Consider the following 113,798-nt stretch of genomic DNA (forward strand, 5'->3'; position numbering starts at 1 on the left):
GATTCTAGCATTTTAAGTCCATAAACTGATTGCTGTTTCAACATGGGAGTGGTTTTAGGGAATTCCATCCTTCATTAATAACCCTGAATAAAGGGAAATAAAAAATAAGACTAGGCTTCTTCTAGTGTGATCTGTACATTTGTAAAGCTAGTAATTCAATTGTATTCCAAGAGGATATCTATTTACAGCATCATATTTTATTATTCCAACTTCTCTTTGTATGAGTAATAAATTGTCTTCTCATTAGTGACTTAGCAGTAATCTTAATGGCTTATAACACAGTGCAGAGGGATAGCTTTACACTAAGACAAACAAACATCATTCATAGTAATGGTCACTTATATGAAAACTTCATTGAATCCAGATGCCTTAATTTAATGTGTTACTCTTTCACTCATAGTTATTCATCTTGTGTCAATATCCACTTGCCTTGGCTTGTGATATATACTTCCATTTAAAAATACTTGAAAACTATTTATTGAACACTTGACATGACCTACCCAGTGTATTCTGCAAGGAAACTCGTTGAATATGAACATTAGGTAGGAAAAATAACAGTGTGAAGCTGTGTGTAAGTGTGGTAACGTCAGAGAGGAAGAATTATAAGCAGATGGAAATGTGGAAGCCAGTGCACAAAGATAAGTACAGTCTTTGGTTATGTATGATCTACTGTGTATAAGACGATACAATGATATAAAAAATTCATACCCCAACATCTAAACCTTTTTCAAGTATGCAGCAATTATAGCATTAAAAACATTTTGCTTAGTAGATTTGGGAAAAAGAGATAGAAACTATGTGTATAGTATCCACTTAGTAATTTTACTGTATTCATTATGAAACCACATTAGAATTTTTGTGAATGTTTATAAATAGGAAAAGCTGAAGTATACACGTTGTACATCACCTTAAATTTGCTTGGGGTAAAACTTCAATACAGGGATTTGGGTTGAAGATTTTTCAGAGTGATGAGAATACAGTTTTGAAATTGTACCAGCAGTGACATATTAAGGTTAACTGGTGCTCCAGTCAAATAACTTACCAAGAAGAGATGTTAGAGTGAAACAATTTATGGGTGCATCCAAGAAATAAAAAAAAGTAATTGAAATTTGCTTTTCTAAGTTACTTTCCTGAAACTGTTGTGCTTTAGGCCCAAGCCTAAAAGCTTATTGGTTAATACATCCCTGAAGACTAGAGACAGGCATGAGAACAGTTAAACTGTGGCATTTATGAAGGACTATGTCAGATATGCTAAGTTTTCTATCAGTTTAATATGGAACCTATTAGTGAATATTTTTGAATATCAATATATTTTAAATACATGTGCATTTTGGGTTCATGGCAAAGCTTTTGACTGTTGGATCAATGAGCTATTCTAGTAAGATCATACTTATTACCAGAAAACATAAAAATGAATACATCAACCACATAAAATTTCTTGTTCAGATCCGAATTTTGATTGTTGGTATTTTAAACAACAATGAAAATAAATTGCATTATAGACTATCAGAACCTAGGTGAGAACATGCTTTGCAAAATAACAGCAGTGTGTATGTAGTTTTATTAGATCATGATCAAATGTGTACTGCATTTATGTGTCAAAAATATGTTACATGTTAAAAAGTTGTAGTAATTACTAATTCAACAAGTAGTATTTTAAAAACTTAAGATTTCAGTGAGAATCTCATTGATACTCAGAATATTTTAAAAGACATTTTAAGAATTTTGAGGTGTTAATACAAAAAATGATGGCTAATTAATCCTCTTTTTATTTATATGTAAATAACTTCTACAAATATGTTCAAAATATTTTGACTATTAGTCAGATTCTTATTTCAATATTTTACTATTTTGTATTAAAACCTAAGAGTTGCAAAAACAGTTATGCCACCAAAGTGATATTTGGTTGGAAAGTGCAGTGGTATTTAGTATTTGAAACATTGTTTGTGGACCTATGGTATTATATATCTCATGGTCAATTGGAATTATGGCAGAAAATAGTTGTTTAGAAATATTTTACATAAATATGTATCTACACCAATCAGACATGAAAAAAAAATGTTTTTAACACAAAGACTAAGCTCTTTGTCTGTGTATTGAAGCTAATCTAAAAAAATGTATCTAACACAAAGACTAAGCTCTTTGTCTGTGTATTGAAGCTAATCACACATAGGAACTATTTTCTACTTATTCCTTCATTGATAACACTTAACCTAATGGCTGTGATGATGAAAAGCTGGAATTCACAATTTCAGACCATAAATCTTGGCAAATTTTCCACAGATCTTATTCTGCAATTGAATATTGACTTCCAAGACCATGTTTGAGTAAACCAAAAGTTCAAGGTTCATTAGAGCAGTGTCTAGAAACTTGACAGGGATGTGGTTAAACAAGACTGATGTGATTACATTTTCTTTGGCCATCTTTTTCATGAAAACATCCCTTGTCTTTGAGTTGTGGTTGTGAGCACATTAACATTTATTTTCAAATTCTGGCTTTTTACACCTTTAACTATACTAAAAACTCTTACTTTACAATGATGGCATTACTCCAAGATGAGTTGTGGAAGAGCTACAGAATATATTGCTTTCCTAAATGTTCTGTTGTCCAAGTTTTTGGCTTCCATGAACAGCAATGAAGGCTCTATTCCATGATATGTTGTGTTCTTTCTCTCTACATTGTTCCACACTCTTACTGTACAATTTTTTTTAAAACTCTTCAACCATAATTTTACAGTAATAGCATTGCAGTGTTGATTGATCAGAAATTCACTACAACCCCCCCCTCCCCAAAGCTAAACGTACTGCTCGCATGACACTGCATTAGTACATAGAGATCTTTCAGAGAAAGTGTAGATAGCCTTCTGTATTGAGAAATATTGAATTTATAAACGTTAAATGAATGTATATTATGAAGGTTATAGATCCTGAGCTGGTTTTTTTTGGACAGTCCCTATTTACAACTAAGCACTCAGGTGTCTTGGCAGTTGCAGAGGTTTGATGGGGTTAAGACAAGTAGCATAAAAAGTGAAAATGTTTAGTGATATTTATAGGCTTAACAAATAAACTAGAACAAAATGTTGAGTGTAATATTTACCTAGCATATTTTGATAAATTACAGTTAGACAAACTGATCAGTGGCAGATGAGTTTATTTGTTAATGAACAAAATTTATATGAATGGACCAGTAAGTCCCCTAGTGGGACAGTAGTAAGTATACTATGGACTTATAATGCTAAAAGGTTCAATTCCTTGTGATAGACACAACAGATATCCCAATGTGCATGCTCTAAAACAAACAAACTAGTGAATAAAAACGTGCTGTGATGACTAGTGGATTTAGTTGAGTAAATACTGTTGACAAAAGAGAAAAACTGAATTAGCAATGCTGAAATGACTGGTATATGAATTGTAAGTACATTAGTCATTCCTCAAAAATATGATTTGTTACCAGTAATTTGCTATATTGTTCAGAGTCACTTTTTTTAATGAGTCCTGATCATCCTTATGATTTTTAATAGACGTTAGATGTGAAGCATAAACACATACACTGCTGGCCAAAATCTTGAGGCCACCGAACATAAAGAAAAAAATATGCATTTTGCGTTGTTAGACTCAACCATTTATTTGAGTAGAGCTTCGAAAGATGAAAATAATAAAAGAGAAAATTAAAAAAAAAACTTTTAGCATTTAATAGGGAAAATGTGAACACTATAAAATTAGCCTAAATACTAGCTGGTCAAAAATTTAAGACCATACCAAAAAGAAGTCCTAAACAGGGTGGGAAATGCCTAACAAAAGGTCTCAGTTGTGAGTCGCATCGCCGTCATTGTGAATAACTTCAAACATTTGCTTTGGCATGGCCAATATAAGTGTTTGCAGAAGGCTGGCTGAAATGTTATTCCAAGTGGTGAAGATGGCTTCATGAAGATCATGCACTATTTGGAATTGACATCCATTTCTATAGACTTCCCTTGCCATCCACCCCCAAACATTTTCAGTGGGGTTCAGTTCGGGCGTACACACTGGATGGTTCGAAAGAATCACGTTATTTGCTATGAAAAAGTCCTTTGTCCTGCGGGCATTGTGGATTGCAGCATTGTCCTACTGAAAGATCCATTAATTTTCAAACAAGCGAGGACCTTTAGTCAATGAGGATGCTCTCTCCAACATGCCAGTGTAGCCAGCTGCTGTTTAATGCCCCTGTATAACCTGAAGCTCCATTGTTCCATGGAAGTAGAAAGCACCCAGATCATGATGGAACCTCCTCCACTATGTTGTGTAGAAAATGTGGGATATCCTTATTGTGCCAGTAACATGAGAAGCCATCCTGGTGGACCAACCTGGATGGTCCACCATCCAGGTTAAATTTTTCTCATCAGAGAACAAAACCTTTTTCCACTTTTCTAAATCCCATGTTTGGTGCTTCTCAGCAAAGTTTAACCAAGCTGTTTTGTGGTGTGGAAGGAGGTGTGGCCTTTGAAATCGTTTACGATTTTTAAAGCCTTTGTCTTATAGATGCCATCTTATTGTTTTTGAGCTGCATTCTGCATCCATAAGGGCCTTAATCAGGTTCGACAATCGGCTAGTGTCTTGCCGGACAACCCATCGAATCCTCCTGCTCAATGCCGGCAAAATTTTCTTGGGCGACCACTTGAAATTCTTGTTCCGTATCCCTCAGGGTCTTTTAAGAAATTTGCAACAGCAGTTTTACTATGCCCAATCTCACCAGCAATGGCACGTTGAGAGAAACCTTGCTTTTGCAGCTTGATAATTCTGCCACGTTCAAACTCTGTCAACTTTTTCGCCTTTGCCATGTTTTTACTCAATGTTACACAAGAGATGTCAGTGGGAGATGTTGACAACGTTAATGCTTGAACACAAATGACTAAATTTCATTACATGTTTACTGATTAATGCTTCATTTTAGTATGTTCTTAAACTTTTGACCAGCTAGTATTTAGGCTAATTTCATAGTGTTCACATCTTCCCTATTAAATGCTCAAAAAGTTTTTTATTTTTATTTTCCCTTTTCTTATTTTCATCTTTCGAAGCTATACTCAAATAAGTGGTTGACTCTAACAACGCAAAATGCATATTTTTTCTTTATGATCATTGACCTTAAGATTTTGGCCAGCAATGCATATATATTACTAATTACGACCAAGTAATTCTCTGTTATTAGCAAAACGGTTCAGTACTGAGTTGGAGAATTTCCACCTATGTCTTCAACAAGCTCTCCTTTGCAACGGTTAGAAGGTTTTAATTTGAATCTCGAAGGCAAGCTTTTATTGAACTTGAACTACAATTTAGTAATCTGAGCTGCATTTTTAATACTTTAAATAAGAGCATATCATTATGTAATGATCTAAAAATTTAATGTAGTAAGAGGAAAATTAAAATATTATGAATGTCACAAAGAGTGAACCAGAATCAAGGAAGTTTCCAGTTAGTTAATAAGTAATTCAGCTAAATGTTAGTAGTGAGTTAATCAGGAAACTAGTATTACTCTGATATCATAGTCAAATACTCGCTGGTCGTGTCGTTACATCACAGTGAAAGCAGTGAAAGTATGTTTAGTTTCAGTGGAAGAAACACTTGACGGTATATAGTCATCTTCAAAACTAACATGGTTCTAGAGGTATTCTTTTCAACATTCTGAACTACTAATTCACTCTTAATCTGCTGATTCTCCAATTTATTTTGTCACTTGTTAACTCCCTCTCACAATATATGTAAACAAAGAATCTTGATACAGGCCTAGCTAAAGCAAATGCTCAGTATGCCATCAAAACTCTCAGAAAAGAGCCCAATACTTTAGAATTTTATGGGAACTTGCAGACAATTATGTAATGGAAGAGAAGTTCAATGAAAAAATCTGAGTATGTATTTCATGAGACATAAATATCTTCTATTCACAGCCACTCCAACATACTTCAAGAACTAGGTGAATCACCACAGGTACCAACTGTCTATCCAGACTTTGTCATTTTATTTTAACAAACTTTATTACCATGTCAGACCGAGTAAGCAATATGGACTGGATTATTTACTCCTTTGGTAAATGGAGAAATCGAGAAAAAGTGTATCTCAGAATGGCTGGTATTTGTATTAATGCTTTTACAAATAAAGCAGATAACACGAACTAGGAAGGTCGAAACATTATTCTCTGCTTTATCAGTAAAAGAGTTAATGCCCAAACTAGCCATTCTGCGACATATTTTTACATAAAGTAGATTTCTCGTCATCAATAAATCGAGAAAAACATATTTTCTAAAGTTATTAGGGTGGCAAGATTCTGAATGAATTAAAACTGTAACGTGGTCGTGAGCTGACTTGCAAGCAGACCGAGTGGATTATTTATTTGAAGTGATAATGTAGTGGGTGAATGGAGCACACAGACACTAACTCGATGGTTTATAGTTAGAACAAAGTGAAGAGACTTGAAACTAGAACTTCCAATAATACTTTTATTTAAGCCTTCATTCACTGAATATTTACACACACAGTTGTCTTTATTCATGTTTATCATATATAATCCTTTTAATTATATTAACATGATGACTGATATTACTGAATAATAGCAGTGGAATTACTTACAAAGAACTTGGGCGTGAAATGGCCTGGTGTTTACTAATTGCAAGTTTGTTTGTTTTGTTTTTTGAATTTCGCACAAAGCTACTCGAGGGCTATCTGTGCTAGCCGTCCCTAATTTAACACTGTAAGATTTGAGGGAAGGCAGCTAATCATCACCGCCAACTCTTGGGCTAATCTTTTACAAACGAATAGTGAGATTGACCGTCACACTATAACGTCCCCATGGCTGAAAGGGCGAGCATGTTTGGCGCGACGGGGATGCGAACCCGCGACCCTCAAATTACGAGTCGCACGCCTTAACACGCTTGGCCATGCCGAGCCATTAATTGCAAGAGACATCTTCTATACTTGTTCCTCGATTCCTTCTCAACTTCTCTCTTGACTTGTGACGAAGATGAGATCTGAGCCTTCCAGATGATGATCTTGATCATGTCTTCTGGCGTATGTTTCAGATCCTTTTATGCTACTGGAGAAGTGATTTCTTGGCCTATTCAGAGTACCATGGTGTCAGCTGACTTTCTGTTTGTGATTTCTTAAGCTCATTCAGTAATAATAACTTATACTAATGCGTAGTCAAGCGGTCAGAGTTTGAGGGCAATGTAACTCCAAAACTCATGAGTTACTTTGGTTAATCAATCATTTTAGCGCATACTGTCAAAGTCGTCCAGCTATCCAAGGTTTTTCTTGGTTTCAACGTTTAAGTTAGCTTAATCCCTTTTAACCTCGGTAGCTTCAATTCATTTAAACATACAACAGAGAATTCCTCATCTTTAGTTTGTAGCTTGAATAACCCCTTTTAATCTTGATGGTATCTATCTGTTCCAATCTAAACAAATAGCGGATGTTTTAGCAGCTTTCTCTGAAGCTCTGTTTTAAATAACTCTATCGTTCTTGATAGCGCCAGGTCTTTATAAACTAGCTATGAATTAATCACATGGCAACATGTTTCTCGGCGTGTCTCTTTGAGCTGTCGTTATTCTATACATCATTGCCTTGAACATGTTTTCTTATACTTTACTATTTTCTGTTTGTTATTACAATTACTTATACGAGGCATCCAAATATCTAGCGATGCCTCAAAACATTATTTCCAAAACTGTAAGGTGCATCTGTTTCATCATATTTATATTATATGAATAGTCGTGAACTTTTGATACACTGTTTTATGTTTCATCCTTCCTTGGCCTGGAAATAGCCCAGAATAATTACTGCTACTGTTGTACTATCCGTCGTTGCAGGACCTTAATTAATACCCGGTCTACTCCAACCAAGTAACTTATCTGGCCGATACAACATCACCTGATTGAGAAACTAATGAACTCTAGTGGAAAGGTAACGTCGGAGGCATTTCAAGTACAGTTTGAAAACATTTCCAGAAAAAATGCGTGGAATAGTGAACTATAAGCTAATAATCTTGCTGCCTATTTAAAAGGACAAGTTTTGATAACATTAAATAACCATCCAGCTAAGAGCCTTAGCATCTGTCATTATGCTTGCTAAAAGGCTTGTAATGTCGAAAATTGGACGATACCCGTGGACAGAAACAATGGTTTCAATTGGCACTTTCAGAGTTTCTACATTCTGAATCACTTTATCATTTTCACAATATTCCAAGAGCTGGATACTTCGTGCTAAAAAGGTACTGTAAAAAGTAAGTAGAGCTTTTTCTAAAGATTTTTACAACAGCACAATCATATTTTGACTTCATCATTTTTAATACATGATTATTTATTGCATCTCACATATATAAGTCTAATATGAGATACTCCTAAAAAGGAAGAATATTTTGTAAATACAGTTATTTGTCAACACTGAATTTTGTCATCTTAAGTATGTTTATTTAATATTTCTCCACTTAAACTTACTCAGATAGGTAAATGTTTATCTGAACAAATACTTTTACAGATGCACAATGTATTGTAACCAATGCACATTGAGGCCTGGCATGGCCAGATGGTTAAGGGCGCTCGACTCGTAATCTGAGGGTCGCAGGTTCGAATCCCTATCACATCAAAACATGTTCTCCCTTTCAGCCATGGGAGCGTTAAAATGTTACGGTTAATCGCATTATTTGTTGGTAAAAGAGTAGTCCAAGAATTGGCAGTAAATGATGATGACTAGCTGCCATTCTTCTAGTCTTACACTACTGGCTCTTCTAGCTTTGCGCGAAATTAAAAAACAAACATCAACTGCACACAAAAAAAACCTTTCAGGATAAGAGATCAGTGTTATTGGATTTGGTGCCAAGGATCTATAGAAAATTTATGTTAATCATGTGAGTAACAAAATGTCATTGAAAGAAACAGCAATATTGTGCTGAAGCACCACTTAAGGAAGTTGTTAATGTGCTTGGTTCTGTGCCACAAAGTAACTATAGGAATAAATACGTCGTGGTTATGATGGCCTATTTCACCAAACCACTAAAGGCATATTCTCTTCCAAACCAGGAGACAAAAAAAAATTCTAGTGAGGAAACGTATCAAAGAATTTGTTTGAAGATTTAGTGTGTCTATGGAACTTAATTCTGATCAGGGGTGAAACTTTGATCCAGCCATATTTGCAGAAGTGCTTTAGATGTATGTAACCAAAAAGTCCAGAAGGTGTTATGGTCGGACTGTATAATACCTGCTGCAAGATAGAATGAACTACAAAGTCAAGCAGGCATTGGGAAGGGTAATATATTGTGCTAAAAAGAATCGCTGATATGAATTACAGAACTCAGAGGGATGGGAAATCTAAGCCAAAGGTCATTCACATTGATAGTCTTTGAAAGTATGGCCTATTGAGAAATATTCACTAGTGGAAAGTCAATCTGCTAAAGAGCCATGGTTTTTGTCAAGATCACTTACAGAGAAACAACAAGAATAGGGCCAACACTTGACTATCTGCCATGGGGAGAATCTCCAAATGACAAGATGGTAAGTAATGACAGGGGTAAGAGGTTACACTATCTATATAAAATGAAAAGTTTTTGTAACTTAATGCTAATACGACTCCGACGTGATATGGTGTGACTGTATAATAACTCTCTTTGGAAATATGGCTAACTTGATAAGTCGAGAGAATAATTTATCACCAGAAAGCTAACTTACCAAGGATTCCAGAACTACTGTCAAGATTGCTTATAGAGGATAAACAAGGATAGGATCACCAGCAGATTCACTCGACCACCCGCCCTGGGGAAGATTCCTCACGGACATAACGGCAAGTGATGTCACAATGCTACCCCATTTGTATGCTATGACCACAAAACAAACAAACAAAAACATCCAAAAAAATTTAGTTAATGGACAGTTTCCGTGTAGTGTTCTATATTTGTATTAGGGCGTTTCAAGGAACTTCATAATACCGGAAAAAGACAATGTTGTACGCTAAAGTTTCAGCAACAGGTAGGCAAACAACGATTTATAACAAAAAAAAAATTTTCTTTATAGCGGAACGTACTACATGTTTCGACAGAATGTTTAATCAGGTAAGATCACTACTAAGAAATTCATCGTTTATAAGGACTTTGGAATGAAGTTATTTTTCTACACTGACCTGAAACTAGAAAAGAAAGAGACTGTTTAGAAACTATAGAAATCATCAAAGCAAACGATCTCTTACTGTGTGTGTGTTTTCTTATAGCAAAGTCACATTGGTGTATCTGCTGAGCCCACCGAGTTGAAACGAACTCCTGATTTTAGCGTTGTAAATCCGAAGACATACCGCTGTACTAACGAGGAGCCGATATCTTACTAAGCTGTGATAATGGCCCTAGTAACATCAGCCATATTTGGCAAAATCTATTCACCATTCATACACTTCATACCCAAGGCCCAGTGATACAGCGGTATGTCGGTGGAGCTACGACGCTAGACTATGGGTTTCGATACCTATGGTGGGCAGAGCACAGATTGCCCATTGTGTAGCTTTGTGCATAATTACAAACAAAACATCTTTGCCCATATTCTGTCACCTGCAGACACCATTTCCATCATGCTTTAAATCGCTGTCTTTTCTATTTGTAACAATATATAAACCTTGTATTGCTTTACACTGATCATGCTAATGAAAATAGACCAAATATTCTGTAGAAACATGTAGTACGTTTCACCATCAATAAGTTCTTCCCTATGCTTAAAAATCATTGATTGTCTAGTTATTATTATGCTAGCGTAATGTACGTCGTTACTCGAATACTAAATTTCTAATTTTTAATTTAGATTGTAGCTATAGCACATGACATTATAATCAAGAATGTTCATAATAAAAAAATTCACACAATTTAGAAACTTCCTATATTTAGTATAAATGAGAATTCAGTATATATAAAAGTAGTTAATGATTGAGTAAAGTTATTGCTTTTGTAGACTAAGCAGTACGTTTGTCAGAATTTAGTATCAATCAAGAAAATTTTTGTTAAATGTTATTGGTAAATTAGACATATGGTAGTTTTTGTTTTTTATTTGAAATTAGGCCGAGAGGTGTAGTCACCCAATTGCTCAGTGATAAATATAAGGGCTCACAAAGCTAAAAATCAGGTTTTAATATTCATGGTGAACATAATTTGCACAGTCCATGGTACAGCATTGTGTTTAATAACAAAGAAACAAAAGGCAACAGGTGAAAGAGGCTGAAACAGATATTAAAGGAGAAATAAATTAATTTGATATTGTTACGTGGAATGGATCTCACAATGCTTTTACCAAATTAATCCAAAAGAACCCTTCAAATGACAAAATACCTCATATCAATAAGATGGCTGGTGCAAATATTTATCCTAATCATTTAAAAATATTAATTGGAATATTTAGTAAGCTAATGTTTTTAGTCAAGATTCCGGGTAATTTCGCGGAGAATTAAAGTTCAGTTTTTGCTGGTATCTAATTCATATTAATTATTATCAGTTTAAAATTTTGGCTTACTTAATTTCCCATACTGAAATGGATGAGAATATCTACTTATTTGGCTTTAATTGGGAAGTTTTCATTAAGCACAGAGGGCGATTTCGTCAGTTATGTGATTTTGAGGTCGGAAGAGTTATAGTTTTAATACTTTCATGCCGAAAGATACGGATCCTTGTCAAAAACAAGCTTGCGCCATCCAGAAATGTCTGCAGGGTAAGTATTAGTACTAATTAATAGTGTGATATATATAATTCTTACATGAAAATAATAACTTCATCAATATTGGCCCGGCATAGCCAGGTGGGCTAAGGCGTTCAACTTTTACTCTGAGGGTCGCGAGCTCGAATCACCATCGCACCAAACATGCTCGCCCTTTCAGCCGTGGGGACGTTATAATGTGACAGTCAATTCCATTATTCATTGGTAAAAGAGAAGCCCAAGAGTTGGCGGTGGATAGTGATGACTAGCTGCCTTCCCTTTCGTGTTACACTGCTAAAGTAGGGACGGCTAGCGCAGATAGCCCTTGAGTAGCTTTGCGCGAAATGAAAAACAAATTCATCAATATTCCTATTTTGTAACAGCATTAACCGTTTAATGAGACAAACAGAACACAATATAGTTTAGGTCTCTGAATGTAGTTATTTTCAAGTAACAATATTATTCTCATATTAATGTAAACATTCTTACAATTTATTGAAAATTTAACTCTAACATTTGTGAATGACTATTTGTCAAATAACCATGACTGTTAGTTGATGTATTCCTCATATATAAAAGCTTAAGTTAGGTTTGAAAATTTAAAAACAGTGCTATTAGGGCTAAAGTTTAGGGTAGGGATAAAGAATTAAAGAGGGGTGGTTTTATATGTAGAGTTACATACTTTTGAAGTTGATTATATCAAAGAAAAAACAAGGTGATTGAATATATTTTGGTTTTTGTTATTGGATATAAATGGAAAAGACTTTTGGTTGGAACTTGTTACAGACCACCAGATGATACTGATGAAATTAATGAGAAACTTTACTGTGAGATTAAGATTTCTGCTGTTAATGAAGTCATAATTACGGGTGATTTTAATTTATGTATATAGTTTGGAAAATGTTAGAGCCAAACCATGAGAGAGATTTTTTAAACTTTTAGAGATGACTTTCTCCACCTATTAGTCAAGGAATTACTAGAGACAGTGCTGTTTTAGATTTATTAACCTTTAATATAGAGGGGGGGAGAAATTAGGGAACATTTGAGTGTAAATTATTATTGCTGTATTAGCTTTAATGCTTTTCTGCATATTTAGGTAAGGAATAATGCTATTTTGGTTAAAAATTTAAAAAAAAAGCAAATTTTGAAAGGATTTGACAAGAATTGTATTTTGTGAATTGGGTAGCTGATCAAAAGGGAAGAAATTTTAAAGTTAAAGTGTCTGTAAGTAAAAAAAAAACAGGTTAGCTCACAAAGAGTGTAAGGGATAAAATGAAAAGCATCACAAGTTTAAGAAATATAAATTGACTGGTATGATGCAAGATTATAAAAGATAAAGAAAGTTTGTCAAACAGGAAATTAGAACTTAAAAAAAGATATATTGGAAAAGGTTGATTGAAAATGTAAAAGTTAGCAGTAAGGTGTTTTTTAATACATTTGAAGGGTAAACAAAATGTTAGTATGGGGGTAGGACCTTTGAAGGATGATTAGTATATAGGTAGATCACTAAATTCTGCTTTTCTTTAGTTTTTAGTGATGAATATTTAAACAATATTTCTCATCTTGAACAGTTGATAGATGTAAACAAAGTTGAACAAAATTATCGCATTAATTTTGAGCTTCTTAAGATAAAATTGGGAAGTCTAAAGAATGATAAGAAATTTGGGCCAGATAATATTTCCCCAAGGGTTTTGAAGGAAGTTAAAGATTAGATATGCAGGCCACTTGCTATAATCTTTTATGAGTCCTTGAATAATGGGCAGATATGAGAGGATTTGAAGTTAGCTTTGCAGATGGTAAAAGTTGTACCCGTAATTATAAGCTCTTTAGTCTTGTGTCAGTTGTGGAAACAATTTTGGTACATCTGCTAAGTGATGCTTGGCATAGTTGTTGAAAGTTTAGAATTTTATTGAGTAGTCAACATGGCTTCACCATGGGAAAATCTTGCTTTACAAATCTTTTGACATTCTTTGGATAGGTTACTGCTTGTGTAGATGAAAAAAAGGGTGTAGATTTGATTAGGTGCCACATAGAAGGCTTGCAAACTTTTTTTTTTATATCTATAGTTATGGAGGAAGTAATGGATTTACTGTTAAGTATTTTTTGTAATATCAGTGTTTTAGTTAAATATATATTTAGAAATTAATGTAGCTTATGGTGTTAAATATGTGTTGTGAAATTCCTGCCTGTTCTCTAAATTTGTAGTATAAGAATCAACAATTTACTATGTATGTTAGTAAAATATTTTTGCCAACTGAACTTTTGAGAACCTTGCCTAAAGTTTATAAATTTACATGGCAAGAGATAATTTAATATTGTTGGTTTGCTACAGTTGGTATACTATAAGACTCAGTAGCTACAATTGTGATTAACATTTATTAATCAGGAAAGTGAAGATGCTTCATCAAGAATATTTATAGATTTTGCATATTACACACTGCTTCACTTTGGTAAATTAAGCTCGGGCATTAATATTTCCATGAGGATATTATGTGTCTTTATGTGTGAAAAACCTAAGTGTGAGCAGTGAGAGATAGCTTACTTGTTAAGTGAACTGTACCAATATAAACATAGAATTAATTTGTTTGTCATGGACCATCAATAAAATATTCAGTTCCAGGCTAGATAGGTATTTTTTGTATTTGTCTGTTTGTAAGAAAACACAAAGGGCTATCTGTGCTCTGCCAACCACATGCATCAAAATCCAGTTTTTGCATTGTAAGTTTGCATACATACTGCTGTGCCACTGGGGGGCAGACATTGTTTCTAACTTTGTTAAACTTTTGTAATAAATGTTTTTATAAGTTGTATTGTTGTTTGTATATTAAAATATATTTGTGTTAAGAAAGAAAACTGTGTGTCAAACTTGTTGGCAAATATTATAAATGTAATAAATATGACAATATAAATATAGGAGACTCATTCGAGGTATATAACAGGGATAAGTTAAATAATTGTATTGAAGATAGCAGAGGGATTTTATAAATTAGGTTCAGTCAAACTGGATTAATGTTATAAGTTGGATACCTCAAGACTCAGTCTTAGGATCATTGGTTTTTTATTTACATTAATGACATAGATGAAGGAATGACCAATAAGTTACATACATTTGTTGATCTTGGATGTTGCTGGCTGTAAGGAGAATGCTGCTGCTTTAGAGAAGGGTTTAGATCATTTAGTGAGTTAGGCAAATAAATGGCAAATGGGTTTTAATTATAATAAATGTGAGATAATGCATGTGGGTTATCATAACAGTGTTATGAAGGAATATGAATCTTGGTGTAATAGTTGATCAGTATCTAAAGCCATCCAAGCAGTGTGCTGTTGATGGTGGTAGGACTAATAAGACTTTGTGGTATCTATGGGAATATTGAATACAAGTCTGAAGAGGCTATAATTTCATTCACTGATTAAGCCACATTTTGAATACTGTTTTCTTTGTTGGGAATTGTTCAGACAGTGGCGATTAGAATATTGTTTGGGTTGCAGAGGTTGATATCGAATGAGAGGTTAAGATCTTTGAAATTGTTTTTCTTCAAGAAAGAAGAGTTAGAAGGGATCTGATTGAGGTGTTTAAGATTGTTAAGGAAACTCATAATGTTGATGCATCATCATTCTTTGTACTTAATTGTGAGAGTGGTAGAACTAGGGTACAAATATAAATTTTGGCAGGGTAGGAGTCATCTTAGCTAAAACAGTTTTATTTTTCTACCAAGGTGGCTGGTCTTTGAAAAGGCTTACCTTTACATGTTGTGGAGAAAATAAATTTAAGTGATTTTACGAGGAAGCTTAATTACAATGTGAATTATAAGGGCTGTCCCATTTTATAGTTTTTTTGTTTTTTTCACTTAATAGTTCGTTTAGTTAAGAGGATGGGATGACCTAATTGGATAAATAGGCCCCTTGTTGTCCCTAAACTTGTGTTGTTATGTTATGATTAACTAGTTTCAGAAGTGGGAATGTCTTGATAATGTAAGTGTGGTTAATAAGTACATTTAGCTGAAGAACTGTTTATGTGAATGATCAAAATATGGTGGACAGTAAATGCGAGGATGCCAATCACAAGCCTCTGGTGAATAATATTGATCCTTACCAGGAATAATGTTATTATCTACAAATTTAATCATAATTTTTCACTATATCAAATTATAATTTTATTCACTTTGAAATTTAAAAAAAAAAAAAAGAAAGAGAAAAACCACTATACAGTAGTTATACTTTGGGTATTTCAGTTATATAAAGAAAAATTAAATGTAAAATTATCAGAAGTTTGTACACATGAACAGCATACTGGTAGAAGACAGTAAACAGCAATCAACAGTTTTATATCAAAACATGGGTTCAAATATATATATTTATAAAGTATTATAATACAAAATGATAAATTCCACAAAATGCCATTTGCAGATTTATAATTTTGTGTTAATTGTTTTAAAAAGTGATTATTTAATTAACCACATTAAACTTGAGTTTGTGAATAATGAAAATTGTATCACTGTCATATTTATTTTTGTATTTTTCTAATATGTTTGATGAAAGAAAGTGTTATATTTTTCATTTTAAGTAAGTTGTTCTATTTTGAGATTTGAAGTTATTTTTAAGCTAATACCAATTGTATATTAATATATTGACATCACTGTCACTTTATTTCTTGTTATAAAAATAATTAATGTTTTTCTGGTGCATTTGTTGTGGTTAGAATATAATGAATTCAAACTTGAGACCTGTTACACTAAGAATTGGATAATTACTGTTGAATAAGAATAGCTTCTCATATACTTGTAAGGATAGTGGGCCCTGGTATTTTTATAGGATGTGATTTGTAAAACAGTGAATAGATCTGAAATTCTCTTACAGAGAAAACATGTATTTGATAATGCCATTGTTAGTTTTTTTATTTTCATCTGATTGTAAAATTTTAATTAACTTATTAAAATGAATCTTATAGAATGTGTGTACAGTAAATTAAGTTCAAAAGTTTTCTTTCTAAGAATTTTATATTATTTAAATCTTAACAATGAGATTTGGGTTAGAACCATTTACCAAACTCAAAAGATATTAGAATTATGGACATATATTTCAGGACCTTTTCATCACAGAATGTCTTGTTGTTTTAGAAAACAACTATAATGAAGATTCTTGTCAATATGTGATGGAAGAAATGCGGCATTGTTGTAAGAAGTTTTATGAGAATTCAAAATGTTGCTCAGGATTTCGAAAACCTGATGAGGCAGTGCCAAAAGAAACTGTATGCCACATATCACAATAAAAGTTGTAATTTTTTTACTGATGGCTGATGAAAATATTGGAACAAATGAAATTACTTTTAGTAGTAGTAGTAGTAGTAGTAGTAGTATTTGTGACTGTGGCAAGACATGGATACATTATCTGATGTTATTTACCATAAGATTAAAGTTGTTCCAAAAAATTGTTTAATGATATTTTTTTGTTATTCAGTGCATAGTTGTTTAATAAATGAATTGTAGAAAAAAAATCCCATCTAGTAAAGGAGAAATATACAAAGTATTTTTATTTTAATTGTATGTTAAATGTTGCTGTGGTAAACTAATGTTTTGCCATCAATAACCAAGTGGGTGACTACAAAGCTTGATCACATCATGAAGTGATAACAATTTTTACATGTAATAGTTTGATTGTGACAGCTTATAAAACTGTTGATTTCCATTACACACTTTATTGTTGGATATTCTATAGTACTTTGTCTCACAAGATTAGCTATTTTTTTTCACTACTCTTTAGGTGTCTTTGTCTTTGATACAGTCCTGGAAGTTATCATGCCTTGGGTTTTGTCAGCTCTGTATGCAAACATTTTTTTACACATTCCACAAGCCTTCTGCTCCACTCTGTTGGAATTGGAAGATTCCAACATGTCTCTTATGTAAATCATCATGTATCACCTCTTCACCAATAGGAGCATGACATTCTTATGTGATGCATGTGGCTCCCTCTACACTTGTCAACCAAACCTTTATTTCTTATTTGGCAGCATTCAAGTTCATACATCTTCTTTTATTTATTTACTACTGCATGGTTGATTTTGTTGTCCTCCCAAGGTGGTTAATTTTCAATATAATTTATTCAACTAACATTTTTCTGCACTCCTGTTTGGTGTAAGCCTCCTGTGCTATGAATTTCAAAGTTCACATTACCACTTGGGGGTCACATGCTTCAGGTGCATGACCTGGTGATGGATTTACATACCTTATACAATGGGAGATCGAACCCTACATGGTCCAATCTTCTCTACAGCTCTCACTAACACTTATGATCCTTTGTTGATTACAAGGAGTTTGTCATTTTTCTTCTCCAAAATTTGTTGATCCTCACCATTCTTCTCTCATGGTTTTTGATGTTTTGTCTATGTCAGTTATTACTCACCTAATTTTTACTTATTACTATAGTTATTCCTCCCTACCCTGATACTCTGGCTCATACTGATTATTTAGGTCTCCCTCTTGTGTATGTGTGCAGGGATTAGCATGCTGCACACTGCAGGACATTGGCTTATTTTCCCCTTTTCTCCCATCAGGCTATCAATTTTATATCAGTAGTTCTTAGTTTTCTTGTTACCTAGTTAGGAAATGACTTCTGAATTATGTCTTTCTTACTTTTACATGTGCATTTTTTTGTTGTTATCATCTCTTGATTTATCTTAGGGTTTTCAGTATGGCATACTTTAGGTGTCTTTGTCTTTGATACAGTCCTGGAAGCTATTGTGCCTTGGGTTTTGTCAGCTCACTAACATTCAATCCTTTCAAATATAGTAGTCATTTGTCTCCTTCAGAGCCTCATTTGCCTCCCCCCTCCATATGCATGCAAGCACACAAACACACACAAATTCCTTTGGATTCTTATTTTCCTCCTCCTCAAACACCAATGACTGACCAGCATTTATTGGAAGTGTTTCACTAATTGGTCTGGCATTTGGAAATTGAATCAGTTCTTTATCTTTGTACTTTTTCTTGTCCCCAAGCCAACCAGTGATAGCCAGCTGATAGTTGATGGTTCCTGCTTCAACCTCTTCATATAATATCCAAGTTCATGGTGGAGTCTTTCTTTCCTTGAGATTGGTGTTTTCTTTTGGGTTGTGGATATCATTTATGAAAGTCTCATGTACTTACCTCACATGATGATATCACCTCTTTCTTGTCTCTTCTCTTTGGTATGTCCCTCTAAGTTTGTTTAATTAGTTTCAATATCTTGCATGCTTGGTTGAATTGTCTGAGTTTTTGGACATCATCTCTATGGTCATTGGCTGCATTATTTGGTTAACTGGCTTCTTCTGAACTGGAATTGACTATTCTTACTTAGCAGCTACTTACTGTGGCAGCTTAGATGAGGTGGTTGGTCAACATGCATTTTTTCCTCTGAGTCATTCACTGCCTTATCCAGTTGAATTTTTTAATTTTTTACTAAAATGTCTGTCATGCTCTGCCTTTTCCTGCCTAGCTAAGTTTAATATAATTTTAGTTCACCGCATCCTATTGGCTCAGTTTTTTACTGCTAATGATACTCTGTTGGTTTTGGGGATAAGGTCTTCCATAACATTGCTGGTCCTCCTCAATTATGCCCCATTATTATCTCTTCAAAGGGCATTTCATGAAGAACAGAACCTTGATTGTATCCTCCTTACACCACCATTTCTCTTACTCCTATCCTGCAAGACTGAATTGGTGGCTGGATAACACTAATACATCAGTCAGCATACTGCTTTTTTCTGCTTATCTGGATTTACATTATTTTCATGGATGCTTCAGATGTGTGGTGTGTGGGTCAGTTGCAGTAATCCTATGGACAAGAGGTCTGCAGACTTTGATACTTTGCATATAGCTGTTCTTCAATTTCTGTCTGTATGGTGGTCATCATGTTGCTTTCTTCTTCTCACCCAACATTCTCTGGGGATAATTCCTTAGGCCAATTCTAGGGTGGTGGCATATGTTGCCCAGTGTTGGGGTAACCAATCCAGCATTCTATGTTTTGATTGCTGAATCTCTTCTATTGGGGCCACACACATTGCATTAGCATTATTACATGTTCTGTGCAGGGTGCTTTCCATCTGGTTGTGGATCACCTTTTGTTCTCTAACCAGATATATCCCACAAAGTGGGCATTATATCCCCTTGCTTGCAAGGTTCTTTGCCATCAGTGTGTGTGTAGGGGGGTCGCCACACAATCAAGTCTTTTTCTTGTTAGGTTAGCTGGTTCCTTCTGTCCTCGTTATGAGTGGTGTAAACAATTGCAAGTGGCAGGTCTCTCACTGTTGGTATCCTGCCAGGGGGTTTCTTGCAGATCAGTCTTCCCTGTCTCATGGCAGAAATTCTCACCTGGCTCTTCAACCAAAGGTCTTTGTTCTCCTCACTTTCTGGATATTAGGTGTTCTATGTCTCATACCTTTCACATTTTAAATACTGTAGTGTTTGTACTTTCATTGTTTTTCCCATGCCCACATCACCCTCATAGATGCCCTACCCTTCCATGTTGTGTTATTCATGTGGTCAATCGTTCCTTTACTCTATTTGAACCAGTTCCTAATGTTCAGTGTTATATATTTCCCATACTACATAATTCTTTCTTTTAACCTGTGAATGTCAGTAGTCAGATTTGTTTTTCATTGACATTTTACATACCATTCTCCCACTGTCAGTCTTTCCTTTATCAGGTTTGTTCCTCCTCTCACAAACTTTGACAGCTCAGGAGGGTTCTTTCTCTTTCTTCTTCCCATCTTCACCCATCAAAGATCTTGATAGACTTGTGTGTCCAGTCAGGGCTTTTTATTCTTCTAGAGTGTGTTTTGCTACCTTCCAGGATACATGTCTCTTTTTATTTCCTGGCAATCATGATCATCCCTTTTTGATTTTCACCCTCTCCTTTTACTAATAGTGCCTATCATTCTTTCTCCTGGACTTCTTCCATCTGATTTTATACTGTGCTGTTCTTTGCTGCTCATCTTTGTTGTCCAGTGCAGGAGATTCTGCATTCTGATACGTGGACCATTCTTTGTATGTTCATCTCCCACTGCCTTTATCATCTCGAAGTTTCCTCCCTGTTGAGATTTCATCTACCACCTGTGGCCATTCTTCAGACTTTAGTTTGACTTTATCTGGTAAAGTTTTCAGGAGCTCTTATCTTACTGTTTATTATATAGATCCTGGTCAGTGGTGCCTGACCATTGTATTCTTAACTCTAAATCCACACCATTGAGATGGTGTGTCTCACAAGATTGCTTGATGGTTATTTACCTTGCAATACTTGCTTCATAAACATGCCCATTCCAGACTATACCATCCATCAACCAGATGGGTAAAGTGGAAGTGATTGTGCCCATCTTTACCATGCCTCAAGTGAATTTTGTGGTTACTCATTGAACTGTCTCTGGTAATGACCTTCCTCCAGACTATCCAAGGCATTGTCTCCCTTCTTTCTCAAGTGGAGTGTGAGAGTTCTTGCTACTGGGGGAGTTGACCACTGAGGATCTCTCCTAAATGAGTTCTAGAAGAAACAGGTAAGAACCATTCACTTGAGAATATGGCAGTAATGTTCTGCTGGAATGTAATGTGGCCTCCACAGAAGTTGAGCCATCACCTTGCTGGTTGATATAGTTTTCTGATATTTTTACAACCAGTGGAGTCAAGCTATTATATTCTTGGATGATACAGCCTCCTTATAACATTATACAAACAGTGGAGTTGAGCCATAACTTAACAAGATAACATGGCTTTCCTGATTTCTCTTCCACAAACAATGTAGTTGAGCCATTGCATTTTGGGGTGACATGGCCTCCTGATACACATTACATATACACTGGAGTTGAGCCATTATAATTGCAGTTCACACCTTTGATTGGGAGCCTTTATTCTACCCTTGTGTGGAAGTTGGTTCCCTGTATTCTGGTTTTGTATTTGAGTGAAACAATCATCAAAGTCCTCACACAATTTGATTCCATGCAACAGACATCCTTTTTATACCAGATGAAAATTCATGGATTGTTAGATCAGTGATGATCCTTGTGACATACCCAGAAACTGGTGCAGGTCTTAATTTCTGATTTTTGGGTTTGAGGTGAAGATAGTATGATATTTGTCTTTCCCTCTCATGGATATTGGTACCCTGCAAGGAGGTTTTGGATGTAGTTGACTTATCAAATATGGTCCACTGCACTCTAGTCACTACACCTCACAATTTCTACCATTATGTATTAAACACAGGCAGAGTATACCTTGTTTAGAAGCAGTGAGTTCCCCTTTTCTGATCTTCAGATGTATTTCTCTTATTGTCAGGGGTATTCTTTGGATGCTTTTATGGGTATTTCTGTTTCTGATTGACACATTACAATTGATATTTAATGTTCCACTAAACAATCAAACTTAATAAAACTTTATTTTCAAATTTTAAATAGGTTCTTGTGCTACCTCAAGTCATCTGAATCAGTATAACTTCCATGAGAAAGTATTGGGTTTACAAAGGTGCAGGGCCAGGTGGGTTAAGGCATTTGACTCATAATCTGAGGGTTGCAGGTTCAAACCCCCATCGCACCAAAGATGCTCACCTTTTCAGGCATGGGGGTATTATAATGTTACGGTCAATCCTACTATTTGTTGGTAAAAGAGTAGCCCGAGAGTTGGTATTGGGTGGTGATGACTAGCTGTCTTCCCTCTCGTCTTACACTGCTAAATTAGGGGCAGCTAGCACAGATAGCCCTCCTGTAGCTTTGTGCAAAATTCCAAAACAAAGGTGCATGGACAGTTTCCAGTCTCTAATAATTATTTTACATTAGCATTTTGTACAGTGAGCACTGATATGATCAACAGGTTTACATTATAGGGAAATCCCTCATTATCTCAAAACATATATGTATAGTGGGGAACATAGAATAACCAGGACTCGTTTGTTGACATTTTACTTCTGTTCAGAAGCAAATGATGCTGAAAACCAGAAGAGTTATTTAAAAACCTTCATCAGAGGCTTAACAATAGAACTGTTGTGTGGCCCTTCTCGGAGTGTTCCCTTATTTCAATGTGGGAATGAATTACTCAACAACAATATTATAGTGCTAACTTTTCAAGTAAAGATCATCACACATTCTCTTCCTCCCAGCCAAGCAGAACAACTAATGAACTTATGGCAACTGTCTTTATTACTTAATTAGAAATTCAGACAGCCCTTGGTTCAAGTATATGTTAGATCATCAATACACATTTGAACTTGTAAGAAAATGTCTGTCATTGTTAAAAACATTTTCCATAGGGGGTCTAAAGTGTTTTTTAATAGTGACTGAGGCAGCAAAGTCTAAAGTGGTAATGTACAGCCTTATCCAAATTGCTTAGTAGATATCTACTTTGTGTACTTTACATTAGTAATGATTGTAAGTGAAGCAGTTCTTCATTAATTCTCATGTAGTTTGTATCATATGTGTTGCATATAATTTTTGATAAATTTCAATAAACTTGTAATTGAAAATATTTGAAAGAATATAAAATGGTAAGATTGTGTGCTGTACATTTGTAACACTGGGAGTTGCACTCCCCTTGTTTGTAAAGTGAAGGGTTAGTAACCCCTTGCAATTTCACAGCCCTACAATATTGCTCAGCAAAATTGAAGGCTAGTTGATCCTGTGGAATGGTCTTACAGGAAAGGGTGATAGAGGTAGGCTGCATTTAATTAGGTTAGATAGTAGGATGATTGGGAAACTAATTTTAGATATGTTGATTGGGACTGTGACAAGGAAGAGAGATTTCTTGGAGTGATTCAGTGTTGAGATAAAAAGAAAAGAAACTTTATAGTTCATAATTTTTAGGTCAGTTTTGAGGCCATGAAACAGAATTTATCATTAATGAACTGTGAATGAAGGGTGGTTTTAGACAGATTTGGAGGGAATATTTCAAGATGATTTGCTTTTAATTCAGTGTACATATGCCCCTAAAAAATAGGAGAAAGGATGAATTGTATAAGCTTAAATTTAAATTGATTAGTTGGAAAACTTAAAGTGTAAGAAAGGTTGAGATTTTATTAGGAAATTCAAAAGAGATTGTGAGAAACTGCTGTCAAGGATTTGTTTAAATGAGAGGTAAGCATAAAAGTTAAAATAAAGATTGGGTCCTTAAAGGATACTAATAGCAATGTTTTTTGAATATTGAGATGTCTAAGCACTTAAATGTTCTATTCTGTTTATACAAGAGAAAATACTAGTAGTGTTACAGACTGTGGGCATTTTATGGAAAATACTGACCCTAATTTGTATTTTAATGGTAGGTATAAAAATGGAAAAGTAAAGTATCAGAGCATACAAGGTTTATCTGTAGGGTCCTGAAGAAGGTCAAAAATTAAAAATGCAAGTTTTATTTTTTTATAGGTCAGACAAGTGCTCAAGGATATGGGTGAAAACTTTAAGCCAGTTAGAGTTTCTAATCTGATAACAGAAATATGACAATCATTTAGTGAAATGTATCATGAAAGAAAGCCAACATCATTCCAAGAGAAGGAAATGTTGCTCTGCTATTCACTTTTTTTATGAGAGTTATTTAAATGGTGCAATCGTGGTGTAGGTAGATCTTTCGTGCTTTTGATAAGGTGCTAAGAAACTCAGTACAGTAAGAGTTGGGGAAATATTACTTTATGGAATTGTAGAGTGAGTTTGATGGGAGAAGGTTATCAATAGTTTAGTTTGTAGACTTCAATATTAATGAAGTGTCTCAGAGGTTAATGTTTGGGCATTTATTATTTTTATTTATAAAATACTAATTATACCATCAATACCAAAGTTTGATTGCATACAATTCTTGGGTATTTGTTATTGAGGATGTTCAGGTGTTGTAGAATGATTTGGATCGATTGGTAAGTTGAATAAATATGTTGCCAATGGCCTTTGTTTTATAATAACTGTAAGGTAATTGATTTGAATTACCATAACTCCTCAATAGCATGAATGAAAAAAACGATGTATGATCAGGGGTGTAGTGCTATTAGAATGCAACTATGGCACCTAAAATTAGAACACAGATCAAACATTTTAAAAACTGAAAATGTATAAAAATCTTTTTTAACAAATCTCAGTGTCAGTGAACTCATGTGATCCTCCATGCCTATTGGTCGAGCTCTGACAATCCAGCTCATGCATGCTGCCATTCACCCTCGGACACTGTGCAACCACTCCGCCTGAAGCTTAAAAAAAGAAAACAGTTCACCATTTCACTTGTCATATGTTAGATGGTTATTAAGACAGATGAATGGTATTCAAACATTTAATATTTGATAAAATACATTGTATAATTATACTTTTTAAAAAGCTTATTATTTAGGTAATCCAAGAATATAAGTTATTTCTGTAGGCAGGAGGGAGGTACGTGAAGTATTATAAAAGTCAAAATAAATACTGCAGTGCACTCAAATGTATTTCTAAGTAGGATATGCATTTTAGAACTTTAATATCAGGTTGTTGATTCCCCCTCTTTGAAATATATGCACATTTAATATAGTAATAACAAAAAATGTATTTCGTTATGAAATCTTTACAAAGTTTGGCAGGGAACTCACCCCATAAAATTCAGTATTACCCTAATGATCTGGGCATAGTGATGGATAAGTCACAAAAACCATTGAAATAGTCTTCCCCTGCCATACATAGTAGTAAAGCAAATCTAATTTTAGGGTATAAAGATATTGATTACATTAAAGGAATCAGACTCCTCTCTTAATCTCCTTATGTTTCACACTTCTTACTCAACTAAGTCTAAAATGCAAACAGCTGGTACAATTCAGAGCACACCCCCATATCATTTAGTGGAGAATTTGTTGTGTTTCACCTGCCTTTGGTAACTTTATGAACTTCAACTCACCATGCTGTGTCATGTTTTATCTATATACATGTACCTGTATTTTGTAAAATCTAAAACATTAAAATCTTACTGAAATATTTCTTTAAAACCTAAATGTTAAATATTCCATACAAATATATCCTATAGTTAAGTTTTTATGTTGTTGACAATACCATGTAGGAAAAAAGTTTGAAATATAAAACATTTGATGCAATTCATATGGAACTAGTGAAAATTTGTAAATGATTCAAGTATGTTAGGAAAAATTTAGTTGTAGATTTGAATAGGACTTGCTTTCTGTAATAATCAGTAGTGGGTAGTAAACAGTGTATGATAGCAATAAGTTTCTATTATATTTGTAATTAATGGACCTTTTATTAGAAAATTAATTTTTTATACCACAAAAAACTCAATGGTTCATTTAAGTACAAGTTACGGCAAGTCTTCAGATGAGATGACAGAGGATAGTATATGGTTAACTACATGAGACTTTCAGAGAACAGAAATGAAAGTCTACATAATGCTAACCTAAGCCGCTTGCACTTCATTATTGAGGTTGTGGAGTAGTGCGGAGATAGGTCTTCCCGGAGGGCATGGGAACAACCTTGACTCCTGCTGGAAAAAGAGTTGGTATGTCCTCATCTTTCACTGAAGGCAAAACCATACAGTCTCCTCCTTGCTACAGTTTAAATAAAAAACATACATTCCATGAGAATTTTGTATGCAAAAAGAGCTTAAATGTTTTGTTTTTTTTTTAATCAGAAATGTACAAAAAAAAAAAAAAAAAAGACAGTAGAAACTTCAATAAATTTCACACTCATTAAGTTTCTAAATATAGAAAGTTTATAACAACTGCCTTTTTTGTCCATAAGCTTTAATACTGATTACATATTCCTGTGGTGAGTGATTGAGTTGAGTGTTTTTGTCATTGAACATACCAGTATACTTAACCATAATAATATGGGACAGGAACCTTTCATAAACTTGAAGGTGTAGAATGAAGATATGGTTTACATGTAATTTTCATAATTAGGTAACCTTGAAACACAAGTGGTGGCAATGAAATTCTTTTACTTTAATTAAGGTTCAAAGGATTTCTGAAAAATGTAAAATAAGAATTTTTGGGGATTTCATTCTTATTTTAAGTGCTGGATAAAGTTCTGAGATTTTTTTAGGCTGCTCTAGGTCAAGTGCAAGCATGTATTAAATCCAGATATACTGTTATAACTGAATATGTTAGCTTGTACGCGACCTGGTGGCCATATCCTGATAACAGACCTGTAGCAGTTTGAGTTGCAAAAAAATGTTCCATCTTAAGGCTGTTATGTCCAAAGTACCCCATTCCTTTCTGCTTGCTTTCTATAATATTAGTATAGAAGGACAAGTTTCCCCATTTTGCCACTGTAATATGTGAAGAATTAAGACTAGTCTATTTTTTAAATATATTTGTTTTTCTTCTAAATGCTTCAAAATCATGGTCAAATTAAAATATTGTGATCGTAGAAGACAATTTAACCTTAACTTGTACTTGCAGAAAATTTCATCTCTGGAGCTAAATACAACTTTATTTCTACAAGTTTGGTAGATGCTACCTTAGATACTAGCAAAAGTAAACACTTCAGAGCACATGTCAGTTTATTTTAAAGGAAAAGTAACTTGTCTCTCTACCTACCTTCCAATCAACAGGAGTAGCTACTTTTTTGTTTTCAGTCAGTTGAAGTGAATCTACCACACGAAGAACTTCACTGAAAGAGAACAAGTGTTAATAAAACATCACAAGCAGGAAACGTGAACAGCTTGTTCTTATTAAAAGTGTACAACCTTTGAGTCTCAATGGTAATTTGTTTTTCTGAGAAAGTTCAGATTTATTTTTTTTATCTTCAAAAGAGTAATATTAGGGCTAGGGTGCTAATACACTTAAAAAGAAAACATCAAAAAATGTGTATTTACAATTACTGTACATTTTCTTTGTAGAAGGCAAAACAAAATAATTGTACATTTCACAAATATCACTTATAATGACCATGGTTTCACTAGTAATTGCATCAGTTACATAATAAATTATAATTTTGTGAAATATGTTATTGTCATGTTTTTCTAAGTTCTGTACTCATAGAATTTCATCAAGTGTGGATGGTTTCAAGTATCAATTATATGAACAAATAAGCTAGTTTATCTATCCTGCCAATACAAGTCTACTTACTCAAAGCTGCGTCCAGTGGTTGCTGGGTACAGCATTGACAGCTTTAACTTCTTGTCGGGTCCAATGATGAACAGCTGTAGAATACATAAGTAAATTGAAATTTCATTCAATGTTACAAATATTTCCCACCAAGTTTGACACTTCTTTCATGAAAAATTCTACAATCTTAAGTATATTGCATAAAGAATTATTAGTTTGGAAGTATGAACACATTCAAAATGCCATCCAGGGGATAAATATTGCTTGTCATGTTATGAAAATAAATTATTTTTACTGGTAAAACCTAATTGATTGATGAGATATTGAAAAAATACATGTATGCATACTTAACTATGAAAGACTTAAGTACAGTAAATAAAGTATGGGAAAAGTTTTAGAAATGTACACTTTATATACATCATGAATATAAAGTTATATTACAAATTTCATTAGAAAAATCTTAAGTGGTTTTACAGTTGTGTGGGTACTAAAAGTTTCATACTTCTCTAGTGGCTTTTTTATTAATAAAAAAAATATTTTGTGAAATTAATTGTGCACTAAGCCTCCTATATACTTTTCAATTACATATATACATACACATGGAATGCAAAAGAGAATGTTAACAACTGTTCAAAACTGCCTTATAAAATTGTGGGTTAAAATCTTTCTTAAATTAAGAAAAATTTAAAACAATAACATAATTAATAAAATTTTACTGTGAAAAAACAACTTAATTTAGTTTTTATGAAGTAACTGTACCAAAAGTGTAGTTAAAGTTACACAAGGGTTTATCTTTGCTTCACCGATCAAGGATACATAAATCCCATTTCTACCAGACCTACTGTTGTGCCACTAGGAAGCCAACCACAATCAAATATAACAAGCCTGGTAACACTAACCAAGTCTATAAATGCAGATTTTGATGTTGGAGTTGTATAATTTTATTAAATTTAGTAGCATACATATTTAGAACTAATATAATAATCATTTATAATATTAAACTTGTGCAAAACTTGAGGGAAGAATAATCAGAGGGTTCCATGTGCTCAAGAATTTTTCAAAACTTCCATTTTTGTTCATTAAAACAATGGATGGAAAATGAGAACATGTTATACAGAAAAATACATTCTACAATTTTATACACTATACACCTATTCTGTTCTCTGCATACTTAAGTGCTTGGCTCAGGTATTTATTCATATTCTACTATTTAAGTTTCAACCTATGTTATTCAGATTTACATGCCCCCAAAAGTAATTTTCTCCAGTCATTTTCCTTAGCTTGTATAGATTTTAAAAACATTTAAAACAATTTGAACAAGTTCCTATTTGAAAATAATTTCAAGTAACAATTGAGCAGTTTGGATTTGCAAATGTAAAGAATTAAAATAACCTAATGTACATGGGCCTAACCACTTAAGTCTTTGAAGCAACTCCTTGGTTACGTGTATGTAAAGGATGTTTTACTTAACACAACCTTTTTATTATTAGTGTTAATATGGAACCTGAAAACTTTACCTCTATACATCCACTTAACAACATTGTTTTTGTACTTGTATTTATGGCAAGGTTCCTAAAGCTATATACTAATAAGTAAGATGACAGCAATTTACCATACATGCTGAAGGATTGAAATTCTTTTATTGCATCCACAGTTTAAAGTGCAAGGAAAATTTTGTGGTATTGCACAGTTTTAAACCCATCTCATAAGCTTAAAAACATAAAGGTTTACTTCTACAAGGCCTACATGTTACTGTAAAATGTTTTTACTACACATTACAAAATAGTTTATTTGCAGGAAACACAAAAGGATGAGATTCACAAAATTACTGATTTAAAGAGGCATAGATAAATAATATACTTGCTGTTATGCATTCAGTTGTCTATTTTTTTAGAGGTGAAAAGCTGCACAATAGACTATCAGTACTGTGCTTATCACAGAGATCAGATCCTGAACTTTCGTGTAATGAACCTTAAAGATTTCCATAGAGCCATCAGTTGGTAGTTTACTAATGTAGGTGAACACAAGTTTCGTACTATGACAGAGATACACTGCTGTGGACAATTCAAACCCATACAAGTTTCACACAGTTGGAATGTATTCAAAGTTGTACAGTACATGGAATGAACAAAAACCAATTGTATGTATTCAATAGTTCCCAGTTTGTTTTTCGTGATCAGCAGTTTAATACTATTACATTTATTACTGTAGTTCTTTGTTTTATGTTTTACTACCTACTTCTTGCAATATGGTGAAGAAATGCATACACTTTGGATTTATAAACATGTTAAATTAAAAAATATTCTCTAGTTTAAGGGCCGATATACTACAATCTGCAGGTCAGATGTCACCGATCAAGATTTTTTTAGTCATCTAGCATAACTTTAAAACTTCCAATTTGATCCAAGTCCTAAGAACTGCAAGTAAAATCAGGTTTAGGTCAACCTCTAATGTTCACCCTATATATATATAATATATATTTATTAAACCACTACTATATACACAGCAAAAATTATAGTCTGATTTGATTTTGTTTACAAAACCACAGTGCCTTTAAATTTTTGATATTGCTTTAAAATAAATCTCGGATATTTACACACACACACACACTTTTATTTATAAATAATGTGTGAAAAATGTTGTCCATATATACTTCAGTTTAGTGAACAAAAAAAGTTAAGTAATAACAGCAATATCCTCCATCAGGTTTACAATATGAGGAACAGGGTCTCTTGCTTTGAAGTTCAGATAAAATTAATAGGTTTTTGATCGTAATTCTTGTAATAGTCAATTTATAAAAAGAGCTGTAACTTTCATTGTAGATTAATGTTCATATTTTTACTGTGTATTCTGTAATAAGACTTAGTTATTTTGAAAAGATTATTTCTCAGTTAAAGATATTTCCAACTGATTACAGACTTTATAACCTATTATAAATGCAGTATATTTTTTTCTATTATTAATCAGTTTAAGAAGAAATAAAAACATCCATCTGAAAAAACATCCAATTTACAAGTTTAAAATAGCTTACTGCTCTGCATGTCAATGGAAGCCCCTGGCTGTCCTTTTCCAGAGGATCCAACATTCCCAACTTTACAGCTAGTTCACGTTTCTCATCAGAAATTATTGGATATGGAAATCCTGGTCCAAATTTACAGTACGATTTTATGTCCTGTGATTGAGTGAAAATACACAAAAGGAATTGGTAATGAAAAATTCTTTCCACTTGATAAACAGTTACAAAGCTCAAAATTAATTTTGGGAATACACACAAGTATTTCTAAACATAGGATGAATTTTTGAAAGATTCACTATAATTGTTATAATTTAGATGTAGATACTTATGTTCTGATATATGCAAGTTCAATATACAAATGAAAAAGATTCCTTATCCTCAATTCACTTGAAGGTAATCTGTTCTTAAATGGTTGACTTACACAAGGGACAAAGGATTTTAGATGTACAACACATGAAAAAAAGTGAAAAATTTTAAATTAATTATAACTACACATAATGATATATTAAAAGTAACAAGTTTGTAATTTAACACGGTAACAAATATCTTGTGTCAACCTTTTACAAAACATTAAAGGCATGACTGAAAATACCAATCTTATTTTAGTTTTTATTTAATACTAAAACAAAGTTCCTTACAAATATATGTTAATTATTATATATGATCTCTGGATGTTAAGTTAGTACAAACTGCTTCATTAACTTTCATATCAAAGAGTAAACCTGTAATTAATATCTTGTACATTTAATTTTGTGCTTCTTTTCTTATCTATTTATATTTATTAATTTTACCATTTAAATTTACTTGTATTTTTTCAGACAAAAGACAATTTCTTAATCTAAGTCTTTAGCAAATTAAATATTCACATATTGATGACAGTAAATTTTTCTCTGAGTTAGTGTATTTTACTAGATTAAAAGTTTCAAAGAACAATTAAATTTGACTTCCAACCACTTGCTTCTGGGAAGCATTGTGAATCAAAATGTATCTTTTAATCTGTTGGGCACCTATGAAGTATGTAAAAGTATTTACGCCTCTCCAGTGAACAAATGTTACAAGATAAAATAAGATTTTGTTATGATCTTGGGAACTTATTTATTGACATTTCTTTGGTTTCAAATAAATGAATACAATATAACATACAACCTAAGATAAAACCAAGCATACACAGTAAAATATTATATGAAAAATAAGACTTGATTAAAAACAGAAAATTATATTTTGTTCACTTCTCTCAAAATTTAAATATCCAGGTAATTAAGAAGTTAAATGTTTCATTATGGTATTAAATAAAAAATGCTTTATGATGACACTCAGATTAGATTATAATCAAAATTGAGATTTTCTATATATAACTTTAAAATATTAAATTACCCATTTTATTTCACCAAAACAAGTAGAACAAACTCTCAACCCAACTGAATCTAAACCCAAAATCAAAAATAATTCCAACTGACTGTGCAACAATTACGAGCTTAAAGAGTTAAAAGAGGTGCAAACATTAAAAAATAAAAAGTTAGCTTGTTGGAAGTAGTTGATAAAAATATAAATAGATGAAAAACTATATCATACTAATTTTTATTCATAAAAAGAAATGATAATGATTCTTGATTGCCTACTGACATACCGAAATCCATCCCTTGTGTGAATCTACGCTATCACAGGAGAGAGCAATTAACTTGACTCCACGTTTGGTGAATTCAGGATTCAATGTGGCTGACTTCCCTAGCTCTGATGTACAGACTGGAGTATAGTCAGCAGGATGGGAGAACAAAATAGCCCATCTAAAAATAAATTTTCATTAAGACAGTAAAAAATCAGTTTATCAGATGATCATAAAAAATAGTTCTCAAAAACCACCAGAGAAAACAAAGATAAGTCTGAGATCACATGTTACCATATAGTACTGATAAGTGTCAATGAAATACATCCTCCAAGAGAAAATGCTAATCATTTAAAAGATCAGATAACTCCAACAGAAAGTCTTTACCATCACAAACTGGAAGATCAATCTTCACTATAAAAATTGGTCACAAATAAAGTTATTCAAACCAAAATTAAATCATTCCAGTTAAAATAAATACTTAATATTTAAATAATCTTCAGTAAGCAATTCTAGAACTACAGAGAAAGTATTTAACAGAAATTAAAAAAAGAAGCTGTGGTCCCTAACAAAAATTAAGATTACAGCAAACAATCCTTATTACCACAACTGATACAAAGCATCAAACAATGATCTGATGCAATGAAATGAAGGAACCTGATCAGAAAATATTAATCCCTTGATATAATACCCTAAAAAAAATCCTGACCACAACCAATGGATATAACAACTCCCAGTAAAACATTTACATTACCACTAGAATAAATAAACGTTAACAAACAGGCCTCACCTTCACTAATGCTGAAACAATTAGTTACTATGAATTAGCTCTAACTATTATACAGAATTCTAACAAATCTTAAGTCTGGAAACTGGAACAATCCTGATTACCACAGAGAAATCCACTGTCTGTTATGAAGTTTCTACGAGCACCAGATTAACTAGAACCCAGCAGAACTTATAATTGTAACAGGAAACTTTGCCAAGTAAAAATAAATAAACCTGATACTAACTATATAAATATTTTTGATTACAAAACCATACATCTACTATTTCTAAAAAGAAATCCTAACTATTATGAGGGCAAATAAAGAGTTTGAATAAATAGGAGTAAAAAATACATTTGAAATAAAGTTTCAAATGTTTTTATTAAAAATTGTCCTAAATAAATAGCTACACAATAGCCATTGTTCTTGTCTACCACCAAAACACTGCACAAACTCAAAAAGAAAGAAAATGTCCAAAAAACAATATTGACAAACAATTAAATAACCTTCATCTAAAAGTCTTATTCAAATAAACTCCACAGTGGATCCTTGACTGGCATCAAAATAAAGTTTATTCAATCTTAACCAGTTATATAACCTACAATATTCTTAAGAAATACAAAGACTATTTCAGAAGTTGAGTCACTCACATGAACTCCAGCAAATCTTACGGTTAAGAAGATTTGGTAAATAAAAGACTGAAATATTTATGTAATAAATTACTAAAATAAAATAATTGTGGTAAACAAGACTGATGTTAATGTTTTGCAATATACACAAGCTTTAAATCTAATATAAATACTAATAAACAAATATATATGTACAATTATAGGATTGCAAACTTATGATAGTTATCCATTACTATCACATCTACTTCATATTTGGAATACTTCTTTCATTTTGCTAAAGATTAAATCTTTGAAACAGTGGAAGTAAAATGTCACAATCAATTATTGTAAAAATTCTTAAAAGTAATTTTATAAATAATTTAAGATGGTCCTTGTCATAAAATAACACCCATTTATGGTATATACATAGTTGATGAAAGGTTATAATTGTCAAATATTGTTCTTTGAAACTAGCTTACAAAAGAAATTAAGAAATTCATCCACGATTTATGGGCATTATACAACATTTTCTTATAAATAAAAGCAAGATATAGTGTTAAGACTATATTTGTAAAATAAAGTTCACTCAATAGCAGGCAGTATGTAAAAACTAAGTTTGTCAAACTATGATCCATCAAATAGTTTGATAAAGACTGCTAGAAAAATACTTCTAAACTACAAGTTTCAGATCTGAAACATAGGAGAGTAGTATTTTCTTTTAAAGTTATGTATACAGCAAATGTTACCATTTTGGAACATATGAAATGACCAAAGTTTGACTAATAAACACAGTAAACTAGTTCTGTGAAAAGCAGACAAAAAAGAAACTTCAACTCGTCTACAGAGATTCATTCAGCAGTAGCAATATCACAATCTTGTCATCATTAGGATAAAACAAAAACTACTGGACTTGCTCTGGAAACTGGTTATTATAAGATGTTAAACTAGTTAATTTGCATAGAAAGTACACGTGTGTGGAAAAACAAAAATAAATGACAGTTTTTTTAAACAGAATAAAAAAGAAGTGGTATTAACCAGTATGTGAATCCTACAGTAAAACCTGGTGTACTAAAGCATGTAGTTTTTCTAAACTGTAGTGAAATTGACACACTGACACCAAACAATGTAGATTCATGTAAGGTTAACTGCACAACTCAACTTTAATGTAAAATGAGATCAGCATGTTTCGTAAAACAAATACAAAATCTGTTTACAAAACAAAATTTCTCTACTTAATATTTAATTCTAGAAGAGGAAAGAAAAATATTTAGTGTAAAAGATAAAGGAGGACATATTTTCATATAACATGTATTTTAGGTAAAATAACATCTGTACTAAAAATTGATGTACAGATGGAGAGTCAAGTCTGATAAGACTTTAACCAAATGATAATTAATTACATATTTAAATATTTTAAAAGAAAAAAAATATCTAGTTACAACTTGAAAAGTGCTAAATTGTGTGGAAGAAAAATGTATAAAGCTTTTTTTATTCATCAATATTTCAGTAATTTATATAGGTTTATCTTTTACCTTTTTATTCAATTTACACTTTACTTGGATAGGCATCCTTAGTGTACAAAGCTCTTGTATATTTTATATACAAAAGTTTAAAAATATATGAATTAGTGAATTCTGTATTTCACTTTAAGTACTGAAAGTATGCCAATTCCTAATATATGCATTTAAATAATTAACAAAGAATAAAAGTTATACTATGAAAACAGTACTCTTCTGGCATGTTACTTGAACATAATGCTTAATAAGGAAACTTGCATACTTAATGTTTTCTACAACTTCTATGCATAAAAAGTTTCAAAATACATACGAATCACCAATCCAGTCATAAAAGTCGATGGTACCAATGGTGGTGTCAGCAGTAAAATTTGGAAAAGTATCACCCAAGTTGACCATCTTGAATTAGAGAAAACTGCCTGTTTCAAGAGAAAAGTTGGTAAGTTAATGTTATCAGACTTTTCAAAAAGAAGTACACAGAAAATGACACTTTAATTGATAACCTTTCTTAATTAATACATACAAAACAGTTCTAAGGCTAGTTTTACACATCATAAATGGAGAGAAACAAATAAATTATATAAAACAACATTATTACATTTATCATACACTATACTTTCACTCAGAAGTTCTTACTTTTAATTACTGGTAGCCCTTTGAAAGAACTTGTTTGCCAATTCTGAATAAATGAGCAGGTTAACTTTAGAAATGAATAATACATGAAGATAAAATACATAATAGTTTTAGCTAATCCTTACCCTAATTTTTGATATGTTATTAGATAAAAAACAAAAGAATTTATGAAACAAATTACACTTCACAAACATGATGCAAGTCAAACCACAAGGACTACTGTCAAACCATAAATGACATCTCATTAAATATTACCCTTATTGTATCACAGCCGCAGGAATCTGCTAAAAATATTCTGTAAATGGCTGGACAGAAGACTGAGAATAAAAGATTAAGGCATCATGGGAAATGTTTTGATGTACTCTTGAAGGTTTATGTTGGATCACTAACCATCACATAAGTGAACATCAAATACTAGAAAACGGTAAGGAAAGGACATTGCTCTGATCTTTATTTCCTTTGGCACTGTTCTATACTTTATTACCTTTTGACTATAATGCAAGATTTTAATTACCACAAATATTTCAAGCAGATTTAATGAAATTTATGTGAATTTCTCAATCCTCCATTTACAATTTTGTATCATTTAAGTCAACCTCTCTATTTTTAGAGTCAGCTTTCTTACAAATTATTATTCAATTAAATATTTTTCAAATAGATTATATATTAAAACATTTTACAAAACAACTTAAAAATGAGAGGAGTGACAAGCTAATAGAAATTGTAATTTTGTTTTATATAACATACTGTTACAATGGAGATTAAAATATAGTAATTTTAAAAAAATATGAATTTTCACTTTTTTTCTTTGACGAACATGGAGCACATTCATCATGAAAATATAAATTAATAAATTTTACAAAATTTCCCGATATCCGAGTTTTGTACTTGACTATTTTGCATTAAAGAATCATACTGAAAAACACACCAAAAAACATCTAGCCCTTAAGCTTCTAACAAGTTACCCTCTCTGCTTCTGAAGTTATTACCCCGAATTACTCACTATTTATTACGTAACATTCAAATAAGATTCATTTTTATGTTTAGCTTTCCCTAAATTATTATAATCTTAAAGTAATCCGAACTACTATTCTTACATATTAATGCTACAATTAGTATTAACAGTATTTGCACTATTACCCAGCAGTGTGCTGTCAGTCAGAACACTAAAACGATGTTACATAAGGCACGCTTAATGTTGCAAAGTACAACGTAAGCATACAATAAATCACGTGAATTATGCACTCTGTATGCTACAACACAGTAAGACACATGAACTTTAAAAGCAAGAAATAAAAACATTTGTTACTCTTAATTTTGGTTTTATTTATTCTTGAAAGAGAACACTTTGGGAGACCCTGTGCAACTATATTTCGTATTAGTAATAACAATATTCAAATACTACATGAATAGCATTGATCACCTACTTCGTGAAATAATCACCCTCAGTTTTAATAACACACGCAATATATATATATTCTTACAACAGTTACACACTTAAAAGTGCTCAAAGTCTACATTACACAGCACTTTACAGGCATATATAGTAATATGCCTAGTGTCACTGTGAATACATAAAGGTTGAAACTAACACGATATGAAATTTTAGATTATAAGTCACCGGTTTTCACTTAAAATAGTTAAAAGGTTACATAAAATACAACTTTTACTTTCTCAAGGCAGGAATTAGGAACCGATATTATTTTAAAATCAGACACGCTGAGAAAAAACCGAAAGAAATTGCACTAATACATACTTGTTAAATATACGTGCTGCTAGCTGTATCTCTGAAACACAAATGACAAGCAAAGACGTTGACGCTACTTACCGCTAAACTAAATATTTATTCAGGAATGTTTAAACACGTGGCTAAGAAAACAGCGCCATCTGTCTGTATGATATTTTTTATGAGCAGTTTAGCATCGTTGTGTAACATTTATTTTCAATTTTTCAATTCAAAATGTAATTTTTATTTGATAAACATATGTTTATAAACGTGATATACATCTTATTTGATAATTTTACATGTGCATATTTGTATCTATAGTATTAAACGTATATACCTGCCTTTCAGATCAAATAGATTTGCGATCGATTTATAAATCACGGTCAACAGATGGAACTCACTTTCAGATTCTTCAACTACGATTAATCATCAGCGCCACGAAGCGGTCACTTTCTCAATGAAGTAATGACCAATGGATTATTTAAACCTTGAACTATATCACATTCAAAATTTATTTATTTTCTAATTTTCGTACAAAGCTACATAAAGAACTACCACTGCATAGCTGTTGTGATATACTCAGTTAAATCTGGCTCTCCCCAAATCCAAGGGTGACAAGGTAGGTTGACAGAATAACAAGAGATTCGTCATGATATTTATCACGGGGCAATTCTATAACATCTGAATTTGCAAGAAATAAAGAAAAGCTGAATAAAATCACACAATAAACAAGTTTCATTAGCTTCACAAATATAATGTATGCGTATTTACTCGTCAGAACGCACAGTCGCCCTTGCTTGAGAAATCTCTCTAAATTTATTACGTACGTACTGGATTGAAATTAGGCCCGGCATGACCAAGTGGATTAAGGCGTTCGACCCGTAATCTGAGGATCACCGGTTCAAATCCCCGTCACACCAAACATGCTCGCCCTTTCAGACGCGGAGACATTATTATGTGCCGGTCAATTCCACTATTCGTTGGTAAAAGAATAGTCTAAGAGTTGGCGGTGGGTTATGATAACTAGCTGCCTTTCCTCTAGTCTTACACTGCTAAATTAGGGATGGATAGCGTATATAGCCCTCATGTAGCTTTGCACAAAATATAAAAAAACAACAACAATATTTATGTCTGTTGTTTCTGCAGTTAAGACATGACCTACTTTAAATATATGACAATAAATTCAAAAACAAACAAACGGTTCAAATTTTGCACCAAAGCATGTACAGAAACTTCAACGTATACAAAATTCTGTACTAACTTCAGCATATAAAGTACCACGTAGCACCTCAACCACATTCATGCACAAGTATGCAAACATAGATACAATAGCTGAAAGACTCTTGCATAATTCTCTAAAATATTTCAATAAGAATTGGCATAAAAAATGACTTAATGTGTGATCTCGACAGATATCACGTACATGATGTAAATGGTCCTAAATACCTCTCCCCCTTTTAACATATATTTAAGAAATGTAACACAAGCTGGCCACTATGCACTAGACACTTAGTCCTTGTTTCTTTTTATTTTTATAATTATTATTTTCTTTTTTAATCATTATTATTTTTTATTTTATTTATTTATTTATTTTTTCTCTTTTTGAATTATTATTCAAGTATTGAATAATAATAATTATTATTACTTTCTTTTTGTGTGTGTGTGTGTTACTACAAGTAGTAGTAGCATTCTCTCAATCGAGAAAAAGGAGAAAAATAAAAAAAAAATAAAAAAAATATATATATATATGAAAATACAAAAAAAAATATATATGGAAAAAAATTAAATGAAGAAAAAAAAAAACTTCTTGTTCGTCCATGCATGGACTGAGCCCTGAAATGGACCTGAGTATGATGTTATACTTTTACTCTGGCCCAAAGCTTTAAAACAAAAAACAAAAAAAAACCCTAAAGACAGACGCTATAATCGTTCGGGAGGGAGGAAGAGGTCAAATGTACCTGACCCTCCTGGGTATTTAACAACATCAATACCCAAATACCCACACAGTCAAACTTTGCACCAAAGTAAACAAACATCACGTTACTTGCAGAATTCACGGAAGCAATAACGGCGCTCTTACGGACGAAACCGTGGTCGTAATAAACTGAAATATCTCAAAGACAAAGAAAGCATACTTTTGTCTTTGTGTTTTTTTAATTATGTAGTTATGGAGTTTCACCAAGTATCGACGGTTTCAGGTATTAATTATATATCACGTTTCTTATATAAGTCGGCACCATCAAATTTGAAAACGAGTTGCGCTGCCCTTACGACTTGTTATTTCCACTGAAACATAAGAAAGGGTTCCCCGCTGGTACAGCGATAGGTCTACGGACTTACAACGCAAAAATCAGAGTTTGATTCCCCTCGGTGGCCTCAGCAGACCCGATGTGGCTTTGCTACAATAAAACACATACATACATAAGAAAAGTCATAATCTTAATAAATAATCCGACAATCAATGGGAAAAAACTGCTTAACTTTACATACTCTGAACAACCTTACAACTATCTATCTCGTGGGAAGACAAAAGCTGCTAACTTAGTTGAATGACACAACAGCAATAGCGATCTAATGACCTTCTTAATTAACGGATTATGTGAAGATTGCACCTACACACACACTTGCATAAGTGAAAGATTTTGAAGATCTAAAACAAGAAGGTAAAAAACACATGGTGTGCTTGCAAGTATATGATGATAATCTAATACCAAGTCATCAAAGCTTTCTGCACAGAGCCTCAGAAATTTATTCACCAAAGCTAACTGTAGAAAAAACTTTCGCGCCTAAACTTTTATTCCTTTTGCGGTTGTTTAAAATATAATTAAATAGATTTAGTGCGTTAACTATCATTGTATTAAAGCGCTAATTATGAATAATTAGTGCTATCTATATAGTAGTAAGGAACTTAATGTGACTTTATATTATCGATTAAGTTACATTAGTCACATTACGTTTATCGCTATATAACTGTTGTCACTATCCTTTTTAGGTTTTATTATAACTACTGAATATTCTTGAGGCTTATATATGTAAAAACAGCTTGTATGGGTAGAGAAAGATTTCTCTACCCATAAAGCTGTTTTTTACATATATATTTTTCTCTACAAGTGGGTTTTCTCGTCATCACGGATTATTCTTGAGGCTTATTGTATCCATATTTTATCTATTGCAGAAAATTTAACTTTATTAATCATCAAGTTGATCATTAATTTTAAAAAATAATAAAGTATTTGCTAGGCCTTCGTATGGAAAAATATTAAACGAAATAGCGCAAATAAAAGCTTATAAAATCTCAGCATTTTTCATAACAAATGGCCAATGTAATAAAGAGTTAAATAAACGTTTAGTTACTATGTCGAGTAAACATGGAGGTTATTTACGGGCTGCTGTATCGTTGTGGTGTAGTTTCCAAATTATACAGCTATCACATGATATGTAATAATCTGACCAGCATAAAGATATGATTGTCTGTCTCTACAAATTACAGCCACGACGCTGAACAGCTGGGACTGGTGGTTTAGAAGGAGTGTTGATAGCTCGAAACGTTGGTGACTGGTTATCTTCATGAGTGTGGATGTCTTTTGAGGTACACATTTAACCCTATGGAGGGCTGAATGCCAGTGTTTTTATGTTCCGTGAATAAACTACACAATATCCTTTATCTGGAATTACTTTCTTTAATAGTATTGGCTGGAATGTTTAATACGAGAGTCGAGGGTTCAAATTCCTGTCACACCAAACATGCTCGCCCTTTCAGCTGTGGGGCGTTATAATTTGACGATCAATCCCATTATTCGTTGGTAAACGAGTAGCCCCAGAGTTGGATGGTGATGATTAGCTGCCTTCCCTCTAATCTTACACTGCTAAATTAGGGACGGGTAGCGCAGATAGCCCTCTTGTAGCTTTGCGCAAAATTCAAAACAAACCAAACCATTTATCTGAAGTACCTATCAGAGCAAACGAGGAAGGAAGGAGTAAAAAGAGCCCGACCCTCTCGGGTCTATATACTCAAATATCAACAAAGAAGAAGAAAGCGAGGTGTCTGAAAGAATTTAGTACTGATTATACTAACTAACGATATTTGAAAACACGAGTTAAGAAAACAGTCGAAAAAAAGTAGATAACACTTGAAGTAAACTGAATAACACAATCAAAATATTGATTTATTTATAAACTATCTCATTAAAAACTTAACCCAAATAACATTTAAACTACACATAAAATAGTTAATATACCACTCGGATTTTAAGTGACAGAGAGATAAAAACTAATGATTATTTTCCAAAATATACACTAAAGTATTAGTTGAAAAAAAAGCACCTTGTTATTTCAAAAGTGATGTCGACTCGATAGTGTGGGTCGAAATGTTGTTATTGTTAAAATAACTAACTGTTTATTATAAAATTTGCTTTTATTTTACTTTCAATTAATTATTCTATTTAGTAGGGTCCTAACTAAACATTTAAAAACTAAAAAGGTTTTTATTTAGAGAGGCATCAAGACAGTCTTTATCAATTATTCAGCGTTCTCTGGTAAAAATAAAACATCTGTATTCTTAAGTGCATTAGTAAACAGAACATTCTTCATTGGAACTGCTGGTTTTGTCTTTATTATTTAAATCCTTGCTTCATCCTATGTAGGTGTTAGAAACAGATGTCATAGAAACTGACCTTGGTTTCATAAATATCAGTTATTCTGACAATCTTTATGTATTCTTGCATATCTAATATTACTACTAATTTTTTTTCTCTGTTATAACGTGTAATATTGTTTCTCAAAATAAATTTTTGTTTTAAGTTACCATATGATTTGATTTTACGCTTTAATTAATTGAAAAAAAATCTATATGGTGCTTTCCTTTAGTTAGAAGTTACAAAATACAGTGTATTTTTTATTAGAAAAGTAAGCATGAATACAGTAATCTATGTACATACGGAACTTCCTCTTTCCCCAAAAAAAAAAAAACAAAGATGATTTATAACACAATGATATTCAGATACACCGTCAAAATGGATTCAGGAAATAAAGGAAGGGTCGAACAGAAAAACGTTGCAGAGAATAAATCATTCTCAGACTAGCGAAATAAATGTAACACACTGCTTAAAGTAAAACGTATATATAAACATCTTTATTGAAAATACTCATTTACATACGAGGAATTCTTTACTCTGATAACCCGGTCGCACTAAACATGTTGTCCTTTCAGCCGTGGGGTGTTAATGTGACGATCAATCCCACTATTCGTTGGTAAAAGAGTAGCCCAAGAGTTGGTGGTGGATGGTGATGACTAGCTGCCTTCCCTCTAGTCTTACACTGCTACATTAGGGACGGCTAGCACAGATAGCCCTCGAGCAGCTTTGTGCGAAATTCAAAAAAACAAAAAACAAACAAACAAATTGATAACTGTACAAGGTGACTCGTTAGTCCCTACCCATCCATATGTTATTATGTTAAATTCAATTACGCATGTATGAGTTGAAGGCAGCTGTTACCGCAGCATTTGGAACAATAACCCCTGCTATGTTCAGGAAAATGTCTCACAGAACATGGCATCGCATAATATTATGTAGGGAGAATGAGGGACAGCACACAGATACATTGGATACATAAGATATATGGATGGGTAGGGACTTACGAGCCACCCTGTATCAACCACCTTATTTTGTAACGGTTCGTTCGGTTGATGTAGACGCGGACTAAAGATACTAAGTATAAAAGGCTTATCTTATATCATACCTTTGGTTAAGTAAATCTCCCACTTTTATCAAGTCTCACGAGCCTAAATATCTCACGCCAGTTATCATACTCATTTTTAATTCAATGATTAATTTCTCTGCTCTAACGACCTTTCAGTTCATTGTATCACTCCAGTTTTGGATACAGCTCACGAACCAATCAAAACACCTTAGTCCAAACAGGCAAGAATACATGTAGAGTAACCCCTGCGGTGTGTAACCTGTCTCGTTCGAGAATAACATGACACAGCATGATCTAAAGGTAACAAGTGATCATTAAATCGTTTGTGGTTGTCCTTGAACGTCCAACATTAGGTAAAGGAGAAAGATGTTTAAGCTTTCTATTTATTTATTTTTTTAAAGAAATTATTCGTCCCAATTTTAGACTATGTTAGGTACTGGCTTCCATTGCTACCGACATCAATCAATTCTAATCGTTAATCACATGCTATAAAAATAAAACTGTTTTAACTGGAACCTAGCGTTTCTTTCCCAAGTCTTGAACTTGCGCTCTCTTATCCTGTTATCTTCAAAATGCAACACAAAGAAATCATGTCCTAATTTTATCAAACTCTTGGATAAACTTCAATAATATCACCAAGACTTACTTTTCTTTTCATTAAGACAAACTTGCTCGCTTTTTCAGCCGTGAGAAGCATTATTATGTGACGATCAATCCTATTATTTGTTGGTAAAAGAGTAGCTCGAGACTTGTAGTGGGTGGTGTGTTGAGGGTCTTGAGTAGTCGTTTTCCTTTTAGTCTATCACTGTTAAGTTAGGAAGTGTTAATGCAGATAGCTCTTGTGCAACTTTGCAAAAAATTCAAACCAATCCAAAATTTATTTTTAGACTCATTGTATTAGCTCTTCTCTGAACCCGTTCCAATAAATCACAATCCTTTCTTAAATAAGGAAACCATAACTGGACACAGTATGCCAAGTGACGACTAATTATAACTAGTGACTTCTAAAAACGTGACTTCATCTTGTTTATGAGGACATTAAAAACACTTGGATGAAAATGCTGAAAATTTCTACCTGAATATATTTGAATAAGGATATGTTTCAGTGCTATCACAGAAAGTTAATACTATCTGTTCCTAACTGCTACGTCGCAAAGAATTCTTTAACTTGTTACTCTGGGTACATACATCCCTACTAGTTGTATGTTTTTTTTTTTCTTCTTACTACATCTTTCGTAGGTATTTTTTCTTAATTGCAAACAAAGGCATTCTCAAATAAACCACATCATATAAATTGAATATATCGTCAAAGGCTTTGTACATTCAGATATTTCTTTATTAGAGGGAACTTGTTATGACTTCGTGATAATGCAAAACCTCGAAATGTCATGAAAGTTGAGACTTCAGTAACATCTGAAAACGTTTTGTATTACACTGAAAGCCACAGTCAGGAAATTTTGCAAGTAAGTTTATTTGTGCGTTAATCATATTAATGAATGTAGCCTGTACAAACGTTATTAAAGAAATGGATAAATTTGTTATCTTTGTACGGTCAGTTCTTCGCATTATTTAAAACTAATAATCAAAAGGAATTCCTCCAACGACAGAATTCGCTGCAGCACTAATTTATTAAGGTATTAAAACTTTTCACAAACTTTCATGATATAGATTTAAACCAATTCAGAACAAATTCATGTTCATGTCTTATTTTTGAATATTAATAACAAGAAGTTGATAAACTGAAGAAATTCATTGTAAGTGGAAATTGTTACATTTAACATTATGTTGTAGCTTTGAATATGTTATAAATAAAACAGGAAAATTGCGAAAAACCATTTATGAGCAACGGATTTACTTCAATAATAAAATTATTATCGATTTTTAAAACTTTATAAACTTGAACATTGTAAAAATTAATTTTTAAAATTATTTGTAAGCAAAATATGTTTACATATACACATTGCTTGCCAAAATCTTAAGGCCAATGAACATAAAGAAAAAATATTCATTTTGCATTGTTAGACTCAACCACTTCTTTGAGTAGAACTTTGAAAGATGAAAATAAGAAAAAGGAAAATAAAAAAAAAAAACTTTTTTAGCATTTAATAGGGAAAATTAGCCTAAATATTAGCTGGTCAAAAGTATAAGACCATACCAAAAAGAAGTCCTAAACAGGGTAGGAAATGCCCAACAAGAGGTCTCAGTAGTGAGTTGCACGACCGTCATTGCGAATAACTTCAACATTCACTTTGGCATGGTCGATACAAGCGTTTGCAGAAAGCTGGTTGGAATGTTATTCCAAGTGGTAAAGATGGTTTCACGAAGATCATGCACTGTTTGGAATTGACGTCCATTTCTATAGACTTCCTTTGCCATCCACCCCCAAACATTTTCAGTGGGGTTCATTTCAGGCGAACACGCTGGATGGTCCAAAAGAATCACGTTATTCGCCATGAAAAAGTCCTTTGTTTTGCGGGTATTGTGGATTGCAGTGTTTGTTCTGCTGATATATCCAGTTATTTCCACGCAAGCGAGGGCCTTTAGTCAATAAGGATGCTCTTTCCAACATGCCAATGTAACCAGCTGCTGTTTGACGCCCCTGTATAACCTGGAGCTCCATTGTTCCATGGAAGGAACAAATGATGGAACCTCCTCCACTGTGTTAAATGTCTTTCTTTATCCAGTAACGTTGGAAACCATCTGGACCATCCAGGTTAAATGTTTTCTCATCAGAGAACAAAACCTTTGTCCACTTTTCTACGTCCCATGTTTGGTGCTTCTCAGCAAAGTATAACTAAGCTGTTTCGTGGTGTGAAAGGAGGCGTGGCCTTTGAAGACGTTTACGGTTTTTAAAGCCTTTCTTTCGTAGATGCCATCTTATTGTTTTCGAGCTGCAGTCTGCGTTCGTAAGGGCCTTAATCTGGTTCGACGATCGGCTGGTATCTTGCCGGACAACCCATCGAATCCTCCTGCTCAACGCCGGCGAAATTTTCTTAGACCGACCACTTGAAATTCTCCTTACGGCAGGTTGGCTGATGTTTTGAGAACACATACTTTCTTACCACAGAGATCACACTATTATATTTTGTATATAGTTTTCATGCTCTTACATTTATAGAGAATTTCTTCTAAATTGGCACTATTTGGATTGTCTTCATGTCTTAATCAGATCTTCGTTCAGGGTAAGAAGAGGGCTGTGTTCTTGTTGGTATGTGTGTTTTTCTTATAGCAGCGCCGTAACAGGCTATCTATCTGCTGTGTCCACCTTTAATTTTAGCATAGTAAGTCCGAAGATTTACCGCTGTTCCAGTGGGGGACGTTCTCGTTAGCTTCCATGTGTGTCAGTGTGTTGATTAATACACATTACACCCCACTTTGTTTTTATATTATGTTTGCTTTCTTATTTTCTCAGCCAGAGACAGAGAATGAAGATCTACTCCAGCATAAGATTTCTCAACGTTCCTTTGATTATAGTAGTACTACTGGTAATTTCAAGGCTATCAGTGTGCTTGAGAATATCAAAAATGGAACTTACCTGTAAAGAGATAGATTAAATAAATCCAGGAACTGCATTTCTTGGAAAACTCATGAGTAATGATTAACTAGCTAATGAAACAATCGTGTTTACCACTGAAGTTTATTAGCGTTTATAATTGATACTTTGTAAGAATGATTTTGAGATTTTATCACAGAAACCATGCCAATAAATAATGCCTTAATTTCATTGGTCAGTCATGTATAGAATTGCATAGAATAATTACAAAGAGAAATTATTGTTTTCTTCATGTAAAGTCACAAAATTGACTGTCCGCTCTACGTCTGTCACATTCTAAAGTTTAACTCTGCAAGTCAGTGATCTACCGCTGACCCACCGCAACAACAAAAAAGAACACTTTATTTCTTCTTAAAAAATGCAAGTTATTGCTTTTGTATATTACATGTAAACATGTTTTTTGTTTAACGCAACCTAGATGTTTATAAAGGGTTCAGAATAAGAAAAGTTCGTGTACAGAGTAAAATGTGAGTAGATATAAATACGAGTAAATGGACTGAGTAAGAATGAACAGTTAATTAAGAATTATTGTGTAATTTATGAGTGATTCAGTTCAGTGTTAGCAAAGTTATTAAGTATTTAAAGTTAGAATTATCGCGTGTATTCAATTAATCGACCAATTATGAAGGGCATTTTATGAGTTTTGTAATTTTTAGTATAGGCGTAGGTACCATTAGTCTTGGAATTTCCTTTGCTACATTGCGAACTTAGGCCAACAATTTGTGTCAAAGTATCCTGCAAAGACGTCCTGCAGAAATATTTAAAACACTCGGTGTTGGGTATTTTCTGCGTTTCTATAGAGTATCGATCATGGTTTGTTACTCTGATATTTCAAGGTACCAACTGGGGATTCGGGGCAATTTAACTTTAAGATATTAGGTTGAGGAATAATTCGTGAGCGTTTTTAAATAATTTCATTCAAGCATTACATGCAAGACTATACAATACTTCAATGCATGAACACATTACACCCAAAACATTTATTATGATACTTTATTTCATGTAATACCTAGGTATATAGTATGCATTGTTGTAAACGAAATTGCAAGAAATTAAATGCGAAAAGCAGATGGTGTCGAAAATGCTCGATTTTGTCCACTTGACATTCCATTTAATGAGCTGAAAATGAAAGCAAAAATTAAAGACATATGAAAATCAAACACACCATCTATTAGAGCAAAAAATTATCTACCAAATGACATGAAATATTTTGCGAAAGCGTTTCGTTTATGAATATATTTTTTTAACTTGAAAAAACGCTCACAAATTATTCCTCAACCAATAGAAACGTGTACAGCTCCCGTCTGCCAGTGTTTGGCGACGCCTATGATATCTTGTATAAACGTCATAGAACAGTGCTTCTCAACCACGGTTCCGTGAAATGCAAAAGTTCCACGTATTCTAATACCTAAATACTTGCTATTCATATAATTGCAAACCGAATGTACAATATTTATTAATTTAAGTTAGTGAGTGAGACCAGGCACAACAAGTGCTTGTGTCTTGTAAATTTTATTATTTGAGAGAACACGTTTCTCGTTAGACATGTATGTGTATTTTTCATGCTTTGTATTATGTGTGTGTATGGGTACGTAACTGTATGAAACATATACACTGTCATTTTTTTTCATATAATGAATGTTGTGAAGGGTTCTGGGACACATATTAAACTTGACGCCAGAAGAGTTCAGTGGATTCAGAAAGGATGAGAACCACTGTCATAGAAGAAATAAACTAATTTGTTATCATTACGTGGACAGGACTTGACGTTATTTTTACTAAGCAATCCAAATAAACTCAAAATTACAAGAAGTAAGCGTAAGAGTGTTTATTGTATCAATTATGGCACTTAAAATTGAAGGGCATTTATTCTTTCAAGTCGTCGTGCATTGTTACGATAACAAATAAAACTAGTTTGATTTCATCTGTCTTAGTTCAGGTACCTTTACACCAGGGGCGTAGATTTTTTACACCAAATGGGGGGATGATTTTTGCAACCACTTATGTGGACTGTTCAATTTGCAAATTGGTAATCTCTGATTACGTGAACCTGAAAGCTATAAACATGCAGTCACAAAGTAATCTTGTTGCCACGATACTTGCATGTATACTTAGGCCAACTGACTGATACTTACGAACTATCACTTAGATCGAAAAGCTTAGAAGCACGCCCATATTAAAGATGTACATTTCGGCTACTGAAAAAAACCTACATCTAGGCCTAATTATGTAATTCGATTGGTAAGAACACGAGAATCACAAGAACAAACACACAATTTGCAGGCCTGTGATGAAATAAAACAATTCAACAGACCAAACTGTAAGGGGATGATTGTATGCATCATACCCCATCCCCCTAGGATCTACGCTCCTGATTTACACTGACGGTAATTCCTTTCTTTGATCAAATTTCTGTTAGAATATTACTCATTAGTTTAATAATATGGGAGCTACTTGTCTTCCCTGTACGCTAGAAGGTAATGCTACATTTTTCAAATATAAAGTTAACTCTTTATGTTGCAATATATGAAAAAAAATCCATGACAGTGCTACATAATATCTATATATAAAACAAAAAAACTAAGAAATGTGTGAAAATCCTTATTTTTCTTATTTATCAACTTTACATTGTTTAAGGTAAACACGAATTTTATCAATGAAACTCTTCATACAAATTTAAACATTTTATTATTTATGGGGCGTTCTGCCGAGATCAAATAAGAAAAAACAAATTTCCTCCATCTTGAAAAATGCCCTGAATTTGAATAGATGAGGAAATATGCAACAACGATTATTGTTTGTTTGTTTTGGAATTTCGCACAAAGCTACTCGAGGGCTATCTGTGCTAGCCGTCCCTAATTTAGCAGTGTAAGACTAGAGGGAAGGCAACTAGTCATCACCACCCACCGCCAACTCTTGGGCTACTCTTTTACCAACGAATAGTGGAATAGACCGTCACATTATACGCCCCTACGGCTGGGAGGGCGAGCATGTTTAGCGCGACGCGGGCGCGAACCCGCGACCCTCGGATTACGAGTCACACGCCTTACGCACTTGGCCATGCCAGGCTCAACGATTATTGAATTAATAAACCTGGTGCACGAATACTATTAGCTGCATTTGATATATTTTTAACACTAGTAATGTTAGGAGGAAGAGGTTGATGAGAACTTGACCCTACCAACAACTAAACACTTAAAACAGACAACAGCGAATGGTTATTGAAAGTGTGGTTCTAAAAGTATGTCACGATGATAAGAGATGTTTACGTATATTCAGTGTATTTAGCAAAAAAAATTAATAATGTCTGTCTATCTTAGAATCTTGCAAACTTAGGCGTATAAAACGAACGACGATTGAAAACTGTGTATCCAGTATAAACATCGTTATTAAAATAAATTATATAAATCTTATATTTCTGAGACAGAATTATTTTACTGATTGATAAATATGCTCTTAGAAAACATTTATGCTTTATCGTCAGGATATTTTCTACACCAAGTGTAAGGGATTAAATCATATTTTCATTTCTAATACATTTGATAAGAAAAGCTTTCACATTTCTATTAAAATATGCACAGGCTGCATCACGATTCTGGTTAAAACAAATACTGCTTTTTACATTATAATCTAGGCGCTTTCATTACAACATTTTGATAGTGTGGCCTGTAAAAAGGTTATCTAAGATTTACGGATGAATAACCAAAATATACAACCTACCCCTAATGTGTGCAACAAAAATATCTAGTATGTTAAATGAAGAACTTCAAACTTTGCCCTTGAGAACCTAATTTAGTTTCAGACACTCAAGGCCAGGTTGTGTGATAGCTTAACCTTGAACGGCACTACTGATAAAAAAATCTAAAAAAATTTGAGAACATGATCGTTTTACAGACCATAGCAATAGCTATATCGTGAAACCAGCATAGAAAAGTAACGCCCAAGTTGTACAGACCTATACTTTATTTAAAATTAATACATTTTAAAGGTTATTTCTTTAAATTGTTAGTTATTTTAAAATGTATATAGCATGACGATATACATGTAGTGCCGAGCTTTACAAACACATTTTTAATAACAGGTATTGAAATGACACTCAGATTAGATTTGTAACTTTTGTGTATTGCAGCAGACAAAAGGATCTCCTCATGGGGTAAGACCGAATAAGCAATAACTTTATTTTACGATTACCTTTCGCCTTTTTTCTTAAACATCTCATTGTAAGTTAATCACAATGTTAATTAAAACAATTAAACTATGTAGATCTTTTTTGAACTCTGTCCATACTTTTCCCTGCGAAGCATGAAGGAGCAATATATTTAACTTACTCTAACGTATTGTAATCCAGGCGTGTCCTAGTGGTTGATGGGCACAGACTATAAATTAGAAAATTCATAGTTCACATCTCGTAGCTCAGTCACACAAAATCAAAATTCTAATTCCAAAATATTTAGCATAAAACTGTACTAGTCTTTTCATTTGTCCATATCGAAATCATGTTTTAAAGATTACTTCATTTTTATTCACGAATTTTTCAATTTTTGATTGTCAACAATTATGATCAGTTATAAAATCACATTAAATTAATACGATATCTCATCATTTACAATAGGCATTATTTGAAATATGTTGTTACAGATTAATTCCCCGTATATTAGGGAATATCTTATAGCATCTAACTGTGAAAGGAGTGATAGGCATGCCCCTCCCTAGGTGCATTATAAAATTCATGATTCGCGTCTTGTTGTCTCAAAAAAGTATTTCGCAGTTTTGGGCTGTGGAAAACTGGCCACGAAGGTGACGATTTAGGAAATTAGAAGTTTTTTATTAGCCATAAACGTTTAACATTTACACACAAATACATATATGTATATATATGCTAGAAAAAAAGTCATATTTAAATACTTGTTTTTGAATTTCGCGCAAAGCTACACGAGGGCTATCTGCGCTAGCCGTCCCTAATTTTGCAGTGTAAAACTAGAGGGAAGGCAGCTAGTAATCATCAACCACCGCCAACTCTTGGGCTACTCTTTTACCAACAGTGGAATTGACTGTTACATTATAACACCCCGACAGTTGAAAGGGCAAGCATGTTAGGAGTTATGGGGATTCGGACCCGCGACCTTCGGATTACAACTTGAACGCCTTAACCCACCTGGCCATGCCAGGCCAATAATTAAAAGGAAAGATTGTGAAAGTATAAAATGGTTCATATTGTTTTATGTAATAACTTAGAACAATACATATTTTAATCTGTAAAATGTTATGTTATTTTAGCTCTGACAATAATTTGTGGATTGTTTGTTCGCTTTGGAATTAAGCATAGAGCTACACAATGGGCTATCTGTGTTCTGCCAACCATGGGTTTCGAAACCCTGATTCCAGTGGTGAGAGTCTGCAGACATACAACTGGAGGGTAATTTTGGATTGAAAATGAGCAAATCCTTTTAAAGATATTAGTTGCGCGGCTGGTGTTGGCAAGTTGTTTTTTCTCTCTAAAATTCAAAAGTCTAGTTATATTAGTTTTTCTCAAGATATAAATTTTCAACTTCTTAACACTTGATATTATACAAAACCCAGTAAGATCCTATTAACTTTAAAATACTTTATCTCTAGCAATAAAATTAATAACAAAATACCACGTGAAATGGAATGCGATTTTTTTTTAATGGTAAAAAGATGTTCTTTGTACTTCTTTGTTTGAACGCAGTGAAGTGCTCAAGTAAGTTACTCAACTTTTTCTTACGTTAGTTACTCAACTTTTTCTTACGTTAGAAACGCGCTGTGGGTAAATCGGAAAGTGAGCGGCTCTGCCTGTTTTTCTTCAGAAAAGATGACTCCTTACTTGGTTAGAAAGACAGATGTGTGTTTTTTTATTTTTTTTACGGCGAATCGGATAAAAGCTGAGGGCGCCCATGCCCTTTACATAAATGACGCTTTCTTTCACTCTAATACCAATTTCATATTTGGGCTTCGAGTTTAATAATTATGAGGGTTATTGTCGTAAAGCTATATTTCTCCCGAAAATCTTACCTATCTTGCAACTTGTAATTTTTCAGCAAAGTCTCGATGGTTGTCCGTACTGATTCTCTTTGTTTCTATTTTTAAGGTCTCGAACTTTTAGAAGTCCCCTGAAGTTTAGTGTATGCATACATGTTAATAGTGTGTTTTCTTTATAGCAAAGCCACAACGGGCTGTCTGCTGAGTCCACCGAGGGGGCATATACACCTTAAGGGAAGGTATTAGTAATTTGTTTACACGCTTTGTTTGTAATAGTGGATTCAAGTTTCCGAGGTAGCTGAATTCAGCTAAGTAAATGTATAGTAAAATACTAGCTTCACTTAGACTTTACTTGTTTTAATTTTAGTTTTATAGTGGCTTTTATTCTCACTTGTCGGGGCTGTTTTCAATTTATTTCTGTTTAACTTTGGAACTAGAGATAATTTTAATAAAAGTTTTTGGCATTTATTGTAAAAATTTCATATACACTACGGGTTACTTGCTTTGTATTTTAGAATATTGTTCTGTTTGTGTTTCATTACATATTTGTGAGTCGTGCATTGTTTTCTCCATGAAGATTTGAAAGACTTCAATACCTGATATCTTAGAACCTCTTGTTAGCAGGCCTAACTACGTATACTGAGACCATTCACAAGCTTTAACCAAGCCAATTCTAAGAATGATAGCCATATCAAGCTGTCTTTCAAAGGTAATTTCCGGTACTTAAAAAAAAAACAACAAAATACGTTTGTTTGTTTGTTTTTTTTTTGGAATTTCGCACAAAGCTACTCGAGGGCTATCTGTGCTAGCCGTCCCTAATTTAGCAGTGTAAGATTAGAGGGAAGGCAGCTAGTCATCACCACCCACCACCAACTCTTGGGCTACTCTTTTACCAACGAATAGTGGGATTGACCGTCACATTATAACGCCCCCACGGCTGGGAGGGCGAGCATGTTTGGCGCGAACCCGCGACCCTCAGATTACGAAGCGCACGCCTTAACGTGCTAGGCCATGCCAGACCCCCAACAAAATACACCTGAATAGCTAGTATACAATGAATGCATCACTGGTTATACTTTACTTGCGATGTGGCATAACTGTTGGCGAGTAGTATGATACAGATGTAGAAAAATACCATCCCTCGAAAAAGAATAAACTTAAATTATTCTGTTTCAGATAACTGCCAGTATCTGAGTTAGCTGTCCTAATGTTAAACCGATATACATTGAGAATATTAAATATTCACTACAAGTTCAGTTTTGAGCTGTAAAAAATTCTGGAAGGACTTGATAATATTTAATATAATGGGGTAGGCTGAAAGACGTTCTCTCAACATTGTTATGCATTGTTCAATATGAAAGAGAGAAAAATAAGCAAGATTAACAGCTTCTGCAGCGGTTTTTTTAGGGTAAGTTAAAGTGTTCATGAGAACTATTTTTGCAATGTCTTGTTGGTCGTAGGCTTAAACAGTTAATAACGGACGGACGGCTTACTGTACTGTTTATAAAATACTCTGACTAAGAATTCGAAGATTTTGGGTTCGTATCCTGTTGGTACAAAAACGCACTCTGCAGCCACAGGTGTGATATAAGCGGTGGCCCGGCATGACCAGGTGGATTAAGGCTTTCGACTCGTAATTTGAAGGTTGCGGGTTTGAATCCCAGTTGCACCAAACATGATCGTCTTTTCAGCGTGGGGGCATTATAATGTTACGGTCATTCCCACTATTCGTTGGTAAAAGAGTAGACAAAAAGTTGACGGTGTGTGGTGGTGACTAGCCGCCTTCCTTCTAGTCTTTGCTAAATTAAGGGTGGCTAGCGCAGATAGCTTTTATGTAGCTTTGAGCGAAATTCAAAACAAACAATGGTGATATAACTGATGTTCAAACCCGATTATTCAGTTGAATAGGTGTTAAAAAAAAGTTGTCAGTGGGTGTTGTTGACTAGCTAGCTTCCTTTCCTCCAGTCTCTCAGTTTCAAAACTGTGTACGATTCTGTGCAGATAAATTTCAGTGTAGCATTACATGTAAAATCTAAAAATAAACAAATAATACATAAACATTTGAAAGTGTGAATGTCTCCCCAATTGAAAGACAAGTTGAATGGAGAAGTTTTATATACATATTGTTTATATGCCATATCTTTTTTTCCTAACAGTCATCAGTAACTAAGCACAATAATAGAAGAAAATACATCAATAGCTGAAATAATAAATTGGTATCTCATATACATGTGGGGTCTAAGGCCAATTTCAGGTACAACTGTCCCTAATTTTGATCTACTAGCCAGAACTAACCCAGCATAAGTTTTTTTAATAATAGTAAAATTAACTTTTACAGTTATAAAACTCCATAAATAGAAGTGTGTTTAGCAGCAGATAGTGGCTTGAACCTGACATTGTCTTATCTTTAAACTGATACACTAATCACTAGGACACAATATGACGTATACTTGAAAAAGTCCTTATTATCTTCATTGTTTTTCACAGATTATTTGACCTTAAACTTTTTTTAAGATAAAAGTCTAGAATTAGGATACAGAGTTTTTCAAACACTTGTGTTGAGCCAGGCATGGATGAGAAGTTTGTGTGTCCAAACTGTTATTTTGATGATTCATGGTGTTGCAAGTATGTACACCACACTTTGAGTGCAGTATAAGAGTGACAGTTAGATTCACTGTTCAAATGTGATAGTGTACACCTGGCACCCCTGATGTAATCAAGTAGATTGTGTGTGTTGTAACATTATGTTCCATTTTTCTGTAACAGTAATTTCATTGGTTATATTACTTAATATATGTATGCATGTATATGGTATCCTCAGGTTAACTAATTTTCAAAGAATATTAGGCAGTTCTGCTTTACAACATGAAAACAGGCAGGATACACTATGACGTAAACTTGAATTTAATTATGCTTAGTTCAAGCAAAGAAATAAACAGTGTGTACACAATGTTATAGAAAAGAAAAACAATCTTTAGGCTTAGGTAAGTTTAAGTATCAATACAATAATGTCTTATTTATGAACTACTATTTAAAGCATACCGAGGACGGTGCCTGCATAAACTGAAAACATAACATCAAATCACCACAAGAGGTTTCTGGGTTCATCTATCCAACAATGAAATGCTGAAAAACATGAAGCCAGCTGTTATTATTATAATATTTATCAAACTTTTCCTTAAACTCTCTTAAATTAACTGCATCTACCACACCTGAAAGGAAACCTTTCCATAAGCCAATTACCCTGTTATAGAGTAATGCTTAGCTGAAGATGACTTATACCTTCTAAAATTCATGTTTGTGTCCTGTAGTATTACCATCATATACAAACAGAGATGATGCATCACATCATACATTCCCTTAAACTTAAACACATCTCAATAAGATCCTCTGTAACTTTTCGTTTTTCAAGAGAAAACAAGTAGAGATCTAAACATATCCTACACTGACAATGTTTCCATCTCAGAAATCATCTTAGTAGCCCTACTATGAACACTTTCCAACAGGTAAATATCCTTTCTAAGGTAAGGAGCCCAAAACTGAACACTGTACTCCAAATGTGGCCTAGAACATAAATTCTAAGAATAAAAATAAAGGAATTTTATTTTTCTTGCATGTTATGTAGGAAAGAAACATAATGAAAAGGACAAACGTTTGATTAATCTTTGTGTTTTTGAACTTTTCAAAATGTTTGGAATAAAAATGACGTGTAAAATGGCAATCTTTGTAAGCTGATAGCAATGGAAGAAAAATACCATAAAACTGCCACATTAATTATAAGCCAGCTGAAAATAAACACATGTTCAGCACAATTTTTAATATACAAGATTTCCTTCATCAGCTCTGAAAGAGTTAGTGAAGGAAATCTTATCACAGTTACATTGGGGAAAAGCAACAAATATGAACATTCTTCTTAGCATATATAAAAGTTAAACACATTTATGTCAACACACAATGTTCAAAGTATACAATTTCAGCATCAGTATCTGATTTTAACAGTGTATACAATGATGAAGCATTTTCAACAAGTCTGCCATGTACTTAACCAAGATTGGATATATATTACACAGGGTGAGCCAAATTAAAGCAAGCTCACGTGAACAAGTTGATAAATCAAAGTGAACATAAAAGATTTTTAGAACCAGATGGAATGCAAAGAACATTAAACTACAAGGGTTATATATGATGCAAGAAAGTGTTTGAAGATACTGCAGTCAAGCAAATTTCTGTGGCTCACTTGTGGTACAAGTCTTGAAAGTCCTTCAATCAGGAAGTAAGGTTGCACAAACTGTGTACACTTTGTGAAGGTTGAAAAGCAGAAATTGGCATTGAAAGAATAATGTTAAAAAATCTCTGAAACGTATCAATTTATCTGTTACATCAAGTGAAGAAGAGTTAACGTATCAATTTATCTGCTACATCAAGTGAAGAAGAGTTTATAACTGACAGTTATCTAGTAATGAAATTATTGAAGGTTTTTGTTGAGCAAGACTTGATACAAAAAAACGTCTTTTCAGTGACTCCTACTTAACTGATCTAGTTGAGTTTCTTGTGGATTATATTGTAGCCAAAAGAGATAATGACAAGAAAATTGTGCTTGAAACTTTTGAAAAAATGGTAAAAATCAAATTTATATATAGTCATAAAAATTATACAAGATGGTGACAGGTAGTCATTTTTTAAGCCTGTCTACCTTGAGACACCAGACCTGATAATTAATAGTTCCTTGTGTAATGGTAATGGGTAAGTTTATTTGGTATAGCCTGGCATCAAACTGGAATAGAGCAGTCTATAAATAGGAAATCTAATCTCAATGTCAGTAAAATCAATGTAATTTATTTTAATCCATTGGCAGAAATAATTCACATGACATTTGGTGTTCTAGTCATATATAATTGTAAATACTTTTGATGAAATATTGCAGGGTAACATGTTTTTATGTATTTTGTTTGAAGAAAGACGTCATTTAAAATTTGTGTGGCATAAAATACTGAAAACTGTTGGTCTGTGTATGGGTATTGTGCAATTTGGATGTTAAAATAAAGAATTATAACTGGTTTTCTTATGTGCTGGTGGGCCTGTCATCTTAAGAATAGGCATGATCATATTCAATACTTAAAACCACTTCCAGATCTAGCTGATTTTTGTGTACCATATATGCACCTTTATATTTTGGCTCTTAAATTAAATATGAGTGTTATATGTAGACAAGTTTTCTTAGCTGTACAAATGAAAGGAGAAACAAATTTCTCAGATATGGTGACCTTTGCATTAAATAAATGGGTACGACTTTAAGAAAGTAGTGCCATCTGTTATTCAAAGCCTTAATTACTAAGCAAATTTCTTTCATGTTTAAATGTTTATTGGTTCATATTGCTCAAAATTGGATAATGGGTTTGAAACTTGGGGAATCTTATGATGGAAAGTGAAGCAATTGTGATCTTTGATGAAGGTGTTAATAGATAATAACATATTTTTGGCTTTTTCCAATCCATGTGAGAGTCAGTTATTCAAGATTTAACACCCCTTGTTTCTTTTCTACATGAAATGATAGTAGTGAATGAAATTAATTAAAAATTTTCAAGGTTTAAAAGGAGGAACATTCATATAAAAGATTTGTGCAAACCAAAATATATGTATCATATATCTAAATTTATTTCACCCAAGCATTTACTGCTAATTGTAAAGCTATTAAACAGTATATATTACACAAATGGCTTTAATGGTCAAAAAATAACAGAATCAGTGAAATGCGAAGAGTGGTATTAATTTACAATATACAGTCAATTGTCACTACATACATATGAATTACACATATGTGAAGATTGCACATTGGCCTTCCAGCAGAAAGTTAATCCTACTTCAAGACTGAAAAAACATGTTTCATATTTAATTAGCAAATGCATTACACTATGTAATACAAATTATGTTCCTGGATAGTATGTGTTATTTCTTAATTGCTTATGTTGTAAAAGTACAGAAAATGGCCATTATTCCCTTTAAACTTTGCTTTTGTGACCTGAATAATAACATTTAGAAAGTAACCTATTTTCTATGTAAAATGGGCAAATTTGCACATTTACATTTACATAAGGTCTGAATAAAACAACATATGAATCAAGATTTACATGTATTTATACTAGAGTTATAAAAACTGAACAAAAATGTTAAGAAGTGAGTAGTTTTTCGAGATCTGCGACTAATATAAATCACTTTCACGTATCAGTCCCCAATTATAGTCTCCCATCATGTTTTCGTTATACGCTCCCATATCACAAAAGCAAAGTTTGAAGAGAAAAATAGGTCTTTTCCATGTACTTTAGGCATAAGGAATTGGAAAATAACACTTTCCATCCAGGAATAAGAAAAAATGAAAATTTTGTTAGATAGTGTAATTGAAACAATCAGGTAGTATGGCTGTAAAGAATAATGATTATGATATATTGCTTATTTCCTGCAGCACAACTTTACTTTCACGTTTTCTTCTCCATTAGAAGTAAGCTTATTAGTAATTTACAGTTTAACAAAACAGAAACATTACTTTATAAATATTAATTTTCTTGTTAATATTTGTTTTTCAAATTAGCCAATAAGCACTGATAAGATGTTTTAGCTACATCATTCATTTTTGGAGAGTTAAATTTTTAATTATCAAACTGTTATATACCAGAGTAAAATAGAAGTACTTAAGAACAAACAGTTTTACTTTGAAGTGACTGAAACATCTAGTTCATGTTTATCATATTATACAGTGACCAGATTAAGAAATAAGTTAAATGTCATTTTCAGTGGACACCCATTCTGGAAACTGATTCACGTAGTACTTTCTTTGTTTTTCTTCTATTTGTGGTTCGTTATTTCTACAAAATAGAAAAAAAAAGGTGTAAATATTAACTGTATAAACCCATCAACAAAATTCCTGAAAAACATTATACAAAACCCATGTTACATGTTAAAACCAGATGCCATTTTAATCTGATATTTATAACATTCAGTTCACCCAATAGGTTACCTGTATGTGATTGACAGGCAAACTCTTTACAAGACATGCATGCAAACTCTGAAATCATTTCCTTTAATCACAAAAAAATCAGAATAAACTACAGCATCTCTTGCAGATATAATTTATAGCAATGCTAAAGTTCAGATAATTTTTTCTTTTTGAAGTTCTAACAATTAATTACAAGAAAAAACAACATACAGCAGTATGTTTATATATATATAAATACTTATGGAAACTGAAAATGTTAAAAGCATTCCATAATTATCCATGGTACAATGATCCTCATAGTTTTTTTAAATGCTGACCTTCTGTAGAGATAATTAGCCCTTACCTGACCAACAGAGGCTGATTGCCAAAACTAGGTAATTTGATCTACCCTCTGTTTTACAGGGGACAGGTCATTTGGTAAGGAAAGGACTATTTTTCCTGACCCTGCCTCACTGTACATACACTGCTGGGCAAAATCTTAAGGCCAATGAACATAAAGAAGAAATATTCATTTTGCATTGTTAGACTCAACCACTTGTTTGAGTAGAACTTTGAAAGATAAAAATAAGAAAAAGGAAAATAAAAATAAACTACTTTTTTAGCATTTAATAGGGAAAATTAGCCTAAATATTAGCTGGTCAAAAGTATAAGACCATACCAAAAAGAAGTCCTAAACAGGGTAGGAAATGCCCAACAAGAGATCTCAGTAGTGAGTTGCATGACCATCATTGCAAATAACTTCAACATTCACTTTGGCATGGTCGATACAAGCGTTTGCAGAAGGCTGGTTGGAATGTTATTCCAAGTGGTGAAGATGGCTTCACGAAGATTATGCACTGTTTGGAATTTACATCCATTTCTATAGACTTCCCTTGCCATCCACCCCCAAACATTTGCAATGGGGTTCAGTTTGGGGGAACACGCTGGATGGTCCAAAAGAATCACGTTATTCGCCATGCAAAAGTCCTTTGTTTTGCGGGCATTGTGGATTGCAGTGTTTGTCCTGCTAATAGATCCAGTTATTTCCACGCAAGCGAGGGCCCTTAGTCAATAAGGATGCTCTTTCCAACATGCCAATGTAACCAGCTGCTGTTTGATGCCCCTGTATAACCTGAAGCTCCATTGTTCCATGGAAGGAGAAAGCACCCCAGATCATGAAGGAACCTCCTCCACTATGTCGTGTAGAAAATGTCTCCAGTTGAATATCCTAATTGTGCCAGTAATGTTGGAAGCCATCTGGACCATCCAGATTAAATGTTTTCTCATCAGAGAACAAAACCTTCCTCCACTTTTCTACATCCCATGTTTGGTGCTTCTCAGAAAAGTTTAACCGAGCTGTTTCGTGGTGTGGAAGGAGGCGTGGCTTTTGAAGATGTTTAAGGTTTTCAAAGCCTTTCTTTAGCAGATGCCGTCTTATTGTTCTTGAGCTGCATTCTGCATCCGTAATCAGGTTCGACAATCGGCTGGTGTCTTGTCAGACAACCTGTCGAATCCTCCTTTTCAACGCCGGCAAAATTTTCTTGGGCCGACCACTTGAAATTCTCGTTCCATATCCTTCAGGGTCTTTTAAGAAATTTGCAACAGCAGTTTTACTATGCCCAATCTCATCAGCAATGGCACGTTGAGAGAAACCTTGCTTTTGCAGCTTGATAATTCTGCCACGTTCAAACTCTGTCAACCTTTTCGCCTTTGCCATGTTTTTACTCAATGTTACACAAGAGATGTCAGTGGGAGATGTTGACAACGTTAATGCTTGAACACAAATGACTAAATTTCATTACATGTTTACTGATTAATGCTTCATTTCAGTATGTTCTTAAACTTTTGACCAGCTAGTATTTAGGCTAATTTCATAGTGTTCACATCTTCCCTATTAAATGCTCAAAAAGTTTTTTAATTTTATTTTCCCTTTTCTTATTTTCATCTTTCGAAGCTATACTCAAATAAGTGGTTGAGTCTAACAACTAAAATGCATAATTTTTATTTATGTTCATTTGCCTTAAGATTTTGGCCAGCGGTGTAGATAATGATAGTAGTTACCTCGATACAAACAGTTATTATTATATAAACTAAATGAAGTAACACACGATAGCTTATAAAGCTGCGAGTTGCCATTTTATTTCAAATAAAGCTGATATATTTGAACAATAAATAAATTTAAATACAAAGAATTTTCAAAACAGGTCATGTATTTATTTTTATTTGGCTTAAATACACACGTTTTTCATGTTTTTGTTTTAAAGTGTCTGGGCAGCAATTAGTTTGGAATAATCCATCATTTTGTTGTGTGCTGTCTTTTAAATTTGTTCCTAATGTCTTAAGTAGAATTCCTGCCATCTGATATGTTTGTATTTAAGCACAAAGCTACACCATGGGCTATCTGTGCTTTGCCCACCAAGGGTACTGAAACCCAGTTTCTAGCATTGCAAGACTACAGATACTCTGCTGCACCACCAGGAGCCCTGCAACCTGGAAGTATTGGTCCTAAAAATCTCTTACTAATTAAGATAGCTCGGGTTATCTATGTAATAACTCTAGTTCATTTACATATATAAAGAACTGTAAGCTGTAACTGCATTTTTCAGAATATATAATTATACCTCCAAGTTTACTCAATATGATTCATCAATATATAAATGAATAGTTACACCTATAATAAGCTATGCTAAAAAAATACAAGTTTTAGTTGTGACAACTACACTAACTTTTCACATGCTATTAGACAAACAATAAGTTTTAACTGGTTAATTTCTTCACAGCTTATGGATTTAAACATGGAGTCCAGACATAATGAAAAGTTCACACTGACAAATAAAAAGGATAACTCTGGAATTCGTTGACACTTTGTTAAACAGGAGTAGAGACAAACAGTTAATGTATTCACTTACCCTAATGTTTTGTTGGTCTCATTTTGTTTAGCTGATAATGGAGGAAGATCAACAGTTGTATATGTTAATTCAACATTTCTAATACTTCCAAAAAAGTCTGTTAGTGGAACAGTTTTTGGGTCCCTACGAAAGAGATCTTTTCGAGAGGCCACGGTTGACATACAAACACGTTTTGGACAGACCTTGAGCTGTTGGAGATAAAAAACAAAGTTTCAAAGTTAAGATATTAATCAGTGTTTTTGGACAATCTTAGAAAGATTATTAAAAATAAAAAAACTAATACTATTTTTATTCTTTGGGTGAAACTCTTTTAAAATATAGTTATTAATAGCTTTGTAAAGTAATGTTATTGGTAAAACCAAAGGTTTACTAAATTAACTGAAACTGTAATTTTGAATTGGTTATTAAAACAATTTGCCTGTGAAAAAGTAAAATATTTTGCCCATTAAAATTTTTTTAAAAGTATAAGCTGAATACAAAACTATTCTTTTACACATTGTTCAACTGAAAATACACAACAGTATAATTATTTCAACTTTTTTAATTTTTTTACCTATGTTATTTGTATGTTTATGAAATGTGGCTATTATGTTTGTAAACAAAATCATTTAGTTTTATTACATGTGAATACATCACTCAAATAACACTATTATCTAACACTGTACATTTCACATAGAAAATGTGTTTTATGTTTATTAAATTTTGTGAAACTACATTTCGAAAATGTTTGTACAGAAAGTTCACAATCTGAAGAAAATACAGCTTTAAGTTAATTCTTTTTGTGACATTGTTGTAACTTGCATCTATATTCACCTGCAACTGAAATGTTGTTATTTTTTTAACCAGAAAGTTATCATTTTCAATATTCTATTCCAGTGTCTTTGAGATTTTTTTATTTGTTAATTCATGGTCATTTGATAAATGTATTTTGTTTGCAAGTCTGTAGATAAAGAACTTCAGAATTATTTGCAACTTCATTTTGCTTAATCTAATTAAGTAACTATGGCTCACACAATTCTTTCACTAAAGTATATTAACAGATATTACCTTTATACTTAGCTGATTTCTGTCTGAACTGATCATGAAAAACCTTGAAAGCATTTCTGTGTTGTTAAACTGATAAGCTAAGTAATTATTTACATTAAATTTTATATTATTGTGTTCTAGTTACTAACTTTTTGTAATAGATTCAAGAATGTCTAAACTCTTTTTAAATTTAGTTTTGATGACTACAATATTATAGTTTTATTGCTCTGGCATTGTTGGTTTATTAAATATTCATCTCACATACAGAAACAAGTATATTAAAGTAAATTGTTCAGATACTTTATAGTGGAATATCCCATCTTATAAATACAGTAGTTTACAACGTTTTGAAAAAAACAAACAAATAAAAACACTGACATATATCTTATCTTAAAGCTACTTTCTTCTGTTAAAGCAAGTGTATTTCTCTATAAACTTGTAAAAGTTGATAAGCTTGCATAATAAATAAGCAAATATTATCTCTCTTATACATACATTTATAATTGTTTAGCAATGACAAACACAATAATGTATTTTTTTCCATATTTTACAAAACTTTAGAAATTTGCTATGTAATTACAATCAAAACTAATTTCATACTTCCTAAATGTCTCACTATTCTTACAAATGGAGTATCAACACAACTCACAAATTCTGCCATGTTGCTTGCACTGTCTGGATTGATTTTCTCAAGAAACTCCAGAGCATAGTAAGTGTAGCGATCAATAACATAGACCCCAATAGATGAATCACCATGGTGCTAAATCACAATCATATACATTCAATCATAAATTCTAAAGCCTTTATCATAGCAGATTCACTCTGCAACAGCATCAAAATGCTTAAACAAATTTGTCAACAATAAAAAAAGCAAAATGAAACTTAACTTAAAACTTGATACAGCAATCTTTAAATTAAATCTTTAGTTCTTTAGACCATTTATAGACCCAAGCTGAAATACATAAGACCTAGTTTTACATTTATAACTCACTATAACTACCGAGAACATTAACCTTTTGAACATAATATAAACAATATCAACTAAGCTTACTCTGACCTCAGGTTTAAAAGTCACAACACCTGTAACTGTTTAGATTATTTTGTGAATAAACATAAATTGTGTTCCTGACAGGCTTATGTTGTTAAAGTTACTTAGATTTGTTGGTTGGTTTGGTGTTTTATGGCACAAAATATCTGGTAAAAACATCTGGTAAAATTAAAGTAAATTTAGTAAAATTCATAAAAGGAAATTAAGGTAAAACAAAACAAAGTTTAAAAAACATAAAAAGGATGAAAATCAATGTTTACATCTAGTCTACAGCAGTAAGAGAAAAACTACAGTGATACAAGTTCTAAGGACTTTCTGTAGCATTATTGTAATTATCATTACTCACCAGGATGACTAACAGGTAAGTTCAAAAACCACTGTTATCTCTGAAGTTGGCCTTTTCAGTGCTGCTTCCGTGTTATTTGACATTATGGCCATTGTCAGGAAGTAAAATAATAAAAGTTTTAAATACTTATAACAAAATTTTAATTATAATTCACCAGGATGACTAACGGGTAGTTCAAACAACAGCATTAGTCACCATTCCAGTCCTTGTTTCGAGTTATTTGATGTTATGGCCATTTTCTAATTTCAAGTTGAACTAGATGGACTGTGATTCTTAAAAGGCAATCACATTAAAAAAGGTCTAATGTATAAATTAAAAAACTTAAACAGCATTAAAAAGATTAATGGGGGCCTTTAAAAAAACTAAAAACATTTTCAAGGTGGACAGTGTCACCATTGTCAATAACACTGTCTAACGTTATGTATAAATCTTGGGACAGAATATGTTTAAAATGGTGCTGTCGTTGAGAGTCATAATGATGGCAAGATAGTAAAATGTGGCTTATTGTGATCTGAGTGTTACAAAGACAACACATTGGTGCATCAGTCCCAGATAAAAGAAAACAATGAGTTAAAAAAATGTGACCAATGCGTTGTCTAATTAGAACAACTTCCTCTTTCAGATCCTTACAGAAGCAAGATGGCCAAAGTCCAATAGAAGGTTTTATTTGGAAAAGCTTTTTGATGTAACTCACCCCAAGTCAACTGCCAACTGGCACAGAGCCAAGCCTTGAATACAGGACCATAGTCCACATATGGAACAGGCATAGCAGTGATAGTGCAAGAGCAGATAGATTTAGCTACAGTGTCAGCAAGCTTGTTCCTGCAAATACCAACGTGGCCCGGTATCCAGAAAAACTGGATAGAAGTAGAAGTTAAACAGAAATGGGCCAGTTGGTTTTGAGTATCGGCGAGAACAGGGTGTGAACCAATGTGAAGTGATTCCGGGGCCAGAAAAGAACAAAGCGAGTCAGTATAAATAGTGCAATTTGAGTACTGATTAGCTTCTATGTGATCCAGGGCAAGAGAAATGGCATACAGTTCAGCAGTGAACACAGAAGCTGTAGAGGGGTGTTGAAACCATCTGTACAAATAGGAATGGATAGATGGTTCAAAAGATGTTCAGCAAATAGCAGACAGTATTTCCAATCGGGAGTGTCTGCTTTTCTCAGATGTAGGGACTGTAAGAAGCCATGGTGGGATGGGCTGACCAGCAGATACTGCAATGTTATCCAAGGACAGACCCAATTCATCCAATTGCACCTGGATACGAAGGCCAAAAGGAGCAATGGCAGATTGCCTGTTCTGAAAAAGTATGGCCCACCAAGGAAAGAAAACAAAACCCCAGGTGGGATGCTTTGGTAAGGAATGAAGTTTTGAAGCATATAGTAAAGACAGTTGCAAATGGCTAAGGTGAAAAGACTCTAAGTATAAGCTCTGAACTGGGAAAGTGCAAAAAGCCCCAGTGCTGAAATCCTTGATGATGAATGGGGTCCAGCATCTTTAATGCTGAGGTCCTGGCAGAGCCATAGACCAGTAATCCATAGTTGAGTTTCGATCGAACAAGAGCACGATATATCTTTAGCACAGAACATTGATCTGCTCCTCAAGTGGTGGAAGACAGGACACAGATGATGTTCAGTGCTCTTGTACATTTGACCCGTAGCTGCTTGATGTGTGGTATAAAGAAAGGTCAACTTACGGTCAAAGATAAGTCCCAAGAACCTTATCTCAGGGACCACAGGCAGCACAACTTCACTGATACAGAGTTCAGGATCAGGGTGAATACCTAATTGGAGGCAAAAGTGCATGCAAACGGTTTTAGACAGAGAAAAGTTAAAGCCGTTTGCTGTGGTTCACTTTAGTAAATGATTGAGGGCATTCTGTAGCTACAAAAAGTATCTCAGGTCCGTTTTTGAGCCTCCCGTGCCATGTGGCAGGCAGAATTCCACCACAGACAAGGATATTGTGGAAAATGTGTCAAGGTTTTATTTAGGAATGCATTGAGCAGCTGCCTGTAAACTACAGTCAGTTACTGCTGCCACACAGTCACCTATTGATGGCTTACAAATGATGGCAGGATCAAGTTCTGCAAGAGCAGTGAAAGAGGGCCAGATTGCTTATTCCAGCTTCCACCAGGGCATGCAGGTAGGGTGGCGCTAACCACGGTCAGTCTCTCTCAAAGTTATAGGAAAATGATCACTGCCTCATGGATTATTGTCAACCTTCCATGAAAGGTGGGAGAATAGTGAAGAGGTGCAAATTGAGAGATCAACAGCAGTAAAGGACTGACTAGTTGCATGAAAATAAATAGAAAAACCAGTATTGAAAGAGAAAGGTTGTGATCAGAGAGCATACGCTCTACAGAGCAACCCCTTCTATCAATATCAGCACTTCCCTAGAGGGGATCATGTCCATTAAAGACCCCATGATTAAAAAGGGAGATGGCAACTGTTCAATGAAAGCATCAAGGTCTGATTGGTCAGAGGTTTCTCCAGGCAACAAACAGAGGGAACAAACAGTGAAGGTATGACCCAAGGAAACATGGATAGCTACGACCTCCAAGGGTGTGTCAAGTGGCAAAGACAGGATGCGCAGATGTTGATCAACCAACAGTGTCACCCCCTATGCACTTGTCCATCACACAGCCTGTCATTTCTGTACAAAGAAAACTGCTGAAAGGTGACTGTATTGGCAGGTTTCAGAAATGTTTCCTGTAAGGAAAGACATACAGCATAGTAAGAAGCAATTAGTACTTTGATGCCATCCAGATTAGAACGTAAACCTTGACAGTTCCATTGCATCAACATGATCATTTTTATGTATGAGTAGATGAATTGGGTGGAGAGCCCTTCTGGTTATGACCACATCATTTTTCTTTATTTGAGGGAGGTCTATTGACCTCCATGGATCTTGCCCTGGGTCGACTGGGCAGGTCTTTGCTGTTGGAAGAGGATTACAGTGACTGAGGACATGAATGAATGAAGGTTTTGCACCTTGAGGTGGGAGAAGAAGATGTACCTGGGGGAAATGTCCATACCTGGAACCAAAGGAAGTGGATCTTGGGATCTTGCCACAAGCTTTTCACTGCCCCCAATCATTGGAATTACTTGCAAATCATCATACATCATCCACCAACCAACAATAGTAGTATGGCATGCTCATGTGATGCACATGATTCCCTATACAAAATTTTCACTTTAAAGTTTGGTAGAAGGTGTCAGCACTGAAGAAAGGGGGATGAAGGATGGGAAGTGTGGAGGAGGTAAGTACCTATCAGAAATACATTTTCAGTACAGGAAAAATTATAACTTCCAATACAGTACTTACCTCACACACAAGATTAGTTAGAATCCAATATCTGTTGCATGGGAAGAACAGAAGCATGCCCAAAAGTGTTCAGAGGATACCCCTGACCATGAGAGAAATAGATCTGGAAATCAGAGGAGGGAGGGGAACTACACTGCTTATGAGATAGGTAAACTTTTCATCTTTGGTTATAATTCGTAAAACATAAGGGCTGAAATCACGAGGCATAATGTGGCTATGGCACAAAGGACCTCACTTGGCAAGTCAACTATTCCAAAACCTCCTCTATGGGGACCAGTATCCACATGAGGTTAGGATGACGATCATACCATCTTCACTTCCAGTGCAGTGATTAGGCATTAGGGCTCCCTCAGATTACTGGGTACTACACAGGGATCAACACTCTACAGCAATCCGGAACTGGACATTTGGCAACGAGAGGATGAATTCAACTTGTGTGAGAACTTATATTGATTAATTCACTTGAATCCAACACCTCAATGCTGCAAACAGATGTCCACAAGAAGGTAGGATGAGGGCTCTCAATCTAAAGAGGGAATCTACATTTGCAACAGATCAACTCCAGTTGGTATGCAATGAGTAACAGGAGACCATACCAATAAGTAAGGTGATGGATAACCAGTGGTTATAGATATTGTTGAATGTGTAAACAGTATAAGGATGCCAGTTCATCCAGAAAGGTGAAAACTCAAACTCCTCTGATTGTGTAAATAGCTTCAGGTGGTCATGTCCACCCGTAAGGGAACTGATCAACTTCTGTGGAGGTCGTATTGAAACTACGCTAGCAGAATATAACCACCCTACCCTCAACTGAATGGTTATAGCCAACTTTGTAGTGGAACCAATACAAATTTAAAAAAGACCAAATCAAGCCTAAGAGAAGTCCCATGTTAGGAATGGAATGATCAGCAAACTCCAGAGGCAGAAAGAAGATGAACTAAGTCCTCATTAGACAGCAAAGGCTCAGCACATTTAGTAGGAGCTGTTTCAAAGTCTGAGGAGAAAGACTGGACTCTGAAACATTTGACCTCTAAATGCATAACAGCAGATAAAATCTATTGTTGGGTTATTTGTAAATGAACTACTTTTTGAAGGAAACAAAGTCAAACACGCAGCAATAAATATTTTAAAAATCCCATCAGAATTTGAATGCTGTCAAATGAGAAGTTAGGGTTCGGTAAAGGAGGGTAGAGTGAGTCACGTATCATGTGAGTGTGCTATAATAGATTATGCATGAAGATTTGCATAAAAAACACATTGGAATATATTAATTTCAACAAGAGGAGGTGGAAGGCTTGTGTAAAGATAAAGTTTGCATATAGAGGACAGCACTAAATGCAAATAGTTAATTTTATGAGCAAGGTAAATAACATATCTTAATTCATCTTAACCCCACATGCACAGGTGGGGGTCAAAATGCATGTGCCATGATTTTATTAATAGAGTGCTTTTCCACATGGTATTATGTATTTGATGTCAAGAGTCATGAACTATACATACAAAAGTATAAAGTTTTACCATCTTTAGTTTTGGTAGCAAATTACTAAATGGTAAACAAGAATTCAGTAAAAAAAGCTAATTTAAAAGCAGTTGGAAAGCCTATCTATAAATACAATAGTTAACAAACCCAGTTAAATTAAAGTACCTTCCTTAATGAAACAGTTATATCATAGATATGAAATTGGAAATTTATAATTTTATTGTTTCAATAAAATGTTATTCCATGCATAAAACCTACAAATTATGTGTTGTCTTTTCTTGATGATACTTACTAGAAAATAGCTCTAAACTAAAATCAATTTCTTGACAATTATGAAGGATTCCAACGATCTCTATAAGTTTGTCAATAATAAAAAACTGCCCACAAATTAATATTAATGGTTCTTTAATCAACAGCTGTTAAGCACAAAGCTACACAAAAGGTTATCTGTGCTCTGTTAATCACAGGTATTAAAACCTGGTGTCTAGTGTTGTAAGTCTGCAGACATACTGCTGTCCTACTGGGGATGTGTATTTACAATCAGATCCTCTTCAAGCTATATGTTTATATTGGATTTCTGGTCCAATAACACACATTAAAAATTTATCTATGAAGAACCTGGAATATATTGATTTTATTAAAATAGTATTCATTTGTGCCCAATAAAAATTTGAGGAGAGGATAATTCTATGGATTCTTTTCTTGGTCATAAATTGACAAACAGTAATCACATAAGTGTATTTGTATGTTTGCTTCCCACCTTGTGTGGTGTCTGATTACAAGCTTCAAGTCAAGGTAACATGAAATTATCTACTTTGTTGAGTATTACATAAACTAACCGATAGAGAATCTTCACCGACTCGACTGCTTGCTACTGCCAGGATGTTAGGAGAATAAAATTTCTGGAACATTGATTCTGCTTGGCAGGTGTCGATCATGAAGAAAATCTCATGATATCTGATTGTGGAAAAAAACAAAAATTTAAATGCTAAATAATTTTTCTTTAGTTTCATCACCTCTATTTAGATTCATTATATTTTGACACACACAATTAATTAATCTTATTACATCACTTACCCTTAAAAATGTATCAATGTTTGTATCATTCACTTCAGTAGTAAATTCTGCTGAAAACTATACTGAAAAAGGAGGTATCTATCTGACTGATAAATCTCTCAATATTTGAGTTGAGATTATGAAAGAAAATTTTTGATTAGATGTATATCATATATACTGTAAAATGAACTCATAGCAAGAAAAGCAATTCATCATTTTGTAACAAATTCCTGGATGAATATACAACATATATAGTAGGGTTGCATTTTCTAAATATTTAGTTCTATGGAGATGTACATGCACAGACATAAAGGAGAGTGGTGGTTTTCAGATATCTATGTAAGTGATATAATTCTTAAAATATAATTCAAAATATGCTAACTTAGTTTAGTTTGAGGAAGGCATTTGTGTGCATAAAGACACAGAAGAAAAAATGCAGATGTTGACCACAGAAACTTTGTAGACATAAACAAGGTCAGAGCTTGACACTAGACTCATGACTATTAAAGGTAAACATAAATCAGTCCCTCACATGTTCATAACATAAAGGTGCCATCTGTAAATGGTGCTCGTTAATTTTTTTTACTGAGGAATGAAGTTTATACCTACCATAAAAACAACCCAAAACAGAGACAATATACAAGTAATGACTTGAAAATATCTATGCAGACTATTAAACACAATTAGTGTCACATTAAAAAAGGATAAGAAGCAGATATTAAAACAAGGCAAGGTACAAAGAAAAGTCTAATATATTTACTTATTCTTTGTTCTTGATAAGGCTAATGGGCCCTTGATAAATGACAAAAAATTCCAGTAGTTAAAATATCAGTAAAAAGGTGCCACTGATACAAGTAGAACTTGGCAATTTAATCAATTATGTATGAGCAGTGATTACACTGACTATTGTCACACAAAGTACTTTAAATTATGATTAAACAGCTATTATCATGAAAATAATTGAAATTAATATTTTTGATTATTATTACTTTGGATTACCTCAAGAAATGATTAAGTAAAATTATAATTAAATAGACTGTCACGAAAATAATTACCTTATCTGAAGTTAATGTTTCACATTATTACCATTTCTGATTACTTTAACTATTCAAGTACTTAACATGTTGCTTTATTTGTTATTACGCATAGAACTATATAACGGGCTATCCATGCTCTGTCCACAAAATTAACAAATAAGTTAAACAAGAGGTATCAAATCCAAATTTTAGTGTTAAGTTTTTCACTACAAATTTGTTCAGCTTTTAGCCTGCAAGGCCTGGTGAATCAGAGGTAAAGGATGCTTTGTGATTTTCGGGTCTTAGTTCCAATGCAAATCCACTGCCACCACCAAGATTGCTCACCTTGACTTTTTATGACATAGCTATTAAAGTAGTCTGACACTAATTTTGAGCTGCAGCACCCACTGCCAAATTTTTGACGACCTATATGTTAAATAAAGTTTAAAATTAAGCTTTTTTACCTTTAGTTATGTCTATAATTTATAATCATTTATTTCTATTCATTAATGTTGAATAAGCAGGACAGGGTTGAGTATGCATTTTCCAAATAATTAAAATGAGTTATTATTAACTTCCCTTGGTTGGTTAATAAGTGTTGAGTACCAGCATTGCTACAGATAGCAGAGAAGAAATGATAAGGATGTGATGGAATAGATTACATATGCATATATTCATTCCACAAACGTAATGAAAAGCTTAGTACAAGTTATAACAATTCCACAGTTTTTCATGAGAGGAATGAGTCTACAACTCTGAGTGAGTGACTTTCCTACCCAAAAGAATAAGCACTCATCTCACCAGACAGAAGCCTAAATACCAGGAGAGAAAGATATGGATCACATGAAAAGGAGAATTTCAATAGCAATGGAATCCTAGAGTAGTTAAATCTACAGTCAGGAATAATCATTGTATATAAAAAAAAAAAGCATTTTGGAAGTGAATACAAACGAATTTAGTTTCTTTGACTGGGAAGAAAAACTGATCTTTCAGAAGAACAAATTCCTTTGCTGTTGTTGCCAGTGGTCTTCTGGCTTTTTTCTGTCTTATTGATTCCCCATCTCTTGCTTTTCCTAGCTACACTGTATAACATTTTCTTATTCAGTAGTCTCATTCCCTCTGAACATCAGTGAAGACTTTCCATGATAGCCACTTTCACATTACTCATGTACAAGGACAATATCCTTCTAGTAGTGTTGTGCTGGATTTGGTTAAGTGGCTTCTCTTGAGAGTTTGTCAGCTGCTTCATCTATCTTTACCCTTGCATAGCTCAGTATATACATCTATGTGATGATCTTACTATGCAGTTACTTTGTTTTTTTGCTATTCATCTGGGGACCAACAATTTTGAATGTTATGCAGTATTACCTATGAGTCAGTTACAAATCCTATGTTAGTAGTAGTATTGTCTTTTCACAGAGAAACATCATATTTACTATTAATTCATTCAAGAATTAGCATAAACAGAAAATGATATAAACAAATAAGGACATTGGACTTAAGAGCAAGTAATAATGATATACTTTCTTGTCATTTTGGAGGAAATATTGACATATTTTAATTAAGTACAAAAAAAAGAGATTTATACAACCATAAAAAATTTTTTTTACACAACCATACATTTAACAAACATAACATGCCAGAATTATTAAATTTCTGAATACAAGTTCATTTCTTATTTCCAACAAAGTATTTTCACTAAACAAATATCACAAGAAAGTGTTAAAAGTGAGTAACTTTTTAGGAAAAAAACAAGTACACAATTATACATTTTTTGCCAATTATTTTAAGCATTAAGTTCAATCAGACTTTAACATTTTACATTGATGAATGAACACTATCCTAAAGTGAAAGAATAAACAGATCTCAAAGAAAATTTTCACTTATTGGGCCATGCTTGGTAAAGTTAGCCATCCAAACTCCAACAAAGGGAGAAATTTTTTCAGAGTTTTGTTTGTTAACATGCATGTACAAAAAAAAATGTTGGAAAATACTATACACATACTTTTAAAATATCTAAAATTTGGAATTATTAAACCAGACAATTCATAGTACTTTTTCTTTTTATAAATCTATAGAAACTAAACTAGGAGTTTCTACTGTAATATCATATTAAGTTTAGGACAATGTTGGAAGGCAGTTCAACTTAGTAAAACTGTGTTGTAACAGAAAAAAAAAGAAGTTGTTCTACCTCAGACAGTAGTAAAAAAAGCAAAAGTTTGGTTTCATATTTTTGTTTTTAAATTTATATTTTCCACACTTCCAAGAATTCTCTATTTTATCAGAATGATCTTGTAAGAAATTTTCTGTTTCTAAGCATTTTAATGAATACAGATATTTTACCCAGTCTCAGCACACACACACACACACACTAAGCCATTTTATCTGGTTGGATGTGCTTGAAACAAGAATCAAGATAATAACTAAGAACAACAACAAAATCAACGTATTTAATAGTAATGAGAAAAATAAATATAACATTAAAATATTATAAATGCAGATCAGTTGTGAAAAACTGCCCCACAAAATTCAAACTCTCCTAGTTTTCCATGGCCTTAAGACATAGAGGTCATGGGTACTATATTTTATTCAACTCGCTACTTTTTACTAAGTTATATTAGTTTCAGGGAATTCCATCTCTCACCAGTGACCTTAGGCAAAGGCAAACTGAAAAAAACAAGACTAGATTTCTTGTAATGGTGAATTTCATGTATAATGAAAGTGTTTTTAACTGTCTTTTACTCACCATAGTGAACCTATATTTATATTTGGTAAATATGTAGTATTTATTCTGCTAAATTATTCAGCAGAAATATGACAGACTGGGCTTCATATTTATTTTTAATATCCTAAAACAGTCTGTCAGAAGAATAAATTAATAGAATAAAGGCTTAATATTTGTCACATCCTATGTAAATGTAGATTCAACTAAAAATAGAGCACGAACAAGCTACAAATATAAATTAAGCTTAATCAATGGAAAGGATAATTTTCCAATTTAAACATCTGCTTGGGTAGTTTTACTAATAATTAAAACAAACCTCCAGTAGTGTCTATAAAAAATTAATGTTTGTTTACAAGCTTTTAATTTGTTCACTTTGAATTGAGCAATGAAAAAAATATTTCTACTTTTTAAAAATAATTTAAATTTAAAGTATCTAATAATTACAGCTAAACACATGTGGATGCAGTAAGGTGGAACAGTTGCACACACAGTGAACTGGAATAATAAACAACCACTGAACTGTTAGACATACCTGCTTTTTTGCCACATCTGTTCAAATGCATCAGCTAGTTCTACATTTGTGATCTCTTCTGCATCTTGAAATTTTAAAAACCCATCTCCACCATGACCTATATATGTGTACAGTCATACGAATCACAAGTGAAATTTTTATGACTAAAGCTTAATCAAATCAGCTATAGTTCATATATTAATAATAATTAACATATCTAACCAATATCAATACCATAAAATAAATAGTTCTAAGTTTCTCCATATTTAAACACTGGACTGGTTACTATAAAAAAAACCAAAAACAACTCACTATTTACATATAACAGTTTTCAAACTCATATTAATAATATTCAGATAACTTTCAAACATAAAATTCACACTTATATTAGCCATATGTAAACTATTAATAATCTTGCAATAATTATCAGCCATTAAGAGATACTCAAAAATATTTCAAGTCTCAACATAAAAACTGGTTGTTTAATACTTTCTCATCAAATGGCATTCAGCTTAATCCTTTTCATTGTTTCTAATGAATTAAAAATTCTGAAAAACAAACAAAAATCTGAACGTCTAAAAAGCTTTGATCATCTAAGTGTAAAAAGAAAGGCCATCACCAACTATACAAGCCATAAGAACAGTCAGTTGAGTTTTTTTTACCCAACAGTTTCACATTATAGCACTGTTACTTCTACCATACCAAAGAGTATTTTAAACATCATGCCTACTCTTTAGATTACTGTATTCAAGAAAGCAATTAACACAATGCTGTGAAAGTTGGTGTAGATCATTTCAACCACAAGGACAACATACACAGACACGTGTCATCATGACAATGTCACACCTTGTATATATGTGATACGTTTTAATAATAGCTATTTCATACGATCATCATTATCTCCAATCATACAAACACATTTCACAGTGCTGTTTCAAGCACATTATTTATTTGCTTCAATTTAGCATTGCAGTGAACTTGTTCAAACCTCCTTTAATATGATTTTGGAAAAATGGGTCTCATACCCTTAGGTAACATGCACTGTGACCACACTTTGACTACATGGTTATGCACCTTGCTTTTTGCATGGTTTAACCCTCTGGTTAGAAGGTGCATGCCACATCACTTTTTGAGATATTTTAAAAATGTAATTAAACTGTTTTTATTATCATTGTATAACAATAAACTTGGCATCACAACAAAGTTTAAAATTCATATTTTAATATTACATATATTTGATTTCTTAATTCAAAGAGGAAATATTAAAAAATACTAGATATGTACCATATGGTATGAATTCTTGTCTTACTGGTCAGTTCATATTTTATTATGACCACCACAGAACATCTATAATGGTTAACAAATTAAATATCAAATTTTCAGACACTTAGAACCTAGAATGTAAAACAGGTGCTTTCCACTTTTTTATTTGCTGATATATCAAGCTATTTTGCAAATTTGCCAGTGTAACTCTAGCCACCACTTCATTATTTTGAAATCTTGTATCTATTCATGCATACTTCTTTTAAATAAATATCTATAACCAATAGAAAAAAAGATCTTTTCAAGCTATGTAACTGTGACAGTCATCGGTAATTGGCTTGATTGGTAAACTCGAAATGGTGGAGTCTGTTGACTATGTTGTTGCTCTGAACATAAATGAGATTTTCCTATGCCCACATATAGCTTAGTTAGAAAGCCAGATAAACTGCATTAAATTTTGTGTGTACCAGTATACTAATTTGGTAACCTTTTGGCTTACTAAAATTCATCTTTTAAATCTACAAAAATGAGAGAATGAACAATGTTTAGATAGTCTGATTTTATCTATGAATCAGTTATGCCTACCTGTATATATATCTTTTTTATTGTTCTACATTTGAAGATAAATAGCTAAACACTGAGTATTTATGAGTAATTAGTAATAATACATATGTGTTCATAAGCTCTTGCACACTTAGCACACCTAAACCCTTAAATTCAGACCATCATGCGAGGATAACAAACACCCAAAAACCTACCAAGTTTATTGGATTGGCCCTGACTTTTGAGAGAGCCATAACATAAACAAGTTCTTGTACTTTTATTACTTTACACAATTCTCACTGCAACCAATTTACTGTAAACATGCTAAGAAGTTCTTTCACATAGTGTTCTTGGAACTAGGATTATGATCAACTGTGTGGGAAATTTCAGGTAACTGCACAGCATGAGTTTATCTGCTATCAGCAGTGTTGCATAATAGTGTTATGTAAATAGTCTAATGGTAGAAGTGATCATTAGGTGCTTTATGATCAGCAGGTCTCTACTTTAGCTGCTGACATTAAAATAAATATTGGAAATAGATGTGTAAATGTTAGAAGTAGAAACTCTCAGATGCACTTTGGAACTGCATGGTCAATACTAAAATGCACAGAACAGCACTACTTACTTTATTTTGCATTATTCAATCTTTAAAGGTTTATGGTGGCTATGAGGTCAGTTAATTTGACCAATCCCAAAAAAAGAGTTTGGTAGATAACAAATAACATACATTAAGTTTTTTTATGAAAAAATGTTTTCATATTTTTGTAGGAGGTTTCAAGAGGTTATGAAAGTGAAATTTGAAAATTCTAAAAAGAAAAAAATATTTTTAATCTTAATATGAAAATCACTTGGTGCTTGGAGCATGCACTCGCAGATCTAGACCAACAACTTACAGTGAAGAAACTAATGCATGATTGTAAGATTTACATTGAGGATTATCTGCTCTTTCTGTTGGTTATAAACAAGTACATCTTCCATGTATATAGTTGACTAGTAAATGTTTTTGAAGATGAAAGAAGCTTCTTTGGTGGATTTGACTAATGTATTGATATTTCAGCAAATTCAAGAAAGTATGAGGCTCATATTCTAGTCTCTTTCCTGTAATTATACACAGTTTGCATTTATAATTGGTTTAAAATTACAACAGCTTATCTTAGATGATAGAAAGTTCTTCATATGCATTTTATTGTGTAGAAAAATGAAGACAGGGATTTTATTCAAACATTTCTTTTTGAATTTAAACAGTTAAACCACAGATGATGTGAAATTTTGATCATGGATGTTTCTGCCAAGTTTACTGATGTACTTCAACAATAAAGTTGTTTAATTAATTCAGAATGTAACACTAAAATGTTGTGGAATTTTCACTTTGGCCCAGTTGCATAGGTAGTCATTTGTGGTTATATATTATCTGGGGAGTGACTGTTTTTACATGTTAATCTGTAAATATGCAATACAGTTATATTTGGTTTACAAAATAAACTTGATTTGTTAAGCTTAAAACTAGTCGATGGTAGGTATATCCTGAACAGGTTTAATAATTGTGGTTTTTGACTAAGTATGATTTGAGTGAAGACATGCTCAGTGCTGGTACCAGATGATCCATTGCTGCAGAACTAGTAAATGTTAATTCTACATTAAACAAAAAACAATATGCATTAAGGACATACAGAAATATGGTATATTTGATTTATGAATAAGCTACATGGAAGTACACACATTATAAAATGTTTTGATGCACATACAACAATTGACTTGGGATTCTGAAAAGATGAATGATCAATGATACAAAAATTAAAAAATATATAATACATAGCAGATTGGGTTTTCCAAAACAAGTACAAAACACCAAACAATATTGCTAGCTAACTCAGTTTAATTAGAACTACTTTACATATTGTATTTATGATAGCCTGATGGTATTCAGATAAACCATGATCAAACAAGTACAATTACAGTTTTATTCAGTAAGTATTCCAAACAAATTTTAAATATTTAACAAAAATATTAGATCAAAATTATGATTTAAAAAAGAACGTAGAGAAAATTTAAAAAGTTACCACATAAGAAGTGTATTTAAACACATTTCAATTATTTTAATTTCAACAATCAGAGCTGATACCACCACAGATATCAAACCTTTCATAACACATTATACAAGATAAATGAACAAACCAGCTGCATGAAAGTAGTCTTTTATTACAAAGATGATAAAGTTACTGTTAGTCCTGTTTCTGAATATTCAGAAAAGAATATTTCTGAAGTTTTACCAGTGGTTTAAAACAAGTGCTGCCCAGTGAAAGATAATAAAATTACAATTACAAATGTTGTTTCATATATCTTCCTTGTGATATCAATAAAAGTGAAAGTCAATGAGCATCATGTATTAAATTATAACTCACCTGTCATATATATTAAAATGTTACTGTGTTCATCAGTAAGTAAACGTTTAGATCTTGGTGTGTTTGGTGGAAGTCTGCCAGTAAGGAGTCGGATAAAATTTTCTACAGTTACCTATAAAAGTAAGAAATTCTATGACTAAGTAGTTCCTTTCAAGTATGTTTTAATGTATAAAAATAACTTTTACTAAGTTATATTGGTTATTATATGTTATATATATATATCCACACAAATTTCAAAACTTAAACAAATATTCTTGTAGTAGTACATTTTGATGGTTAGAAACTTATTTTGCAACAACTACCTTCCCAATAAAAACTGTGACATGCAGAAGAATTTTTTCCTTTTTATCTGAATATAGACCACCAAAACTGAAAAACAACTGAAATTATTCTATTATAGTTTTGTAGACAAACTAAATTTGTTTATCCATGTTGAAGTACACAAGATTTTTTTTGGCTTTTAATTGAATGCAGACCACCTAAACTGAAAAACAGCTGAAATAATTCTATTATAGTTTTGTAGACAAACTACATTTGTTTATCCGTGATGACGAGTAAACTCACTTGTAGGTAAAAATATATATGTAAAAACGGATGGTATGGGTTGAGAAAATATTTTATGTAGAGGAGTGAACAATGTTTCGACCTTCTTTACGTATATACATACATACATTTGTTTATGTTTTAAATGAAAATTGCAATATATGCAAGTTTTGTAGGCTTAGCAAATAAGAGGTATTTAGTTTGAATTCTAGACTATCATCATCTTTCTGTATTATGATTAAGTACAACATTCCCATTGTCATCATCAGGAATAAGAATGAGAACAAAACCAATTTTGAGCCTACATTCATCTTTAGTAAACTGTATGAACAACATAATCAATATATAGCTTAAACAGTTGAAAGTAATTCACCAGTCACTGAAGGAATATATGTACTGATTAGACACTGAATAAAAGTCTGTGATTCAATATAGTAATCTATATACAAATTAGGCAGTCAAAAATTGTTTGTGATTCAATACAGTAATATACATAGAAGTGAAGCAGTGAAAAAAGACAGTATATAACCTAATGTAGTGATTTGTGTAAAGGTTATGCAGTCGAAAAACAAAGTTGAGAACTCAATGCAGAAAGTAGCTCATGTACAAGTTAGGCAATCAAAAAACAAATTTCATGGTCAAAAAATTTAAATAATGTACAAATTAGGCAGTCAGAAAGGCATTTTATGATTCAATGTTTTAAATTATGTAGAGGTTAAGCAATTAAAAAAAAAAAGAGTTCATGACCCAATATAGTTATCTATAAACAGATATGGTAGTGGAAAAAAATGTAAGTACATGATTCAAAGTAGTAATCTATGCAAAGTTCAGTTAGTCAAAACTTCCCTGTACTAGTTGTCCCTAGTTTTGAAGTGACAAACTAGAAGGAAGGCAGCTAATCAAAACTACCCACTACCAATTCTTTGGATGACAGTGATGCCCAAAGTTATCTAATGTTAAACAGAAAATACTGCTGTATATTTCCACAAGACAAGCTACATGTAATAAAATATACAGCATCCAAAATACTGACCCCCCAACATAAATAATTTCTTACAGTGAAAATGTATTTCCATACAAAGCCACTCGATCTCTTTCCTGTCATCTAAGCATTGCTACAAAATGTTCACATTCAGCATTTCTGTCTATATACCCCATAAATGTTTTGCCAATATTGAGCATGTACATAACTACTCCCCATCATCAAGTAATGTGTATACATAACATTTCATCCTGATTTTCTAGTTCGTTTGTTTGGTAATAATTTTTAAAAGACAAGTACAATATTTTAAATTGTTAACATTATAAGTAATCAGCTAGATGGAAGAATTTGCTAAACACTGAAGGAGCTCATTAAAAATTCCACTTTATAATTAGTATGAAAATTACACCAAGATTTGAATACAGTGAGAGGAAGCTGCTACACATGACAGACATTAGAGTTTGAGTGGAAAGAGATTGAATGTTCATTTAATATCAGCATTTTCTCTCAAGAAGATATTATACATTACAATTGTAGAATATTTCATGCTGGCCATGTGGGTAGTGAAATTAAACATTATATTAGAAACACTTAGGAATGTATTCTGCAAACTTCCAACTTCACCCAAGTCATATACAAAATTAAAGCTTTTAAAATGCTCAATGATTCTTTCCAAAAATAACAGGCTTATTTAAATTAGTCACACTGGAATAACTTATACATGGACTTTTTTAAAAGAGTAGCATGAAACTCTAATTAATTTACTAAATAAAATGATTAATTTTTGCAGTAAAGCTAAAAACGTTTATCTCACACTACTGTCCAAAAGCCATTTCAGCATTATTCCACATAGTAGCAGTGATACAACAGGATTACTTGCAGCATCCTATTATGTTACACATGTGTACAACTAGTGTAACAACTGTAAAAGCCCATAATACAACATATTACAAAATACAAACTTAATAGCCAGAACTTTTCCTTGAAAAAGCATCATTTTGACCTACTTCATATCCTCGGTAATCTACTTCTACATCGTCACCATACACGTTAATATGATGATGAGCATTATTATAGATGGTAGCTGGTCGAGGGTTCCTGGCATTGCAAGCCATTTCATCGGCAATCATCAGTATTATCTGACTGTGAAAAGTGAAAAACATTATCTATAGTTTAATATATAATCTTTTATTTGGTAGAAGTCATAACCAATCTTTTAATATTTATAATATTCACTGTTTACTTGTATACTACTGTAAGTTTTAAATTGTTACTATTATGTGTATGAAGTAATAAACAAATATAATTTTTTCAACAGAACCACTTGCATCATTCCTTTATACTTTTTAAGTTCAGTCATTTAATAATACAACTATAAACATTTTCTGTATAGCTTGGGGTGGTAAAACAAATATATTTATATATGTGATTAAATCATAAATTACACTGATAGTTTTATAAAAAGATTATTTCTAATATTGTTTTTAAATTATGAAATAAACATATATTTAGTAAAGTCAAAGAAATATAGCAAATCCACAATTTCAAAAACTGTTATGGATGATTGTCTTCAAATTTCACCTTAGAAACTGTGAACAGGTTAGTTTAGATACATTTCACAGCCTTAGAACAAGCTTTAACACAAGTGTAAAAATGAAGATATATATTTAATGATAATTAGTTTTTATATAAGTAAACATATTAAGAAATGGGTAATTCATATATTTGCTAACCAATTAATAATCAAACTCAATCAATTACATTAAACTAATTGATTATTTTTTATTTTTTATGAGTCTTGGAATAGTTTAAAAAATGCAAAATTTTGGAGGTTTTGGTCTATATTTTGCCATATTTTGGTGAAGTTATATGAAATTTGGTAAAACAATACCTTTTTGTAGGTCCCAATCAGTAACATAGACAGTTTTCAATTTTTGTGTTTTTTCACATTTCTTCTGGTGTCAAAACTGTCCATGTTAGGCTTACATAGTGGAGAAATGTTTCATTTTGGAACATGCTAAAGCCAATCAAGGTCACAGTACACCTCTCACTTTTCACAGGGTGGTTGTATGATGCCTTATGTTATCTTGTGTATAGAGTAGAACAGAGATTGTAACATGGAGCAGAGGTACTTCTAGAATCTAAATACCAGTAATCTAATTCTGTGATTGATTGGAAACATAGAGAACTAACTATGAAAGCAGTTTTGGTGTTTTCAGCCACATTAATTTCTGTAGAAATCTCATTCTTGTCCTAACTTTCAATCTTCACAATGTTTAGTCTGTTAACTGTGCATGTCTAATTTCTTGCACTGAAGTAGCCAATCACTTTTTGTTCATTCAATTTCATTTTTTTAAATACAGTTTTACATTTGTTTTCAATTTAGAACAGTTCATTTTACTCTTAGCTCATCTTATCACAAGGAAATTGTTCAACACCAATTGATTGCTATTCTTCTTTCTCCTGTTTTCTTCAGTAAATGGTTATTTTTATTTCAATTTTACATTTTTTACTTGTTAAAATTCATGAAATACATTTTCACATGAAATTCTTAAAATGTGAATATTCAAACAATTATTGTATATTTCATTTCTATTACCATATTTTCTTTTAATTATATCATCTAAAATATATTATTAGCATTTCAAACAGTTTCAAATTATTCATTTATGAAGCTTATCAATCTTATTTCTGCATAAGTTATAAATGTTGAGACGTGAATATAAAACATGATGTACCATGTTAGTTTTCACTATTTTAGTAAGTTATTTTTTATATTGTGAACACCGAGTAAACACATTTTTATTACTAAAACATAAAATACAAATTACCTATCAGGAATCCCAAGTCTTTTCACACTTCTGTAGAAGGAAAGAACATTAGCAACATGCCTGTAGTTGAACCAGAACCGGGATGTACACACTAGGACAGCCCAGTTATTGGTGTGACTGCTCTTGAAAGCACTTGTAAATTTTTCATCTGCATTGGAAACTTGAATCTGAAATAGACATGTTAACAACAATAAAACTCAAATGTGCACAAATGTGTTTAAATAAAAATCAATTTAGTTGAGCTTTGTCCTGTAAAACATTGTAAAATTGAATGGTAATATTTGTATATAATGTTTTCTATTATTTTTCATATACAAAACAATATCTTACAAACACCTCTTAAAAAATAGTAGATAATAGCAAATAAACACATTGTAACAATATATTTCATATTCCTTTAATTATCTTAAAACACTTTTTTTTCAACCTGTTCAGAAAATTAGGGGATAATTGATTTTTATATGTTCTATGTATAACAAGGCACAATCATGATGTTTATGCAAATCAAATACCAAATCACCAGTCATATAATCTGATATAGGCATATTTCTTCAGTTGTATATAAATATTCATAGTTAGCTAATGCATGGTATGTAAATCACTATACTTGATACTGAAATGAGCCAGTATAGTAGGTTCATTGTTTCATTAATTAGCTAATAACACAGATCTCCCAATTCTACCGTAAACGTTGCCTTTTATATTTATATATATAATACAGTTTGTTACTGTTTTAGACCAAAGCCACATTGAACTATCTGCTGTACCCATTGCATGGAATCAAACCCTGGATTTTAGTCTTAAGTCCATAAATATACTGCTGTTCTTGGGGTATCTAATATAGCATAAAAAGTAAGCTCTGGCACATACTACAAAGTGCTAAACACAGTTTTGTTTGATCAAATATTAACTTTTACATTTTTCAAACTAAAATGAAATTAAACCTGCCTCATATCTCTGAAGTACTGAAAGCCTCTCCTTGTTGAGTTTGAACTTGTGAAGTTAACAAAACATGACTCAAAGTTTCCTAAAATCCTTTACATATCATACATGGCACCTGTGTATTTCCTCTCCCACCTTCCATGTTACTTATGATACACATGTCAGTACATATTACACAAGTCAGATTTATCTGAAATCTGCAGCCATGCTGAAACTAAGTGTGCAAAGAGACAGTATGAAAGGCAATTGAGAGGTATGCACTGATTTGTAAAACTCAAACCAGGCAGACTTACCTTAACTGAAAGCAAGGATACCCACACTGTGAAGGAGGTGGGAACCAATGAACCACAAAGCAGGAAGATAAACTTTATAGACTACAATAAAAAACATAACTAAGCAAAACTGAATTAGAATCCAGAATGTGAAACGACTCTTAAAAACATGAGTCCAGAAAGAATGAGTGGAGAAGAAAAATTATTATACAGGGGGAAAAACAACAACCACACAACCTAAAAAAAACATTCAGAAAGGAAGCATTCTCCTCAGCAGAATACTTCTTTGGCCCTTGTTTGAATAGAGACATTAAATGAAATCTCCAGTGCCATTTAAAGATGCATGTGAAGATGGAAAAGGTACTTGCTGAGGTATCATCATCAGCCACTAGAGGGTGTCCTTAATCTCCATCCAACAGGCAAAACCCTCTCATTGAGCTCCAGTGAAGAAGGTAAAGATTGTTTCTGTGACTAATACAGAGGTATATGACATGTGTGAAAGTTCAGATTTAATATTTTAAAATATACACATATCTATTAATATGTATACATACACACACACACACACACACACACACATATATTCAAAAATAGGTAAGAGACTATATTTAAGGTTTAGTGTACTAGATTGAGTGTATATGTCTGTGTATGAGTTAATGTGTAGGTTATGACACTTGTGAAATTTCACACTTGATCTTTTTTATATACACACATCTATTAATATATATATATTAAAGAACACATAAGAAGAGACTATACTTAAGTCATCCAAAGGATAACACCCTCTCAATGAGGTTTAGTGTACAAGTTTGAGTGTGAATGTATGTATAGGGCTAATGCAGAGGTATATGTACTTGTGACAGTCCTGCCTTAAGTTTTTTTTTAAATAAATGTGCAGATCAATATATATGCATATATATTTTAAAATATTTCAATCCCAGACACCACTATACAAGTAAACACAGGTGTTATGAGATGATTGCTTAGAACAAAAACAGGCATTAAAGAACTTGCAAATATCTTGACTGGTAGTATCAGTATACACACAGATTCTCAATACATAAAAATAGACTATTTAAATATTGTATCTTTCTTGTCTTATATTGTTTATTTGACAATCAAAATTATATACAATCCCAGACATTCTAAAAATGAGCTATTATATGTGTTGGGAATAAAATACAAAAGTGCTCCAAAACATCAAGTCTGGAGAACATATATCTTAAGTTAGAGTAATATGATGAAGTGAAAATAGCTAAACCTTGTGTAGAGTAATCCATTTGCTCATTTGTACAATGGCCTCAAAATGGTACAAAGATCAGAAGGCCAAATATATTGTGAAATGGTAAATATGATCATACATAACCTGAAATCCATGCTTAACCTTTCCACAACAGGCTCAATATAATATATACAAGCTTGTCTATACATTTGCACAAGTATTTGAAAATATAACTTTTGACACAGCATGTGTATCTTCACAAAATTTGGTAGCATTTTGGTAAAGATTACATGCATTTTGTATTAAAAACATCAGAGTTTTAATGATATATTTTTGCTCAAGATTTGTTTGTGAAAACAGTATTTTTCATTACTAGTCCAAGTCCAAAGTGATTTCATGTTATGATTGACAAAAACTATTCTTCATTCTCAAAATCTCAAATATTAGATGCATAATTTCTAAAACCGAAATACCTTTCAAATGTTTGTTTTCAATAAAACTTGGTTATTTTCTATATTCTATCTATGTGGTATCTGTTACTTAACCAACCTTGTAACCATCATAAAAATATTAGGAAATAAATAAGTTATGCTTTTTTTCATGCTATAATGGATACATAATATAACATGAAAATAAAAATGTTTAGTCAAAGTAGCTTAAGTCTCATAACACTATTTATGAATATATATATATATATATATTATTTATTATATATTGACCTTATAGATATGCTATGTAACAATAAATACCATGCATTGATGCAGTGCATGTACACTTAGGTCATGTATCCAGTAATATAAAACTAACTTTCCTTGTCTTGACTGTGTTTTAAAGGACTAGTATTTTGTAATGCAGTCACATTTCAATTATTGTACATTATATATATATGTATATAGATTATTACTATTCAGAAATAAATTAATAAACTTATTTTTCTTAAAATATAGAACAGTAAATCAAGAACTAAAGCAAACAACCATCTCTTCTTGCTAGAACCATTGTACTCTGTTGTAATTGGGCATAGGTTGCTAAGCCTTTTAAAATTTCACATGTGGAGAATATCAAACACAATTTTTTTTAGGTTTTATATATACACAAATAACCAAAAAAATCACATATAACTACACTGATACCTTAGAATTCTGCTATAATTTATTAAGCTTAGTAACTAAGATGTTTTTTTTTATATTATATAAAATATGAAACCTTGAGCAGACTAAAGACACAACCTACCTCCTTGAAAACTTGGATTGAAAGAATGTGGAAGTGGAGAAAAACTGCCCTGGGGACATTCTAGGCTGTTGATTGGTTATTCACATGTCATATACTGTAGTAAGAATATATAAGGGACTGTTTCAAAATATGGAAAGAGTGAATGGTACCACTGTGTTTGATTTAGTACATAAGCCATACTTCAACAAAATAAAAAGATATGAGGTTCTTATTTTATATTCTAGCTTTTTAACATTAGTAACTTGAGTTTCCAATTTGTATGAAATTATAAGCTTAGTATTTTTACATTACAAACACCTAATTTTAAACAGCCCTAGAATCAACATACCATGTGACTCACTAAAATCTATATTTAAATGTGTTTTTTAATATTTACTTTTAAATTAAGAAATTAATTTGTATGTAATATTAAAGTTTAAATTATAATTTACAATTTAATACCAAACGTATAGACAAATTTATAAAATGATAATCCAATAAAATTCTGAATGCAAATCAACAAACATGATGGTCTTTGAACCCTGACCTGTTGAAAAAAAGTTAATGTGGTCAAGAAAATCATATAAAACACAACATTAAGGTGCATGTTTGTTGTTAAACATAAGGCTACACCTGCACATTATCCATCACAGGTATTAAAATCAGATTATCAGCAGTATAAGCCCTCAGACATACCACTGATGCTAACAGAAGTAAAACAAGATAGCTCAGCTGCAAAAACTAATTTGTTTATGTGGATGGAGCATGATCTGTTGAATAAAAATCAACATAAATGGTCAATGATGATTTACATGACAAATATATCATTCTTGCAAAGGTAGAAACAAATGAAAAAGAACACTGGTGATATAACTGTAGAATCTTCAAATGAAAAAAAAAGAAGAGAAACAACAAAGATAAACATTTTTATATGTCTGCACCCAGAAGCTAGTAACAAAACAAGCCTTCAAGAAAGAGAATGAAAAAATTTTAGAGATACAAATGCTGTAGCCAGGCAACTGAAGACCACACTTAACCCCTACTGACGAGAATGTTTTCAAAAGAATCAGAAATATAATAGGGATGATGAGGACACATGATTTCTGTTGCAGCAGGAAGTGACTAAGAGTGCCACTCTGTGTTCTGCATGAGAAGCAGACAAGTCTTGATTATGAAAGAAAATGATATATGATATGAACAAGCTGAAGGAAGATGAAACCCACATCCACAGGTGTCAACACTAAAAGATTGGTCTGTTTTGAATTTTGTGCAAAGCTACTCAAGGGCTATCTGTGCTAGCCATCCCTAATTTAGCAGTATAAGACTAAAGAGAAGACAGCTAGTCATTGCCACCCACCACCAACTGTTGGGCTATTCTTTTACCAACGAATAGTGGGATTGACCATCACATTAATGTCCCCATGACTGAAAAGGTAAGCATGTTCAGTGTGACAGGAATTCAGACCAGTGACCCTTGGATTATGAGTCAAGTGCCTTAACCACCTGGCCATGCTAGGCCTAACTCTAAAAGAAAGACAATTGATAATGGTATATGCTAAAAAGGAATATATGCTAGAAAGTCAAAAATGTATAGCTTCCAAAGAGTAGAAGTTAGCAGAGATTCAAAACCAGCTGGAGCTGACAAATGCCATTGTGTAAAATATAGCAAAATTGAAAGAATAAGATTCTTCAAGAGAAGTGGAAGCCATAGCAGAGTACAGTTGCCTGGAAAAGATGAAAAAGAACTAAACAATAAGATTAACTGACCTTGGCTAATGTTTGAGAAATATGATGGATACAGAGTTAGTTTTGAAAATTTTCCTCTATCTTAATACTATGAGCAGGGGGAAAGAAATTACATTTTTAACTATGGAAACAAGGCACATGACACAAGGACCTGAGGAGTAACACAAATACGTGTGATACTGAAAATATTGAATATGCCTGAGAGCAAAAGAAATTGAGAACAGCAGAAAAGATCAAGATTAGATCTAGAACTATAGCAGACAAAATCAGCTACTCAAGGACAGAAGGCAATGAGGCCTGAGTCAAATATAGTGGTCATCAAACAAAAACAAATTGAGAATGGTATGAAAATGAAATGTCCACAAAAAGTGCAAACCCATCAGTAATGTCAGTAAATAATGGTTGAAGTACAAGGAATAATCAATGCTGAGAAAGCATCAACAATAATGTTAACCTGTATAATACTGACAGATCCTTTCAACAAAGGTCCAAAACATTTTATCAACACAGCTCACAACCAAAAAATCTACAGGGTGGCCCGCAAGTCCCTACTCATCCATATGTTATGTTATTTTCAATTATGCATGTATAATAAATTTGTTTCTTTTTTTTCAGAGAAATATGGCTGATATAAGCCTATTTACACTTGAAAAGTGTATTGTGACAAGTGCGTGGGTACATGAGTGCAAGAATACTGGTGACAGCACACAGATACACTGGATACATAAGATATATGGATGGGTAGGGACTCATGGGCCACCCTGTATATTGTAGTAGAAAAGAGAAGCATATGTAAGATTCACTAATCCATGTGCATTATATCTAGTGGAAAGTGGAGGAACAGATTATTAGGCATATAATGTAAATGGGAAGCAAATATGTAAAAAATACTTAGTACTTTTGTTGTGTGGCATGAGTTCATACTGAACAAGAAAAAAGCTTTTATTATTTCAGAGGTCTATCCAATTTTAATTCATATTTCAGAAAATACTTTCACAATTGAAGTTACTTGTAAAGTGACCTAACAGCTGATACATATGGTATTAGAGTTCTAGTCAAGGAAAATTTCAAAGTGACCTAACAGCCGATACATATGGTGTTAGAGTTCTAGTCAAGGAAAATTTCAAAGTGACCTAACAGCCGATACATATGGTGTTAGAGTTCTAGTCAAGGAAAATTTCAAAGTGACCTAACAGCTGATACATATGGTATTAGAGTTCTAGTCAAGGAAAATTTCAAAGTGACCTAACAGCCGATACATATGGTATTAGAGTTCTAGCCAAGGAAAATTTCAAAGTTACTTTTCCTTCCAAAGGACTTTTTCAAACAATATAGAAAAGAAATTTCAATTTAGTTAGACTTTCTCTGAACCATCTTATGACAGGGATTTTAGCTGTAATTCACAGTTCCATCAAAATTGAGAAACATATATATTTTGTAAGAAAATACTAAAATAAATTTGAAAAATTATGAACATAGTAATGTATTAGTAAATGCACACTTAAAAAGAACTCTTTCCTATGTAGTTACTAAGAAAAGCAGTGTTTGTAGCATATGTCATTGTATCCATCTGCACTGTAGTGAATGATACATTTTATTATCTCATACTAAGCAGAGAGTAGCAGATGATAAAACTGGTTAAAATGTCTTTTATCATCAGAATTATTGCAGTATAAACCTAAGTTTACTTTCATAGTCAACTCATGAAAACAAATACATTATAGGTGAGAAGAAATGCCTTAAAAAGTGGTTAAAGGCATCTACTTTCTACATCAAAAAACAAGAATACTGATGATAGAAAATTGTCCATCATTTCAATGAAATTTACAAATTAGACACATTTTAATAAGTTCCAAAAACTAGCAGATATTTAAATGCTCTTTATGGTGTCAAGCTAAACTTTTGTAAAATTTATTAGTTGTGAGACATCTGATTAAAGTGCAAGGTAAAAATGGCTAATTATAAGAATAGCAAAATTTTTTTTGTGTTAATTTTACGACAAAGTCTAAAATAGGGCTAGTCATTGGTTAAGGTTCCACGAGTTACAACCTTTATATCAGTTGTTCTTAGAGTCAGGCAATTAACTTGATTAATTTATACAATTTATTGCTTACGAGCATCAATTGCATTGGTAAGTGCCATATAAAATAATTAATTAACTGAAATTACAATTAAATTGATTAATATTAGGAAAATAATCAACTAATCAAAATTAGTGTTTATGACAATTACTTTTTTAATTATTCCAACTATCCCTGTCATCAAAATATTGCTATTAATTTTTTTATTAATTTAAGGTTGTTTAGCTTAATCAACAAGTGTCAAGACTCAGAAAAATAATTAGATAATCAACACTTAGTTAGGGTTTCTAATTATTACTAGTTTCCATTTCTAACTATTCTAGATTCAAGTGAGAATAATCAATTGTCTGAATGTATTAGATTTTTTCTTCTGCATTCTAAGACAGACTGTATATTTGAAAAATCTAAAGCCAAATTCTAAACATTTAAGTTATTTTAACCTTTAAAGATATCACTTGCTCAATTATCTCTAATATTTTTGAAGCTACCTACTGTGCATTTTATTGATATTGTAAACACTAAGAAAAACTGCTTTGTTTTCTGTTCATCATCAGAAGTGATTAAGAAGAGATTAGCACTTTGCAGGATCTTTGATGGAAGATAACAGTCACTTTGTTGGCAATAGGGTCATTCCATATCAACTCATCCAGGGGCTGCAGGTGACCCAACAGAATGCCTTGAAAGAATTCACATGTGCTCATCTACCCACATAATGAAAAATTGCCAAAGTTTAGATCAATATCTCTAATAGTTGCATGCAGCTAAATTTTTTTAAACAGGAGATCTAACAAACTTTTAATTACAACAATTGCTGATTTATCAACTGATATGTTACAGGAAATTTGAAAAATAAATTCAGCTTTGTATCATATTAAGTCTTAGAGCTATGGCTTATTAAATAAACCAATGCTTTTTACAATTTTGGGTTTTTAGGTAATTTTACAGCCTCACTATGAAAATCCTAAGAGAGATAAACTTGGTTTGAGACCATTTTTGAATTCTGCGAGATTAATTCAGTCAGTGTAGCAAATTTCAGCCTTCTACCACCATTACTCTTGCAGCTTTAAGCAGCCAAAGTTGCTCAAAAATGAATTTGCCAAAAGTAAACAAAAATTAATTAAATTTTACAGGGCTGTAAATCAGAAACTATTAGAGATATTGATCTAATCTTTGGCAATTTTTCATTATATGGGTAGATGAGCACATGTGAATTTTTTCAAGGCATTCTGAGGGCATCACCTGGAAAATTTTCCAAAATCTGGATGATTTGACATGGAATGACCCAATACATTAACTCCAACTCTAAGACAAAAAATGAATATATTTATTGTAGCAAGTACATTATTGCTCTTTACCTTGGGAAAGTTATAACAACACATGTACCAGTGGATATTTGTTATAAGCATACATGCATTATTCTATTTGTAATAGAAAGTGACAACAATTACCCCTCCATAGACAGTTTTTTTAAATAAGTAAATCTTCTTTCTTATTAGCAACATGGCAGCTATCTACCAGAATATGCATAATTTGTTTTGCTTTCATACTTTACCAAATATGTAAAATTACAGACAGAAAATTTTCTTTTTACTCTAATAAAGAAATGTGGGTACATAGACACCAGAAACCCAACCTATCTATGCCTATATACACTGTGCTATTTACTATTTATCTATTCATTTATTATTAGAGAAACAAACCTTTTGTAGGGAAACTGAACCTGCTTTTCATTTAATAAATGGATTTTCATATGCACCACTAGGCAAGAACCAGATTTAAGTTCAATGTTTAATGAGCTATCATTATCAACAGATGTTTATTTTATCATGCCTAATAATTTGAAGGTAATTATATATTCACATTTTTAAAAACAAGTATGTAAGTAATAACTTAAATCAGAACATTATTTCCTTTACTTGATAATCCCTGTTACTGAGATGAACTCATTGTAGTAGACTATAATTCCCCCCAAATTTATTAGTTGGAAATCATTTCCATGTATTTATCAAACAAAATGAGGAATAAACTTTAGCACACAACACTGAATACAATGATGGTGGAGGGTTGTGGAGAAGAGAAAATATTAATAAACTAATAAACTTGGCTTACTTTTAAAATGTGTATTTCAGTACCTATACAGGGTTCACTGAACACTTACAATAGTTTCAAAACACAAAGTATTAATAAGAGAAAGACAAACACATTTTTTGACACAATAAAAGGTAAAATACTGTAAATAGTAGCTCTGATAATGGAAAATGCATTACCAAAACAAGTAGGCTGTAACTAATAAATATATTTTACAATTTACTCTGCCAAAAATATTAGCTTTTGTGTCTTTTTAATAATGCAGCACAATGTGACTGAAAAGAAATTATAACACAAAAGCTTAATTACTGAGAAGCATGAATGCCATAGTACTCACTGTGATAAGAAATATTTAAATACACAAAAATGGCATTTAGAATAATAACTTTATGATTTAATTGAAATAAAATAACAGTCTACTATTGTATTTATTGTACCTGGCATCACGATGACCAAAAATCATGTCTGTATTTTATTTTCTTTGTATTTCTAAAATATTCATGAAGTTAAAAAGAAATATTTTGGCACTAAACATTTTAGTTTATTCAATGAAACTGACAACAGAATGTTTGTGCATTTGAAATAATGGTTTATAAATTAAAGTTATAGAACATGATGCTCTGTAGTGTAAACAAAAAAAGCAAGAAATTTAAATCAATGGATAGTGTGTTTGATGTAGTTATTTTTGGGGTAGTTTAGAGAGCTGGTAATTGTTCTTAAAACTTACTATAACAATTTTATCATATACGTGAATTGCAGAGTTCTAAATTTGACTGGAATGGTAAATTGTTTGTCAAACACTTTGATTTACTGGTAAAAATATAATTTTTTTACAAGCAATTAAACTGATCAACAGTAAACTGGAGATAATTTATAACTTTAAAGTAAGTATAACAAGAAAAGAGAAAGCTGGTTGGAGACCTGGGTCTAATTGATAAATTATAAAAAAACTACAAATTATTTGACACAATGACAGTGCCAATCTTGCAAAACATAAGTCTATTAAAATTCGCTACACAGATACAGTCTGACTGTATCTTTAGTAGTTAATCTCACGTCCAAGAACTAATCCGTGTAACTATAAACACTTTGATCATGAATATCTCTCAAGCTGTAAATGAAATATTACGGGCGCAACCGAAAACGGTTGCTACCAAGTAAGATCCATATTACAGTATAAATAAAATGTAACTGATTCTGAGTTTACTTTGTAAAAATGTATAAGCTAAGACTCTTTGTTTTAGTAAAGGCCAACAATAAAAACACATTCCAATAATTTTAATTACCTGGGAAAAAGGAGAGTGCACTATGCTTATAAGCAAATATAAAATCCAAACGCTTTTACACCAAACATCCATCAATAGACGAATATCTACTCCTATTCATAAACTACTATTATCATAAGTCTACACCAGGACTTGAATCGGCGTTTTCCTATATGACTACAGCGCCATTCACGTCCTGTGGCTATCAAACATTCTAATTCTTTTTACTCAGCGACTTTGTGCTCCGTTGGGCTAGTGATAAGTCTCCGTATTTACAACGCCAAGATTAATGATTCGATTCTCCTTATTAGACACAGTAGAAAGCCCAACATGGCTTTGCTATAAGAAAACACACACAATCGTTTGTTTTAATCAATTAATTTAAGGTTATCAGTCATCGTTAAAGCTAGAAATAATACGGAGAAAGTTCAGATAAGTTCATGGATCCGAGACCGTTTGTTACTTTGGGGCTGCTAATGGTTGAGGTAAAAGATTTGTATTGTGCAAAGTGAATTGACAAATTACTGTGATAATATGAAATTTTATACCTCTGCATGAAAATTTCATTGGATTTCAAATAACTGCAATACAACATGTCAACTTTGGGTTAACTATGTAAAATTTTGTTTGTTTTTGAATTTTGCGCAAAGCTACACGAAGGCTATCTCTTGACGACGAGAAACCCACTTGAAATAAAAATGTATCTTAGAACGGCTGGTATGGGTATTATCACTTTTACTGATAAACAGAGAACAACGTTTTGACCTTCCTAGGTCATCTTCAGGTTAAGAAAGGGACGTCTTTAAAGCCGTCCCTAAGTTTAGAGTGTAAGACTAGAGAGAAGGCCACTAGTCATCACCACCCACCGCCAATTATTGTGCTATTCCTTTACCAACAAATACTGGGATTGATTGTGACATTATAACGAACCCACGGCTGAAAGGGCGAGCACGTTTGGTGTGACGGGGATTCGAACCTCTAACTCTCACCTTACGAGTCGAGCGCCCTAACCACCTGGTCATGCCAAGTCTAACTGTGTAAAATAATATTTATTCCAAGGGTATTTTAAGTAGTATAGAAACAGTATAATTTTTATTCTAATGAACCGCATTTTCCTAGTTTCTAGTGTGGAACGATATTTCAGCTTCTATACTACGACGTTTTCCTGTCTATGAGTAAGACTGGCTCTACTTTAAAGTGAAATGTGGAGTAAAATGTGAGCTTACACATTTATTCTAAAGTTGTGTCTTGGTTGTGAAAAGTGACCTGTGAAAATACAGTGAATAGAATTGAAGTAAAATTCCAATATAAGTCGCATTTTCCAGGTAGAGCCTGGAGGAAATCCTTTATTTCACGTAGAGTATTTTCCAGTTCTGCAGACCAGGAAAGTCTGCTCTCGCTGAAAGTTCCAGCAATACTATCAGCCATATATGGATCTTTTTCGATGTTGCTTAAACTATAATGGCAAATTTAGGAACCCACAATGGAACTGAAAAATAGATATGAATAATTACGAAATGTTGTTGGCACGTAAGCACAATCATCCGATCAGTCTCGTTGCTATGTGACAAAGAGCCAACATATGTCAATGTTAAACACATGGTACATGTAAGTACATAACATGCTATTATTGCTCAGGATTTTGGGAAAATCAGTCGTCAGAAACTCAGCTGTTACCTCAGACTAACAATTCTTGCAAAGATATATAGCCTCTGTTCTTGCTATGATGAACATAGCGCCAACATCTGCAACGTTTCTGTCGGAGTACCAAGAAGGATCTAGACAGCTCTGTCTATCATTTCAAAAAGCCAGCAGTTAGTGTTTAAACGATCTGCAGTTATGAGATCATCAGTGGAAAAGGTGTTTGACTCAAATTTTCTGAACTATTAAGTAGGATTTAATGATATAATACCTCAAGGATGTTTTGTGTTGGTTATTCAGCTGAAAAGGCTAAGAACAATAAGCAATGAGAGAAAGTGTCACAGTATACGATATTTAGTACTCTTATCTTCCTCTTATTGTTGTTCTATGTGCACAAAAATATGAGAGCAATTAATTGGGTTTAAGTTCTAGTCACTGCTTCGTCTGTAGGCGAGGCTGTATATCACACACACAGTGATTTACAGTTGAGTTACAAATAGAACAAAGTGCCATAAATTCATGATTATGAGTTTCAGCTTCATGTTCTGTGTTTTCGTTTCTGAACATTCCGAGAATGGAAAGCAATACTCTACATATTATTTATTTCGACGCACAGTTGAAAATGGTAAGAGTTTTTCTTACTTTTCAATTGATGTAGCAGTCTGCAAATGAGCTGTAGAAGAAATACTTTTAAAACTATTTTTTACTTGCTTTATCATTTGTGGAAACCTGAACCCTTGACCTTTCATATGATAGACGTAAGATCAGATATCGGCCATAATTACATTTTTATTTCACCCATATATTGTAGGTTTTACTGTGATTAAAGAAATTTTCAAACATTTTCGTTTATTTAGGTTTTCGTAGCGTTTCCACATAACATGGTGATTAAGAAAGCCATTAAGATAGTTTCACTTTGACTACTTGCAGTTCTTTGTCATTCACTTGAGGTATTACTTTTAATATTAATTTTAGCTGGATGAAAGTAAAAAATAATCCACGCTTTCGGGATAAAATATCAAAATAAATATTTGGAAACTAGTTTTTCAATTTCATAAGTTCTTTTTCACTAAAGATATTAAAGGTACAGACATACTTTGATATATTTCAACAGTTTTATAACTTTATTAAGGAGAGCTAACTGTCGTATTAAACATATACACACGTTGTAGTTTGTGTATTGAATAAAGATCATTTTCACTGGTTATACTACACACCATATAAAAAAAACAGTTTTGTGCCACGACCACAGGATATACAGTTTTAAAGGAATGAAATTTTCTGCAAGTATAAGTACTAATGCATTAAAAGGAGAGTCAGTCACTAAATGGAGATAGTTGTTTGAGAAAATTATCAAGTCTAGAAGACGTTCTCTTCTGGACTTTGGTATCTTGTTAATACTTTGGAGATTCGTGGTTTCTTTTTCACTACAGCTGCTGACTCAGGAAGGAAAACTATTGTTGTCTGGTATACATATAAAGTATGGTTGATATTTCTTTTCTTGAAGTTCAACCCGAAAAAAATCAAATTAGTATAGTTTTTATTTTTGCACTATAAACAAGTAGATAATTTTTTTATGTTAATGTTTCTTTGAGTTTGTATTAAGCTTGCTCACAGTGGGTCATCAGCAGGTTTAAGAATTCGTATTAGTGAAATATGGGGCTCATTTTATTTCTGCCTTGTTAGTGATTTTATTTTTGTATTGTAAACAAACTGTAGTCGAGCTTCATTTCCTGTTAGATGTTTCTTTGATTTTGTATTACGCATTTTCTCTGGTGAGTTTGAAGCTATATAATACTAAAAGTAAGGATCGTTTGTTTGTTTGTTTTGGAATTTCGCACAAAGCTACTCGAGGGCTATCTGTGCTAGCCGTCCCTAATTTAGCAGTGTAAGACTAGAGGGAAAGCACCTAGTCATCACCACCCACCGCCAACTCTTGGGCTACTCTTTTACCAACGAATAGTGGGATTGACCGTCACACTATAACGCGCCCACGACTGAAAGGGCGAGTATGTTTAGAGCGATAGGGATTTGAACCCGCGACCCTCAGATGACGAGCCGAGTGCCTTAACACGCTTGGCCATGACGGGTCCAGTAAGGATCGACAACGTAGACAAAGTGCAGATAGCCTCCTGAGTATCTTTGCACTATAAAGCAAAAACAATGAAGTGCAATGCATATAATTTTATACATGTTTATAATTTTTCGTAAACATAATGTTCTTCTAAAAAGTTTTATATATTAGGGCTTGATTTATTATGTGTTTATCCCATTGATTTATTTTTGTGCTTTAGGAGCTTTAACTAGTCTTTTAAAGGCTTTATTTAATTTAATATATAAGTAGTACTCTGCTGAACATTTTTAATATACTCTCAGGATTTATTTCATTTTAATAAATATCCATAGTGTGTATGTGTATATATATGTTTATGCATTATAATTTATCGAAATGAGCTGCCAGTTTTTTATGTTACGTATTATAATTTTTATCGACGAGTCTCAGATTTATTATGCCATATATTATGATTTCGAATAAACTGAATTGAACTAAATTCTAATTTGAATGTAGAAGTTAATTAAATGTCGAGATGTATTAAATTTATGACATTTGCAACAAGACTGATACACACAGTTTTTAATGCAAACATATTTTAATTTTCAAACAAAAATACAATTTATAATAACAGTTATTGCAAATACTGGTTTACATACAAGAGTTTTACAGACTTACAAATTATACTGAGTCTTCTATTTGGTCTAGAACTGAATATTTTATCGAAGGTCTTGGTCCACGATGAGCCAATTAATTCTGAGTTGATACTGTTACAACTCGCTCAAGACAGCTAGATGTCTATTCTTGGCTGTTATCACACCTCTTACAAGCTGATTTATTAACGATGAAGATATTTAATGTCCTCGTAGAAATACTAAAGTAGTTCATTCAAGTTAAACTGTTTGTAATGTTCGAAATCTGTAAAAGTTCTAGGGCAAATATCAGTACTTTCTTGATTATTAAGCATTAATCACAATTATAGCTTCCGAGATTTACAGTATACTAACTGTAGGAAACCAACAATATATTGTCTTTTGGAGCATCAATTTATAAACTTTAGGCGAGGTTATCAAAAGTAAAGTTGGCAACAATACTTGAAGATAAGCCAGTGCTTTTGTAAAACACCTATTGTTGATTCTTGTGTTCGTAAATTTATAAATTTAATGAATAGGCGGAAATTTCGAAATACACATTTAATGATATAAGTTACATATATTTCTAAATATAGATTCAACATACGCAGACGTCGATATTAAAGAAAATTATATAATAGTAAATTCGTTACAATATATATATACTCCAAAGTGTGCATGTCTTATATAAAGAATTTAACTTAGAATGTGTTTGATCATATGCTCTCAGTTCTAAAGTGCAGATCTTGTTTGGTTTCGTTTAATTTCTTTTTGATGGGGATGATATTATTTGGTGAAAACGTTTTCTTTGCGTCATTTTAATTATAGGTTATTGAGGTATTTTAGAGCTGTATTTTATGTTTGTTTTGACAATTCAAGGTATCTCTATATTACTTATGCATTACGATAATATTTTATTACAAATGTCTACAATATAGTTATTTTTTATATTTTTTAATTCACTAAGATTTTATGCTCTTCTGTAGTTTTAAATTATGTGCATGTGTACACATAGTGTTAAAAAAACTTGTACTAGCTGTGCTAGAAAATGATGTTCAAATAAAAAATAAATACATTAACTTGTATTTTTATTTGTTTGTGGACAACTTTTTAGGGAGAAAGGATTTTCCTACGGGACAATTTTCCAGGGACTATTATCGGAAGGCAATTTTCCAAGAATCGTGTATTCTTTCGTCTAGGAGTACCCAAATTGTTGGTCATAGCAAATACATAAAATACACAATACTACTAAGATACTCAATATCTGTAGAATTTTTTTGGGTGAGGGCCTCAAGCAGTATGAATAGTGCTATGAGGACCTTGTATTGAGTAAATTTAGAAACACCTTCTTTAGCTTTTTGTAAATTCTTTTTGTGCCAGCTACTGAGTTTAACTACGTAGTTGACTTTAAGGTAGAATTTTGTTAATTGTCTTATTTTGTAAAATGAAATTCAATTTACTAAACACTATTTTATTTATAGTTTTGTTATTATTATTATCAATAGTGTGGTCAGCCGTTGAATATAAATTTCACCAACAACAGTTTTTATTACCATGTTGCCTAAGTGAAGTGTTATAAATACTTAATATTTTCAATTATCATAACAATGTTTAATTGTTTTAGTTTTTGCTGCTTAATTAAAAACTTTATTAAATAATTATTATTAAACCAGGCCATGCCGAGGCCTTGCTTTTGTGTGTTAGTGGACATAATTTGTTTTACCTATTAGTAGTTCTTATACCTGGTCTTTTCAGTGCGTTATCTTGTTGTGCTTGGTGAGCTGTTCTATAACATTTATGAAAATTTTATTCGAGAACTTAATTCGCATGCAATTTAACCAGATCATGTTTTAAATTTTCATATTAACAATAAACTCAATAAACAAAAATAAACAAACAACCAACACTTCTGCTTGAGGACTTAATTCGCATGCAATTTAACCAGATCACGTTTTAAATTTTCATATTAACAATAAACTCAAGAAACAAAACTAAACAACCAACCAACACTTCTGCTCGAGGACAGGCTTATAGTAAAAGAGAAAAGAGTTGTAGTATTTATACAGTGAGGCCCGGCATGGCCAAGCGTGTTAAGGCGTGCGACTCATAATCTGAGGGTCGTGGGTTCGCATCCCCATCACGCCAAACATGCTCGCCCTTTCAGCCGTGGGGGCGTGACGGTCAATTCCACTATTCGTTGGTAAAAGAGTAGCCCAAGAGTTGGTGGTGGGTGGTGATGACTTGCTGCCTTCCCTCTAGTCTTACACTACTAAATTAGGGACGGCTAGCTCAGATAGCCCTCCAGTAGCTTTGTGCAAAATTCAAAAAACAAAACAAATTTATGCAGTGGCGGCGTCAGGATATTTTTATTGGGGGGGGGAGCTGAGGTAAACTGTGGAGGGACTTCCCAAAATACCATCAACATAAAGTATAGATGGTAAATTATAATAATGTAAATACCAAGGTACATTTCAGAAAGGTGTGCTATTTTAAACTGCGTTTTCAATACAGTTTTCATTGGAAACTCATACTCTGATTAATAATTCATTATTACAAATTAGATATAATCTGTTTATGAAAATATGTGTATATGTAAAAGAGGAAGCTCACCTAAATCCCACCTAAGGTAATACATAATAATAAAGAAAATCAAGATTAGCTTAGATTGAACGTTTAATATACCATTAAGAGTAAAGCTACAAATCAAAAGAAATATAACATAAAGACATGGTTTACATAGCAGAAACGAATTGTCCCATGTGAAGTTAATGCACTCTGAGGAAAAGTAAGGTCACTATCAGGTTAACTGTCTTTCATCATGTTGTGTTTATAGTCAATATTACTTCAAAAGAATGCACCTGTTCTGGTGATTGACAGCAAATGTGTCTATAACAGTATCAATATCGAGTTGTTTTGCCCTCCTGGAGTTTACTGATATGACAGCAAGGTTGCTGGTGCGGTTGTTACCACTGTTGTTGCGCAAGTATGTCTTGAGAAGCTTCAGACTTGAGAAACTTCTCTCACAGGCAGCTGAAGTGACAGGCAGGGTCACAGAGATGCATACAAGTTTGTGGAGATCCATGAAGGCATCCTTGTATGGCTCCAGCATGGTTGCAAGCTCCAATGGTGTGGATACTTCCTGCCCCTTGTCTTTCTTCCTGGCAGTTAGCCGATTCAACTGGTGGACCTCCACTGCGAGGTCATCCTCTGCTACACCATAGTTTGCTGCCATTCCTAAGAGTGCTTGCTTGTCCAGAAATGTGAAGTGTTTGGGGTTCAATGCAGTTCACCCATCAGAACACTGCAAGCATCAGAGGAGAATCTTCTATTCAGCTCGTTGAGCATCCTGTTTATGATGGCATAGAAGATGCATCTCATGGCATCTGGTATTGGTTCATCTCTTTGGCCAGTACCAGATGTGATTATGAATTCGTCTAGGTGTCTTGGGGCAGATCACTGTCCATCTTGACGCACCGTCTCAGTGCGTATTCCCACTTTCTTACATAGATCCTCAGCAGACTTTTCCAAGTCTTTCCATGCTATTTCAGTTCTCATTTCTGAGAGACCAGAGATGACAGATTGTACTAGGTCCTCTGCAGAGGCCAGCTGCTGGTTAAATGACTGTTAATTGTTAAGCAACAACGACAATTGTGTTTTCCATATTTTATGAATATATGTAGGTAACAATATTGGGGGTTGAGGGGGGCTTGGCTCATTTGTGGGGGCTAATTCCCCCCTTGGCGCCGCCATTGTATTTATGTACAATATATATATAGTGATTATGTTTTAAAATCTATGATAAACGTTTAGTTCCAAACACATTAAATAGGAGCTTTGTCATAAGAAACTGAGACATATGCGTTACTCTCTACCGCATGAGTTAATGATAATATATCTGCTGTTTGTGGAATAATTGTGTTGTCCTAACACCTCCTTCAGTGTGAGGCTACTTTATAACTATCACATGTAGCAAATGCATTTCTATATTCTTGCAGTTCCAACTGTTATTGGTTAGTTAAAGGAAAAGTGAAAGCAATTTGTTACTTTTCAGAGCGATTAGTTACTCTTTTGAAGGTACAAAGGCCTGTTGTAAAATGTGGTTTCATTTCGGCTCTTCATCGTATATTCTAATCGTGAAGTGCTATATTTTAAACTCAGTTTTTAGGTCTGTTTTAGGTTTATTAGTATTTCTATTTATTATTTTTGTTTTACTTGAATCTCGTCATTTCAACCTGGAAGTCACGTGAAGGAATTATAGAATGTAAAATAAATATTACTTTGTTATATTTGTTTCCAATTAAAAACAAAGCTACACAATGAGTTATCTATGGGAATGCTTAATGAGTTTTAATTGGCAGTGGCAAATGTTTCACTAAGCCTTCTTAAAACTTCAGTTCATATAAGAGGCATGTTTGAAAAGGTTTTATAACGCCTTCAAAACAAGACGTTTGAACAGCAACAAAATAAAAAACTGAATCACGGGGTGCTTTTAACTCCAAAATTTGGACGTAGATTTTTTACACCCGATGGGAGGGGGATAAGTTTTGCAACCACTTATGTGGACTGTTCAATTTGCAAATTGGTAATCTCTGATTACGTGAACCTGAATGCTGTAAACATGCAGTCACAGAGTAATTTTGTTGCCACGTGCTTGAATGTATACTTAGGCCTATTGACTGATACTTACGAAGTTACGAACTATAACTTAGATCGAAAAGCTTAGAAGCACGTCTATATTAAAGATTTACATTTCGGCTACTGAAAAAGCCTACATCTAGGCCTAATTATGTATTTCGATTGGTAAGAACACGAGAATCACAAGAACAAATACAATTTGTAGGCCTGTGATGCAATAAAACAATTCAACAGACAAAACTGTAGGCGGGAATGATTGTATGCACCATACCCCCACCTAAAATGAATTGTACCCTCCATCCCCCAGGATCTACGCCCTTGCTTCCAAATTATTTTGGTTTGGAAATTAGCTAAATGATTTTCTCTTATGTTATACAACAAATTGTAATATGACAGTCAACAAATCTAAAGGTTCTCCAGAGCAACAATTATAAAGCTGTCACAAAATATATCTGATTACTTTTGTAAGGTTTCCGTTGTAAGAATTTCACTTATTTTACCCATAGGAATTAGCCCAGCATGGCCAGGTGGTTAAGGCACTGGACTCGTAATCTGAGGGTCTCCTATTGTACACCATGCTGCAGCGAAACCCCTCAGCTGGCATCAACCAGGTTAGAACTCAGCAGTTGAACGCAATGCCACAGCAGACCATCCATCGGTTTATGTGAACAGAACAGTAGGTGGTGACTCATACCCAATAAGCTGCCAAACCAGAAACACAACGAAGATCGTGAAGTAAATGACATTATTAAAAGATAAGTTTAGTGTTGTATACATACCAAGTATTTGATATGTATTTTGCGATTCACTAATTCGTAATAATTAGAATATTTTGGCATGTCTTCAAATAAAGCACGCTTCATCTTTTACAGTTAAATGTTAAAATATGTGCTGCATAAAATAACGTTCTTGTTAGAAGTCATTCAAACATCGATGAGACATATGGCCAATGCATAAAGCCAATGTATATTGACGTACTAAAGTGTGTATAGTACTAAAAGCTACAAGTAACACTTATTTTATTATAAAGAAAATTAATTTTTGAACAGGTACGAAGTTTCGATCACCAGTGCGACCATTCTCAGGTGCACAAGTGATTGAAACATTGTACCTATTATAAGAAATAACCTTTCATACTATAAAAGTTGTTACTTGAAATAAGGGAATACTTAACCACAGGCCTGGCATAGCCAGGTGGTTAAGGCACTGGACTCGCAATCCGAGGGTCGGGGGTTCGAATTCCCGTCATACCAAACACGCTTGCCCTTTCAGCCGTGGGGGCGTTATAATGTAACGGTCAATCTCTTTATTCGTTGGTAGAAGAGTAGACCAGGAGTTGGTGGTGGGTGGTGATGAATAGTTGTCTTTTCTCTAGTCTTACACTGCTAAATTAGGGACGGCCAGCGCAGATAGTTTTGGGCGAATAATAACCATTTAATTACTGCCAGACATAACTAGTAACATAAAGCTATACAAAGGACTATCTGTACGATGCCCACTCCGGGTATTGAAATCCGGTTTTTTAGTGTTGAAAATCTATAAACACTGGGAGGGTGAGAGAAGTGGAAGCCGTAAATGTATATCAGTTTATTTTCATGGTTGTTTTGCTTTTAAAAGGAATCACATTAAAATATACCATCGTAACTGTTTTTCTTAACGAAAAATAATATACTAAAGTTTGTGTCCTCGGGTGAATAACTTTTCATCTCTATTAGTAATTAAATACCTAATACGTTAAACCTTTTCTGTTAGTAAAGATGAAATTTAAACCAAAGTGTCATCTGAAGCTTTATGTTAAATATCTTTAAACATAAACATAAAGTCCCCCCCCATCCCCTTTTACTCTACTATTTGTACAGTTGAATACAACATTTGATTTCGTTTCACAGGATGTAATTTTATTCTAACTTATATAAACCGGTTAAGTACCCATTTGAGCAAGCTAAAATGTTGACACCGGAAGATCTATAATAAATTCAGTCAAGCACGGAAGGTTAGCACAGGTCATGTTTGAAGAACTTATTATTTCTATCGTTGTTTTTAAACATTGTTTGATCCATAGGATTATAAGATATTGGATTTCAGGTAGTTCAATAAGGTTACAACTATGTTTCTTCAATGGTTACTTGTCATTGAAGTAGGCAGGCTCAATTGTATCGGAATTCAATTGTTATCAGTTTGTGATTTTGCTTTTAGAATTTAACTTCCGGTAACATTGGTTTTATGAACATTAGCAGATTGTGTCCATTCTAAAGCTAGAGTCATAACACAGGAGTCTGAAACTGGCACTGCAACGATATCGGACAACATTTTTGAAATTTGACTTTTGATCACAAATTGAGGGGAAAATTACTTTTCAAACATTCAGTACTATAGATTTTTACGTTAACGTCAGAGTGATTGATTGCACACAGATATATGCGTTAGTTAAATACATACAAGTTTTTGTGCAGTAAGATATAAAATTGCTACTTCCCTTTTCTACGTTATTTTCATTCTTTTACAAACTAAATTAGTGTTTCTTGAGTTGGAAGAGTAATTTTGTCCATTTCAGGTAATGTTAGACAATTAATTTCTTTCTTCATTAAGTGAAGAATGTTTTTACAGGCTACGTATACTTGTAGGCCTAATTTCGTAAAAAACGTTTCAAATAACGCTTAACAGAAATTTAGAGACCTAAGGAATGTTAAACTCACAAATACAAAACACAACTCAGTTACAGAATTTCAATTACAGACGAGCTAACCCTAAAAGTCAAACTCCAACTGGATTACAGACGCAAAAACTCTTGCTATAAATTGGCTTTAAACTAAGTTATGATTGAATACCGATTAACTTCACTGCTTCACTGATATTCGTATTTCTATTACTACACATAAAATCTAGAGTTCTAATTTTAACGCACTTCTCTAGATATAGTGTCATACGCCTATTAGCAAACAAACATTTTAATTAAAATATTAAAAAATATAGCTTAAAACAAAACTTAATGTCGAATTGCTTTAATGAAGTTAAATCCTACGCTACGAATCTATCATGGTTACGTCAATATTTTGTTGTTTTTCGGCTTCTGCAGAACCAAGATTTATTTTGTAAGTATGAGATCTCGAATATCACTGCAGAGGTAGTTTTACCAATCGTATTCACACACTGTTAAGTATTTCTAATTCAAAAGAAAATAATTACTTCCTTGTTCAAAAAATAAAGTCGACGATTGTTATTAACAAAGAACATTCATCGATATGTTAATGTTTCTTTATTACTTGTGATGCAAATAAAGACAGTTAAGAAAGGCTACTCATAATGATTACGAATGTTACGCTAAAAAGTTGACGTGTTGAATTGAAACAGTAATTAATCTGGTAAAAATATGAGAGCGAGAATGAAGTTTCTTGACATGACAAGCGAGGCACTCATGCGTATCCAACCTGAGAGTTTGCTAAATAGTAAGGTAAACTAACAATGGTAACTTACATAAAATTGCAACGTCAAAACAACGTAACCTGCAAACAGTTTCTGACCTACATTAGTAAATACGTTTTGTGGAGCTAAATACCGTAAAATTAATGAAGAAATCAACGATTCGTTTACCACTGTTATCAATACACGCGATAAATTAAGGTTGGATCTCTACTGTGAAACTAGGGGTCATATGTCCTGAACTAGGTGATACTCTTGTAATAATTATGAGATAAAACCCTAAGCCGAAACGACTAGTCTCTTACTTTGATAAAGGCAAAGGGTTTATATATGATTAAATAAACGTTACTGTGCATTATCATGCGTCACTAATTAACACTAAGTTCTTTTACGTCACGTTTGCTTATACTTTTTCGATCAGGCCTGGCTGGCATTTAGCATGCCGAGCTGTAAATCGTAGGATATAGCGCTCACAACCTGTTGCTGCAAAAACGAGTTACGCACTTTGGGGCCGTGAGTGTATTATAAGTGTTACAGTAAAACCCATTATTATATAAGAGAAATTTTTGAAATGGCGGTGAGTACTGTTGATTGGCTGCCTTTCGTCCAGTCTATTTATTAAAAAATTAGTTAATGCAGATAGGGCCTTGTGTAGCTTTTAATGAATATTTTGTTTTATTTGTGCAAAACTATACAATTAAATGTCTTTGCTCTGGGGACCAGAAACCAAACAAATACGTTTATGGTGTTTATAACATTGGCAACGACTTCTTTTAAAACGGCTCGGCATGGCCAGGTGGCTAAGGCGCTCGACTCCTCATCCGAGAGTTGCGAGTTCGTATCCCTTTTCATTCGTGGGGGCGTTATAATGTGACGATCAGTCTTACTATTCGTTAGTAAAAGAGGAGAGTTGGCGGTGTGGGTGGGGATGTGATGACTAGCTGTCTTTCTAGTCTTAGGCTGCTAAATTATGGATGGCTAGCGCAGATGGCCCTCGCGTAGCTTTGCGCGAAATTCAAAACAAACAATTCTTTTAAGAAAAATAATGAGCTAATGTTGAAACACTGCACCTTTGATGAATGCTTTATTTACTCATAACAGTTTTTTCAGGGAAACGTACATAATTTTTTGTGAAAAAGAACGACAAGCGAGCATCTTAAGTGTCGTTTTTGGAAGACTTAGATATTTTGATAATCTTAAAAAAAAACAGTATGTATGATTTAGAATATTTACCATAAACACTTCAGTTGTTATAAACAAATAAACATATAAAATTACGAAAATTAGGATCATAATATAATTTATAGTTGCTATATAAGTCGAAATATGAAAGGGGGAGTGGTGCTATAGCACCACTGGTTCCAATGCATTCACGTTGTATTTGTAAAACAAGTTACAAGGGTGGTATGCTTAAAATATTTTTCAAAATAGGACATGCTCTGCACCGTATTTTTCCAAAGCCAAAAAGTGCTTTATTATTAAGTGTTTGACTGAATATCTGTAACCATGAGCCAATGAAAAATCTTCTCGTTAAATAATATTTACAAAATGTGTTCAACTACAAAAACTCTGAAAACGTCAAGACAAGTAAGAGAGTTTAAGGAAAGCGTAATAAACAAACGTAATATTTTGATTTTATTAAAATTAATATTCGTGACGGTCTCTTCTGTTTACGTGCATGAAGCTCATCCAGATTTCAAATGTTTATTTGTTTGTTTTTAATTTCGCGCAAAGCTACATGATGGCTATCTGCGCAAGCCGTCCCTATTTTCGCAGTGTAAGACTAGAGGTAAGACAGATAATCATTACCACCCACCATCAATTACTCTTGGGCTACTCTTTTAACAACGAATAGTGGGATTGATTGTGACTTTATAACGCCCCACGACTGAAAGGACGAAAATGTTTTGTGTGAAGAGAATCTCCGATTAGGAATCGAGCGCCCTAACCACCTGGTCATGCCGGGCCCCAGATTTTGAATTACATATTATCGATAACCGAATATTGAAATAGGAAATAGATAAAGCAATGGTTTTAAGGCATAGAACGTATATACTGAACGGCTGAATTTCACAAAGGTTTTGTACAAGATAATTTTGTTTAAAAAAGGATATATTGTAATAGTTATAAGAATATCATTTCGAATTTTATAGTAAAGATTTTACTGTTTTTGCTTGTAAATCCAAGTTGTGTATCTGCTTTCCAGAAAATATAATAAACACATTTTTTCTCTTAGAGACGGAACTCCTGTAAAGTTAAAGGAATTGTAATGTATAAAATAAATACTTAATTAATAACGAAGAGTAGTGTAATACGTTGGTGTTCAAAATGGAAGGGCTAAGAGAGCGCTTGCTGGCTGGTTGACTATTCGAAGTTAACCAGACCAGTTTTAAATAAAAATATTTCGCATGGTTACTCAAGTGTCATCTTGTTCATGTATGGTTGGTCGTTTTGGTCAAATGTCAAGGTCCATCCTCTTATCCTCTCGTTTTCCTTTAATTCAGTAACAGCAAAAGTCATACGTGCTATCGAAATGTGCGTCCTCTTTACGTGTAGATTCAAGCTATACCATCATTAGGTGGCGCTTCAGTAGCCTGTATAGCAGAAGAAAACTTGGTTATGTCTATCTACTTTCGTCAAAATTCATCTTTACGGTGAGAGTCTGGCGTCTTTGTTCGTTATGCCACGGACGTAGAACCGGTATGGAGGACATTGGCCATTGATTTAGTATATGTAAGGTTGGTCCGATGCGAAAATTTCTTTATTAATATTATCCTTTCAAGTTTACTGCTTTTTGAACTTGTGTATATATATCTTGGTAAATAGTGGAGAATAACGTAGAATATAAAAATCCTTTAAATTAAATATTGTCAGAATTCAAAGGTTTATATTATTCTAAATGTCGTTGAAACTGTGTAATACTAGTCATTCACTTCGTATTTTAGACATAGTCGGATAAGAGGAGACTTATTATTTATTTTAACACTATTTGTTCAATTAGATAAACCGTTAACATGAAAGATGCAAATCATGAAATTTATTTCTTACGACAGGAAATTTAGGAAAAACATAAAATAAAATTGTTTTGCTTAGACACAATCGATCTATCTGCTATTTCCAGGTTAAATACAATTAATATAAAAAATATAGTGAGTTGGTGGGTAGACGTATATAAGTTGTCGAACGTCGGCTAAAAACAACGACTCCAGTGTCCATTAAACAATGTTCGAATTATCAGTTAATGTGGAGAGTAAAACGGAATTAAGACTGGAAGAATAAACACATTTAGTGATATATGTTAACACATAAACTTAACGTTTAGTATCACATTCTTTGAAAGTATCCTTTTTTTTATACCAATGTATCTTATAGCGCGCTCAAAATCAAGAGAAAATACAAAAGTCACACATAACAAAACAGAACTTGTGGCCAAGTTTAATACACGATTGCTTGTCGTCATTGGATTCGATAATTTAAATTACTGGAATTGATTGTTTATTAACAATTAGTAACAGTGTTAAGATATGCGAGTATATAGAGTTAAATCTGTTGTTGGTTATTAACTAAGATTTAAACAATGCGCTATTTGCCCTCTATAAATCGCGGAAAAACGAACACGGTATCTGAGTGTTTAACTCCATAAAAATATCGCTTAACCACCAGGGAACGTGCGTATGGAAAGTTTACATACACTTTTACTCACGTATTTATTTTATAAACAATTTTCAGTGTCAGGTTAAGTTTAGATACATACAGAAGCACGTGGTGTTGTTAATAAATAATTATATTTCGTTTGTCACTTGTCATATAAGCTCGCATGGAATATATTCTCAGATTATAAGAACTGTTACGCGACATAACTGTTCGCGCAGTTTAAATACGCAACATATATGATATTTTAATTATATATCCGCCTATGACAGAGTTCTAGAAATATGTATGCCTCCTGAGACTGCACGCGTTACATCAACTCGAGTTTTGCTGCTCGACAAAATTAGATACGGACTAACAAAGTATTTTTTTTGTTTTTTCTAAAGTTGTTTTGTTTCGTTACTGTATATATTTTTCAACATATAAAATTCGAATTCATTTCGTCGCTAAAAATTCTATTTTATATAGAATTTAATGTAAATTCAAAAATGTTCAAGTTAATGTTTATAAAATTTAGACTTATTAATACCAGTTAGATTTTGGAAGAATTTAATGCCCTTGCATTTTATATCCTCAGTAAGATATGCTAAATACTTTAAAACCCAAGGGCTAAAAATTTGTATTGCAACCAACAAGGAACTACAATTTTGAAACAGTAACAAGCAATAGTGAGTTTTCTTCCTAGTATTACCGATACATGTGTTTAACAGTTTACTGGCTGTTGGGGAGTTTTAATCTATCAAAGGCTAAAATAACAGGTTTAACACACACACACATATATATAAATATAAAACAAAGCAATCACTAAAGAAATGCACGTGTCTTTGGAGATGCTAGATGGTCCCTGTTACCCTCAGTATTTTTTTCCCCACTAGATAGCGTATTAAAAACAGATGCATCAGCTAAACTGTGTCAAATCAAATTCACGATACTCTAACGATAACGAATGGCATAATTTTCATTGTAATTAAAAAGTGATATTTGCTTTTGTTTCCACTTACTTTGCTGGTTTAACAAATAAAAATAAACCGAACAACTTATGTTTGATAAAAGTCTATCAGTGAAATGATAGTATTTTTTTCTTTCTTTTTTTTCGTGAAATATTATATAGATAATTGTATGTCTAGACTGACTTATTTACTATTAAGAGATAGTTATGATGTGCAAACCGGAAAGTTTGCTTAAGGAAAATAGAATTCAGTTGAAGTGAAACCGGTTTAATCCATTTTACTCACAATTAAGATGTGTTCCAACATATTGATATAACCCTTTTTTTTTTTTAATATAAACTACGCTTTTGTTAAATTATCCATACAGTATGATACTGGAAAACTAAAGTTTACATGTCTTTCAAAGAAAATTTATTGATACAAGTGTCATATCTTTTACGCTATCCAGGAAATACTTTCAAATAATAATACAGTACAAACAAAACTAGTAAAACGTAACCTGTGATGTTTGTTTGCGAAAATCATTAAAAGAAAAGATAATGTGTTTTTTTTTTGGTAATTTCTTTTTTTATGTTTCTGTTTTAGCATTTGAAATCGATTGGTGGTAAATAATAATAATAAAAAAGCAATAAGACTCGTTATGAAGATCGTGAAATGGTAATAACTTTCAATACACAATGGTTTCTATGTTACGTATTATAATTTATCTCGGACAAGTCTCAGATTTATTATGTCACGTACGTTAAGTATTATGATTTAAAATTATCGGAAGTTTTAATTTAGAAGTTGATTGAATGTCGATATGTATTAAATTTATGGTATTTGCCAACGAAATTAATACATGCAATTTTTCTTTCTCATCATAAATACATTTTAAGGTACAAATAACAATAGAATGTTTAATAACGGTGATTACAAATATTGGTTTACATACAAAAGGTTTCACAAACTTACAGACTCTATTGAGTCTTCTATCTGGTCTGGAACTGAATATTTTATCGACGGTTCACGACGTACGAATTAATTATAGCTAAACTATCATACTATACTTATACTGCACTATTATAGCTAATAGTATACGAACTGTAGCAAATCAACAGTATCGAACTGTTGCAATTTATAAACTTTAAGGCGGGGTTCTCGAAAGTAAGTTCGCAACAATACTGGCAATCTCTAGCATTTTATATACATACGTAGTACATTGTTGATTCTTACGTTCGATTTAGATAATAGGTGGGAATTTCGCCACACATATTTAAAATTATACGTTACATGCATTTCTAAATAAATATATATTTAATTTTGTTTGTTTGTTTGGAAATTTCGCACAAAGCTACTCGAGGGCTATCTGTGCTAGCCGTCCCTAATTTAGCAGTGTAAGACTAGAGGGAAGGCAGCTAGTCATCACCACCCACCGCCAACTCTTGGGCTACTCTTTACCAACGAATAGTGGGATTGACCGTCACATTATACACCCCCACGGCTGGGAGGGCGAGCATGTTTAGCGCGACGCGGGCGCGAACCCGCGACCCTCGGATTACGAGTCGCACGCCTTACGCGCTAGGCCATGCCGGGCCTATATATATTTAAACGTTCGTTTGTACGCTTTCTTATAGCAAAGCTACATCGGGCTATCTGCTAAGTCCACCGAGTGGAATCGAACCACTAATTTTAACGTTGTAATTCCTTAGACTTACCGCTGTAGTATCGGGGGACTTATCTAAAACAAACATAAATTTTCAAATAAATTCATAGTAGCAAATTCGTTACACATAGAATTTTATATTCTGTACATGAGTGCATGTGTCATGTAAATTCGTCCAATATTCTTCAACATTATGAAATCATTCCTTACCGTCTTTGTAGGTTCATATCACCAGCGAATGTTATCACTTTTTTTTTTAATTGCAACTAATGCACTTATTCGTTATTCTGAACTTGCATGCTCAGTTCTCAATGTAGTAGTCTTTTATTAATTTAGTTGAAGATAGAGCTCGGAGAGGCCTAACGATCAGTGTGCCGGATAGTGAAATCGAAAGTCCATGGTTCATGTTCCATTGCCGCAAATTCACGATCCGCACTTTGGGAATGTGGTTAGTCTATCACTTCAAAATTAGGGTAGCTGATAGCCCGATGTGGCTTTGCTATAAGAAAACACACATACACACTCAAAATTAGGGACGACTATTAG

At 32.9% G+C, this 113,798-nt stretch overlaps 3 protein-coding genes and 1 long non-coding RNA gene across 8 annotated transcripts; 2 read left to right on the top strand and 2 right to left on the bottom strand.

The window, feature by feature from the left end:
• The first annotated feature begins 11,541 nt into the window (after positions 1-11,541).
• LOC143227810 (cx9C motif-containing protein 4) lies at positions 11,542-16,969 on the top strand. Its single transcript, XM_076459072.1, has 2 exons — positions 11,542-11,698; positions 16,801-16,969. The coding sequence occupies exons 1-2, from the start codon at positions 11,638-11,640 to the stop codon at positions 16,950-16,952; spliced, it is 213 nt and encodes a 70-aa protein (XP_076315187.1). The 5' UTR covers positions 11,542-11,637; the 3' UTR covers positions 16,953-16,969.
• Positions 16,970-25,870: 8,901 nt separating this feature from the next.
• Prx6a (Peroxiredoxin 6a) lies at positions 25,871-43,427 on the bottom strand. Of its 5 annotated transcripts, none has more exons than XM_076459034.1 (7): positions 43,304-43,427; positions 35,519-35,624; positions 32,341-32,497; positions 30,729-30,869; positions 27,719-27,792; positions 27,188-27,260; positions 25,871-26,194 (listed from the first exon to the last, which is right to left on the bottom strand). In XM_076459034.1, the coding sequence occupies exons 2-7, from the start codon at positions 35,602-35,604 to the stop codon at positions 26,063-26,065; spliced, it is 663 nt and encodes a 220-aa protein (XP_076315149.1). In that variant the 5' UTR covers positions 35,605-35,624; positions 43,304-43,427; the 3' UTR covers positions 25,871-26,062. The 5 variants fall into 5 exon arrangements, with proteins under 5 accessions (XP_076315149.1, XP_076315174.1, XP_076315147.1 ...); XM_076459059.1 differs by lacking the exon at positions 43,304-43,427 and adding an exon at positions 37,902-37,983 and having other exon boundaries at positions 35,519-35,620; XM_076459032.1 differs by lacking the exon at positions 43,304-43,427 and adding an exon at positions 37,595-37,726.
• Positions 43,428-50,746: 7,319 nt separating this feature from the next.
• LOC143227815 (uncharacterized) lies at positions 50,747-58,195 on the top strand. The gene is made up of 4 exons (XR_013015070.1): positions 50,747-50,970; positions 52,997-53,056; positions 53,395-53,526; positions 56,817-58,195. It is a non-coding gene; the product is annotated as an uncharacterized LOC143227815 (long non-coding RNA).
• Positions 58,196-58,449: 254 nt separating this feature from the next.
• Positions 58,450-94,813, bottom strand: LOC143227764 (putative GPI-anchor transamidase). The gene is made up of 9 exons (XM_076459031.1): positions 94,647-94,813; positions 83,798-83,964; positions 81,974-82,109; positions 79,442-79,553; positions 75,255-75,351; positions 70,765-70,882; positions 64,372-64,482; positions 62,697-62,884; positions 58,450-59,677 (listed from the first exon to the last, which is right to left on the bottom strand). Exons 1-9 carry the CDS (start codon positions 94,716-94,718, stop codon positions 59,590-59,592), a joined length of 1,089 nt encoding a protein of 362 aa, XP_076315146.1. The 5' UTR covers positions 94,719-94,813; the 3' UTR covers positions 58,450-59,589.
• Between the last annotated feature and the right edge of the window lie 18,985 nt (positions 94,814-113,798).

The sequence above is a fragment of the Tachypleus tridentatus genome, chromosome 1, assembly GCF_004210375.1.
Source record: "Tachypleus tridentatus isolate NWPU-2018 chromosome 1, ASM421037v1, whole genome shotgun sequence".
Taxonomy (NCBI): Eukaryota; Metazoa; Arthropoda; class Merostomata; order Xiphosura; family Limulidae; genus Tachypleus; species Tachypleus tridentatus.

Coding starts and splice junctions, on each gene's coding strand:
- LOC143227810 (XM_076459072.1), top strand. CDS start 11,638: ATGCCGAAAGATACGGATCCTTGTCAAAAACAAGCTTGCGCCATCCAG. Junction 11,699..16,800: donor CATCCAGAAATGTCTGCAGG/GTAAGTATTAGT, acceptor TTGTTGTTTTAG/AAAACAACTATAATGAAGAT.
- LOC143227764 (XM_076459031.1), bottom strand. CDS start 94,718: ATGGATGTTTGGTGTAAAAGCGTTTGGATTTTATATTTGCTTATAAGC. Junction 75,352..79,441: donor CATTTTAATATATATGACAG/GTGAGTTATAAT, acceptor ACACATATATAG/GTCATGGTGGAGATGGGTTT. Junction 70,883..75,254: donor CAGATGTGGCAAAAAAGCAG/GTATGTCTAACA, acceptor TTCCACAATCAG/ATATCATGAGATTTTCTTCA.
- Prx6a (XM_076459034.1), bottom strand. CDS start 35,604: ATGGTCAACTTGGGTGATACTTTTCCAAATTTTACTGCTGACACCACC. Junction 32,498..35,518: donor TATGACTGGATTGGTGATTC/GTATGTATTTTG, acceptor ATTTATTTTTAG/ATGGGCTATTTTGTTCTCCC. Junction 27,261..27,718: donor ACCACTGGACGCAGCTTTGA/GTAAGTAGACTT, acceptor GTTCTCTTTCAG/TGAAGTTCTTCGTGTGGTAG.